This window comes from Chelon labrosus (assembly GCF_963514085.1).
Source record: "Chelon labrosus genome assembly, chromosome: 6".
Lineage (NCBI taxonomy): Eukaryota > Metazoa > Chordata > Actinopteri > Mugiliformes > Mugilidae > Chelon > Chelon labrosus.
The window spans coordinates 16,781,227-16,925,405 of NC_140342.1; the positions used below are offsets into that span (position 1 = coordinate 16,781,227).

A 144,179-nucleotide genomic window follows, 5' to 3' on the forward strand; every position below is an offset into this window, starting at 1 on the left:
AAAGGATCACATCAAACCCTTAGGTAGAACTCCCTTCCTAGTCAGAGTAAAACCCTGATCCTTAAAGGCTGATGAAACCTGACCTTGATCGGTAGTTGAGATTACACATTCCTGTTGGTACATGACCTAAAATAACACCAGTAATAATTTACAGAATAAAGATCCGAACAATTTTGAGAGGGAAACTACAGAAGATAGCATCCGTCTTGTCTGGGGGGGTTTAAGTGAGGAGAGGTGCATACTACCACAAAATAAAGAGCCAAAATAATGACTTATTAATTATTATCATTATTGTTATAGTCACCTTATTTATCTATGTCTATGTCTGGTTTTAAAGAGAGATAAGTAACATCACACCATCATGTTGCTCTGTTGATGGACATGTAGCACCACCTAATGGATTATGTATGGCATTGGAAAAAAACAGTAAAGGCTTTAAGATCAAAGTGTTCAACCTACATCTAGTCTACCATATATTATGAGGGCACGTTATAATTTCTTATTCGAAGATGTGATCCATGATGGATGATTCTGAGTGAAAGCCTGTCCCTTAGAACTGATGAAACCTGTCCTTGATCTGTAGTTGAGATTAATGCATTCCTTTTGTTCATGGCCTGAAATGACCTCAGTAATCGTTTACAGACTAAATATCTTAACAATTCTCAGACAGAAATGACAAAAGATAACATTTGTCTTGAGGAGAGATGCAGATTTCCTCTTCCCACACTAACTTAAGTAAGTATGGGAACGTTCTTTGCTCAATGCTTTTTGCCACTTTTATCCTGCAACGTCTATTTTTCTACTTTTGCTTGCAGCATAGGGTTTTACACAATAAAATGTTTTAAGATTAGGTAGGTACGCACTCAAATGTTAGTATAATATATACTTTATATACAATGAACTGTAGGGTTTACTTAGTTAATGAAACCAGGGGCAAAAAAGAAAAAAAGAAAAAGTATTTCGTCTCAGCCCAGCCAGTCCTTTGTTAGTACATCTGTTACCCTGCTTGTTCCGTCTTTCCTTAGCAGTTTCTCCCAGTGACTCCTGACTGTGTTTTCATGCAGTTTTTAGTTATTTCCCCTTGTTCTTTGGTTTTCTAACTTAACTTCTTTTTGGATGTTTTGATTACTTTTGTTGGACTCTTTGTTGAATTACCCTTGTAATCCAGTCCCTTAAGAGGTTTGTTGCTGAACATCTGCACGATGTGGCGATCATCCTCAACAATTTTGTAACCAAATGATGTGCGAACCACATGTACAAGTTGTTGTCCGTAACAAATTGCCCCAACTGATAGAGGGTCCCGAAGGAATACGAGCCTCGCAGCTGCAATGTGAATACATCACAACACCACTTCTTCTGTAGGAACTCAAATGTGTCCCTGCGAAATTGTACAGCATGAGCCAACCAAGGAATGAGCCCTTTATCCAAAGGAGGTTCTCCTGGTCGCTGCTGTCGAAAGACCCCGAGAAGATACAGCCCTCTGATCGCAGCAGCAAAAATGCCAAGAAGGATCAGCAGCAGGAGTCCCATGACTGGTTCCTCTGGCAGCCACAGGGTGATTTGGTGTTAAAGTCCACCATGGACATAATAAGAATAATGTTTGCTCCACCTCCCTTTATGTATTAGATGAAGTTTAGTATTCCAGGAAATCCACATTCACTTTTGTTTATGCAATTTCTCTGCATAATTACGTGTGTCACTGCTTTTTGTGGCTGGTGACGGAGGATGTGTTGAAATATTAATGACACACTGCAGCATGGATACAGACATAACGTTAGCTGTTGAAAGAAGGTCATGAGCTGAGCAGGAGCTGGTTATTGAAGTTATACAGTAAACTAAACTCTGACGGCCAAACAACCAAAATGTGAATATTTGTAGTAATATTCTTTTGAAAACAGGCATTTTAAGATAAATTCACACCAGCATCTGACAGATTGTGTTCAGCTACCCACTGAAAGTTGATATATGTCTGCATTTCAGAAGAAATCTTTCAAAGTAATGTTTACTGCAGATTATTAGGTTATCAGTCAAGTACAGTTAAGATGGTGACCGCCATGTCCAAGTTTCATCTATGGCATCTATGTGTCATACAGAAATATGCAAAATGTACATCTTACAGTGGAAAGAGAAGGGCCTGCAATTCTTTTTTTTTTTTGGTAAAGTATGAAAAAATAAGGAGTTGCCGTGATAAAATCGATAATTTTCATTAAAGTATAAATCTCCCACTGATTATATAGAGCTTGTGCACACTATGCCAGCACAAGAATGAACACATTGCCTGTGAGACAGTGACAAATACAGTGAGCTTGTCAAAAAGAGGGCACAAAACCAGTAAGTTAAGTTAAGTATTTGGTTTATCTAAAAAACGATCACGCCACGCCTTTATGTCATTTGGCATCTTTTGTTCAAACAGTTGTTGAGTGGAAACACGTAAAGCATGTAGCCAGAGTCTTACCCACCTTACTTGAAACACAAGCCTTTGTGTTTCTTGGGAAGCAATTGTGTAGCTCAGTCCTGCAATGCTGTATACAGAATAATGTGTTGATATTGCCAAGGCATCGGCAATCAGGTTATGGTACATACAAAAACACAAAGGCAAATGGTAGTTTTGTTTGAAGATAATAATTATCAAGCGTAGTCTCAATACATTCATCGTCCCAGTTTTCTTCCTTAGTAGACCAGTAGTACCTCCTACTGGAGTATGTGTGTTAGTGAGATCACTTGCATTTTAGTTCAACCTACAAACTGCTTGTAAATTTCAAAGTTTTTTTTTAATGTAATATAAGGATTTAATGTATTTTGCATTGAATCCAACTGCTATGTAATATTTAACTAAAGATATAAGTATAAAGACATAATATAGAATCAGTATAGAGCAGGATATGTATTAATATGATGTGATCTTAATCCATTGTCTGTGTTTTCACAATATCAGTTTGTACCAATCCTTCAAACAAGATGACCGGACATGTACAAGGCATTATAACATCACAAGTAATTATGATTTCTTGAGGATTTTGCCACACCCATCTATCCTGTAAATGTCATGTGGTTTGAATGGGTTGTTAGAGTTAACTATCAGTTTCATCAACGCCAAGATGGACCCCCTGCATGTATATTTAATGGTTCAATAGACAGTAAATGTAGTTTTGCTCGGTCAAATGAGTGGTTGATGATATTTAGGCAATGGGTAAACACTTAAATCTAAAAAAAAATGTACTTTGGTTGCTTCTGATTCTGACTAGTAAGTAGAAATGAATGGAAGTGTAACAGTGGAACTGTATTTGTGGTGCAACTCCACTTACTTCTAAGAAGCATGGAGGAGGGAAAGAACGATGAAGCGGTCATGACTCAAGCGACACTTGTACCATATAAGACTAGCTGGCTATTAAAGACATTTTCCAGAACCGAATATCAAAATTTTCATGAACAAATTATAGGTCACGTGTGTACGTTTGCTTGTTCATGCATTTGAATAAACTGTAACTGAATTCTAATTGAACGGGCAGTTTCATCTACTATTCACTCCAACCATAGACTGCATATCCGGACAATGGTATAAAACACAGAAATATATATAAAATGTGTGATTTTGACTGTGTTCTTAGGTTGTCTGGAAGCTACACGGTGCTGGATTACTGCTCTTCCATGTTTCATATTTCTGCTATAATTTACATTGTACGTTAGGGTCTGGTGCAAGATCAGTGGGAACAGAGTCCATAATTGCATAAAGGAAATGCCACATGCTCATTAGGCCTTCAAAGCTGTTTCTGATGTCGACTTTCAAGACACCTGAACACTGTGCAGAAGCTCTCATAAAAAGACGGCACATCGCTTGTTGGGAAATAAAGGACTGACTCTGCAGCTTTAGCTTGCTTGCTACTTTACAAAAAAGATTCACCACAAAATATTTAGCTAAGCCTTAAGCCGGCAAGACTGTGCTATCTCAATTTAGGCACAATTATGTGTTCTAGTGTAATTGTGCATAATTTATATAGGAAATGCGTTCATCAACAAAACTCCCATTGTATATAAGCTGGAGTTATTTTTAGCTAACTATTTGTAATTGTTAGAGGATGTTATTCGGATTGATGTGGGTGGTAGCTTTTCTATTTGTTTATTGTACTCTTCGCCTGTTCTTTTTTATTTATTTTCTATCCCCCCCAAAAAACTCGAGAATCGCGGAAGAGGGTGAGAAGGATGACCCAGCCGCCTCACATGCTTCATTTTTTCTCACACACTGTTATTTAGTTAGTGAAATGTGTGCAACTAGTTTTGACACTGATGCTGCCATAGTTTTTCAAATAGTTACAACTGGATGTATTGGTTTATATTTAGGTTTGTATGCCTTGTTTAATTATCAATTGCGATTACTAATCCTATGTCCTAAATAGTATTAGTGTACTTATTTCAACAGACTTGTGATAAAAGCCTAATTGATCAACAGGTACCCGTTTTTAAGCATGCTATTCGGCACGTTGTAGAAACGTGCATGATTTACGGTTACATCACCCCAGAGATTAACGAATGAACGAAGAGCATTCACTTCCACACACATCCACCTTTGTTTCAATAACGTCAAGTCATACTGTGACACTTTCCTGTAAGAGGACACAATATGAAGTAAGTATTCGTCAGCGTAGACCACACGAGCAGAAATACAGTGAGCAATCACGTGACTTTACTGATATATAAAAAATATATAACAAATTAAGTCGCGAAAATCGTTTTATAATACAACAAACCACGCTAGTCGGACTTGGCAGTAGGCTACTACTAGTAAAACCGGTGCTGCATTCATGACACCTCGGAATAATTAAACACAATTGTTACGTCTATATTATAACCACGAAATTGGAAAAATAAACAGAAGGAAAGACATGTTCCCAGTCATTGTGTATGTTTCGAGTTTTGTTCAGTCAGTTAGCAACTCAAAAAATTACTTAAAGGATGTCATGTACTCCAAGCTATGCTGATGTTTATTACCTCTGAGAAATAAAAAATACACAATGGCAAAATGTCACAAAAAGTGACAGTAATAAACGTTATTTTAATATAAGTACAACACGCTGCCTCACAGATCAACTATTCATCAGAACGTGACCTGAGATAAAAGCCTACAAACTATTACCAAGAGGTAACACGTATTAACAATTTTTCCATCAACATGAACACAACGCGGCCCTAAACGACACCAGAACGCGTCACACTTACGTAAGAAGAGGGTTTCGTCTATCACATTGCCGGCTCTCTACTTCCTACATACGTGCAAACTGTGGTTGTGAGCGATCATAAAACTAGGTACAGTCACTTCAAGTAGAGGAAGCGTACGTTTAAAACAGGTAAGAACCAACCTATCGTACATTTGTAAAATGGAGGTTTCAACAGATTTTTCAACCGTAAACTAATCCTAGCTGTCAGTTTTATTTTAATTATATTTTTCTTTTTGTTTTTTTACTTTCATTTTTAGTGGTTTTGCCGACGGGTCAAAAATGTTACCCGCTTCAAAAAATATCCTAACGTATGGCACAAGTGATACAATTTAGGATGTATAGTATAGCTAGGGGTCACTGTAAGATGTACATGTAACGCAAGGCCAGTCTGCCCTTCATGTGTCCCTGAGTAGTTCATACGCTACTAACGTTAGCTGTGAGGAACGACTTACACACGACTTTAAAGCCTGTTCGTGATCATTTGTGTTGGTTAGTAATCGATGTTTACTGACAATTAAACTTACACGACGGATTTAGTTCGTAAACCGGAGCCTCAGTTGAATGAGCTAGCATCACACTCAGCTGTGTTGTGGGAAACCATGCGGCATTCGCTGTCAACTCGTATTTTCTGTTCTCTAAATAAGAAGCATCGAAGAGTACCCCAGCAAAATAAAAGTCTTGATTTTGTTATTGTTACGTTTCTCATCAAACCTTTGACATTTTACGCATTCGTTAATAATCATGTTACTTCTACAACAATCTATAGCATTGAACTAATCAAGAACCCCGCCTCTCGCCCGGTAACAGCTGGGACAGGCTCCAGCCCCCCTGCGACCCTTCACAGGACAAGCGTTTTACAGAAGATGAATGAATGAATGAATGATCTAAAGAACCCCCCCCCCCCACACACACACACACCACCACCACCACCACCTTTCACAGGACAAGCGGTTACAGAAGATGAATGAATGATCTAATAAAGCAATGTACCCTTTTCACATTAGCGCTCTTCTGTGTCTTCAATTAATTAAACTACATGTCTGTTAAGGAAGGATTGTTGTTCGTTGACAAGAAATAATAATAATAAAATGCGTTTCTCCCAGCTTTTTGTATTGAACCAGAAGTTGAAATTGAAAATTCCTACATTTAATGCAGCACAATTCCCAACAAATACTAAGTTGTCCTTTTCTTTTTTATAGACAAAATGTCTGATTATGATGAGAATGAGTCCAAGTTCTGGCGAAAGGCAAAGGAGAATCCATTCGTCCCAGTGGGTGAGTTTAACTTGTGGCTACATAGCAGCTGAATTGGTCATTTCAGTTTGTTATTGGCGTTGCATTGTTAGTGCCTATAAATTTAGTTTCTTCTTGTCATTGTCATCTTTCAGATTTTGTTTCATTTTAGACGTTTAGGTAAATAGATGTGGTTGTTGCTCGTTGCAGGAATGGCTGGATTCTTTGCCATTGTTGGGTACAGGCTGCTGAAAATGAAGAGTCGAGGGGATACAAAAATGTCAGTGCACCTGATCCACATGCGTGTAGCTGCGCAAGGCTTTGTGGTCGGAGCCATGACACTTGGTACGTATCATGGAGTGTCAGAACATTTGGTGTCTGTGCAGCAGATTAAGTGGTTTGAACTGAATCACTGGTCATAATTAAAAGTACAACGTGTTCTGGATTTTTACATTGAAGTCATTTTTTTAAGCTTTGAGTGGTTTCAGTGGTTGAGTTGCTTATCTCAAGTAGTTGTGACAGTCATCATGTAACTCTTCTTTCTTTTTTTAGGTGTCATATATTCCATGTACAAAGAGTACATTGTCAAACCCAGAGAAGAACAGAAAGCAGTGGGACACAAATGAAAATGGACTCTCACACTGATTATTTAATGTCCCTTAATAGTGCCAATTATGAAATTGTGCAGAACATTCTCTTCACGGACGTGTCCTAACATCTAGTCAGTAGCTCAGTTTCAATGTAAATGGCTGTAACTAAGGGACCACTTCCTACCTCCTAAACAGTATACCAGAGGCCACCACTGGTGCATTTAGAAGGTGTACTGATGTAAACTGTTTTAATACCCATTACAATCGTTGTGTTTGCGCTAAACAAAGCTGGTTGTATACCTGTGTGCATAGGTGGTATTCCTGATTTTATATGTAACCTCTTGTCCTGTAACGGGTCTCGGGGAGGGGGCGTGATGTGTAAGTGAAACATAAAAAAATAGAACACTTTACATTTAAGTTAAAATCATCTTATCACAGAAAACAAACGTGTAAAGCATCAGATGGCAATTGGAAAAAATAATGTTTCTTAAACACAGCCATCAAGGGTCTCTTGTTTAAAAAAATAAGTGATTTTATTGATTAGATTTTCTCCACTTTTTTTTGCCTGTACTATGCTATTCAGCAGTCCAGTGTTAATGAGATGTGAGCTAAACTATCTGAGGTACACCTACAAACTGTGTAGTCACCCATAAAATGTCAGATGCCTTGTGATTTGCTTAAATAGAAGCCTTGTTAACACTCAAGTAACCCCATAATGATGTTGTTTCCAAAGCTCTGAAAGTGTGACTGTTTATTTTTTGCATCATGCAGTCTACCACTGTACACCCAGCTACCAGATTATTCAGTACACCAAAGGCAGCTAAAACACATGCAGTCATCTGTTGAGTGTGCGGATACTGTATTTAGCAGCCATCAACTCAACAGCATCATGCAGAAAAGACTGAAGAATGGCCATAAAGTTCTATAAAGTGTTTGCACACCAGCTTAATTACATTTGGGTTTTTTGTTTCTTTGGTTAGGTGTTCTGAATAATATGCCAGTTGTGTGTACAAAATAGTGTTCTTGTATGTCAAACTTCACTGTTCACTTCTCTCTTCACTATTCAATTTAAACCATAACATATTCTAAACATTACTTTTCTGCTTTGCTCAAATAAAACTGCTCGATACTCCCTGAGTGTTACAAGTGTTCTCTGAAAGACATCCATTAAACAGGACACAAACAGTGCATCATTCATTCATTCACATTCTATACCCGCTTATTCCTGTTAAGGGTCGCGGGGGTCTGCTGGAGCCTATCCCAGCTGTCATCGGGCGAGAGGCAGGGGTACACCCTGGACAGGTCGCCAGTCCATCGGAGGACGCACAGTGCATCCAATGCTTGCAAAATCAAAAATGCCAAGTCATTGTTACTTTGCAACAAAAAGAGTCTACGTGAGATCCAGTTAATGTTATGCAACTGCCATCTGGGAGGTATTTCAGGTGCCATAGATACTGTAGGCCACGCCTGTACAAGTCACAACAACACCTGAGGGGATATCTATTTCAGTGGCATGTGTAAACATGACTTAGCTGGCATTGTCCTGTAGCGCTTACCACTTTTTATTTCCTGTAAACCACGTTATACCAAAACAGCAACCTTACCTCAAAGACAAGGTACAAGGCTTCAGACGATGACATTCGAAATGCTCCTGTGGAAGTCCCTAAGAAATAAGAAAATATTTTACCAGAATATTCAGTTTTAACATGGACTGAATGTAGGCCGAGCAGCCGTATAGACAGTATAACTTACACGGATCAGCCACAACATTTAAACTAACGACAGGTGAAGTAAACAGCATTGACCATCTTGTGACAATACAATGCTCTGCTCTGGTATAATGTAAATCAGCCTCCACTCTCTGCTGCAGCATGTCTATCTCTCTCATCCAAGTGAGGGAGCTGACAATAGCAAACGCTGATGTAGTCAACAAGATGTCAGATACTATTAGATGATACTATTAGATGAATGAATCTAACAATACTATTAGATTCATTAGAAGAGGAGACAAACAATTACACAACAATTGCTCTGTGTGATTAGATCTTTTAATCTTTGTAGATTACGCAAAATCAGGGTCTCCATGAGATGGAAATTAATTGTTCAGAGACCTGAGCCCACTCCACATGACTTTATTTTAGTTTAACATTGACATCTGTGCATCAGAAGTGTATCTGGAGGCCAATAACTTTGTGTACTGAAACTTTATAGCCTGTTCCCGTCTCTAAGGCCTTCTAGAAAGTTCTTGGGCAAAAGATAGGCTGCTGTAGAACTATTCTGAGTATTGTGTTTTGTCATGTATACCCACCACACGGAGAAATAAATTCAGATACGTATGTTTTGTGTTAAGCCATGGAAATTATTCACCAAATCTGATATTTTGATCTATTGTAGTCATTGTAGTTTTCTTATAGATGACTTCTATAGCACATTCTAGTCACCCACACCATTTGTATCACTTTTTAGTTTTTCCAGGCAAACCAAAAAAAAAAAAAGTTTAGTTTTAGTTTCTTTACAAAGAAAATAACTAATGTTACAGATAAATTTATGAGAATGACTGAAACCCTTCAGATCTGTACCACATATCACATATTTATCCCGTTTGAACCTCTATCAATTACTGGCTAAATATTAAATACCGGTCACATGATGTTTTTATGTGTCCTCACTAGTTAGACGTGCTGGTTAAGGACAGGGCTAAGGTCTTCTTAGGCCTCCAGTGTTTATAAGAAGCCTTTACAGAGGTCACAGGAGTCAAATTAGTGTGTTTTCTGCATGCGTGGCTGTGTTTGTTTGTGTGACACATTTCCGTGTGTTGTGGGCCACTAGTGCACTCTAGGCCTTGAATTCTTTGACAGGATCAACAAGTTCACCCTGCACACTAGAACCAGCGGGGCACTGCGCTCTGACTTCATTCATTAAAAGGTCCAGTCTGCTATATTATAAAGCTTCAATTCAAGCTATAGTCACATACAGGATTGATTTAATTATGATTTGAAGCTTGATTTACAGACTGTTAAGGTTTACAGACATTATTTGTTTGAACAACAGTCCATCAACCATAAAAACATTAATATCATTCATTTAGAGGTTGCTAAGTGTCTGTGCATGAACAAAAAAATTATTAGGAAATAAGTCTCATGGATTGTGCTTTTAACCTTTCATGGGAATACACCGACCAGCCACAACATTATGACCACTGACAGGAGAAGTAAATAACCATTGACCAGCTTCTGACAATACAATGTTCTGCTGGGAAACATTTGGACCAGGCATTCATGTGGATGTTACTTAGACATGAACCACCCACCTAGACCAGACCAGGCACCCCCACCCCATAGCAATGACACTACTTGATATCAGCAGCGATCTCCAGCAGGACACACACAAAAATGGTTTAGGAACAACTCAAAAAACATGAAAAACAGCACGAGGTGTTGACCTGGCCTTGAAAATTCAAATTCCAAACTGATCAAGTATCTGTGGGATGATCCACAGAGGCCTCTCCCCTCAACTCATAGGACCTAAAGGCCCCCACTAACAACATCCTGTTTCCAGACACCACAGGATACCCTCAAAAGGACCATGTCTATTCTCTGATGAGTCACAACTGTTTAAGAGGCACAAGGGAGACCTACACAATATTAAGAAGGTGGTCATAATGTTATGCCTGATCTGTGTATATGTGCTAGAGTAAAAAGCCCATTAGCCTTTGTAGCCCACAAAGCTGCATTGTAGAGTAGCTCCCTACTGTATTGCTCAATGATTAAGGCTTGATTTAAGCTTTTATATACACACGCAGACTTCCCTAATGTCTTACTATTATGGCACGGTTCTATCCCCCCTATGCGCTGTAATATTAAAATACAATGTCATCTCAACTTCAGCAGTCCTGTAAAGTCTACCCCAGATTTAGTAAATACTGTGCAACTGCCAGTTTACACCCTGTACAGCACGGATGTCACATCTCTTTCCTTCGTCATCTAATTAGTAACTGTGGGTGAGGGATATCCAGTAGGCATGACTGTCAACACCATCTGGCTGTTCTTAACTCCTCATTCATAGTACAAACAAGTCCTTAGACAAACCTAATATGCAAATCTGCTGTGGAAACTTGAAAAGCTTGAATGTAAAGAGTTTATCTATCTACAATGCTTTCATTGTTGGTTTAATCTCCCATTTGCAATCAAGATGTTTTTGATAGGCTAACACAAATTCATTCGACCTGTTCAAAACACTGCTTTGCATCGATGTATGTTAACAAGACAATCTAAAATGCCGTGTCATCATAACTAGACCGCCTAGAGGGTCCACCTGAAATCCAGTTACTATTACGCACCTATACAGGTAGCAGTTTACACTGTGTACAGCATCAGTATACTGCCTGGTGGTGCTGTGTGTACAGTAAGCATGACTGTTCACGTCCTGTAGCTCACTTCACTCCTCATTCATTATATACACAAACAATACACACAATTCTGCATCCAGAAGGGGGATCCTCACCTCTTTCCTCTGGGAGTCCCTATCGGAAAATATTTAACTTAATACTTAGTTTTAAACATGGACTAGATGCACCTAAAACCATTAATGAAATTACAGTACTATTGTGTATTTAGACATGATGTATTTAGAGTCTACTTAAGGTGTAAAAACTTCATAACCAGTTACACCAGTCTGTGCAATATCTAACAATTCAATTTGTGCATTTTTTTAAAAATCCTATTCCATTTCATTATTTATTTTTTATACACTACTCTTTTTTTTTTTTTTTACTCTTGTTATGTTTCTGCCCTTTCTGTATGCTGTTGCAAACTGCAATTTCCCCATTGCGGGACAAATAAAGGTTTTTCTTATTCTTATTCTTATTTACTTTTGGCAATTAAAGAAAAGCAGCGAGACTCTAGTTTATATACACAGATTTACAGTGTTGCTTAAAAGTATTTTCATCATTCAGAATTTTCAACCTTTCTGCATAAAATGACTCATCAGTTCCAAGTCACAACAGCACAAAGATAGCCCAATCAAACAAATCAAACAGAAATATTCTGGTATTTACTCACGAAAATGACCCAATATGACATATCTCTGAGGTGCAAGAGTGATAATTTCCAGGTCAAATTAGAGTTCCTCCATTCAGTGCCCTGTTTTGTTTTAAAAAAGAATTAAAAAAACAGGGATTTGTCACAGTTTGATCTTTATAACACATGTTTATGGGAGTGTATGATGGCACTGGGCTTTCTTAGGACCTCAGAAAAGGAGTTCCTGTTGATCATCAGACTAGAAAAGGTTACAAAACCACCTCTAATTTGGAATCCACAGTCAGACAGATGGAGGAGGATTAAGACAACTGTTACCCTCCACAGGACAGGAGTGGTCAACCAACAAAGATCTCTCCAAAAGCAAGACTCTTAATAGTCTGAGAGGTCACAAAGGAACCCAGGGTAACTTCACCATCAGGAGGAAATTGAAGAAACATGGTGTGTATGGCAGAGTGGCACAAAGCCACTGCTCTCCAAAAAGAACAGTTCTGCCTGTCTGCAGTCTGTTAAACATCATGTGGACAAGCCAGAAGACTACTGGGAAAAAGTTTTGTGAACAGATGCGACCAAAGTAGAATTGTTTGGTTTAAATTAGAGGCGTCATGTGGACACAAAACAACACTGCATTCCAGCATCAGAACCCCATCCTGTCTGTAAAACATTTCCTTGTTTGGGCCTGTTTTGCTGCATCTGGGCCAGGGCGTCTTAATTGTGTCAATAAATTCTAAAAGAAAATATCAGGACATCAGTCCATGAACTGAAGATTAAGAGAAACTGGGTCATTCAGCAAGACAATGAGCGCCATAAGTCATTCTGCAAAAGAAAGTTAAAAAAGAACAAAATTAATGTTTTGGAATATGGCTAATCAAGGAGAAATGTTGTAGAAGGACCTGAAGCAAGCAGTTAATGTGAGAAAACCCACCAACATCTCAGAACTTCTGGACTGGAGAATAGGCAAAAATTCCCGCCGCTGTAAACGGAGTTAACTTATGTTTAGTTGCTTTTCCTGCTGCACAAGGGGGTCAAACCAGATACCGAAAACAAGGGTGTATTTGTACCTGCACCTCACAGATATATAGAAGTGATTAATTTTATTGAATAGACATATACCAAGACATACTATCTTTGTTTTATTTGTTTGATTGGGTTCTGTTTTTCTACTGTCACGAAAATCTGTTTTTGAGTCATTTTTATGCAGAAATGTCAAAAATTCTGAGGGATGCAAATACTTTTAAATGGTACTGCATATATATCAACAGTCAAGATAATACTGAGAGGCTAAAGCGAATTCATTTCGCATATAGGAAACCAAACATGATATGTTTAGCTAGGAATAATTCTCAAATTATCACTAGGCTAACAAACATTTTCCACCTGTTGTTGCTTGCTCCCATTCTTTCATATTTTTCTGCCTCTTTTAATTCGCTAAAACTACTTGACAGCTGACTCGCATGTCTTTTGTGCAATGTAAGAGACTGACTTGTGCAAAAATTGTGTTAACACACTGGTGAACTTCATGAAGAACTTCTGGTGTAGCAGCAGCAGCAGCTAGCATCCCCTTGTTCCTATGACAGCTTCCCTACAACTCCCGCGAGATCTTGCTCCCAAGTCTCCTGGCGGATGTTGCTATGGATACGAAAGCGTCGCAATCAACGAGGAAGGAGTTTCTTCGCCTGGTACACAAACCGATGAAGTGCATTTTGTAGCTAATCTGTGGAGAAGGACGGCACTTGGATAAATGACAGGTGAGCCGTTTCTCTATCTGCAAGCGTAACCTTAGAATTTGGAAGATTTCGGAGAGAGCCAAACTTATTTACAATCACTCACATGATCATAAACATCCGGATCTCGATAACTGCTCGGCATGTTATATAACCAACTGGTGCCAGCTTCAGTCTGTATTTATATACAGGTGGAGATAAGATGTCATCTTAAACTAAAAAAAAAAAAAAAAGTGCTGAAAACTGTGTGACTTCACAATAAAAGGCTACAGGGAACAAATCCCAAATGAATATTTACGATATAACACAATATTTTATTACGGTATTGATTTCCTTTGACAGTGCCATCACTTGTAAGATCATTATTTTCTCTCCATGCTATAAATCATAGACCATGGAGCAAGGTGAACAAATAAATGACCTGAGGCTTCAGTTTCAAGAACTACAAAAGCAGCAAGAGAAAAGAAAACTGGACAGGAACAAGGAGAAAGCACCGGACAAGCTTGATGACATTGGTACCCAGGATGATCTGGATCTATCTACGCAAGGTATTCAGGCTGATAATCCTCAAGAAAGGTGAGTCTACTTGGACTATGAGATGAATGTATGTATGAGTAGGACAGTAGCTATTTAAGCTTGGAAACCATTGTCATCCCTCTTGTATAAACCTCTGGTACTTGAGTCGTGTGCTGCAGTTTCGTGTTCATTTTAACTGCGTCTCTATAGGCTGTTGCAGAATGAAAATCAGACATTACTAGACCAGCTGAGAGAGCTAAAGGATGAAAATGGCCGGCTCTTTAAACTCGTGAGTGAAAAGGATTTTGAAATTAGACACCTGAAGAAGAAAAGAGACGAGGAAAGGCTGGCCTTAGCAGGTATAATAGCATACGTTTTATTTTTACGTACAGCAATGTTACAGGTGTGTCACACCCTCGTCATGCCTCTTTCATTCATTTAGGCACATCAGGTTTGGCGGGAGCGGTGGCTGCCACAAAGATTGTTGAGCTGTCCAAGAAGAATAGGGAGCTAACCGCTGAAATCGAGCAAGAGAAGATCAAATCCAAGCAAAACAGCAACAGAATCAAAGACCTAGAGAAAGAGGTAAGGCTTTGCTTTGATTAATTTAGTTTATTGCATTTAAATAAACTCTTAAGAACTGATTAATTGTGATATTATGCTCCTTTCTGTAGCTACAGGCTGCTGTATCTGGGCAAAAGATTGACACAAAGTCACTGGATAAGAAATCATCTGAAGGCTGCGAGGTAAACTGATGTAAAAATAACTGAAATAGTATTTTGTCTTCCTAACTTAATGATAATTCAACCCGACTCATTCATAACCTACTCCCAAAAGCAGGAAAGTCCACTGGTCAGATCTCTGCAGGAAAAATTAGCAGCTGCCCAGCTGAAAGTGACTGAATATCGCAACCAGGTTCAGTCCGCAAAACAGGAGTTGAAAGTAGCTCAGAAGGTAATGGCTGTCCTTGTTCTCCAAGTCTCATAGCTGCATGACTAATCGCAGTGACTTCTGGATTCCATATCTAAACTGTTACAGGTTTTGATGAGTGAGGTTGGAGAGGAGGTCAACCTTCAGCAATTACTGAGCTGCCCCGGGAACTTTAGAGGTCGGTCACAGCAGATACTGGCTCTTCAGGCAAGGGTAAGCTGAAGATAAAATAAGTAACATCAATCATAAAGTGCTTCTTAAAAGTATTTATAGCAAATAAAGTGATTTGCAAAAGGGCAACGGTGCAGATATAAGAGCAGACATTACATAAATACCTGAATTTAGCATGAACAACACTTTGAATCGTTCAACAGGTGCGGGACCTTGAGAAGCAGCTCAACCAGTCGACCCTGCAGAGACAGTCAAGTGTCCTGAGTGAAGACGAAGAGTTTCTGGGTATCCTTCAGAAAACCCCTCCACAAGACAGAAACCTCGGCTTCATCCGCGCTAGGGAGAAGGAGAAGAGGGAGGCATTTGAGGTGTGTACGTCATAGCAATAAGAAATATTAATTTGTCACTATACTAGACCAAGGCCCATCTGCAACACTGTCCTTCCACAACAGAGGATCTCACTGGACTACGAGGCCCTCTTTAAAGAACATGAGGATGTGAAGAAAAAGCTGGAAGCCTCTAAGGCCAGGAACAAGTCTCTGTCTAGTGAAGTGAAGACTCTGAAGGCGCAGATCTCCACATTGCTGGAGAAGGGTAAACATGATGATGAGCTTGTGGATGCTCTGTTGGTAAGGCGTTAGATAAGATACATCCAAAAATATTCACGTTCTTCTATATTCTGTGTCGTCTGCTGTCTCTATAGCTCAGTTTCAAAGTTAGTACTATAAGATCTACAGATGACTTTTGTCTATCTTGTCTACAGTACTCGAGTAATTAGAGATTTAACTTCCCATTGAGCTGAAATAAGCCACAGATGGCAGAATGGAGGATTTACTATGATAATTCCTATTCCTATTGATTATCCTATCTTTTCGACTTCTGGCAGAAGCAGCAGACCCAGATGCAGACGGTGCTGAAACGGCTCAGCCAACAGCAGAATGTAAAGAGCATGGAGACCCAGCGGAGCCTCAGACAACAGCCGAGCAGTGACCCTTCAGAGCACAATGCTCTCATCCAGAAGCTTAAGCAGATGGTTGCTGAGAAAGAGGCCAAGATCAAACAGTTACCAGAAATCCGGCAAATCTCTGATGAGGTAAAAAAAGAAACAAAAGCTCTGTGTTGTCTTCGAGATTCAATGTGACTGGCTTAAAAATTTGCCAAGCCATTAAATGTGTGTTGACAGACTTTGGAGGAAGACAGTGTGCACAGAGAGACCAGCCACAAGACAACAAACTGCAGTTCAGAAATTTCCCCTGAAGATGGAGACATTCACAAGAGAATTACATCTTCAGGGTACGTGTGCTGACTCTCTTGATGTCGAACCATCCTTTAAATTGGTATACATTTAGTTTACTCAAATACTCTGACATTTTCAAACTCATCTTAAAATATGTTTTTTTAAGAAACACTGATTTCATATATCTTGTCTTGCAAAAAGGGGTTAATAATTTACTCTGGCTAATGGGAGACTCTCTGTAATCAGGTTATTGATTTTGTGCGGTGCCTTCACAGTTCTGTCAATGTGTTCCTCCAGGGTTTCTGTTAATGTGACTGCCTGTCAACCTTTTTTCCAGTTCCGTTTCTAAATTTGGTCACAAACTGGTGTTGCCTGCAGTGGGGAGTAGTATAGACTTCAAGTAAGTGGACAGAATGATTGCTGCATACTGTACACCATGAAGTACTATACAGATACACATACCTCACAACAAGTCATCGTACCAAGGTGCACCACCTTTTAATGGACAAGAAAAAAATAAATAATGTTTAACGTTGTATCTTTTGTTCTCAGGGGTCTAAGCTCCTCACAGTGTCCACAATGCTCAGCAGATGTGAGCGCACTGATGACCCAGTGTAATGAGTACAAAATCCTCTGTGTGGAGAAGGACAGACTGCTCGAGCTGGTTACAGTCCTACAGACGAAGTAAGCCACAGTACACATACACAATTCTTGTTTTCCATTTTATTCCTCTTTATTTCTCTGAGTGTTTCTTGGAAAAGCACGGATAGAAAATTATCACTTCATATATAACTTTAAAAACCTTTCTATTGATTCTAACACAACAACAACAAAAAAACACAATACAGACTCTGTAACAGCAGCACAATTCACACATGCTATTTAAAAGAACCCTTTCAATCTGTTTTTTTGAGCATAGACTCTGAGATTGCAGCTAGATCGGGAACAGCAACGATCCGGTTGCTTGCTCGTGCGCTCATCAAAGGAGAAGGGCTTATTTGCGTGTGAGAAATTATCCATTGTCAGTCTTCTTTGGTCCTCATAAAGATTTATGTTATGCTCATATAATAAGTCAGTCAGCTGCAACAAAAAAACAAAAAAACTAAAAAAACATCATTGCCATTCTCACCCCAGAGGTGGCATGCACTGGGATTTTGGTCAAATGACTCACATGTGGAGTAGTGAAATGCTATTCTTAATTTTTCCAGTTGGCTCTCTGATATTTCTGCACTACAGAAAAAATCTTATTTCTGTTGAGGTATAAAGGGATTTTGTAATGCTGCCCCACTAACACCTTTAATTAGTTTGAATGTGTCCATTTCAAAGCCATGGGTACTTGTTGTTGTTTTCAAACAGACTGTTTCCATCAGTGCTCACTTTATTTATTTAAGATGAGATAAGAAAAGATAATCCTTTATTTATCCCACAGTGGGGATAAGACATTTGATAGTTGATTTTACAGTATTTGCATTTTCATACAACATACCTGTTTATACTGCATTTACTGTATTTGTCAATTCAAAGCTTTACAAGCGTCTTGTACTTAAATTTGGATTCTAATCCGACCCTCTCTCTCAACCAGAGAGAAAGAGATAAACCAGATGTGTTTGGAGGCAGAGCAGAAGTACCAAGAGGAGCGCCGCAGGACAGTGATCCTGGAGCAGCAGTTGGAGAAGACAAAATTAGATTCAAAGTGAGGACTGTACAAACAGCATGGCTTGGGCTGACATGCCAAGGCTCAGTGACAGCATGATATGACATTGTCAAGAAGACTCCAGGCTTCATTTTTTATTTTTTTTTTTTTTTTTGCTGTTTTTCAAATGCTGATTCATCAGTTTCCCCCTTATAGTCTTGCTTGTGGCTATCATGTTTCTGTTCCTTTAGGAGCAGTGTCCCCCAACACCAGGGTGGCAGGAGTCTTTGAGCAACATCAACTGCCCTGAGACTACTGTCCAGCAATCTAGTTGGCATTTGTAAACATTTAATTTCTAACTTTGACAACATGTCTTGTCACTGGCGGTGAAGACAAACAATAATTTTGTTTTTCCAATGCTAACACTCGAGAAAATGACAGAAATAATGATGTGTGGCTGCAGTGTGTAGTGTCTGTAGTGTCTTTTTACCAGTCATGTTTGGGCTGCGCAGACATGTTCATGTTGCTCTTGCATGTTGTCTCGGGCTGGTCATTCAGCTGGAGGAAGCGGAGCTGCTGAGGGCATCCCTGAAGAGCACTCTCCACCGCGACGTCCAGCTTCGCGGTGACATGATGAGACAAGTCAAGCATGTTTTCCTGCAGGCCTTGTGACAGCGCAGACAAGACACTAACCAGGGGAAGTGGCTGGTTCCTGCTCAACCTCACTTCCAGCTGAGCCCTACCTTCTCCTGTCACATGTGGCAAACACCAGCTTGCAGGAAATGAGCTCTTCTCCTCTGCCAAACATATGGATCCATGGCTTTCTCTCAATATGAACCCACAAAGTCAGTTTATGATGGTTCTTCAAGGGGGACCTCAGTTTAACGACTTAAATAGCTTTCAAACCCGATGGCATTTATGACGCTGATAGGATGTCTTGTTGATGCTTCATATCTTTTCCACTCGCTGTTTTGTAAATGTCGCAGTCACATTTTGTTTTGTCTTTTTCTCTTCTGTTAACCTTAAGTGCATTACAGGTATTAGGACAAATAATGTCCAAATTAATCTGTAGAACTCTCATCAAATGTTTTGAATTTGTTGTTTGTTCGTGGCTATGACTTTACCTGGTTTCCTTAATTTTCTTTGTCCCCAAATAGTTGTACATAAATGTGCCTGTCTAAATAGTAATCACCCCAGTTAGGGTCTCTTTCAATGTTCTGATTAAATATAAATTATTTTTGACTTGAAACCAGCTACATGGGAATAGTGGTTGTAAATCAATGTGGACTCAAGCCGCACAGACTCCCACTGTAGTCATCCATACGTTCCCCAGGGCATGTCGTACATGTACAGTGTATAATCTTACACCCTTAATCCAAAAGCTGTCTGGGTACTCGAACCCTGGTAGGAGTGGCCCCTACATTCATACTAACATCCGAGTTATTTTCTTCCGATGTAGCCAAAAGGGGTTTGAGCCGAAGCCCCCTCCTTTACCTCCCTCTCCACATCACGCTTAATTTAAAACCATGGCTGAGTTAGTGTGCTGCTTCAAATACCGCACTATTTCTTCCAGAACCCTGTGGGAGATTGGCAGGTCCCCATTGGACCGAGCGAGAAAGTGCCACAAGACAAAAATATCAGAGTTTGGACGTGATGAAGAAAGCCTTTATGCTCAGAGTAACAAAAAACAGCTTGTGCTGAATACCTCCTGGATAGAAGGTGAGGCACCCTTTCATGTAACAGAAGTGAGATGTGTCATCGCAGGGGAGAAGATGAGATACCGTAGTGCTTATGATTAAACACTTCGCAGGATTGCCGGATAAAATGTGCGTCATGGTCACGGTCCCTAACTGCGTCCGCTTCCTGGGAAAACGTGTAACTTTATATGTTTTTATTTAGTTTCCTTTGGCTCAGAAAAAAAAGGCCTGCATAACAAAGTTTTCAATTAAGTTTTTTAATTAAACTTATTTCCCTTCAATACTCATGATGCTGTGTAATTGCATGTGACAGATTAATATGGCTACTCCTGTTGACTTTAGTTATTTGAGAGTGTCATCACTTTCAAATAAATTACACTTCACCATACAATTTTATTATTGTTTTACGGAGCTGTATTACGCAGAAAGGTGTAGATTTATTCCAAAATGCCCAATAAACCACCAAACCAAACACAAACTTATGTAAACACAGCATACGTAAACAGCCTCACCTATTTGTCATTCCAGGTTTGAATGACTCCTTTCTCCATCCTTCTCCTCAGAGGTATTCCCTCGTTCTGGACCAATGCTTCCTGCAGACCATTGACTGCATCCAGAAACTAAAGTAAATAGAGGAGCTGTGAACGCAGAGGTTAAAGTTAGCCATCAGTACATGAGGGATCTGTGAACTTTACTCGGGCCAGAAAACGGTTTGTGCCTCTATGAGTCCATTCATCTCCCGGTGCCTCTCATTTACATGTAATGGAAAGAAAATAAACAGCGGTGTCCTAATGTGCTCATTTACAGTAAGTAGAAGTAAAGTAATGAGCTGTTATCTTTACTGAGACAGTGGTGAAGCAAAGATGAACGCCTTTGTTTTTTTTTAACGTAATCCTGATCAAAGGTTACGGGAGGGGCTAAACTGTCGCTGTCACTGACATCCCAAATCAAGCGTGGAGCATTAATGTACCCGAACTGCAAACATTTACTCTTAATAGTGTCACTACAGCACTTCTACCAGGACCTAAACTCGTCCTCTGACGTCAAACCTGTTTCGCTCCTCTTCAAACGTTGGTTTTGCTCACAGTTATATCCAATAGACATATTCCGGGGCAATGAGTCAATACTGTATGCTCTTTGTTTAGAAGGTTTGTATATTTCAACAAGTTTAAATACAGGAAGCATCACTAGATGGCAGCATGGTTAGTCATGTACCATCAGTAGCACTTTTAAAATGATATCTGGCAATCAATTATGTGGTTTAAAAGCAAAAGATTTCTGTGAAATAAACGCTTAATGCCCTACAAACAACATTTCTGTGCATTATCTATATGGGCGATACATTTTAACTATGATTATTATAACCCAGTTTCTAGTAAATTGTTAATTTTCTTGCTTTTGGTCTGAATAAATATGTAAAATAGAATAACAGCAGCTAAGTTTCATATCACTGCACAACATACCAGCTGCATTTTTGATCAAAAGACATGTGGTGGGACAACAGCACACAGTTAATATATCCCAAACTGACACTAAAACAAATTGACTCTGCAATGTAGACAACAATGCTTGGAAAACTGCTATCTTTTGACATGCTGCGGTTCTTCACGCCTGCATGCTCTGCCACTAACGCCCCCCACCTACCCCAATCACTGTAGTAACCAAGCTGTCACTCTGGACTCCTGACTCTTTCCCGTCTCATCCTCCCAGCAATTTTCTCACTCTAAATTGAATGGTTTGCCATGTTCTGTCTGTCCAACTAGGAAGCAATCAATTTCTTCAGGAAACAATCCCACCTCACATCTGATGACAAACCCGGCAATAAGAGAAAAAAAAAAAAAAAAAATGCAACTGTCTGAGATGAAAGACACACGGTGTGCGCGGTATATAATGTATATTTTAATGTGCCAGAGCTGGAAGTTTGAGTCACTGGTTGTGTCATGTGTATCCATCATCACTGGTGCAGATATCCTTAATGTTCCAGCCAGTGGAGACATAAAGTGAGCTTTTCGGCACAACGGCGTTCACATTCGCACAGTGGACAGTGGGACCAGGCTTCTGTTGAGATGTGTACACGAGCACTACTGATATGAGGATGCAGAGGATTATTTATTTATTTATTTATTGTGGTTTCTTTTACCTTAATCTGATAGTTCACGGTAGAGAGAGAGAGAGACAGAAATAATTGCAAGAGACAAAGGAGGATGACACACCAGCTGAGCCACCCCAACTCCCCGGGAGGCTGCTCATTGCTCAGAGAAATACCGTCTGTGGATGCTGTATGAATATAAATGTATCAATGTTTGTTTTGAAGCAGTCACATCCACTGATTAACACTTAAAGGGTCCTCATTGTGTCTGTGCGAGTTCATACGCTCGAGCTGCGTGGAGCTGTAGTGAAAGTGAAATACGCTCAGATACTGTCAGACTAGAATAAGAGTAAATAATGAGACGGGCTTTGAATTCTACCACACAATCTGTAAAGAGCTTGTAGAAGATAATGTCAGTTTTATTTTATTTTTACCACCATACTGGCCACCCTACCCCCTGATACCGGTTGTTAATGGCTCCAAGCGTGTTTCCTATATTGCACAGAATGTAGCTCAGCAAAGGCTGAGGACGAAAATAGTCGCAGGACGGAAATGTCAGCCACTCAGAGTTTGTCCCACAGTATGAGACCTTTTAACACAGTGTATCAGAGAAGTCATTTGACCTTGCGTGTTTGAGGCTCGAAGATGCGCCGTGGTTTTCTTAGCCCATTTTTGACCAACACAAATACAACTCTGTACAGAGTTGTATTTGTGTTGTAATAATCAGGGGGGGATTACAAGGGGGTCACAGGTCACCAGTCTATCGCAGGGCTAACACAGAGAGACACTCACACCTACGGCCAATTTAGAATCACCAATTAACCTAATGAGCATGTCTTTGGACGGTAGGAGGAAGCCGGAGTACCCGGAGAGAACCCACGCAGACTTAGGGAGAACATGCAAACTCCACACAGAAAGGCCCCAGTCAGCCGATGGATTCGAATCTAGAACCTTCTTGCTGCGAAGCATCAGTGCTAACCACCACACAACTGTGCCACCGCCCTCAGAAATAATATGCTACTATCATGTGCATTGCATCTTGCGCAATCCCTTTACTTTTACATACAGATCCCTACATGCACACACAGGAAAGGCTTCGACATAAGTGCAATTGCACCAGTCTCACACCCATGCATCACCGTCATATCAAATGACACTGTTTACTTTTTCCTCACCTGGAACCCAATGTGACATTATAATGCCAATGGTGCTGCATTAAACAATATAGTAGACTTATTAAAACATCCGAGTGGGCTAAAATGTCAGGAGGTGCACTCAGCAGGTTTGTGAGGGGCTTCACATGTAGCACTTTCTGGAGCAAGCTGACCTTGGTGAAAACAAACATGTAAGAACAAAGTGTCGTGAAGTCGCTGCTGACTGTCTTACAAATGAAATGTCAAATGAAACAAAAGGATATTTTTTTTTACCGCATGCTGTTCTCTGACAGGCCTCTTTGAAGCACAAATTGGCCGCTAAGCTAGACACTGATAGAAGGTTTCACAGAATTTTCTCAAACTTGCTTTGACGCAGAACAAGCTAATGATGAACGCTCAAAAACACGAAGCTTTGTCCGAGCGCAGTAAACAACACAGCGCGTTCTTTCATATGCCACCGGATGGATGCGGTCTGGCTGATAGAGCACTGGTATTGTGATTGCATCCAACACCTTGAACAGAAGCCAATCACCAGGAGCTATTTCTGACAAAGCTTGCGGAGAACCATTCTTGTTATTGCCAGAAACCCTCAGGATGTTGCGTGTGGCTGCTTCAGTAGTGTACATGTCTCACTGATCATAATCAGGGAACTCAGATTCAAGGGTGCTACATGTTAAGTGTACGCTCATCCATCAATACAAATAATGCACAGTGCCGCAGTTTCTATCATGACTGCTGAACAATATGAAGCATTTTTAGCAAGACAAGACATTTTGTCACGGTAATTAAAGTCTTATTCATGAAAAAAAAAAACACTCTGAATGTGATTTCATGTGAGGAGCCTATTAAAAGACATCAGGAAATGTCTTTGGAGTCATTTCACTGAAACCTTTACGTAAATGTGACCGCTCAGATATAGCTGTGGGTGTGAAAATTACAGTAATGATAGCAGCAGATAATACGGGCTTAGATAACGGACTCCAAAAGACATCCAGTCAATATGCTCTAATGGCAAAGAAAATGGTGATGGCTTACAATGAAACATCATTTAAAAACATCAAATAGTCTGAAAGTATGTTTGCTCGAGTACAAACTTTAAAGTGGGACCAATCAATATTTTATATTAACAATTGATCAGTTGAGTGTGTGTAATTTGTGAAGTGTAACTGAGTGATTAACATGCAGAGAATAACCACCCACTATTTAGCTCTGCCAAACTCCATGTGGGATATTAGCCTCTTTTAGCATTTTTTCTCTTAAAAATCAACTATATGACACTAGCTCGCTGTGGTTGAACATAGAACAGTAAAAGAGGTTTCCCTCAAGATTTGGAGGAGACCAACTTCAGTTGACCAACAAGTCAGTCTACTGTACATATGTAAGTATTCTTGAGTTCCTCCTATGGTGTTTTATTTATCAGAAAGATACTCTTCTGCCTCTTATACATTTATATGCCAGGTAAAGTACTGGAAAAACAAAGAAAAGGATACGCCACAACATGAAAACAGCACAACAAAGAAAAAACAGAGCAGTAAAGGACGTTTCTCTTAGGATTTGGTGGAAGCTAAGGAAGGAGAACATCAGCCTTAAAAGACGGTCGATAAACTACAGCTCTATCAGCTATCCTCATTTGGCCAAAACATAATTTAAGTTTAAAAAAAAAAAAAAAAAGTTTAAATTGGTTCTCAGCTTGAGTTTTTCCTACCTAGTTTCATTTTTTGAGATACGTGCTTCTCTCTGTTATACTTTTCATATGACAATTGCAATACTTTTCTCAAACAAATTTGACAGAAGCTCAAAGTATCTGATGCATCACTAGTTTAAACTGGCCAATAGTGTTGTGTGTTAACTACCCACTACACCAAGTTGCATCCTGTGCAGTACCTGTAAGTGAATGCATTAAGTGTCATCAACCCAAGACCATAGTTTCAAAGTTGTGCTTTCTTTTGCATGTAATTACAATTTCAGCAGTAATGCTTCCTTATTTTTACATATGAACTATAATTGCAATCTTGTTTTCAGTTTCAGTTTCAGTCGTTTTTATTCAGACATTTAAACATTTAACAGATAAAGACATAAATAAACATCAAGTCTGAAATGGAATAGGCAGAAGCTAAAGCTTATTGCGCCTATCCCAGTTGTCATTTCGATTTAGCTATTTTCACTGACACTTCTTTCCCTTAAGGAATTTTGTAATAATTGAAAAAAACAAGAAAAAAGGATTCTATTTAAAAAGAGCCAGCCATGGTGACAGAAAAGGCAAATGTGAAACAACTAACTTTACTTCTGAGTTGAAAACAAACAATTGACGCCAAAGCCTTTTTTCCTTAAGTAAGTGTGTACTGAAAACATAGGGCTCAGCAGCAGCTTGACTCTTCATGTGTTGAATGAGGCAGTGGGGATTTTTTTTTTTTTTACACTTCAGCCTTCTGAGGCAATAAAGATTATGACTTCACTGTCCTGCGCAGGCCAACCTCCTCATGGTCAACTCTACTGCCCATCCCCCATTCGCGGTTAATGACCTGTCCCCGGCAGGATGAGCTGACTGTAAACCACACCAGGTCTCTTAATTAATTAATGTACCCTAACTGCAGGGTTGGCTCCTTCCATTGTAGTGGAGCCATTTTCAGCTGGCTGCAGCGGTGACCGACGGTGTCTTTGGGTCCCTGCAGTGTTGTGGTTTAAAAACGACAATAGAGGAGGAGAGAAGCAAAGCACTGTGGATGGGAGGAAGCCTTCAGCAACACAGACACTGTTAATCACTCAGGGCCATTGTGGTCCTGCCCTGTAAACGGCGCCAGCGCGGGCAGGCAGACAAGGGAAAGAAGAGGAGAGCAAGAGGAAGAGGAAGAGGGAGAGAGGGGGCAGGGTGGCTGCAGGCAGAAAGAGGGGGAGAGAATGGTCGGGGAACAGCCTGTATGCCAACCTCAGCTCCTACTGCGGGGCTGGGGAACAGTGCTGCTGTCTCAGTGCTGGTCCTCCGTGTTCTCCCAGGTCCCGGATCCTGAGGTAAGAGACGGCTACATCACCACGTCCTCCACAGGTTCCTATCAGGAATATCCCGAGATGGGGCTCTCGCTGATGGGCGCAGGTGTTTCGCTGTTTAAAACGTAGCCTTTTGTGATTTACGTTCTTTGTTTGGTCGACATAGTTGTTGCTTTGCCTCACTTGATGGAGGAGTGAGTGAACATGTTGAAACCTGATAAGGGCTTACATGTGCTACACATGTTTGAATGCAAGCTAATAGGAGGATGAATATCTGACTATCCAACGGCTTACTGTTTTCGCGCTTTTGAATTGTAGCATTGAAAGTATGACTTCTATTATTTATCCTGAAATCTGTCATGTTTTCCAGAGGACAATGTAATTACACCATTTTGCTTCAGAACATGGGATACTACATACGTAAATGAATCGGTAATTGTAATTCATTCAGACATATTAAAGGCAAACAAAAAAGGAAAATGGATTATAAGTAATGCCATATATTATGTTCCTGTATATAGTTCTGAGGAGACAACAGACCATAGGTTGAGCTTCTTCTTCTTTTTCTTTTCTTTTTTTTAACACCTTACAATGCTTTACAGATGAGATTTCTTTATCTGCTGAACTTTGATCTGCAGCAAACACGCTTTTTATAGCGGATCAAAGAAACTTCCAGAAGCAGCCTCCCACTGGCTGCTCCTGCGATGCCTTCAGAGCTTTCAAAAAGCGTAAGAGTGAAGCCCACTACACATGTACGGTGCCATTTAAAGGGCGGAATCCATTATGCGGTCTCAGGTGGTTAATTAGCAACAGAAACAAATGCAATGCACAAATGTGAAAACTTGGGTGGTTCTAAATTCAGTAAGCATGTCGGATATTTGTATAAATACTTCCTACAAGATGTATATATCAGTATTATGGGCCGTTCCATCTATCTACCTAGCTATCTTACACTAATCCTCCTTGATAAGTCCCTAGAGGTTCTCCTAAGATGAAAAAAAGAAAGAATAGTCTCACATATAGCAAAAGTATCTTCTAAATGTTGGTATGTGATGATCAATATGAGGTTGCTTGAGGTCTTCTGAATTTGTTTCGTATGATATCTAAAAGAAAACCTGGGGCTTATTGCCACTAATCCTGCCACATGAAATGCCCTCTCCAGAGGAAAGGCCTTAGCATTACATAATCACTCTTGCTAAATATCCTCATTGAAGATAATCCTTCTGTGGGAGTTGCACACACACACACACAGTGTAAAGCAACCTTTTTTTTGTGTGTGTGTGTGTGTGTGTGCAGTTTCTTCGTTCAAGTTTACAGCCCTCCCTGAGTCCTCCTCAGAGCACAAACAGTGCAGAGACCCTGAAGCAGCTTAAAACATGCCACATTTGGCAGGTTGGCTCGCTGACGTCTATCCGGTCCGACAAACAGCAAAAACAACTGCTTATTTTGCCCTTGCATTTGCAAAGAAGGAGAAAAGGCATATAGCATGCATGTTCTGGGAAAAGGAAGAGCTCTTGGGTGTAAATGTTCCCGTCACAGGAATCCTATAGAATACTTTCATTTGCTTGATTTTTGTAAAATCAATTGATTTTTTTACCATTTCTACAAAATGAAATTATTTATTAGTCTTATCTCACCTTACGTGGAGCCTCCATGTAATGGAGTTTTCAGTAAAGGCAGCAAATGGCAGCAAATGTAATAAATGTCCATTTCCTGATCCATTGCTTGTTGGTGTATAGATTGAAGTGTAGAGTTTCTAAAACAACCTTGTAACATCAAATCAAGTGATCAATACGAAGTAGACAGGGAGAAATCCTCTCGATCTGCTGCGTTCTGTAGTACAAACCCAAGCCCTTGGTCTAACAGACACACACACATGCACAGGTTTCCTACATATTGTTCCCCATTCCCCGGTTTGAAAAGTGTTTGTTTTAGGCGCTAGTGACTGAACTCTGTACGGCAGAGAACTAAGACATTTAAGAAAACTGTTTAAGGAAAATGCAGGAAAAGCCCGGAAATTGGGCTGCTGGTGTAGACACATGCACAAAAACCAAGAGGTATGAGTGTTTGATTTATTGGCTTTTACTTTTTGTCGATTCAGCCACTCTCAGAACAATTTTCTTTTCTTTTCAAGACAGCTGTGGTTTTGACATGTAGTACTTCTATATGTCATGGACTGTAAATGTTATTACTTTACGTCGATCAGGCATAACATTAAAACCACTGACAGGAGAAGTAAATAACATTGATCATCTTGTGACAATTCAATGTTCTGCTGGGAAACGTTTGGACCTGGCATTCGTGTGGATGTTACTTAGACATGTACCACCCACCTAGACCAGACCGGGCACCCCCACCCCATAGCAATGACACATTTCTTGATGGCAGCAGCCATCCCCAGCAGGATATGGCCTGACACAGACACACACACAAAAACAGTTTAGGAACAACTAAAAAAAAACATGAAAAACAGCACAAGGTGTTGATCTGGCCTCCAAATTCACTAGATCCCAAACTGATCAAGTATCTGTGGGATGCACAGATCTGTGCTCTCCCCTCAACCCATAGGACCCAAAGGCCCCCACTAACAACATCCTGTTGCCAGAAACCACAGGACACCCTCAGAAGGCCCATGTCCATTCTCTGATTAGTCACAACTGTTTTGGAGGCACAAGGGAGACGTACACAATATTAGGAAGGTGGTCATAATGTTATGTCCGATCGGTGTATGTCAGCTCAAGTTAAATCATAATAAACTGTTAAATAATAACTAAATCGGAGTCAAGGGACTGTCCCGTATATTCTTCAGAATGAATGGTGAGGTTGTACAAGGACACTTGTGGGTTGACTGCACAGAAAGGAGACCGAAATGACTACTGCACAATCTGTCCATGTGACACCTGCGATAACAGTCAATTAAGGAGTCTGCTCTTCTGAGGATCTTCAAATGCTCCTTTTTTTTATTTCAGACCTGCCTGATATGTGGATATTAGATTAAAATGGTTCATCTTTAATTCATTCTCGTTTGAAGTCAGAAGCAGATCGCTGAAAATATCACGCCAAAAACTAAGCCATGATAATAATAATAATAATAATAATAATAGCTCTTGGGTGATGTGAAGCCTGAGTTCCTCTAAGATCTTATTCACACCTTGAGGTTTGTGGTCTGCTATTTGTGAAGGTGCCTAAAAGAAAATGTTTTCTGTTTTCTCTTCTCCCACAGCTTTTACCTACAGAGCCCCCAAAGAAGCCAGACCCTGTCACTTCAGAGACCGTTGTTTTCTGGGGGCTGCGGTTATGGCAGGTCATCGGCATCTTTTCAGTGTTTGTTTTGGCAGTCGGTTAGTACGAAACCCCATTTTTTTTGCTGACACCTTCTTGAAATAGACAGTAGTCTTGAGCAATAACCACAGGCCAAACATGTCTGCAATTGTGTGTCCGCAATGTGATTACCAAGCACGGGGTGATTAATGGCACTGATATTATGCCAGGAAAGACGAGGACTAGTTTTGTGGTTTTTGTCTTGAGTGCATGAGGACAGAAAGAACTTTCCTTTGCGTCAGTAGCTTTAATATTTTAGACAAAAATATAAGTGCTGGCTGAAGTATTAGTTTCTAGAGTTGAACTGTACAGGGAACTTATGTAAATCCATGAAGCAAGGCTAATATAAGCATGCCATCATGCTCACAATGGCAATGCAAGCATGTGTCACCTCCTAATACTCTTTCATTACCTTGCAAGAACTTCTGCGTTTCTCTGAACTAAAGGGTGAGGTGTAATATGAGCCAGTATCGCGTATCATATTAGCGCCGTCCTTTAGAAAGAAAAGAAAGCAACAGGGGCAGATTCACCAGCAACAGCTCTTCCACATACATGGTCTCCTTTACTCTGGATAACATGACAGTTTTCAGTGGGATGATTTCTTTATAAGAAACTTCTTCCTACAGATTCTGTGCACAGTGATGTCTGCAGATTATCCAGAGCAGTGGGAAAAGAGCACATTCAAAATATGTCACAGTTTCCTGCAAACCTGGAACTAATGAGACATCCTGAGGACTGACATGTGAATGGAAGAATTATTTGAAGATGCTGCACTATTTCTTGGGACTGCAATCAAATCTAAGTTAACCCCTTTATACAAGGAGGTCAGATTTTCTTGAAGCTTATTCTTCTGTTCCAAGACAGCTTGTTAAAGCCAGTTATTTTGCAGCCAGTGTTTGTGTGTTATATACGATACACGGCTGTGTTTCAAACTGTCCAACAGAACATTGCTGACTGAGAGGCACTGTGAAAGTGGGAAATATCAGTGAAAGTGTCAGAAGTCAAAGTGCTATCCTGAGCCAGAGAGGCTTTCTCAGTATCAAATCAAATTCAGATTCAGTGTAGTGAAATGCCTTTTTCTATTTTAAAAGATAGAATATATAAGACAATATTAGAATACTTGAGGTATATATTTGAGAAAATGTAAGGCAGTAAAAGAAAATATAAGGCAATATAATATACACCGATCAGCCACAACATTAAAACCGCTGACAGGAGAAGTAAAAAAACACTGACCATCTTGTGACAACACAATGTTCTGCTGGGAAACGTTTGGATCTGGCATTTGTGTGGATGTTGCTTAGACATGTACCACCCACCTAGACCAGACCAGGCACCCCCACCCCATAGTAATGACACTCCTTGATGGCAGCAGCCATCTCCAGCAGGATACGGCCTGACATGGACACACACACACAAACAGTTTAGGAACAACTCAAAAATTAGGAACAACTCAAAGTCAGAACTGATTTGGAGGCACAAGAGAGACCCACACAATATTAGGAAGGTGGTCATAATGTTATGCCTGATCGGTGTATGTGGCAATATAGGGACATAGTAGACAAAATACAAAATCGCAGTGTCTGAATGCAGTGCTATGTTGGTGGGAATGAATTGCATATGACTGTCCTGTGCATTGGTCTGGCATGATTAAACTGAAGGTTTCTAAAGGTGAAGTGCATGGGAAACAGAAACACTTATTTGGCATTGGATCAGCTGTATCAAAACCACAATCAGGCAGACCAAAGGTGAAGCACACCTTCAGAATTGGTGTTCACCGAGAGACAGATGCAGGATTTGCTGGATAAACAACATGAGACTTCAATCAGCGACAGTCCTGTCAAGAGAGAGCTGTCTGGTGTGTTTCCCGGAGGAACGAGCAGCATCTGTGAACTACTCCTCAGGAAGGAGGAGAAACGCGGGCTAAACACTCAGGCTGGGCTAAGACATACCAGCATTACTACTGGAAAGAAAAGCGTTAGCAGTAGCAGTAAAATGAGGGTGTATGTAAGGAAATTAGTGCTCTCCAAAAGAGGAGCAAGCTATGCTAAGAGACATTTTTCATAGATTCTCCTTTTCACTCAGCTCGATAAACTGATGTTTTTGTTTGTAAGGAAACATTTGGATTAAATATCTTAATGAGTGGTCTCAGACATTTGGACACCACTGTATACTGTAATTTTCGCGACTGATTCTTTAACCTTTAACAGAAACGTATCCTGACTGTTTAGCTTGACTGTTTTTTAGGTTGTCCTATCCCAAACCTTCACCGTGCCTCTGTTCTGTCCCTCTCTCCTTCAGTTATCACTCTGTGTTGTATATTCAAATGCCGAATCCCGAGGACCAAAAAGGAAATAGAGGCACGACATGCACAAAGACAGGCTGCCAAGAAATACGCCAACACTCTAGAGACAGTGCCACCTCTGAACGAGCTGACTGAGATCCCCGGATGTAAGTAGCTTCCTCTAATATCTTGAAAGATAGTCTGTGTCACAGTGGTGAAAACGGCCAGCAGGAGCTTGTACTCTAATGTCAACTATTGAAGCTTTCTTGCACTGTTCAGCCGGTTTTGCTGTTTCCATAAGTAATTCCACCTTCACATGCTGCAAATGAGAAAACTGCAGATAAATGTTTTAAAATGGTTTCCCTGCATCATCAGTGCACATAGTCCACTTAGTGACTGCTCTAAACAAAATCACACCACGGAGATCCCACTATGGCTCTGTGTCGACAGAGATTTACAGTATGTGTTTTGGTCTGCAGGCAAAGAAGTACATTTAGTACCAAAATGGTTTTATTCTCAAATCTACTGGGTCTCAAAAAACTCTTCACTGTTGTGGTCCCAAAGCTAAGAGGACACCTACCTATTTATGTAACATATTTTCACTCACTCTTCTTTTCACCTCACAAAACGTGCTGCACTTCTGCTGTGTTTAATGCTTGCTAAATTTCCTCTTCTCTTCTCTTCTCTTCTCTTCTCTTCTCTTCTCTCTCTTTTCCTTTCTTCCAGCCACTCCTGACGCTTCTGCAGTACAGACAGTCTCTGAGCAGGTCCAAACTCAAAGCGCTGACAGCAGCCATCTCTCAGTTGCTAGGGTCAGCGAGGAGAACCCCAGTTCCCTGACTTTACCAGAGACCGGATGATTCCTTCTCCTTCCCTGCTGCTCTTATCTTCTTTCGGCCACTCCTCTTGGCTTAACCACTTTGAGAATCAAAGTGTACGCATGGGTGCCCGATCTAAAGGTTCCCCTATGTGCATTTCTGACACACGCGTCAGGTGCAAATGGAATTTGCAAATGCATTTCTTTTTCTGCTACGTACAGCGTCACTTTGGAAATGTAGAGCCAGAAATTAAAGCACAATTCCAGAAACTGCGCGAAAACTTTTTAGTGGGGCTGCAAAATACATATTGTGCTGCTTTTGCAATCTTACAGTAATTTATTTGTGCGCATTTCCATGAAAATAGTAGGAGCGAATTCATTTGATCAGAAATTCTGAGAAAAAAACGTATTCCTACAAAACCCAATGCAATCTGTAATGCATGCTGCACGCCTCTGTTAAATGTTTCTGCACCATGTTTGTCTGTTATCTGTCTGTTTGCTATGAGCTTTGAATAAAGCTAATCATTCACACTTTCTGAATGATGATTGCCATCAGCAGTATGGTTTAAATTATCCTTGTTCTTATGTCTGTTTTTATGTCCCTTATGTGGCGTATGTAAGGCATCTTAGTTGCGTAGTTGAGGCTTTTTAATATTAAGAATGGTGACGAATATGGAATGACATCTGTCTTGTCCTGCTTCCTCTCTATGATAAACGCTCATGTGCACATATACATCCACTGTTATTGTGAAATTAATTAAGGAAGAGGAAGCACTGAGCTGCCAATGAATTTTTTCTTGCATGATAAATGAGTCAAATAAGATCTGCACTCGAGGGGGGAAGAAAAAAAAATCAGATGACTAATCTAGTGGGGCGAGAGCCTCTCTAATGTCATCATAACGTGATGATATGCGTTATGAGTAAATGTTCTTCTTTAGACTATGCAACTAATTAACCGTGTGGCCGGGAGGAGGGAGGTAACCTTACTGCAGCCATTGTTAAAGAGTGAGGACAAACATTTATTTATTTGTTGCTCTCAACCATGAACTCAGAGCAAACCACGCTGTGCTGTTTGCTTCTGGATTAACTAAAGAGGAATGCAGCGTAAGTATACAGGCAAATTTGCAAATCGCTACATTTCTTCAGTGATTATATCCGGCTGAGGGCACACAGAGATTAAACAGGCAATAACATTTGACAAGCCAAATGACCACGTGCAGAGAATATAGAGCGAACGCAGCGTCGCGGGATGCAAGGGGGTGAATATCTTGATTTAAATGGAAATTCATGATCAAAAAGTTTTGTAAGTTTTGACGAGAGCCTGATTATGCAAACGGTACTCTTAGGGAATGTACTTCCGAAGTAATCAGCGAAAACCCCGCTGAATATAACATAGCGGTTAATTAAATGTGACAAATGAGGATCGAGAAAGGCCCCGTCTTATCTCGTGGATGCGTGCATGAATATGCTTCTCAACATAACCAGAAGCTCATCGAATCTGTTTGCACATCTGTTTACATGCGTGCAAATGCTATGGTGCAAAATAAATGTATTTTGTAAAAGTAAAAACTAGACAACCAGGCATATAGTGACTGTGGAACGGATACTGCAACTGACCCTGAAGTCAACAAATGTTTGGACCATTAAGTCCAGAATCTCTCCATGCCGCCATTTATTTGTTCTCACTAAGCTGTTGAAAAAAATCTGGGGCAAAACACTGGAGAAAGAAAGCAGTCAGCTTTCCCGCTTTTACGGCCAATATCTGTTACAGTCAGGAAAGGCATGAAGGTTTAGTCTCTATTATCCCTTCCTCTCCATCTCCATCCAAAAGCACTCACACACTGAAAGGAATAAAAGCAGCTGAAAAGGCAGAGTTGTGAAAGTGTTCCTCCAATTTGCCGCCTTAACCATCCTCTCTCAACTGCTGAATTCATGCACGTGCTGCTCCTAGAGTACAAAGTGCATGAATTCAAGTACCCGTGTCACCACCGTCCACATAACAAGTCAAACAGGTTACTAACACATCCTTCCCCTGTAGCCCTGGAAAAGGAAAAGGTAGTTTGAGGGGCGATGAGTGGAGGAAACGCAAAGCTCTATTCCAAGACCAAAAAGCAAAGAAATGAAAACAGCTTAAATTGTTTTGCGATGCCAGTGAGGCGGTTTCACACCACCTGAGTCAGATAACACAGTGACTTCATTTGCTATCAAATGTCACTACTCTAAAGCGGCGGCCTCAAGTTCTATCTAAAATTGTACCAGCAGGCATGGTGTGAGGAGTCAAGCCCTTTTCTTAACCTTTAAAGACCGCGACACACCAAGCTGGCCGTGGGGTAATCAGCACGTTTATGGCTCTAGTTTTGGCATGTGTACATAGTTGCCCTACATGTTGGATGATGGAGTAAGAGATCACTCTAATTCACTGATCAGCTTAATCTGAACACAGAAATATGAGCATCTAGAACAGGGGCGCTCACAATTTTTTGGCTTGTAAACTACTTCGACTATGACCAAGTCAAAATGATCTATCTATATCTACACATAGTGTGTGTGTGTGTGTGCATAAATTATATATAATACTATTGACCCACCTTGCATAACTGCATGAACCTTTGTGGCACAATACAGTTCAATACATTTATGGTCTCTTACCTTACTCTGATGACTTTTCTTACTTGGTCCACACCTGCAGTACAGACTACTGCCACCTGCTGGTATGAGGAGCTGTTTCCTTTCACTCAGAGCTGAAGTCTTTGCTAAGTTCAACTTTATGGTCCAGACCATAGACTGTGTACATATGGACAATGTGTCCCCGCTTCCTTGAATTGACCAAACTGACGCTATTTTCCCGGGGATATGGGCATCGCCATCTTGCGACTTTGGAGCCAGAGTCTGCGCAGTACGGTCCGAGAGTGGAGCCACACGGAGCATTGACTGAAATCAATGATATCGACGATCGACCCGACAACACTTCCACCAGACTCACTGCGTTTTCGTTTAATTAATAACATGCTCATTTCCTCTCCACAAGTTACAAGGAAATGTTGCATTATACACTGTACTTATTTATTATTATTATTATTTTTACAACTCTCACGGTCCCACGGCTTTACAGAGCGGTTGGCATAGCAACTGGTAGTCGCCATTATGTCACATCCTGTTTCTATTAAAACGAACAAAAAGATGACACTTGAGCATGCATTAGCACCTAAAATGACAGAAACCATCCTTGGGAAAAAAATTTATTTGACGTGTATTTTAGTGTTTTAGTTTGGCCCAAGTCCCGTCCACTAACATGGAGGGGGTGGAGCTTATGACCTATACTGCAGCCAGACGCCAGGGGGAGCTCTACTTGCTTAGGCTTCACTTTTGAGGAGCAGTTCCACTGTCCATCTTTATACTGTCTATGGTCCAGACAAAGTTGGCCTTGATTGCCGGTAGTTCTTCAACGTCTGTTTGGTGTGTCCGTACCTTAACGTTTCACTGTGTAGCCATCACCATGTTAGGCTTTAAACCTGATGCGATGATGCATCAACTATCCTGGTTTTCACAAAATTACACTGACTTACACTGACTTACACTGGAATTTAGCTGCAGAATCAGTTTATAGACGCACAAGGATAAGAGCAGAACTCAGTCAAAATGCAGAGAAATCCGTTCACAAACGGATTTCGCTGATTCCGTCAACTTGATTCACCCGCCGCAGCGAAACATGGTACTGGAATCATTTCAAGTTTACTCAAGTTGTCTCCCTCTGGCTACGTTTGACATTTGGTGCGTGGATGTCACTTTGGTTGATTCTTGGCCTTTGTTTATGTACCCTGTGCCTCTGCAGCTTTTTCTTTTTAGACAAATGGGAAAACATTTTATGTTTTCTTGTTACTAGAAATAGACATAAAAATGAGGAAACAAGAAACTAAATTTAGCCCCAACTAGAGCAACACAGTTTCCCAACAGCTGCTGAAGAATAAGTCAGTGTCTCTTGTGGGTCATATTTCACAGACATTGTTAACTCTCCATTGTGGTTGTTAAGCTCAAATTTGCATCTTTTCCAACAGTTAGATGAGGAGATTTATACCACTGTTTGATTTGAAGTTTTGGTGGCTGGCCAACTGTACATACAGAGGGGTATCGCACAGCAAATGAGAATAGTTCCTACTTAAATGTATCATTCCCCAGGCTCCAACTAGTACCTTATTAAATATTCATGTAATTTATGTATGTCACCTCCTGAATAATAATGAGAAACACATTGTCTCTGTCCACACAAAAAGCTGTGTGTGTAAACTTTGTTCTTCATTTTTCACCTTTAAAATCATCCATTAAAAGAATGAATAGACCATGCTTATTCAAACTGACAGAAACAGATGTGCCCTCATTACTAGCAACCTACTAAGTCTGACTATCTGTTGGATTAAACTTTCCTTTCCAGTTACCATTAGAAGCCGAACATTGATGACACCTGGTGCCGCTGTGAAGCCCTTAAACCCTTTTTTTTCTCTTCTCCTCACCTATTTCCCGCAGCTGCGAAAGCAGAGGAAAAGGAGGAGGTAACCACAGTCTCTGGGAAAGTGGACGCTGATAAAGGAGAGAAGAAGACCAAGGAGGGCAAGAAAGAGGGCAAGAGTGCCAAAGAAGGGAAAGGAGATGAAAAGGAGGAACCGACAAAGAAGAAGGGGGAAAAAGGTGAAAAGGGAGCACCCAAGAAAGACACGGAAGGGAAAGGCAAGAAACCTGGAGAGAAGGGAGACAACAAAGGGGAGAAAGGAGAAAAAGGCGGCAAAGGAGGGGCTAAAGGGGGCGCCAAGAAAGCTCAAAAGTGAACTCTGCCTCCCTGTGAACAATTACAAAATCATTTCCTTATTTTTTTTCCATTGCAAACACCTTGAGCACTTTTTTTTTCTAATTTGTACAAAAGTGTATTTAAAAATAAATTGAATGCTTGAATATAAGAAAACCCGTTCAGCATATTTTGTCTAGTCAGAATCATAATCATGCAAGAATATCAGAGAACGGTTCAATTACTGATTTACTGTTTTATTCACAATTCACTGACGGACATTAGAGACCAGAAAACATCTTTTTTTTTTTATTTCATCCCAAGTTTACACTGATATCTACAACATGCCTACATCAAAATGGAGTCAACGGACGGTGTCTTAGCAAACTGCCCACACACTGATCGAAAGCATGACGACTAATGCCAGCTCCACTGAGTACTGTTCAGCACGAGATAAATACATGGCAATGAAACACGAAATCGTATACTTCCATGAGAGGTATTTGAAACAATGACATACAACATTAGCTCTATGATTATTGGCCCTACTGTACACTTGATCCCAAAACACAATCATGATACAATCAGGAATAAAATACTGTATTACAAGGTATTAAAGTGCTCAAATAGAAATGTCTTAATAATAATAAAAAAAATAATAATAAAAAATAAACTTCATGCTCTGATACCGCCTGAAAAAAGTTTGTTGTCCGGATAACACAACAGTTAAAATAACGTACTCCTTACAGAACTGTGAGAAATGCAATAAATACTAGCTAAAAGAATCCAGTTCAATGAGAACAAATTAAGTCTTTTGTGGCAGTGAGATACTGTGACATCAAGTGACAATGTTTTCCTTCCATCTGTACCCTTTCCCCTTTTTTTTTTTTTCATTACGGGGGCCTGCCATCGCCTGTAATCAAAGCTGTAGTCAAGCTACTCAACCTTCTGTCGCAATCATGGCCGATTCAAGTTGACTGGCGGTTAAGAAACAGTGGGAAGTTGTCTGGCTAAAATGAGAGTTTGGGATATTTTTAAAACTACTACTACGATGCTGGTGTTACTCTCTAGTAGTTGTTTTGTGAAAACAACACATTAGTCCACCTCTAAATACCTTGTGATGTCCTTATATCCTGAATAATTGCTTATACAATGGCCTAAAACGGCGGTAGATTCTAGCCAGAGGTAAGTAATGCATTCGTCGGGGGCTACTTTTAATTGTGGATTGCACCTTTTGTGTGCTGGTGATTATTTGGTGGCGGCTGTACAGATAAATAATCTACTCAATAATGAAGGATTATGTCACCCAATGAATGCATGTTCCATCAGTCTGTTTTTAAAGAAAAATGAAGCTCGATTGTGCAAGGACATGAGCTCCATTAGACATTACTTAATATGCCAAATCATTGCTGGTTGTAGCGTTCAAATGGGATAGTGACAATAAGAAAAAAAATATTTATCCATTATTTTGCTGAATTGTAAAACAGCAATGGGAACCTGTGAAAACTCTTTTAGTAGTATCTAATGTTTTAGATCCAAAATAACCTTTCAAAACTGTGTCAAAGCACATAGCTCAATGCATGTAGCAACAGGCGGCATCGAACTGGGAATCAGAGCACAACAGAAGGAGGGACACAAGAGCTTGCTATCAAATGGTGACTCCTCTGGAATATGGAATGATCTGTGCACATGTTAGTTCACATGTTAGTTCACATTTCTGTGAGGTACCATCAGTCATAGTGACTCATATTAGGCACCGTTCAGACCCTGGTATTAACACGTGTTCTGACTGATCTGATCACAAGTGGCCACCTTTAAGTACGGGTGTGCACACACCCAGAAAACACAGGATGTGGCGGTACAGTGCTGTGGTGGTTAGCACTGATGCCTCAGAGCAAAAAGGTTCTGGGTTCAAAGTATGCATGTTCTCCCTGTGTCTGCTTCCTCTCACCGTCCAAAGACATGCACGTTAGGTTAATTGGTGATTCTAAACTGGCCATAGGTGTGAGTGTGAATGGTTGTAGTCTGTCTCTCTGTGTTAGCCCTGCGATAGACTGGCGACCTGTCCAGGGTGTACCCAGCCTCTCGCCCAATGACAGCTGGGATAGGCCGTGACCCTCCAGAGGACAAGCGGTTGCAGAAAATGAACGAATGAATTACTCTATGAATTACGGAATCTGTGATCAGCTCTCAAGTGGTCGCATTAAAATGCATCTCTACATGCGTCTGGAGCATTTTAATGCTAGGTGTGAACACAAACTCGGATCACCCAGCCAGGTGTATGTTAATACAAGGTCTGAACAGGGCCTTAGCTCCAAGTTAAATCAGTCATCCAAATTAATGAAAGAAAAATGCACTTAAAAATGATTGGCCTTGGTTCATTAGGTAATAACTGTCATTTTCCACACTGCTGTTTATATGAAACTGAGTATGTAGGTAAGAGAGTGATTTAAATAGATGATGTGGTCTCAGTAGACGATACCAAGAAATTCAACAACGTAACCTTTTCTCCGGCAGCATACTGTACCATGACTTTCCTCTTTGGTATAAGAGTTGATGAGACCTATACTGCCAACCATGCAGGTTAAGTGCAGTAAATAACAGAGTTTAAACAGTGGGACGCTTCACTTAATGCTTGTATGAATGTCCCCTGGCGCCTGTAGATATGTTCACCAGTTCTGTTCTGGACTATATACACATAATAGAATATTGCCCACATTCCATAAAGAAACATATTAAAAAATACAGCTTTATAACATTTTCATACAACACCTTTAGCTCACAATTAGAATGGATTTCTGATCTTTGTAAACATTGTGACTTGTATATACATCAAAAAGCAGCACAACATTGGACCATCTGCAAAAATTACCATTCACGTCTGAGCTATCCTTCATCTCCACCACAAATGCCGCTACTGGAATTCCAAAGCAATTTTGAGATTTTGTTGATTCCTCATTTAATTAGGATTGCACTTCACGTGCTCTGCGTTTTTAAACAAAGTCTCATTTTTTTTTTTTTTAAACATTAAATGGTCCATAAATTCTTTACCTCTGCTAAAACTAACTCTAAGAGAAAGGTAGCTTTCGAAGACACATCCTTAATTTGGCGTTCTTACTTTGGTTGGGTGTGTGTAATATAATTTTTCTTTTTTCTTTTGAGAAAAACTGATGATACATTCAACATTTGAAATCTGTTGTAACTGGAGGGATGAATGCCGGGTTGCTCTAAACAGCAGAAAACTGTACAACGATTCGATAAAAATGCACATAGCCTTCTATAATATACAGGCATCCTCTGGAGAGAAATGCAACTATGCTAAAACACCACTTTAAAAGTATAAAAATAGGTGTGCAACAACAGAGGACTTCAATTACCTGAGTAACTTCCCTTAGACTGAAGTGGATTTAAGTCGACGTAGAACAAATGAGATACCATGCCAGAAAACATGAACGGACGCTTCAAAAACAGTAGCACTGATCACGTTAATCTGAAACTTGGTGATGAAATTGTCCATATTTGTGACACACTAAGTGCACTCAAACCCCACCTGGTTTTGGGTGATTAAGGCTCTGCTCGGCATCAACTGTAATTTATGCACAAACGGTTACCACAAGACATTTGCTATAAAAAGCAAAACGAGATGAGGACGGTCGTGGTGTAACGTGTAAAAGAAATACAAAACGGCAGTCTGTTTTCAGCCTTTTACACATTCGCTGTGGCAGGTGGTTGGTGTAAGCGCTGAGAGTATATGCCACAATAACCGAGGTCATGATTCCTCAGATAAGCTCACAGAAGTGATACACCCTTTTTGCCTGGAGCCTCATCAGCATCGGCGGCAATGTTTTCCGGCTCAGTTCACAGGAGAACAAACTGGCAGTGTTGATGCACGCAGCCACCTCCCCCTCAGACCATCCTGAGACTGTTTTAGGTGATGTGTTTTTTTCCACTTTTCGTCGCTATACACAATGTCCCGCAGGTCACATGACCGTTTCCCTCTCCTCCTCCACCACCGGCGAGGGTTTCTCGTTCTCGCAGGGCTGCGCGGGAGCCGAATGCTCCTCTTCGGGAATGTGGAGCTCCTGCCCCGACGAGGGCATGGAGTTCTCGGAGACGGAGCCATTCTTAACATACCCAGGGAGGTTTCTGTGCCCGTTGACAGGCACCGGTCCCAGCCTGGTGGTGAGGTGGAGGGCCAGCGGTCCTCTGGCGGTGACATTGGTAACACTGGTGTGTGAAACCATAGGTCCATAGCTGTACGTGTTACTGCCGCTTCGAGCTTTTCTTTTAAAGTCCAGGGCCAGAGTTCTTCTGCTCCAGGACTTTTTGATTTCAGCTTGCACCTTAGAAGAAAAGAGATCATTTAAACATATAGCGCTCGGAGTTTAAATAAGAAAAGAACCAACAAAAAGCACTTTTTAGTTCTTACCTCTCCGTTGCAAAAGCAGTATATAATTGCAACTAAGAACCCCTGGAAAAGATCAAAAAAAACATTTAAGCCACATGACTGCTATTTTAAGCATGCACTTTACATGACATTTTAACTGTATAATTTGGTATTAGGTATGATCAATCATCAGCTATCCGTGTCCTTCTCTTCATCTTAATTGGGATCTCACCCCAACTCAGCAACTAAACAACAAGCAACTATCGGACATGAAACGTGAAATTCTGGTGATAGCATTAACCCAGAGGACGTGTCAAATCCCGATCAGGTCAATAAAGATCTATTCAGCTCGAAAGGACACATTAATATTTATGCAGGTGAGAGCTCAATTTGCATTTGTTTATTTTAACCACGTCGGCATTTTACCTGGAAGGAGTTGAACAGCATCTCATAGTGCATCTGGATCAGCCACGGGATCCCAGACACCTCCGTATACGGCATGGCATTGAAGATGATGTAGTGGACGCCAAACAGTGGCATCAACACCAGCGTGGACTTCAGCAGTTTTCTGCAACGGTGACAATCTTTTTGTTCATCTTGTCCCTTCACTTATTTGGTTAGTTAGTTCACTGATTAATCAACTGATGTGTTGATTTTTGGCCCCATTTTTGATTTGGAACTGTGTCTGTGATGAAATAATGCAATTTAAAAACTGTCTCGGAAATTCTGATGGATATTTTTTTGACCTACTCCTGACATTTTATAGATCTGACCAAATAATTAATTCATTTTCTGTAACTGCTTGCCCTCTGGAGGGTCGCAGGGGGGCTGGAGCCTATCCCAGTTGTCTGACCGAATAATAAAAGTTAATAATAATCAGGATCAGGTTCAATTTGTCTTTGGGTCATGTCAGTAAAGAGACATAACCTGCTGTTTGTATCATCTATATCATGATGCAAACATAATCACAGTCACAGCGCTGGCTGCAGGTTTACGAATGTGTCACACGACGAATGAATGGAGAGGAGCAGCTGTTCAGGTGACATTTAAGCATGAACATAATAATTTTGCTCTTAGTACCTGTACTGTTGTCTTGTGTCGCACCTTCCGGCGTTAGTTTCTCTAAGTTTAGTTGCCAAGACTCTGATGATATTCAGAAATAACAGAAAATTCACCTGAAGAGAAAATAGAAACATAATGATATAATTAAGTGCAATTGGAAACAAAATAAGGTCTCTGATCCCACAGCTGCAATGCCACGGGTGCCGTGGCACACTGTCATTTCCTACACAGCAGGGGAAAGGAGCGAACAGCGAGCGCATACTCACCACTACGGCCGCGAGGATAGGCACTTGATATATCCATTTCAAATTGCCTGCACTTAAGTCCCAGCACCTGCAGTAAATAAACGACAACAAAACAGGGATCAGCGAGAGATAAGGAGGGAGCAAGCTGGTAGACGTGATGATCCAATCTCCCTCTGTTCCACTTTAATGATATACGCCATCCTTTAAAATATGACAGAGTTGTAAACAGATTTAGATCAGCACTGACTCTATTTGTATTTACAGAATTTGTATGTTATATTTCTGGCCTTGTATCAGCATTAAGTGATTCATCCCTTAATGCTGTATAGATTTTGACCTTTGCTCATTCAAATCAAAATGGTTCCGACTTTTAAATTGATTCATTCATTGGGCGAGAGGTGGGGGTACACCCTACACAGGTCGCCAGTCTATCGCAGGGCTAACACAGAAGAGACAGACAACCATTCACACTCACACCTATGGCCAATGTAGAATCACCAATTAACCTTCTTGCTGTGAGGCATCAGTGCTAACCACCACACCACTGTGACTTTAAAATGTCATTTTAAATTTTTTTGAGCAACAAGAACACTAAAATCTGTACACTAAAACCATGATTACATGCTTCACTTATGTTGATTCAGAGCACTGCGGCCTCAACTGCAGATACGTCCGACTTTAAACTTAATGCATGGAATTATTTTTACACAGTTGAAGCAATTACTGCTAAAGGTACAAGCTCGAGCTGTAGCTATTATCATGCTCGGGTTGCCCAGAAATACCTAGAACGTAGGCAGACGTGTTCCACTGCTCTCCCGCTGACTTAAAGTGAAGTGAATATGTGGTTTATTTCCATTCTGCAGCTGCTGGATACCAGCTCAGCTGTAAGTTCTCAGCTCTGAGGTCTTCCATGTTCAACCACAGTACAGCACCAATGTGCATATAGTGCTAACGTGAAAGGTTGAGGTGTAGCAGTTTTCTCCCCGTTAAAACGTTTTTTAGTGCTTGATTTTTTATACTCCTTATCATCATTTCACCATTTAACTCTTTAACATTTACATCCTGGTGAGATGTTGCTGTTTTTATGGTGTTATTTGGGCATAATACAGACACTATGATAACTAAAACTAAATGATCCTCATCACTAACCATCTGCTTTTAAAACCGGTGTATTTCTGAACTTTCTTAACAGGAATAATGTGAATATTACTGATCCGGATCACTTACTCCGTGTCTGCAAACGTGGCTCTCACAGTAGCCCAGATGGTCACAAACACAGCGGGTACACCTGAAAAAAAAAAAAATGAAAAAATATTCAAAATTGCAGAGATGAAAAAGCTATCACCGAGTCCAAACTTTGCTCACACGAGTAGAGCCTGGGTGGCACAGCATCCACATTGTATGCGCTGTGCTTATGTAATCTATACGCACAGTGTGTACAATGCAGGAACTGTAAGACCCCTTTTCTTTATCGTCTGCAATGACTTTATAATGCAGTATCAAGGGGGTTGCACTTTTTTTTATCTCGCATACTAATTGTAAATGAGTTCATCTGCATTTGATTACATTGCAGCCACGTATGTGCAAGTCCAATGAAAATGAAGCAGAGCTCACCCCATCCAATCAGCGTAAATCCCCATAGGTACTTTCTGTCTGAGAAGAAGGTCATGAAGATGAGGCTGTGGAGGTAAAGACCCTCCACGAGGATCCAGTAGTAATTGGTCGCCAGGAAGTACATGAACAAAGTCACGACCACTTTGCAGCTAATCTATACATGAACAGCAGACAAGGAGAGTAGATTTGGTTAAACAACGGTTGTATAGTCACACAAGTCACACGTTTCAAACACACGACATACATGTTTCATTTCTGTTCTTATATTTGTGATGAATGATGTTGATTGGTTTCCGCTGTTCTCAAAATGCTGACTGATTCTCATGAAGCTGTTGAGTGTGCTGTCCAAACGGAGCCAAGCAAAAATACTAACACAAAACACACCCCTCACAACACTGTAACATTTTCACCACAGTCACACATCATTAAACGTCCGCAAGTGAACAACAAGGTTTGGAGTGTGCATTCAATAACTGGAATATTCCACTCCAGACAGCTGAACACCAACACGTATTCATTGAATATAATGAAACGCAATTTAGTCCATTGAGTCAGACAGCTCCAGCTGGTTCAGAACGACGCTGCTACAGCTCTCACAGAGACCAAAGAAGGTTGAGCGACTCTAGTTTCCTAACGTCTGCACTGCTGGGCAAAAAAAGGACTGAATTAAAAAACGAGCACTGGTTTAATAAGCAGCCAGTGGTTTGGGGCCAAAATACATTTCTCGTCCGCCGCTACATTATGAACCGTTCACACCTCTCAGGTTGTCTGGAACAGGTTTGCTTACTGTTCCCCTGGGTCAAAACTAAGCATAGAGAGGAAACATTCAGTTTTTTTATGCTCTACACGTTGGAAAAAAAAGCCTGAGAAAACTGAAGAAAACTGCTGGTCTGCTCAGCCTCTAAGTTCTTTTAACCCAAGGCTTGCAACATCTCTGTTTGCCACAACCTTTTAGTTAATTAAATTCACACAGTCACGACATTGAAAGTGCATTATATGTTTTACTCCCTTGTTTATCTTATTTATGCCACATTTTACCTGTACTCTTTTAAATCCTCATGTTGCCTTTATGGATTGCTTAAATGCCCTTTATGCTGTGTACGCCATGCAAGTCAATAATAACTGAGTTACGCCACAAAGTAATGATTTAAAAAAATAAAAAAATAAATACATTATTACATACTGTTTTCAGAGGCTAGCATTAACAGCAACAGACACACAAAATTATGTTTCGTGATGTGTTTGGCAAGCGGCGCCGCCTTTTTTCCTCTTCTCCAGCTGTGGACACAGCAGCTGAATCCAGCGTTTTCCAGGAGAGCCGTAACATTTTGCGAGATTCGTCCGACTTCCCAAGGTGGAAAGTTGGCTCAGGCGAGGCCACTTGTATGTTTGCAGCAGCAGCGGCGTCGAGATAGTTAACCGTACGAGATTTCCCCATCAGTCATCACTTCTTTTGGGAGGGCTGCAGTAATTGGACATATTTTCACAGTCGGTGCCGTTCGCTGTGGATAGTTTTGTAAATGTCGCGGTCTGGTCCTGACTTTAAGTGATTTGAGCCGTAAATGCCACAAACACTAAAATGCTCATCATTAGTAGCTGCGGGTACATCTCCAGTTGTAAAGCTGTTGGCACCAAAACCACGCGAGAGCAGAATGCTGCTTTGATTTGAAGTTAAAGTAAATTATTGTAATAACATGCATCTGGGTTTGGGTATTAGAAACCATTATCACATACCATGGAATACTAGACCACTTTTCAGATTAGCATCTCGACAGAACATTGTCAAAATTAAATAGTTTGAGGAAAAGCAGGGCGATGACTGCTACCCAAGAAACAACCCGAGGTATGCATTTGAAGGTTAATGGATTGCTCGATTGAAAGAATGCTTTTTTTGGATGCTCATGGTCCCCTGAGGAGTTTGCGGATAATTTGACTTTTCTTCCGCACCACTAGCGAGAGCATGTTTTCCCTTATTAAGACAGAAACAGCTCGGCGTCCTCGGAGGACCGCGATCCCCCGACTGTTCCGTCATGACGTTGGTATGTTTGGCTTTGAATTAAACGCTCACACAATTGAATTCACCGCCGTGAAATTTGCAGTTGGAGATTAAATTCCAACACGATAATGCTAATAATTAGCAACTGGTTCATGACCAGTTAAAAAACATACAAAAGAAAATGTCAGCATGCTAATGGGTTAATCTAAGACCTGCTAAATATATAGTAAAGTAAACTGCAGTGGTTGACCAAGTGCTTTAATTTAAAAATAAAGGAACTGAAATTCAGGAGGAGCACAGTGGTATTTAAGGTTGTTCTATTTCTGGGCATTTAAGGCAGAGATACCAAACCACACAGACTGGCTTTGAGAATAGAAATGGCTCCTCCATTTCTAATCCGGATTGTTATTGACAGCCCGTCATTTATATCTTTGTCCCATTTGCCTCCATTCATTATTTACACTCGTGAAAAAACAAAGCTTTACTATCAGCCTGCTGTCTGTCTGACAGCGCAAACACTTTCATTTTCATGTAACTGAAAATTGAAAATAAACGATCCCTTTTCATGTATGACTCGAAGTATTGAAACTCGGGGGGGATCACAGTGTGACGTGACACATGGGTAGCACATTTTCAAAAGAGATGCCAGTTGGGGGGAGAAAAAAAAAACACATATAAAGAAAAACATATTAGTGAGTGCTGCGGCAGCATTAATCGTGCCAGTTGTATTTATTTTTAAGAGCGATGTGACGAGAGTGCATCATTAGGCTACGGGAGTGGTGAACAGCAAACTCTGGACTGAAGGCAAGAATTCTCGAAAAAAGCAAAAAAAACAAAAGGTGATTTAAATCTTCTACAGCAGCTAAGTGTGGGCAGAGCAGTGAAACAAGCAAGAGACGGCTCGCGCATATTATTATTTACAAAATTACACATTCACATCAAAATTTAAGTAGTATTATTAAAGATGATTTGTGTTTGAACAGAGGTTAATATTAACCCAGTTTGCATCGTGTGCTGTCGCTGTTGTATTGACGGGATGTGCCCGGGTCCCAGGAGCCGAAGCTGATGTAGTCGGCCATCGACTTGCCTCCAGTTAAAGCCAACCTCTGCGCTGTTGCCGCAGTATTGTCATACCATGATTAGTGGAAGCCAGTTAGCTTAGTCTTAATATTGTCATCACGTTCGAAACAAGAATCTTTGAGCTGCAGCGTGGGTTTTTCCAAGGGGTGGCACAAAAATTGTGTTTTATTGGAGTTTTGCACTTTCTATGGAGACAGAAGTGTATAAGTGTTCTTAAATTATAATCTTTTTATTAATTACACAATCAACAAAATTGATGAAGATGCTAATTATGAAGTTAATACTGTTTTTTTCCCCCTCTGAACCCTGTTCTTGTTAGAATAGGCCAGGATCAATACATCATTACGTATGTCAATAATCAAAGGTGAATAATGATTAGGTTATTTTCACAGGGTTGTTCACACTACTGCAGATCTATCAAATCCCCCAGCTGTAGAGGATCAGTTCATCCAGGTTTACAACAGTTGGAGGGATGTGGGATAATATACATATATATATATTTTTTAATCTGAAAGGGTAAGCAAAGTATTGGTCCACTGACACCTTGTAATCTATGCAGTAGCTTGGCCATACAAGGTCATTTTCTGCCTTTTCCTTCATATCAACAGGAGTTGATATGAAGTTGAACGCAAATGTGTTTAAAAACGTCAGTTTTAATTAGGATACTGGGTTAAATTTGAGCCACAGAGTCTCACCCCAAAGCAGAAAACCATCACATAAAGTATGTCAGCTACTTCGACAAAGCAGTTCCAATGCGATATAACTAAAACACTAGAGAGAGAGAAGGCGGGATAGAAGTGTACCCTACATATATCAAACAAACTGTTTGTGTATTAAAGCATCCATGAAAGGTACACAGTCTTTACCCTCTGGAAGGGAAAGCCTAGCGCTGGCACGGTGAAACCTTGGCACGGTGACAAGTGGTACAGTTTGCTCCAGCACTGGAAAAGAAGCAGGTGAGACTGTGCAAAATACGTGCACTGCTGCTTCCTCCTACCACTGAACTACAATCAAATTACCTGTGCATGTTAAGCAACCGAATGCTTGTCTTTCTTGGCTAGGTTCTGTGTACTGCAACACCAAAACAACTTCCCAGTGGTATTCTACTTAATATGACACACATGAATTGATGGTTTTCCATCTCTTCGTATTCACTGAAGTTCAGTGCTTCATGTTGACTCCATCTAGAGATTGTTTTATGACTTGGTTTACTTACAAACTGTGTTTTGTTGGCTGGCGGAGCTTCGGTAATGGATTTGAGGTCCTCCACTGTTACTCTTTCCATGTTCTCCAACGCCGATCCAGAGTAGAGAACAACATCTTTCACGAAAATACTTATGGCTCTCAGCATGTAGGACACAAATAGGTGCATGTGGATGTAGTTCCTCGTGCAGTGTAATCGCCTGGGGGAGAAAACAAACGAGAATAGCACGGTCAAAGATAGATGCTGGATATTGTGTCTGTGCTATTTTATGTGGGTTGGCACACCTTCATGCTAGCGCGTGTAAGTATTTTCACACAGCACTCATCGTAATTAGAGGCAGCTGAATTCCACACCGACTACAACACATTCTTGAGATTTAAAGGCTCGAAACACGCAAATATTGAATTGCCGCGCACAAAGTGAGCAGTAAAAGCGAAATTGCAAGCATGTGTTGAGGCGCTGCGAAAGCGTGCAAATTCACTTCCAGGCAAACACGAGTTCATCTGTCAAAAAAAGCCACGTTATTAGAGACGGGGAAAGAAAGTCAGTGATAATATTTATGAATATTTATCAGTCAGACAGTCTAAAGTCAAAATCCTAAACCATTACTGATGAAATTAGATCCCTGGATCCACAATTATGTCTATATGTTTTCTAAATCCTCATTAATGAGCAGAATTATTGACAAGCTACCTGCAGGAAGGCTATTGATTCAGGAAAACCAATCTAGCGTATAGTTCCCTGGTGAAAACCCCTGCACACACAACTGCTAATGTGAAATATCTCTTTTCTCTCCCTGGAAAACATTTATGAGCTCTCCTGTCTAAAAGCTGATGTGTTGAGGGGGGTGGGGGTGCATAGCTAGAGCACAGAGTCAGAATGTCAGATGGGCCCCTGGGATAACTTATTAAAGTCAATTGGCCCGTAGATTTCCTGGTGCCAGTTGGGAGCATTCCTACAAGCCTCTGAGTGGCTGCCTGTACAGTAGGACACGCTGGTGGGAACATTGGTAAACAGCGCCTTCACATCGATTCCTGATACTCGCTATGCTCAAGAAAAATAAGCAAATAATGACAAATCAGCCCCGTATTCGCACATTTTTCCATACAAACGTCTTGTTTTTAAGCCTTTTCTTCATTTAAGAGCTCAGCACTGAAGATAAGAGAAGCAGACATACACAGCATCTGCAGCAAATCCCATTATATTACTATGGCAGCGGAAACAAAGCTCTTCAAATGCAGCGCTTCACCCTCAAATCTCTTAAAAAAAATAAAAAATAAATGCCACTTGAAATGTTTCAGTGGGGAAAAGGTAAAGATGAACCGCTCCCGACGCATTGTGGCTTAGGATCTGTATCTTCGTAAGCTCGGTGGAATTACAAACTAAGCACACAAGCTTTGGCTGAAACCTGAAATCAGCATGAAAACGACAAAGAGCCTAAATGTCAGACGGAGAAGCATGAATTCCTTTGAGCCCGGAGGCAAACTCCTCCTCAAAGGTAGATATATCACAGTCCGTTACAAGTCAAAGGTAACGTTTGATGCGGCCTGCATGCTGCACGTTCTTACCGCATCACTTTGTGTACGTTGCATCGCATGACTATCTTGTGGGGGGGGGATTGCATGATTTCGTGATGAAGATTTTTCTAATCCATCAAGTCTTCATGCAATTAATATACTCACTGCAACATCTCTGTATGTTTGCAGCTGATAAAATAAATAAATAAATAAATAAATCATGCCATCACGGCATTAAACGCACCTACTCCCTGTTTTGATCCTCCTCTGACATTCATTTATTAGCCCGTATCGACACGTCTCACTTGGGAACATTTGTGGGTTGAAAGGACTGAATTAAATAAATAAATAAATAAAACTCACCGAAAATATCCCAAGATGACGACAGCCACCATGAGTGATCCCAGGGAGATGGAGTAACCCACCGTGTAGATGAGATACAAACGGTGAAAGACCTCCTGGAGGAAAAGGATAAGGATAAGGAAGCGTTAGAAAGTCAGAATATCCCCTCTTTACTCAAGTGTTAGATGTCGATGTTGCTACGTTTTACAGAAATCGTGATGTGTGTACACAAAAAAAAAAAATAACTTGGCTAACAATTGTTTAAGGCGTGTATCACTGAAAATAACTATAGCGTCAGCACACTGGGCAGATGGGAATTTACAAATGCGCCTACTTTAGAGATGAATGGACCACAGGGTTGTGCTGGCAGAGTCATACACATATCGGCCATGAGTGGGTGAAATAATAGCCTACATAATAAAAACAATTTAGTAATTACGTTATTTAAAATGTGAATTTTTAATCTGGCTTGAAGTAGCAGAGATTCATGGAGCTATTCCTCGAGGGTCACTTTGGTCTGTTTCTGCAGCCCCGTCCTCTTAGCCCCGTTCCCACGCTGTCAAAAATCACTTCATTCTCATTTTCTACTCCTGGAGTTGATCGTCTTTAAGTCCTTGTCCTTCAAATTAAGTGAAATTCGGTCACCGCCTTTCATCCGTCGTGCACTCTCCTCTTCCACAACATCTCCACGTCACCCCGGTTGCCCATCCAGGGGGTCGGAACCAAAGTCAGGCTCCACCATCACCACCAGCAACTAGACTCCGGGGGTGGGGGTCCTGTCACTATCTGCTATCTTTATTTGGGAGTCTGCTCCACAATGTCACTTCTCATTGGAGCCAAAACATTTATTCTCACAAGCTCTTCGTACCACAGCACACTTTTCGCTCTTTACTTTTTTGAATTCTTCCTGACATACATTTTGTTTGAAGGCATTAAATACGTAAGGAAATCCGGAAATACACGTTGCTATTTGCTTTTTTAAAAATTTTTTTTTTACATATATCCAACTGAAAAATAGTGGTAACATGTGATAAGGTTAGCGTCCAGGTGGATGGTGGGCGGATCATTTATGCATGGATGTGGACACGGATGGCATCAAAGCCCATCATTAAGGCACATGAGCAGAATAGGTGTAGACCACCGTGTGATATGTCATGTTGTTTAGCCTTTCCTGCAATTAAAAAAAATCAACCTGAGCTCCCGAGTCAAACAAACTGTACTTTTAGTGTTGGTACTGTATATTTAAGTTAAGAATTTAAAAGTCTGAACAGAATTTATGTTATATATTGGTATTTGACTGTCTCCAAAACTATTCCTTAGCTGTTTAAAGGATTGATTGTACACTCCGAGGCTTCAGGCAAAGATATGTTTAAATTTTACGGACCGCAAAATTATGCTTTCGTTAAAAGTACACATGCAGATAAATGGGGGAAACTCTCAAACGTTTATACATGGCAACTTCTACCCCAAGCTTCAGCATGAGTTAACTTCAGTGAAATTGAAAATACATTGCCACCTGGTGACAGAAGTGTCTCAAGCACTCAGACGTTACTGAAGGGAACAGAATTTGACATGGGTGACGGAGCTGAGAAAGGCTGGGTGGGGTTTGTTTGATCTTCCAGCAGGAGGCTGGCAGCAGGAGGACGCTGTAAGGAGAGCCGCCGACCAAACCCTCTGTGCGTCAACACGCTAAATGGGCCGGGAGCCCTTTGTGATGCAACCAGATACCGCACTGCTGTTATCATTTAGAGCCAGGACCCCTGCACCAGAAAAACGTGTGTCTAAGTTGCGGTGGTGGTCCGCGGCATGGCATGGTTTCGCTGTGCGCGCTTCAATTCCTGCATATGTCATTTGTCATTAACTACTGCAGCTGCTCTTTTGGAAAACCATGAACATTTGAAGTCATAAAGGAGACAGCTGCATTGTATCATTTCATGGCAAGAATGAGATGGAATCAAAGTGTGACAGCGTTCACGGCCGCCTGACACACTGCTTTGCATTCAGTGTTACATGCAGTATTTCCAGCGTGTTTTCCAGCCTTCTTACAATACCCAGAAGAACTATTCACCGCCAGGATGACATATAAACCCCAATGCAATGATAGAGAAAAGACATTACGGAAGCAGCTGGCGTTAGGGTCATATCTATCTTTGAAAGTGGCAACGGGACTTAACAAAAAGGCTGCTGTGTTTGATTTTCAATTGTGGTTCAAGGGTGATGTCAGCACTCATGGCATTTATGATACTAGGTTTAATAATACCACACTATTTTAACTGTGTTTACATTTTACATCATTTAGAGTTCATTTTTGGAAGTACCAATTTAAGATTTTATATAAACGTTAACATGTATCAGTTTAAAAAACCTGGGAAACAAAACCATATCCTTGCATTTATGTGACCGGCTGCCATTATTTCTCCAAGGAGTCTCACAATGACGTATTTGTGTCTGAGCTTTCCTGAGGTTTCCAACCCACGCACGTAGCCTTTTGTACTGCCTCGTCAGTCTGGCTCACCCCGTAAAAACACCACCCAAAAGCTAGTTGGCGCTGTGACTTTTTTGCTATCCGGGTTAATTTTTGTTTCTACTTCCTGCTTCTCTTTCAACAAAGATGAGTCACACAAATGTTTGTATCTCCGTACCTCTTCAGTCAAACTTTCCTCGACGTGTTTCTTCTTTATTGATCCAAAACAATCAATTTGAAAACTGCGGAGATAGAGAAGCAGCCAGAAATACTAAAGCGTAAACACGCTACTACCAAGAGGACCAAACACAACTCTTGTGGTCTGCGTCACTGCATATGGTACGGGCTGTCGCCATAGCTACAGTATCAAATATGTGCAGAAGCACAGACCGCCTATTACAGTGTTTTTCAACCTTTTCTGAGCCAAGGTACATTTATTTCATTGAAAAAATCACAAGGCACACCAGCAACTGAAAATGTTGAAAAAATGAAACTCTGTAGCCTATATTAACAATACAATATCATTCTCGTCAAAGTGTCTTGAATAGGAATCAAATAAACACAAAGAAAAAAGTCTTATATATATACACAGACACTTGACAATGGCATATTATTTGCAGATAATAATTTTTTTTCAAAAAATGTTTTTTTTTTAGATCAATTAGGTGAAATTGTATAATTTCCCATGGCACACCTGACGATCCCTCACGGCACACTAGTGTGCCACGGCACAGTGGTTGAAAAACACTGGGCTATTAAGCCAACGATGAAGAGCCCAAAACTGCAGTTCCCCTTAAAGGCCTCTTGAGAAAATGGAGTCAATCCCCTATAGATGCTCATGTAAAAATGCCTTGTTTACTGCCTGATCTTATTTTTATTTTTTTTATGGCCCTCCTCTGCTCCGATCACTTGCCACCTCTTTGCTCCACTTTTTAATTCGTCCAAATAAGACAAGTCAGGCACTACCAAGGTGTCGATTACCGGAGCCACCACACTGAGTTTCAAGACCACTTCAGGAACCTTATGTGTGCTGTCTCAACAGGTTTCTTTATGCCAGTTTTGAGACTTTTGCGAAAAAGCCTTCCCCAGAGAGTTGAACCTGTTGTATTAACAAACTGATGCTCATGGTTTTGAAGCGAAAGTCATATTTAGGTCTCCATGTACATCTACGCTGCCATGTAGTGTTTATACAAGTAAAACATCAGTAAAATGTGCATACACTATGAACAGCTCAACTTTGCCAGAGTCCATTGTTCTGAATTTATCAATGTCGTCAAGTAACTGTCAGATTTAGTTGTGCACGGTGACTTCTTTGTTTTCTCTGACAGGAATGCTCCCTGGCAAAGACTAATGTGACATAGTTTGGATTTTCTATTTGAAATTCAGCTAATCGCGGCCATGCTCTCACAAAGTGACCACAATGCCATCCTGTCATTATTTCACTGTCATCGTCTCAACATTTCATTAAATGTGATTTAAGTTTCTTTGCAATGCACATTACTGAGAATACATGTCACAAATGTGTTACGCCATCCAAAGGGGATATAATGACAGGGTGAAATGCTGGAATGGTTTCCTGAATGGCTGTAATTTCTTAAGTGTGACAATTTACTCTGGTGATTTGAAAGGGAAGCAGTTTTATTGTGTCAAAGAGCGTTTAATGGAAATGAGATGGATCTCACCTTTTCGTGACTATGGTTGTAATGGTAGAGGAATTTTGCGCACTCGTTATAATTGGCCCATGTCTTGTTGACTGTGGCCAGCTCCCACGTTCCATTGTTGTCACACCGACGGTATGCAAGACCTAGGCATCAAGCAGAATATTCTATTTTTAATTACAGATTTCAAGCTGTGGCGTCGTACAAACTGCAAGAGAGGTTTCAGAGGGAGACTGGTTATCACTGGACAGAATGCAGGAGCACCAGAGTGCAGCCTGGTGCTCTTTAACAAATCTCAAACGTGCTTCAGGCTGTGAATGGCTAACTATATCCGGAGCCAGTCTTACCTTTATGGTTGAAGTCATAGATATACTCTGGACAGGCGGTGGACACGAGCTTTCCAGGAGCCCCTTCAGGCCAACAAACAATGCCATCCCATTCTGGGGCACAGAAACCATCTGCAGAGACAAAAGCAGTGTTGACGTTGTAAAACAGAGCCAGCTCAATTCCCCCATGGCTCCAGCGTTACAGTAAATGTCTATAGACATTTAAAAGAGCAGCAGAACAGCGTGTTTTCAAGGACTCTGTTGCCCTTTAAGAAGTAGGACAGATGCATGAACTGTATGTATATAAATTAGCAATGCCAAGCAGTCTTCTGTCTGTGTCGTAAGCAAGACTGTACATTTTAGTTTTGCACAAGGAGAACATGTTTACCACAAGAAAACACATACTCGTCCGTTTCCCATCTATTGTTAGATAATTAAGACTTCCAATCACGGAATTTCCCAACATGCTGACAACAAGTCAGTCCATTGAATATAATGCGTTCATTAAGGCCCGTTTGTTAGCTGCTGAACATTTCCATAACTGCTCCATTGTTCATAACATCGTACTGTTTTCTTATGTTGTGCGGAAATGGTTTTAGCATGGATCTCATTTAAAGATTCCCTGCAACACTGGCTGCATTGTGGTCCTCTAAGTAGCCAAATTGTGGACGAATAAAAGTCCTACAGTCCCTGAAATATGTTTTTGGACCTCTTTAAATGCCTAAAATTCTAATTAACAAAACTAAATTTCATTATTGATTTATCTCTAGCTTTTTTTTTTTTTTAGTAATCTGTAGTAGAAGACTGTTTTTCCTGAATGTTTGCACACAGGAAATGTGACCTCAGTGTTTAACCCACGGACACTTCCGCCTTGGATGTTGATAGCGAAGGAGCTGCTCATTCACTACCCACTACCCCCACACCATTATCTGTTAACTGTGTTGTCTAAAAATAATGAACAGAGCAGAATAGAAGGAGCTTCATTGACCAGAGAATTTGTATGTGGTCTTACCCTGGAAAAAAAAACATTTCCTCAAGATAACAACATCACATTTTCGAATGCGTGACAGCAAGTGCATATATAGATTCCCATGATGTGCACAGTGTACACTCTCATAATTCAATTTACTGTGTTTACTGTGTACTATGCTGTAGTCTACATCCTGCGTTACGTGCATTTTCCTACAGTTGCTGGGGTTCGCAGATGCAAAAACCAACAGTGGTTGGTCCGAAATGCATCTCTTCATCCAGCTCTCTAAGCTTTCTCTCCTTCACGCTGCCTACTTATTCTACATCTTCTGTTTTTTTGTGGATTAGCTCCAACTCCAACATGAGCCACTAAGCTCCACTGAACGCTGTTTTAAGTACACAGAGAAACACAGCTGACGTCAAGTAGAGTTTTAGCAGAACAATGCTGAGACACAGGCGCACAAGTATACAGGCTTAGAAAGGATTAGGCCAGTCACGTAGGCTTAAAGTGTAGGCTCTGCATAGATGTGCTGCAGAAGTATAAACCAAGCTCAATGAAAAATAATGTCTTCACAAATAGTCCAAACCCCCAATATTCAACTTGAAATGACCTGGAAAAACAGCAATTAATCACAATTTAAGAGTAAAAATCACAGAAAAGACTGATATTTGATGAATTATAAAAACCGGGGCCAACATATTCTAACACTGCCAGAATATATCTGATCGGAACGGCATTTCTTACTGAATAAACTCATTATTAAGCTTTGACGTGTTTATGAGGAAAACTGCGAATGCAAAAAGTTGGCGTGGAATCACTGAACTTTCACAGCCTTTTCCTCACTTTCCCGGGATTCCTCCGAAATTGCTGACAGCGTGCTGTTCTTGGAGATAACAAAACCTTTGCCGTGTACTTTCAGCAAGGAATGCACTATATAATCTATATTTACTTGAAACAAAAAGCTGCAGGTTCAAAGAGAGCGAGGGGAAAAAAATATCTAGTTTCAGAGAACAGAACCCCTTAATTGCCAGCTAAACCGTGAAACTCGGTCCTCTGATAGTGGGAGCAAAGTCCCTTTCCCCACAGATTCCTGGCACAAAAACCTCCCTTATGGCTTGGCATTTATGTTGTACTATTGAAAACATCTGTCCCACTTTGACCACTAATAAGTAGTTGAGGATAAAACTAAAACGATCCACTCTTTGCAGCAGATCCATTATTTTCTCATTCCTGTAATCAAACTTACAAAGAAACATCTGACGCAACGACGGCTTGCTTTTTATTTGCCTGTCACTTGGAGCGCAAAATTAAAGAGCAGACTGAGTGGAGCTGACTGATTCCTACAGATCTCTGGTGGGAGAAAAACAGAGTTTAGTTTTCGAAATCACACTGACCACACATCCTGGGAGTAAAAGTAGAATTAAAAGTAAAATTGCTGCTCACTTTTGCCATAGGTTTTTATTACACTAGGACCACCTACAAACAGGCTCAAATTAAATACCAAACACACACACACACACACACAGTATCATTTCCCGTAAATTTCTTGACCACGATTTAAATATAAACGCGGCTACGACGGGGAGTTTGGTATTAGTGATGTCATTCGGGTTTTAGGAAAGGTTTTCTTTCGCCCCCACCTCATTTGATTCTGACCTGCAGTCAAAACACATATTGCATTTAATCCTGATACATGCAACCTTCTGTAATGATTGCTGGTGTTATTCTACACGCAGACCGCGAGCTTGAAGGCTGAGCTATTTTCACACTGCAAGGTCTGGGGATTTGAACCCACATCCCTCCACTGTCCTTTCCAGGCAAACCTCAGTGTTCCCCTCAAAGAAAACCTTGTCTCAGCCGCGTGACGGCGACTTTTGTGTATTTAAAGTAACTAAACATGAAATAAAAACACACAGGCAAATTGTTGAAAGCGTTTCCGCCTCACACGCCTCACCTAATCGTTTTTTTTTTTTTTTAAGTCAACCCCTATTTGCGCGATCATTTCATTGATTTTGACAAATCCTACATCTGACACCGCTGCCGTTTTTGAAGTAGTCACCGTTCCTCATCTCCTATAATAGTTCACGAAACCACAAGTTTATAGTTACAGCACCAGCAAAAAAAAACTCTGGGGGTGGTCAGGCAGATCTGCAGGCAAGACAAATACAGATGTAAAGCCAAAGTCCTAAAAATGCATGCTGGCTGCTATTATGTGTTTACCTCAACCCACAGCTTCAAGGTCGGAGCACAATATAACCGGAAAGGAATATGTTGTATGTAAAAGATTGCAAGAGTGAACTTTATCCAAATCTCAGTGACCTTTTTAAGGAAAATACTCATGTGGGTTATCAGAAAGCACAAGTAATGCTCTCCTTGATCTCTATCTCACAATCTTGACAGTCTCCATAATTCTGCTCTACATCACAGCAAAACCACTACCCAGATTTAAAATGATTTCCACGCTACATAATTGCAAACAGCCAGATGTGACTCTTAAGTTCAAGTCAAGTTCAAATGAAGAAAAGTCAAAAGAATTCATGTGCCATTGAGTAATAAAAAAAAAAAATCTCAAATCAAGCACATTAAATGCGTACATATGTGCTTATTCGGGCATACGATACAACCACACAGGGAGCCTCTGTTTTCTGTATTAAGGTAAATATGTTTATTCTAATTTCTCCAACTGTTATGTGATTGAAGAGACATGTGCAACCTTCCAAAAGAGGTCACAAAGCAGCCACCACATGCAGGATGAGTCACATTCGTTGGATGCCAGCATCATCAGGTATGCAGGTCAGCCATCTTGTGCTGATTAGCCCCCAAAACCGCACCTCGAGCATTTCACAGAGTCCACTTCAGATATTCCTGATGGGCTTGTTAGAGTCCAGATTCAGTGTCGAAATTCCCCCTGATGTACAGACACCACAGCGGTGAAAGAGCCGCGCTGCGCTCTGCACTCCTGCAGCAGAAAGTATTTGTATTGAAATAATCAATGTATTAGATTTTTGATTCATTAAATCGGAAGGTTAAGGCGAGGGCTCATGATATGTGTTTTCTATTTGCATTTTCCATTTTTTTAATCATCTAAAACAACAGAAAGTAGCACAAAAGAATGAATCAATAGCTTAAAACAATTCTTAAATAAGTTTGTGTCTATCAACTGATTTATGAATTACCAACTGTTCCACCATTACAAAGATTTGTACCGCTCCTTTGTTTGTCCAGGAAGTATGAAGCTATAGCTAGCAGCTGGTTTAGCTTAGCTTAGCATAGCACAAAGACAGGAAACAAACCAAAACAGCTAGCCACAAAGTTTCCTTGCTTGTGTAATAAATCTCCCAGCATAAATATCCCCATGAAAATATAAATATATATAAATTATTTTTGTTTTTTAGATAATTTGTCAGTTAATTAGCTAAAAGTTGTCTTTTGGTACTGAGCTAAGCTAGCTGTTCCAGTTTTCTGTTCTTAGTGTGAGAAAAACTGCACCTTCACATTTAATGCATCTAACTCTCTGGAGAAAAAAAAGGCAAAAGTGAATTCCCCAAGTAATTAATTAAAAGAAAATGACGTTATGTAAATAGGCAAATAGTCTAGACTTGCGCGAAATGTTTCATTTGGTTTAATGCTACAAAATTATTAAAATAAACTGGATTTGACGCCACACATAGTAAATGTGCTTGGAGGTGTATGCTCAAGTGTGACACCAGGCCTGCCAGTCACTACAACCTGCCAGGATGGATTAAGCGTGATGGTGGTCAGATGAGCAGCGTAGACTCTCAGCTGAGAGGCAGGCTGATTGCTCTGCACTGCATTAGCGCTGAAGTCCATCTTGTTAAGTACGCTTTGAGAGAAAACCCAGTGTTATTCACTGCGAGCCCAGGGCAAACACGAGAATGCTGTTCGACCCCTGCAACTCTCAGTGGTAGCGATTCTGTCATATCTTCTTTCTTTCAAATTTAAGATTAAGATTCATGGACATTTGTCAAAACCATGAAAAGTTGGGAAATACCACAAGGGGAACAGGGAAATATTCGACAATAGCGTTTGTGTTCTGGGCCTGGAAGTAAACGCTTTTAATTATGTGTTTCATTTACAAGGGGTATCGTTTGGAGGGTCAAGGAATTCAGTGTGACCACAATGCAACGGGGTTAAAGAGAAAATAATATGATGGGTTTGGCTGTGGAATCCAAAATCCTCCCTAAACAATCAACTGGGAAAATGACAGTAACCACACTGAGATACAGTAGATGCTGGGGTCTGCTGGAAAATGGCGCTCTTCAGACACCCATGCGTACACAAATACACCCCAGGATCAGATTTTCTTCCAATCTCAGCTTCTGGAAAAGCCACAGGAAGAACATAGGAGACAAAGAAACAGTTTTTTTTTTAAATGCAGGCCTACCCATGAACTTACAGAACGCACTGAACTGTGCTTTTGAATTTGAGCATGTCAGCAAAAAGCAGACTAAAGTGGGCGCTAAAATGTTTGTCTTTCATGTTTTTCTTAAAGAAAGCAAGACGGTTCTTTAGAGTGCTGAAGCGAGAACCCGTTGATTAGTATACAATCAACAGTCACATTCAATCAAGTCAACAAGGCTGTCTTTACAGTCCGACGCATGCACCCTTTCACTCTTGTGATCATTGTGCAGGGATTTATGCAGTTTGCTCTTACAGTTCCTGGTAAACTTCACTATGTGTACTTATGATTTCTACCCTCCATCATTCTGGCCTCCTCCCAGTACTCTTCCTATGTCTGATGGCAATCCTCGCCTTGTACATTGCATTTCAAATCTGCTTCCGTGAGGTTATGTTCTGCGCAGCCTCCCCCCACCCCGGGGAATTTATTGCTCATTGAACATTTCGCTTTAGCTGGAATTCATCTGGGAGCTTGTTCAATAGCTGAACCTATTCTGAAAAAATGAAACCATTTATTTTTTTTTCTTTAAATATAGGGGTCAGTCTTTTCTGACATAAGCATCTTTGACAGAAATCTTCTCAAAAGACCTGAAGCAGGTACCAGAAAATCAGGCAACTGGAAACCCATTCAGGGCAAATGGAGTGCAAAATGTTCCAATTGCAAATTCACACATCCTACATAGGAACTTAAGTTTTTGAATTTCAGCTGTTAACTTGTAGCTGAAGTGTTGCGTTCAATATACTCAAACCAGAAGGGAAAGGCTTATAGATTGTACCCGTTATCTCTCGCACACTTCCATTCAAATCGGTGATAAACATGACAAAAATCAACACAGTGCTCCCTTTGTCATACTGTTTTAACAGGAGGAAAAGTCCAATCTGGTTAAATGACAAAACAGTGGCAACTTTAGCAACGACAATCCTGACAATCCCTTGATGATTAAAGCATGCAAGATTAATGCAGGCTAGACTGATGCATGCTAGAATGATGCGTGCTAGATTGATGCACGCAAGATTGATGCATGCAAGATTGCTGCGTCCTGGATTGATGTGTTCTAGATTGATGCGTCCTAGATTGATTGACACGTGCTAGATTGATGTGTGTTGGACTGATGCATGCTAGAATGATTAATGGATTGATATGTGCTAGATCGATGAATGCTGGATTGATATGTGCTAGATCGATGAATGCTGGATTGATGTGTGCTAGATTGATTGATGCATGCTAGATCGATGTGTTTTGGACTGATGCATGCTGGATTGATGAGTATTGGATTGACGCATGCTAGATGGATGTGTGCCAGAATGATGCATGCTGGACTTATGTGTGCTAGATTGATGCATGCTAGATTGACGTGTGCTAGCACTGTCACTGTAGCTTCACAAAGCCACCTGCATCCTTAGAGACTTTATGACTTTGTTTCTTCACTCACCAGGAACCTTGTGCTTTGACTTGATGTTCCCCTCACACTTCATCCTGGCCTTGAACAACAGGCCTATCTGTTCCTCTTTCGTCAGCACGTCATCTGCATAAACCTGCAAAAGAGGACGATGACAGGACGTTAATTAAGAGAAACATCAGAGTGTAGATGGTGGCGGCGGGCAAAATGCAAACTGTCAAACAAAAAGTCCAAATTACCAAAAACAAGGCTCATGAATAACATCATCTGTCAATATGACTGTTTTAAGGCAAGATCCTAATTCTGAAAATGACACTGTACAGTAAAAATGAGCAATTTATTAGTTGTCTAACTAAAAACTAAAATCGTACAACCACCGACTGCCTCCATTATACTGACAGCATTGTCGAAATTTCAAGTTTCCTTCACTGAAATATTTCCAGAAATATACACAAGGTATATGAGTGACTGCAGAATGGTTATAGACAGCCTGTTCTGTATCTGACAGATCAGACTGCATTGTATTTGGACCACATGGCCTATCTTCAGTGTTCGTGAGCTAAGCTGTGCATGCAAGCAAAAATAGCTGCGCATGCAATGCAAGCATGCAAGCAAAAATAAAAAATATATACGTTATAAGGGACTGATTCATTTCCTTGACTAAACAGTAGACTATCCATTTCACTGTTTATGTTCTCAGCTTGCATGCCTGTGGTTACATCCATGACTGATTGGACATGACAAAAATTACATTTTATTCCCAGCAATTTCTTACACCTTAAATAGTATCAGCTTTTGAACATTGCATCTGAGAGTGACGTGGGTCCTCAGGTGTGGTTTTCCAGTCGAGGGAACATTTTCCATTCTAATAGGTCACACTGACTTCGGTGTTTGCCCGCGGATCGCTTGTCGGCAATGATAAATGTGACTCTATTGAAAATGACCGCATTCATTTTTAACAGAGCGTGACAAGAAAAGTGGAAATGAGTACACAGAAACTCAAGCCCAGCGCTAAAACTACTAAAAGCATCGATCGATGCACAAATCGCCAGGATTTCCTCCACGGTCGCGCAGTGGCTTTCGTGGTGCTTTTTGGGCCACACTGCAGCAAAAGTGAAATATGTATCCGCACAATGTAACATAAACTAACACACGTCTGCCGTACAGTTTTAGCCTGGAGGAGCGGCAAAAAAAACTCCCCGTCTTGTTTTTTTTGGTTCAGTGATCCAGAGCAAACAGTACAAATTAAAGACAGACGTCTACTCAGAGCGGCTGACTCCCTGGCTGCAGTTGCATCTGTCAGCTCGAGACACAAATTACACATCTAGATCTCAGCTTTATCAAGAAGTGGGCCAGTTCACACAGTAAGGGGAAATTATATTTTGTCATTTAGTTTCCGTACTCACAGTCAGAAGGAAGCAGTTAAATGCATTCACAAATGCAAGTAAATCCACTTGGTAACATGCATTAGAGCCATTTCCATTGCAAATCAGATTTTGTAAAATCTGATATACAGTACATACATCCAACTAAAGTGAGAGGTATTCTTAGGCTTTTCTTATATAACTAGTATGCTCTGTTCAGTTTGTAACTACTATTTGATTTAACTGATTTGCCCATCTCTCCTTTATAAATAAGACTTTAATCTCAACAATATGCACATACGTCTGAGGATGGCATGTTGATGTTTGCATTCGGGCCTCTATGAGAACTGTGTTATATCCAATGGCAAATAATTCTTAGTGCAGACACTGACTGTATCTCAAGTGTTGTTTCTGGTGCAAACAATATTCAAATCCAAAGTGAGGGTAGCCCTAAAACAATAGGCGGAAAACAGAGTACACAAATGTAGTGTAAAGTAATAGTGAAGCAGTGTACTCACAAGTAAAATGAGCCCTTATGCAACAATGGGATCGCTGCATTATTTCACATTTGCTTAATATTCACATAATTATGTTTATTGTTGTTTGCTCACCACGACTGGGCTGCTTATGCTGTTGCTGCAATAGAAAAAAGGCTGCTAAGAATGCAATTAATTATTCATGCTTATTTATTTACTTATTTTCTGATTAGTTGATTAATCTGTTGATTATTTTCTGAGTAACTGATTAATCCTTTGGATTACTTACCACTAAACAATAACCATCCTTTTCATTACTAAGCTTTCAACATGTTTTTTATTAAAATCTCATATACTGTATTTACATATGTTGCATATTCTAAATGATTAAATGTATTGCAAATTGCAAATATGTAAATATATTGTATATTGAAGCAGACAATTTATTTTTCAAGTAGTTGATTAATCACAAACAACCTCTGCTACTAAACTTTCAAACTTATTCAAACGTTTTCTCTCGTTAATGGACATCTACATCCTTGCTTACAAATGCGCTGCAAAGCAGTGTTGCCATACAGCCACTAACATCTGTTTAGCAGTTCTTAACAGATAACGACACAATGACGACTCCTGGTCACTGAACAACAACCACAAATGGGCAAAGCCAAAGCAAGTAGAGCTCCCCCTGGTGACTGGCTGCAGTATAGGTCATAAGCTCCACCCCCTCCATGTTAGCGGATGGGACTTGGGCCGAACTAAAACACTAAAATACACATCAAAAACATTTTTTTTTTTCAAGGATGGCTTCTGTTATATGTCATATGACGCTATAGAAACAGGATGTGACATGATAATAGAGACTACCAGTTGCCATGCCAACCGCTCTATTAAGCAGTGCATGAGCGTTGTTTTTAAAAAAAAAATATATAAGTACAGTGTATAATCAAACATTTCCTTATAACTGGTGGAGGTAGAGCAGAGCGCAGTATTAATAAAGTATTTCTGGTCGGGACATCAATATCGTGGCTTTGCGTGGCTCCACTCTCGGACCGTACCGCGCAGACTCTGGCTCCAAACTCGCAAGATGCCGCTGCCCGAATCCCCGGGAAAATAGCTTCAGTTTGGCCAATATGAGGAAGAGGCGCCACGTCCATATATATACACAGTCTATTGGTCCAAAAGGTTACACTTTTGATAATCAAGTTCACGCTTTTTCATTTAATTTTCAGGGGCCGCAATGAACTTTGAATGTAAACTCTGAGATGCATCTCTGTATTTTTCACAAACGGACACATAACTGAGTGATTAAGTGATTATGTGGATGTGTCTTTGCGGCCTTACAAGGAAGCACAGCACACTAACAGAATCTACACCGCTGTAGTTGGCAGCTACAGCTTACATTGAGAACCAGCTCCTTCAGCAAAGCAAACCTTGGATCCCTTCCAGACTTTTAATGCCGTCTCTGGTGCCTGTTCAGAATCTTAAACAACCTTATAAGTAACTTCTAAATCTTCCTGCAAAGGGACAGGGAGCGTTTGGGAACAAAGACGTGTGTATATACATTGTCTCTGGTGCGAGGGTGCGATTTCACGAGTTTAAAATTAAACTGCAAATACCAGGCCGTTGTGGGTTCGCTGCATACAAACCCACAATACCTCAATCCATCAATATTTTCACTACTTTCAGGCCTGAAATAAGGATGTCCAGTATGAGAGCTGAATAAGGTTACAGAATGAAGACGTTTATGGCTTTGCACGGTAAACAACCACAGATGGAACAACATTCAACCGCAGGCGAACAAGGATAGATACTACCTGTTTACTGTACTAACTATGCCAATATAGAATATTCCACTGACAGCTCCTGAGACGTGCGCACTATTTTCATCTGAATAACTGCCTGGTGTTACTTTAGGTGAAAGCTCAACCCGTCGGAAACCAGAAACAGCAAAATCTGGATGTTGAAAGTGCTCTGGCAGGAAAAGTGTTGCTCTCTCTTCTCTCAGTTTAAGAGGAAGATATTCCTCAACTAGAATGTCAACCAGTATTTTACACTTTTAAATCTGGAAGCGCATCAGCTACGGACTCAGTAAGTGAGACTGCTGTTCCAGCACATTAAGAACAAATCTCTTAACCTTTAAGCCCCAGTGAAACATTAAACTAAAACGAGGCGCGGAGTTTCAGGGTTTATTTTCTTTCTCAAAAACTACAGGAACGTCTTTTTTCATCCGCAGACTCCCACTCGCAGGGATGCAGAGGAGTATCATTTACCATTTCAAAAAGAGGATCCTGGGTAATAAGTGTGCCCCCTGATTATTTCTGAAAACTATTCCTCCTCCCCTGGCTAGAATCCAAACCTCCAAAGTAAACACGACTCTCACAGGGAGAAACGTGGACATTCTTATTTACTGCATTTCATTCAAAACACAGTATTCTTTTTGTTAAATGCTTTTTGAGAGCGCGCCAGAATGAAAATTAGAAAAATACACAGCATATAAATATGTGTGTTTTCATCACCGGTCGCTTGAATACAAACTCCACTTGAATAAACCACAAGCTTTCTATTTGTCTTCGCAAACTGCGGCTTGATGACTTAAACTGCAGCTCTCTGCAAGAATATAAGACCAATATTGAGAGAACTGTATTTAGGCTGCTCTGTCAAGAGAGAGTTGAACCACGAAGACTAAATACTAACGCTATACAGTATGGCTGTGAAGGCACATTTAGGCGTACAGTTTAGTTTGCTATTTCCAGCAGTCGGTTTCTGCAGTATTTCAGTAACTTAATGCAATGTATATTTATTTATCAATGTTTAACTTGTCTGGCGCAACAAATGAGTATCTTCAGTGTTCATTTGTTGATTTTCAAATATTTCGCAGCAAGTTTTAATAGCCAAAAAGGGCATTAAAAATAGAGTCGTGCGGATAGACGCCATGCGTACATTGAGTGGAGACACTGGGTTTCCGGTGCATTAGCAGCAGCCTTTATTGTAGACAGACTTGCGGTTATTTTTTTCAAGAAAGTTGTGGTTGACCAAAGCCATTTCCTGAAATGCCCCACAGTGAATCAGTCAAACACTGGCGCTTGTGAGGTAAACTTTCATTAGAAAGCACAAAACAAAAAAGGATCCAAAAATTTAAGCTGAGCCGCAGAAAAAATAACAAAAATAAAAAAATAAGAAAACACAGATTGTAATTATCTGCACTGGATTTGGGTTCAAAGTGTAGGGTTCATATCAGTGTAAAAGAAACAAAACGCTCGTTCCAAAATCGTGGTGGCGGAGAAGAGAGTATTTTTGAACAAAACACCAAAGCCTTTGGGGCCTCGAACCTCCCACTGACCTCCCTAAAAACTGAATCAAATGGAAACTTCTCTGGCAGTATACACGTATTTTTAATCAAGGAAATGCGTCCTGGTCTTATCTATAAAAAAATAAAAATAAAAAAGTAATAGCTGAATTAATAAAGGTGCAGCTTGGTCTTATCAGCTTTATTTGATTTAGTTATTGCGGCTTTACCTGCGGGAATGCAGCTTAGATCTGTCACACAGCCCTGAGAGAACCTCTTCTAGTGAGAGGAAGCACACGTTAATTCAGCTATTTTATCAAATGAGGCAATCAAAGCATGGTCGAATGGTGTCAGTGGAACAGATATAACCTGGAAGTTTTATAGTAACGTGCAAGATGATGAGTTCAATGACAGCTTTTCATCAATATATGATATTACACATCTGGCCTACGGTTACAGTCTTTGCATTATTTTAGTATTGTCTGTTCACATCACAGCTATAACTGCTTCTAAACTAAACTTCCGTCTAGTGTTTCTTTATCCAAGTCATAACTCAAACCAGAGTGGACTACAGACAGACGTACTGTGGGACATTAATCGGTCAGGTCAACCGAAAATCTAATCTGAATATTATTCATTTGACATTTTAGAAGTTTTCATTTCGTGGCGAACTTTGCATAATTCTCAAAACCAACTGCAATAGTAATCAACCCGTTAAACTGTTTACAAATGTGAGCGGAGGAGGGAATTGAGACACGCTGCAGACACACAAACACACACACATGGTCTCACATACTTGTGCGCTTTCAGATGTTTTCGCTGACCTCCGATCACGTCCCCGGCAGCACTCTGACTGGAAACACAAACCGTATTAATTCTCTCTATCACTTCAGAGCCATCCAATAATGCCTCTCTCTGTTAGCCGATCCGTCAGAGAGGATGATTTTTAGGTAAATGCTTGCATAAAGTGAGACTTTCCTTTCCAGATCACACTTCATCACATGCATGATAACTAATATACAGATAATATTTACTCTGGTCGCTGTAAAGCGCCTCCATTATGGGAATACAGAAGAATGTTTGTTTTATGTACTTGTTTTGGTCATTTGCCATTCTTTACACCATAGGCTAACATTCACTTCCTTGTTGTTGGCATGTATTCAAAATTTGATCCCGAGGGCTTTTGGACTTTCCTGTATGTTTTTTCTTTTGCAAAATAGCGGGGTCTAGAAAATTATAACTTCACTGAATCTAGTTTTTAATGGCCTGTCCACAATCTGGAAAAAACACGAATATGTTACTTCTGACATATTGCACCGCATGAATGTTTTAGCGGATGAGGTTCCTGGATATTATAAACTCTATGAGTCAGTGCCACTCCTCTTCAACTGTGCAATTTGCATTTGATGATAAAAACCACAAACCACAAGACTGGTTGTCCCTTGGAAATGCTTGCAGACCACATTCTGACTTAAAGCAGCATTTAGTTCCTAATTATACCCTGCTCTGGTCGTAATCCTGAAGAACAGCACTTTTGTCCTTGATGGAAACATTGTGTGTGCTCTGAGAGCGTTCGAGGCAGATAGCTGTGATTGTGTTGTTCTCTCACATTGAAATGCGTCCGGGCGCTTTTGTGATTTAATACAAAACGCATTCCTCCAGGAAAGCAATGCAAAGGCAGCGTTTTAATTTTCATCAAAGGCTTAAAAAAAAAAAAAAAAAAAAAAACGGTTACGCAACAATCAAATGGACCAAACATTTCGTAATATCCCGACGGGTGTCACAGAAGTGTCAACTGATAATACTTGTGGGAGACTGCTAGCAGGACATTGTCTTTCAATAAATCTATGAGGATTATATTAAATATATCGTTTTTTTAATCTCTAAAAGCATTTTCAGACATTGTCGATCATACAGCCTTACGACAGACTGTAGCATTAATGGAATATGATACCCTCTCAGACACAGCTTCCCACATCAGCAGTAATCCTCTAAATGACAACAACTGATGTCAAAACATGAAACGACACCAGCACATCCAACAAGCATATTCGCAAATAGACTTCAACCATTCAAAATTGATTGTTCGTTTTTTTCCCATTTGTCAGTATCAGGGGCAATAATAAAATAAGAGTCATACTTGTGGGTCAGTCTAATTGCGTCCCTTCAAACGGCCTCGACCTACTACAATTGTGAGAACTAAACAGGTGAGGCTGCCAAAAGTAGGGCTCTACAATATTTATTAGCACGGACAGGCAGATACAAATGGACTCATCCATTTTTTAACGAGACTTTCGTGAAAAGACGCACTCCGGCAGGGAAAAAAACAAAAAAACAAAACAGGTTGAACCTTGAAGTGTCTGAAAGCTTTCTCAAGGTACGATTTATTTATTTTTTTCTCCACAAAAGGTCTCATAAATAAACGATGGCAGTGAACTCACGGTCAGGTCATGTGGCTCAGGTGAAGCAGGTTTTTTTTTGTCTCAGTTCACTCATTTTCTTTTTCAAAACCGCCTCAAACGTTTCTCTGTTTGAGCTCCTAATTAACAGCAAACAGAGGTAATGTGGTAAAACCTTGTTGACGAATCCCGTCTGTCTCACTGTCGACACCGTAATTAGTTAGCTTCAATTAGTTTTTCCGTTCATGTTACACTTAATCACAGAGCAGAAGTGTCAAAGACTAATCCCTTCACTCGTCTAAATGAGCGTCGTCAACAATTGTTCATTCGCAGCGCGCAGGTTATTCTGCTTCTTCTGGCTCCGTGTCAACAACCGACAATTTCCTGTTCATTAATTACGCGCTCAGTTAACACCTGCAACACTTCTAGAAGATGAAGAAAGTATATTAAAATTGTAATTCTACCGTTATGGCTTCCAGGCCTCAAGACCTGCCTCCACATTTGTTGGTGTTTGGGGAGTTCATTAGGTAGTTCAGGGAGTAGTTCATTAGTCGTGATGACTGACACCTAGATCGATTCAATTGATAATCTATATCTTTAGGTGTCTGAGCAGTCTCTCTCTCTACTTTGGTTTGGCTTGCTTGAGCTGAGCTTTGGCTTATCTTGTGTTCTTCTAGTCTAGCATTCAAACCACAGACAGTATAAAGATGGACGGCGTAATTGCGCCTTAAAAGTGAAGCCAAAGCAAGTAGAGCTCCCCCTGGTGTCTGGCTGCAGTATAGGTCATAAGCTCCACCTCCTCCATGTTAGTGGATGGGATGTGGGCCAAACTAAAACACTAAAATACACGTCAAATATTTTAATATAATGTTGATGCATGTTCAAGTGTCAATTTTTTGGATCAGTTTCGTTAGTTATTTGACAGCATAGAAACAGGATGTGACATAATGCACCAATATAATCCAACATTTCCTTGTAACTGGTGGAGGTAGAGCAGAGCGTCGTATTATTTAAATGAAAATGCGAGTGAGTCTGGCTGAAGTGTGGTTGGGTCACCGATATCACGGCTCCGCGTGGCTCCACCCGTACTCTGGCTCCAAATTTGCAAGAAGCCGGGAAAATAGCGTCAGTTTAGCCATGGAAGGAAGTGGCGACACACTGTCCACATTTATACAGTCCATGATTCAAATACACGCACACTACTGACATGACTGATTTACTGATGGCACATTTGAATTGAAGTCTATACAATAAATTTACTTTTATTTCAAAGATTCACGCGTGTTTTCCACATTTTGTCCTTCCTTTGAGCCGGGTCGTGACGCTACATAAAGTGTACCCTGTGACATAACCAGCAACAAAAGAGCTCGACACAGCAATCAGGGCCGCGGCCGTGCTTTAACATTTGAGTGAAGAAGTGCAAAAAGGTGACACATGTAGAGGGCAACACTCCAATCAGCCCCCTCTTCCACCGATAACCAAAAGGGCACCATGCAGTTTGCTAAAAACTAGGACAAGGGCAGTGTTTGTATAAGGCGCCTAATTGCAACTGCCTTCCCAATAAGGACTCCAAATTGTAGGCTAATTAGGCTCCGCTTAATCACCCAAGGTGTCTCTCATTGCCTGCTAATATTCCACCCTTCTGACTGGCTTATTGAAGAGGCTGCTGAGAGCGGACCTTGTGCTGCAGATGGCCGCCGTGATTGAAGTGCTTTCCGAGAGAGCGCTGTTCTATCACAAACAGAATGTGAAATTACAAAGCAAACACAAAAGTCGTGTGTCATTTCGCCTCGTTTTTATCCCCGGGCATCGCTGTAGGGGCGCACATGGACAACGCGCACCGTAATTTCCAGCAAAGCTAGCTCACTTGAAGCGCAAGCGATTCAGAGATATCACATAAAAATCTCTTTGTAGCCTCAACCAAGCCACTACTGAAGATATTGTTGTTTGTTGTTCTGCAATATACAAAGCCCCCATGTCCCCATTTGCCCAGCTCGCTCTACAGAAACTTGTTCTTTTATATTTATGTTTCTATAAAGCCTCGAAATTACATGCCGAGACATAATATAGTTCGTCATTATAAAAACATGCAAGGTTGTTTTTTTTGCCCACAGATACAGATAAAGATGCTCAGACTGTCTAGTGAGCAAAGAAAATCCAAGCAGACACGGCAGGCAATGTTCACAGTGTACTCCAACTGAGAGGGGCTGCAACTGACCTGTCAGCATGAGCTTTCCATTTTTCACTTGCCACAAGGTCACAAGTGCTGATGTCTTTGAACACTTTTTTCTATTTGACTGAAAATTACTTGAAATCATCGGTAGGGGGAAGCGGCAGGAGCAAAAGGCTAACAGCGACAGAAGGTCCAACATGACTTTGAACAAATCAACATGTGCCGTGCACTGGCCGCTAAAGAGGGAGCGATAACACAAGATAATCTATATGTATCATAACGGTTTGCAATGTTGCCCGATGACAAGGAGCTCGTGTTAAATTGTAGATAATATGCTGTGCATCTCTTGTTTATCACAGTGACAAACTGAAGTGCTGACTCTTGGAGTTAAAGCACCAGGTTTTCTGAGCTTTTCTTCATCTACATAATTGTTATTGATCTCTTTCAAATTTACCCCAGACAAAGCGGCATCTGCCTATTCGTGCACTTTAAACTTTATAAAAAACAAAAAAAAAAACAATACTTTCCTTGCAGATCAAAACAAACATAATTATCCTCAAACCTTTAATTTTTTTGTATAAATTTTACTCCACTAATCTTGTATTGAATTTCACTGAATAACACTGGACACACTGGATAAACAAGAAAGAAACAGAAATGATGGAGCAGAATTGGAGCTATGGTATTATTTAGACCAGACATTCTGCCTTTCTTGTAAAAACAGTGGGGAAAATACCCAGAATGCAACTTGAAGGCTGACAAAACAGCAGGTTCAGGTGTGTTGTGCTAGCAGTGGTCAAACAGAGATGCGGGTGTGGGTTACAGACGTTTTTTCTTTCTGTTTTTTGTGCAGTTTCCTCTCCATCCACTGCATTATTATTATTATTATTATTATTATTATTATATTTTTGCTTGTCTTTTCATTCATTCATTCATTTTCTATTACCATTCATCCTCAGAGGGTTGGGTGGTGCTGGAGCCTATCCCAGCTGTCACTGGGCAAAAGGCAGGTTACACCCCGGACAGGTCGGCAGTCTATTACAGGGCTAACGTGACCAAAGAGACATTCTGTAAAGATATTTTGCAGAAGTAAGTCCCATAAAAACATTGCATCTATAATCTTTATTGGTCTTTTTGGTTCAATAACATAATTCCAGAGTTAAGTCGGATCTTAAAACAGATTATGTATTTAAGAACAAATAAAGAACAAAGTCAGCACTAAGAAACAACAGGTTCCTATGCAGTGCATACACGATTGCACATTACACTGATGGGAATATAGTCTGAGATGAAGTGGTGACCTACACCACGTACTGAAAGACTGGTGCACGAATTCAAGTATGTACTGGTGCATGTGGGTGTTTGATGTATAAAACATGTTAAATTCAACAGCAATCTTATTAAACCAATATAATTCAATATATTTTAACAAATATCTTGTTTTTAATTAATTAATTATTCATTCAGTCAGTCATTCATTATGATCCACTACCCTTACAGGGCCACAAGGTTGACTGGAGGCCATCCCAGCACACTCACCAGTCTAGCAGGGCAGTGAGAGACACACTAAACTTTGACCACTGAGTAGCAGAAACTTCTTACATTGGAGGAAGAACTCATGCAAAACATTTGCAATAACACTTAGATTTAATCATCTATCTGACCTTCAATACACAATTAACACTACACTGTTAAATGTCAGTCCAAAACATTAATCGAATCCCTACAGGACTTTGTAAGTATCTTAACACGGAGCACTTTAACTTCAGATGTGCAGCTGAACTGTAATTTTGCGACCACATTCGCGGCGCATGCTCTCACAGACTTGTGTTTTAAATACCACGGAGTTAACGCAGAAGAGTCCGGCCAGCGTCCGCGCCGTTATCTGAACTGAAACTGTCTGAGATTTCCCCTGTGCTGCCGCGCAAGGATTTCTTACTTATTGCTGGAAAATCCTGAGCTGTGAACTGCATACTCACAAACTTGTAAGCCTCAGAGTTTTGCAATGAAGCTAATAAAGGTCCTTTTAAGAAATCTGGCCTGCGCTCAGCCATAAGCCGCGTGCCAGGGGAGTATTCCTGGCCCAAATCTGAGCCGCGTCCAAATTACGTAAACAACTGGATCGCATTTGCGAAACCCTGCTCCTCTTGCTCTGGGTAATTAAGAAATTGTCTGCAAACTTCCAACCTCCTTTCTTGTTGCATTTAGGAGAGGAAAGTGAGACTGGGAGCTCCTGTATATTTGAAATTCAATCTGTTCACCAACAGCGGGGGTAGGGCTTACTTGAACTGTCGGTCAACGGCAAAGGCGTCTGCATAGCTGAGAATTTTCACATGTCAACTCCACTGAGGTACATTGAGATTCCAAGCATATTGCCCTCAAGAAGTCTGCACCACAATATTGATACAGCGGGTACCTGATGAAAAAAGACCACATAGGACACAAACCCGTGGTAGCGCTGGCAATCAGTCAGCGTGTCCCTGAATTCTAGCGTTGTTGAGTTATAACACACAGCTTATCTTCTTGTCCATTGTGTCCAGCGATTTCTCACAGCGAAAACAATGTTGATATTGGGAACAACCAACCGCCTTATCACAGACTGACAGAGGACTGGCAGCATATCACTATGAAATATGTCAAGCTGTTACTCCATGGCCATGGCTTTAAGTTCTCTGAGAAAACCGTCGCCACATACAGAATACCAGCATGTCTTCCATATTCAGCCGAAACTTGGATACTCCCTGTCTTCAAATAAATAAATAAAAGAATGTTATGACACTTCCACACTGAGAAAAGTGTAGTTTATCTTCAGCACCATTAAACTTCACTAGTCTTTTGTCAAACTGCTACTCACAAGCTTTTGGATTTGCATCATTCAAAGGGTCGGTGAGCGCAAACAAGCAGGCACGTTTTAATGCGCCATTAAGTTCTCAGCGTCCGGGGAAAAAAATAAAAAAATGAAGGCATAAACAAGGGAAAAGGGTCGACACCGCCCCACCGACTCCGATTCACGGCCAGAAAAGCGCGTTTTTCTGAGCGCCGGAGTTCACGGGGCACAGGCACATCATTAAAATATCTGTTAGAAGTGTAACTTTTTTCAGCGAGGCGTAAAAGTGGCGCTGAGTTACACGTACTCTAGCATTCTTCAAGTGGAAAAGTTAAGGGGAAAAGTGAAAAAAGAAAAAAAAAAAAGAAGCAGAGGTCACGTTAAGTCAAGAAAACAAGCCCTTTCCTGAGTCAAACACAGCCATGGTATAACCTTACCATGCTGGTGAAACTGAAGACTCCCCTATTAACACATGCGTTATGAGTCTGACTCACGGGCCCTCTACAAACTGAGCAATGTGTCAGTCAATACCATAAGAGCGCAGCAGTCGGTGAATTAGATTATTCTGCAGTTATCTCGGGAACCCTCTCAGCAGCTACTGTAAAGCTCTGCAGCGAAACACTCAGCACAAGTACATGTGTGTGAAAGTGGCATTTGCCCACTACAAGTCGCCTCTGTGAGCCTGAATCCCGAGCTGATCCCAGGAAACTTCGGGCAAACATGTAAACCGACCGGGTGACGACAGCGAGTGACTCACAATCTACAAGCGACAAGCCGTGTACAGACACGGAGTTTACACCTCCGTGCGGCTTAAACCTACAAAACATGCTGTAAAACTAAATTACAAAACAGGATGTCTCAAATCTGCCTGCCACGAAATCGTATTAGGATGGAGAAATTACATCTCGACCAAGGTGGGTATAAATACCATCTGTGCACCAGAATTCACACCTCTCTGCTCCTCCTGCTTCATTTGCCACTGCTGATTTCCACTCCTTCACAATCCATCGCGCACAATTACATGTTACTCTCAAAGCTGAGAGGGTAAACATGTTATTTTTGGCGTGTTTCAGTTTCAGTGACTCGATGGCGTGTCATTTCGCTCAAGAAGTGAAAGCAGCATCTCCTGATCATCATGTGGCTAAAAGCACTATCCACAGCTGCACTTCCTACAGCTTTCCTGACCTACTGTCACCCCCATTTGTAAATTCACATCTCGCCAGTGAAAAAGGTAGTAAACATTCTTTGCTCTGAGGAGCTCTTGAAATTTCAGTGTCATTTTCCACACCAAGTAAAACAATACGAAAAAAAAAAAAACAATCGCCCTCGGATTGGATGTCAGTATTTTAATGAGAACTGTTATTTGAAGTGTTGATTCGATACCATTTCCGGATAATAAGCTGCCAGAAACCCTATTCCTGGCAGCTTATTATCCGGAAATAGTATCATCATATCCTAAAATCCTACAGTTGTTGCATTGCCTCTGCCTCAGGAGTGGCATCATCGTTCACTTGTCTTATGCTGTTCCGACGGTGCAATAATGTGAAACCCCTGATTGAACTGAACAACAATCCAACAGGCGTGCTGCTTACTGTAGCACGAGAGGTGGAACGTGCGTCAACTTGCGTAACTCACAGATCGGCGTGAGATGATTCTTCATTGTAGAGTACGAGGGGGAAATGCAAATTATGAGACATTCCTGGAACAGGATGGAAGGGTGCCGGATAAATAGCCTTAAAATATGAGAAAACAGGATGTCTCAAATCTGCCTGCCACGAAATCGTATTAGATTTTAGAATAGTTTTTTAGAATTAGTATTAGAATTACATCTCGACCAAGGTGGGTATCCTACAGTCGTTGCATTGCCTCTGCCTCAGGAGTGGCATCATCGTTCACTTGTCTTATGCTGTTCCGACGGTAACTCACAGATCGGCGTGAGATGATTCTTCATTGTAGAGTACGAGGGGGAAATGCAAATTATGAGACATTCCTGGAACAGGATGGAAGGGTGCCGGATAAATAGCCTTAAAATATGAGAGAAGCCTGGGAAAAGCAGGGATTTGTTTTCATACTTCCACTAACTGTCGGAGACGTCTGCACTGCAACAACTATGAATAATTGACTGACTTTAGGGTTATCTTTTAGCTGTGACTTCAACTTAGGTGCCGCAGCATAGCGGGAACCTTTAATGGCATAACTGTACCATGGTTGGTCAAATATATGAATGCAGCATCCAGAAATACAAAGCTGAAACACTCAAGAAACCCAGCACGTCCGGTCGCCTCTGTACCTGGATGACTGAGAACCTTCACATAATATAAAAAGCTCCAAACATTAACACTAAAAAAAAAAAAAAAAAGAACGAAAACACGGAGAAATGGGGCGGCGGTGAGGTCTGCGATGGCGGTAACAAAGGGAGGTTGGTATGCCGAATAGCAGCCAGCTGTTGCGTCAGTTAGGTTGCTCCTACTGGTTGTGCAAGTGTGAACAGAAAAAAAAAAGCCCTTGAAGGTGCGTACTCCTCAGGGGAGCTCTCCCAACTGTTCAGCTGAAAAATGCCTAATGAACTGTGGGACAACACTCTTGATACTACGACGCTCTCAGCTGATTCTGAGGATGTGTCCTGGGGCTGATTCAGGCGTATTTATAGGACACTATCATCCAATATCCACTCCCACAGCTGACAGGAGTCTATAATCCTGAACTACTTCACGTCCTACACTGCACAGTTCACTTTTTCAGTCTCTTATCACGTTTCAGTTTGTGTTTACGCTCTCATTTCACATGGGTATTTGCACTAGTTATTATATACTTTGTTTTATATGTGTTACATTGCTATTTCTAAGATGTTATATTTGTTAGACATTTGGGTGGACGGCAAAAGAAGAATTTTATTGTACAGGGAAACGTGTTTCTACATGTGTGCACGTGACAATAAACTCTTTGAATCTTGAATATAAAGCTGAAGAAAATTTCTCACATCTCTGCCCGACGCGTATTATCCACCTCGGCTTGCCGGTGTTGCTCTGCTCCCCTTAATGACTGCCGGGCTACACTGCGCACATTCTTGTATGAAAGTGAAAATCAGAGTGTAAAAAAAAAAAATATATATATATATATAAAATTGATTGGCTCCTTTCCCAGGGTCGGCAAAAGTTCCAACGATAATAAATCCATTATTTCTCCTCTCCCCTACTCATTAGCGAAACGTTCGGGAAGCAGTTAATCAACACAGTTTAAAATGACAAGCGCTGGTGCTGGCAGGTCGTATTAGTGACGCTAATTAATAATTCCACGAGTGACTTGATGGAAATAAATAAAAACACGGCTATTGTTGGACTGGAATGCTGTCACTGGTTCGGTTCATTCACTTTTACAAAGGCTACACCTGTTATTTATGTGTCCCATATATCAAAATTTAGGCACTGCATGAAACAAAACGTTAAAATTACAACAATCACGTTGATGGAGGAGGAGACTTGAAGCAAATATTCTGGATATAGCCTGCAGATCTATACACAGCTATTACCGTATCCAGCTAGATTATGGTATGGCACTGATTACAGACTAACAGTAGTCGTTTCATAGTTGACTCTAGTGTCAAAACAATCATTCTGCAAAGATGTACTAAACTTCAGTGAAAGCAGAGGCTGGGAAAAAGTGAGCATGGCAAACTATCTGATTACAGCACACCAAACTATATTTAGAAATGAGTGAGTTGTGGGCACACAGGGCATGGTTACTGATGCTGGGTGATTTCATATGAAGGGGGCATGAAACCCACATGGAGCACGGTTAAATGAATGATGATAGGTAGGCGCTGGCTTCACTGATGACCAATCAAGCCGCCTCTTTGTGTTCGTTTTAAACACTATTCTTTTCTGGGTAATAGCGGTTCTGTAAATTTTATGATCGAGGGAGCAGCGTGGTGTAGACCTAACAAAAAAAAAAAAGCTTCTCATGTGTGGGGAGCATGGAGAACCATTACAGATGACTACACTACGCTTTGAATTAACATCCTCTGTCTGTGCTGCTGTTGAGAGCCCCGCAATGAGGAAAATGGCTTTCAAATTACTACCAGTAGGGACTAAGCTATAATCAAACCACGTAAAATCACACAAACGCACTCCCAGGGCACATGAAAGCTTGTAAAGATCCATTCTGATCACATATATAATCTTCCCATGAACGGCACCGGTATCTTGAGAATTCATTCATCCCTAGTTTTGCTCTTGTTCTGGTGTGGATTTCGGTGGATACACACAGCCCAGATGGCCCGTCCCCTATTGGCCAGCTCCGTAGATTCTCTCCATTTGTTTGGCAACAATTAGCAAATTTGCTCGCCGCGTCCTCAAATCAGACTAACTGGACTAAAATAAGATATGAAGACTGGATGCTTCCAACTTTATTCATTATTCCGAGCAGTGAGAGGAAACTGGTAAAGATAGATTTCTGAACACTTTCTTAAAAACATTGCAAACCCCACAAACATAGCAAATCTCAACATCTGTGCAGTTCTGATGGTTGGAAAGCAATGAACAAATTCCGTGGACCCTTGGCACAAAGGTAGCACTATGCTGTTTAATCGCTGATGACACACCTCCTGCGGCTTTTCTTTTCCCTCTCGGGGAAGTAAAGGTCATAATATAAAACCTGACCATGCATCAAATTCACACACACATTTCAATGGCTGTATCTGTGAGGACATTCACTATAGCGTGCTATATCCTTACTCTGTCCTTGTTAACAGTTGAACTATAAAGTGACGCTAAGGAGGACTCAATGTCCTGCAGCTTGAGGAAAAAAATTTAAGTTGTCAAAATTCAGATTATGTTGTCTTAGTTTGCTTATCTTTGATTATTTACTTGTGTTTCGTCAACTTAAACCATGGTAAACCTAATGCCAACCTGAAAATTGAGTCTTAAACAACTCTCTGCACGTGTGTCATTGAGAAACAGTCAACATAAAGTACACAAGCACACAAAATCTGATGATAATGATAGGGATACGATGTGACGTGCAGGGGACATTATCCTGAGATGTGTAACTTGCTCCTGGCAGGGCTTTGTTGCTCCACTGTGTCTTAATGGGCATTAATGAGGAAAGGGACTCAAGATCAATGCCACGTCCAAACTGTTGCAAATGAAATGAAATCTGTGTTTACCACACTTAAGAATGCACAAAAAAACACTATGTAAGAGTAAAAATACATTCATAGTATCAAGGGATTCACTCACAATTACAGTGAAGTGTAAAAGTAACTTTGAGGGACACCTCACAGGTATGATAACAGTCAAATAAGTTTAAACAGCAATATCCAACTCTTCCTGAGCAAATGCAATATAATTAAAAATATGCCAAAGAACATATATATATATATATATTTCTATGTGAAATCTTTAAATCTCTTATTCTTATGAATTATTATTAATAATAGTTATTAATGTTTTAAAAATAATAATCTGGCTGAAAGAAGAAGAAGAAGAAAACCAAGAAATGTTAACGTCCTACCCAAGGTTCAAGTCATTTACTAAACCTACATTATGTTGTTTTATGGAGGACTGTATTCGTAACTATATCAGTTCAGGTAATTTAACCTCTTTCATTTAACAGCATTTTTTAAGTCTAAATAAGTTTGATGAACAGTTTTTGTTCCTATGTTTGTGAATAAAAGTGATGCCGTCTACTGGATGAAAACACCAGACGTATATTTTTAGCAACATAGCTTGATTTACTTCTTTCCAATACTTGTCAGTGTCCCTTCACATCCTTGTGTAGATCTCAAAGGTTACCTAGAAATTCGGAGGCCAATGACATTTAGGGTCAAATGTTGAATTTGTCCAATGACCTACTCTGATTGGTCAAATGTGACATACGTAATGAGCAATTATAGGGGGAGTTTTACTTCCATGTCACCTGTATGAGGTGTCACTTGTTGCGTACTCAGTTGAAAACCTACATCTCCGTGAACGTCCTTGGTGACCTGGGGTCTGCAGTGTTAATATTGCAGCAATTACTTCGGCAAGTGCAAAACATTTAGTTTGTATTATGCGCGCGCAGACGAATCAAATGCCTTATAGCGGCGTGTCCTTAACAGTTCATTTCATAACTTCCAAAAAGGTATCTGAGACTCTAAAATGTATTCATTTATTCAGAGTATTTTGTCACAGTTTGTTTACTGAACAAGTCCGGAGAAATTTTTTAAGTAACTCTTTGCGTGACGCCGCATACTAATAGCGAGGGGCAATCAAACAGGCGGTGGTCTCGGGCAGCTTTTTGTAAATTACGACGTGAAAAGCTCATTTAGAGAATGCATTCATTTATGAGGACGGTTCATTTCAGGCTCCTTCGGGCCCACGTGGGCTACACCCACACCAACACGGACCTAAGCGGGAAAAGGAAAATGATCACAAGTCGGGCTGCAGATCAGTCAAAAGGGCACGCAAAATAAATAAATAAATCATTTCAATATTAAAGCCTGTTTCACAAATGCACCCGTAGTTCATTTGAATTAGTGAGAAGATATCTGCTGCCCCTAATTACCAGAGACAGATTGGGATGAGATTATCCAGCACTCTAATCTGCGTTGTAAAACTCTATTGAGGATAATTTGATAGAGATGGATGAAGCTACTCTGAGAGGTTATTATGCGAGGCGTGCCCGGGTGCTTTTTGGGAGCATTAACAGTAAAGGACTTTAAATGACGACCTACAAGCAAAAGTGAAAGACTGGTTTATGCTAAAAACTACTTTTTGTGTGCACCTCTCTCTCCGGTTTGGTGAGGCAGAAGACCTTAACCGTGTTCCTGTGGTTTTAAATTGATGGACTGCATTAATAAACAGCAATTGAGCCGTTCTCCGGCTGAGAAAAACTGCCAGAAAATTGTTGCCTGTGGGGATTTTAATAGATCTGCACAAGTCAGTTCAGTTCAGTGTTACTTTGAGTGGAAAACCGGTGGCTCCTCTTGCTAAATCTAGACACTCTGGCCTCATTGAGCTGCGAAAAAATAAAAAGTTTTGTCGTCAATAACACATATTTAGTCAAACTACCCAAAACATGTCAGCGCTCGCTGTCAGATTTTGTCCAGAGCTGACACAATTCTTGGCTGCGGCAGGTAGATACAGACACCGTCTGAACGGTCCTAGTGAGGATTCAGGCTCATGCAATCCATCGCTGAGGAAAACACGGTCATGAGGTAGAAATTAAACGCTCGCTAAGGTTTCCTGAAACCAGGGCTTCCTCTTAATAAATTCAATAACTGAGCAAGTGAGACAGGCAACCACGCTGAATGAGGCTCACTGAGCTATAGGGCTTTGTCTGTGCCTCTGCATCTTGAATACGGAGGTGTGAAACCCAGTGGAGATATACCTCGACCATCATTGTATCAATGCATCAATTTCCTTTGGATAAAAAATGGATAACACGTAAAAGGCCCTGCGAATTTTACAACGTGTCCCACGCTGACATTCGTGACACATCGCCACTTGCATGCTAAGCCTCTGGAAAGTGGCACAATCCCGTAGTTTGACTGCTGTATGTGTCAATTTTCAAAAGCTTCATATTCTGCCTTCAAACACAGACGCAGACTTTCCACTCTCAGTTTAGAGTCAGTAAAATCGACGTCCTGTTTGGTCACAGTTCGGGAAAAAAAAATACTTTTTTGTGGAGAGGACGACTGAGCAAACACCAAACTTAAAAACGGGTAAACACCAATCACAGACACAGCCTTTTAACGACTGAATGTTGAATCAGCTATAAATACATGGCTATGTTATAATTGTTTTCCTCTGCCATCTAAACCAATGAGCCTAGAGGTCCAGTGCGGTACAGTGATGGACCACATCACTGGGAAAACGCACTGTACCTCAGAGCCTGGGCGAGCTGCCTGTTGAATGCACAACAGCCTCAGCCAAAACACACAGACCCAGCTTGGTGTGCTGCTCTGCCGGCGCAGTGTGTGTGTCTTTGTGTGTGCAATATGGCAACATTTGAACCAAATCACAACGTAAATCACTACAGCTGTGAAACAGAGAGGCGAAGTTGTTCAGGTGCTGCTGCTGCTGCTGCTGCTGCTGCGGCTGGAAGTATGAATGAAATATTAAAGCGGATGAGAACTTTGCAAAGCTACTGTAAGGAGCAGTCTCTAGTAAACACAACGCCCTGCCTAATAGAGGGAAACTAGGTTGCCGGGCTCTGTTTTACACAAACACATTGCACTGCAACTGTGTTTGCAAGATACACTTAATGAAGCAGGAGCGTAATCACCAACACCATCTGCTTGCCGTTAGCTGCCGTGTTAACTGAAGTGAGATTATAAAGCTGTCAATATTTGTGTCAATACTCATCTGTGTCTCTCGCAATTTAGGACCGCATGCGATTCCACCTAGGTTTCCTGGCAGTATAGATAAGACTACAGTTAAGAGATATGGGTAGAAATGTTTAGACATTGCTGTATTGCTGCCTTTTATTCTGGAGGACAGCATCTTTCCTTTACACAGACCTTAATCGTGACATGCAAGCGACTGAAAGAGCAGATTCTGGAGGAATCAAAAGCTGAGAGAACATTTTGCATGCATCCTCCACATGCACTTTTGTCAGATAAATAAATAAAAAATAAACATAAAAATAATGAGTCAAGGTGGTGTTGCAGTGCCTAAAGCAAAACAGGTACATTGCAGAGACGGCTGCTCTTCTGCCTGCTCTCTGCTTGACGTGCTGTCAGTGCAGAGAGGCAGCACCACTGGATCTCCACAATTCACAGCATGCACGGAACAAATGGCTGCGTGTGTATATGTACATATGTATTAAAAAAAAAAAAAAAAAAAAAGACTTACCAGGCATAAACCGCTGAGTAGCGAGATGAGAAGAAAGTCCAGATTGTGGAGCAGCAGAGAGGATCCCATCCCTGACCTGAGGCGAGTCAACCTCCAAGAATCCTTGCAGGGCTCAAACAGATCGCCGGTGGAGGCTCAGATGCAATTATTTAATCTACTTAACTCTCTTCAAAGTGGACCGAGTTGTGCTCTTTCACTCCATCTGGCCTCTCGATGCTTATGGCTGCTTGTGAAATCATAACTCTGTAATCGCCTCGCTCTGCCCTCGATTTAATTTCCTATAATCTACTATATGCTCGGGCTCAGCGCGCTCCCTTTATTTCTCCGCATCTGTCTTTTTTCCCCTCTTCTGAAATTACATCCACATGTCAGAACTATTTATGTCGCTCTCGCTCTGCGGTGGGAAGTTCAAATGATTCTTTGTAGGGAAGAAACCAACGCTGTATTTTTAGGTCTTTTAAATTTCCCCTCAGACTAACTTAAACACTTCAGTATGGAGCTGTGCGCCTTATGGTTTATTCCAGTCTTCTCTTCCAAGCGTTAGATCAGCGCCGGGACAAAAATAAGCCAGAATTGTATCACTCCATCACCAGTGGCTGCTGAATCTCACAACTTCACCGCCTCTGATTCATGTCACCACCGGCTGCAGCCATCTACTATCGCGCAGTGAACCGGCACACGGGGTTTTGCTTTTAACATTTAAGAGTAGAAAGCAATCTAGTGACACAGCAGAGCGTGAAATGACAAACTTTTCATAGAAGTGTCTTTTTTGGTTGTCGGCGACTCAACTCAATCAAAGCACGGGTGCGCTTCGCTTCTTTTGGTTTACGAGTCCCCTTTTCTTTTAAATGAATTAACGGAAACACGACATGGATATGTGTGCCATTTCCAAGAAAACGCGCTCAACTACAAACCCAGCGTGGCACAGCTACTGAATGTATGAAACTCCCAAAACGGGCTCTGTTTACGAATGGGTGATGTACAGAAAAAGCTCAGAGAAGACAGAAAAACGCCAATTTGGCTTCAAGAATCTCTTACTTACTACCGAGAGAAACCCAAACTCGCCCTGACGATCTGACAGTTCGCAAACGCCTGAGTGTTTGTGCGCAGCGTAAAAGCAGAACCTAAAAAAAAAAAAAGAAAAAGTTGAAGTTTCCCGTTTGGGGAAGCGTCTCCAGATGTGGCAGGCGGCAGGTCGTGTTCAGTAGTGAGTATGTGGATGGAAAAGAGGGGGGGCGGAAAGGAGGCAGGTATGGGTGGAGCGTAGACGCCTCTCATTGGTGCGCTCTCTCTTGCGTTGGAATAAACCACGACTCCGAAATGACATATTTTCTCACCCCTCAAACAAACTGCACATTCAACAGATCGCGGGGCCTCGGCCAAACCACTTTTTTCCCCTGCAGTCTCTCAAAACTTGCATCTAGTAGGATTGAATTACCGAGACATAATGCAGGAGGCGTCCGTTTTTATCTGAGGCACCGTCTGTTGCAAAGAGAAGTTTTAGGTGAAATTAAATAAATAAATAAATAAATAAAAAATTGATTGCAAAATGAAACACCAAATGTGTGTTTTAAGTTTAACTCTACTTTATTTTGTTTTATTTCTTAGTGGGCTTTATTTCCTCAGTGGCACTATGACCTGAGAAGAAGAAGAAGAAGAAGAAGAAGAAGAAGAAGAAGAGGAAGAGGAAAAAGAAGAGGATGATAATGATAATGTTGAAGAAGAAAAAGAGGAAGAAGAAGAAGACACTCCTACAAATTTTATCATCTTTTCTTGTGACTTCCGCCACACATTTAAATTTATGTCAAGTGTGATCGTTATGTAGGTCTTTTTTTAAAAACCAACAACAACAACGACAACAACTATACACTGAGAGGTCACAGATGGCTTGTGGGTTCCAAGACACCGAAGAAAGCGTAAACAGAACACAAAGGTTAAAGTTCTGCCTGTCTCCGTTGCTGTTGCCATTTAAAATGTGCCCTTTCTGATTCTCAAGCCTGTACTACCTGCTGCTCCGAGGCCAGCGGTCAGTCTGATCTGCTCTTTAGACCAGCTCAAGTGTGAAGATGTCCAGCTGTTTGAATATAAAACGACATTTTTTTTTAATTTTTTTCTCAAAACAGAACACAGACAGAGCCGCACTCCTGACTAATTCTGCCGGTTGGAACTGTGCTTGGAAGGGGGGGGTGGGGATGTGGAGCACTGACACACATAATCAGTGCTGCATAATCTATTGTTCTCTTACAGCTGAGGACACAATGCCATTTTTATTTTTTTTTTTTTGCATGTGCGCTCTCTATAGTCAACAAGCACTTAAGTGTAAATATTCCAGCTATTAAAGCATGCAAAAGCCGTGACTGTGATAGCAGGATGATGGCGTGATTCAGTAATCGCCTCACTGGCTCTGCTGTTTGTAATGCAGCGTACACAAAGCAGCAAACAAAGACATGCTGGAAAAGAAAAACATTAGGAGGAAAAGCTTTCCCAGCTGACACCCGGCGATGGATGGGCCGCCGTTGAGGAGCGGGACTGCACATGTATTATCCATCAGCAGGAATAATCCTGCAGCATGACAGTCAATGACGGTCACGTGCTGCTGTCACACAGATCAGAGACGAGAAAGAAAAGTCACTTATCCTCAAGCAGCGTCGTGATAACATCATAACATATAAAAGTTGCATTACACGTGCAGTAAGAGCTGAGTGTGCGCAGTCAGATGCATGCGATACATTCTTAAATGCAGTTTGCAAATACACAGATAAGAAGTATATAAGATATATCAGATAGAAGTAGTTGCATTGCACAATATTGATGAAAAGTTAATTTGTGGCCATGTGAGCAATATTTTGCAAAGTTTAACTCACTCCACCCTGTCCAAGGAGGAAGTTTTTGCTCAGTCTGTTAATGGATAAGGATGAAATTAAGATAAGACATCCCACGGAAAGACCCAAAGTAACAATGTGGTGTTTTAAACAGCAGCTATAATCAGACATATAATTTAAACATACTGATAAAGTCCATGAGATGAGGGGGAAAGCTGCGGCAGAAGCTGATAAGTCGACCTCGAGTTAAGATACCAGTTGAGCTGCGTCAGAAAACGCTTAATGCACGTAAAAGAAAACACAAGAAAGCTACAATAAAGCAAGTCAGTGGTTTCCTTGTGAATGTGCAGTCAGTCTTAATGTGTTGCCCAGTCGCTTTGACCAGTAAAGCAAAGATTAAATCAGAAACACAGACGTAAGGAGCACGTAACAACTGCAGCTGCTCCATTTAACAATGTGCACCTTTGTATTTGTGCTGAACATATCATTAGTGAATTGATTATTAGTGAACACTTTCCCTTTTTTTTTTTTTTTTTTTTTTACACTCGTGCTTCACCTCTGTGGAGTCATGGCATTACTGTAATAACCACCCCAGGCTTCATTCCCACCGTGAATAGGTTATTCCCCGGGGTGTAAGATAATGAACAATATGAAAGCTGTCACAAACAAAAACCAATAAGACGTGACCGTGCGCATGCTTAATCGCCACGCAGAAGCTTGCACCCCGCTGGGTCTCCACGGGAAACTCTATATTCTGTAAACTGTGGAAGATTAACAGGAGAGACTACGTTCATGACATATGCATAATCTCCTCTCTCTCTGTCAGGGTCTGTCTTTCTCTCTCTTGTCTCCAAAAAGAAAAAAAGGTTTTCCTTTGAAACATTCTCTCTGAAAGGTTAAATGCGCCTTTAAGCCAATTATTTTATCTCCATGCCACTTCTGCTTGCTGTGGTACTTATTTCTGGCTATAAAACGCTTAATTCTTAATTTTCACCCTGTCTCGAATCCTCCGCCGTCATATTTATCACTGAAAAGCAGCTTCTGATCCTTGACATCCATCTGGAATGATTAATATCCACCTCCACTAAGGATCTGTAAGTTAGGGCCCATGCTCTGCTCTGCAACACGGACTGGAAAATGTCTCTGTGAAGATTATTAATGCACCTAAATCTCTAGCCATCTAGCTATCTGGCTATCCGTCGATCTATCTGAGCCATGATTATCCCACTGCTTGTTTCGCATTTATATTAGCCGAACAACTGGAGTCAGATGTCAGTGTGTGTACGGCCACTTTCCTGGAAGTGAAAGGCTGGCAATCATCCAGGAAGGCGGACACAGTTTCTTGACCTGAAGGCCAAGAAATCTATCAGACACCTGCAGGAGATTAGTTTTCCCCTTACTCCATTTTATCACCACTCATCTGGAATGACTTCCTCTGTTTAGACCTCTCAAAATCAAATAACTTGCCGGCTTTATAACACGCCGCAAGTGTTGTTTTCCCTTTACATTTTTCGCTGAATTTAAAATATATGTCAAACATCGGCAACAGTCCAGGAACACTGAAACTGTATATCTGTGTGACATGTATCCGAAAGTCATGTCAAAAGCCACATATAAACCCAAAGCACATGTATGTTTGGACTTATAGTTTTCATCCATGAACATTTATTTATTTCTTTTCTTTTTTTTTTTTTTTTGCACTGCACTTTTCATTTGGATGCATGACTTTGCGTGTGAAGATTTCTATTTATACTTTCAGTCACATCTTATCCATCATTCACCCTTCACCTTTTCGCATACCGTATGTCCAACAATGGCATTTGTATATTTGATTTGTATGTGAAAGCCTCACTCTCAGAAATCTAATTTATTCATCATGTTCATGGGAAATCCACAATTTCACATGATCGCCGCATGACCCCCCAAAAAGCACTTGGGACTAAAACTGGAACGGCCTCCTCGCGTTTGGGTCACTTTTAATCAAATCCAGACAACAAACGTTGCAGAGAATGCTGTCGGTATACTTCCTTTGTCTCAAAACAACTGGTCAAATCCTCCACGGGGAAGCTATTTCTAGCCGGAGTGGGGTCAGCTCATCTCCTCTGAAATGACTATTGTTGTCTTGACAGCTCACTCGCTCAGGTCTCCCAAAGGTATACCCCAGAAATAGAGTAAAGCAGCAAATCTGGTCAAAGAAACGTCTTCCCTGTCACTCCGGATGCAGGTTACGCACATACACTGCTGACGTGTAGGTCTTTACGATATTATACACCTAATTCCTGCACTTTGACGTCTATATCTGTTGAAACGCGTGGTTCAGAAAGATAAGGCAGCACCAGGAAACCAGTGTTCTTTTACATTTAAACACAATCAACAGGTTTGTGACAGTTCATGCTGACACAAATACCACCAATTCGTCTTTTAAAAACGATTCTTTTTTTCATTATCAACCTCATAAAACCCAAATAAGGCCCTTGCGGTCAGAGCTGCACCAAAAGAATTTAACACGCTGTCAAATATGTCCAACGGTGTCAACAAATTCCCAAGTAACCAAAGTGTTTTGCAACAAGAGACGAGAAAGATTGCAGTCGACCAAAAAACAAAAACAGGAGTGGGCGGGGGGCGCGTAACTGATGTCAAAGTCCAGCAAGACGACAAAAAGAGTGTGCGCAGCCAAGTCTGTCAGACACTCAACGGTTGTTTTGGAGATTTGAGTTGCACGTGATCTTTCTCTGCAGTTTGTTGTCACAGAAATAGAAAAGTTTCCTCTTTGTTTTCTTTCTCGGCTTAAAAGTGGAGACTTAAATTTGCCTCTCGAGCTTGAAAATCCAGTTGCACATAGTAGATGTTTTTGTGTATGCCTCAGACTGAAGGACTGAAAAAAAAAATGGTTTACCTTGGAAACTCTGGACTCCTCACACTTTAACTTTGCTCCATTGCCCTGAATAGTGATCCGGCTGGTAAACAAATTTGAGCAAATTGGAGTGGGATGCTTAACTGATCAATAGCAAACACCAACAAAGGAGGCTGAAGTGAAGTGGGAAAGCAGCTTAGGCGAAGGAGAGGACTGTTTGTAATTTCGAGCGCTGTCTCTGCATCGTGCAGAGATCACGGCCCAGAAAGCAATTTTAAAATAAATGAGTGCTTGTCACCGCGGCTTGTTGTGTTAGTGCCGTCGCCTCACAGCAAGGGCGTTCTAGTGGTCACCGTGAGGCCGCTCGCTGCTCCGCTGAGTAAAATTCAGAGACTGAATATCCCCGGGAGGATCAATATATATATATAAAACGCACCTTAATAAATCTTTTTATTCTTCTTATTGACTCGTGTAAGTAAGATGTATAGCAGGCGCACAGAGACAGGGTACAGGCTGGCAACACACAGATAACAGAGAGCGTGTCGTCTCTGATGTGACCACAAACTTATGTAAGGATGCTTTTTGGCAAGGTTGTCTTAAAGTCTGAATGATTCAGGGATGCGGCTCCCCAGGACAGCATCCGTATGCTCAAATCATTTTTCTTGTGATAACTTATGTTGAGAGATTGAGGTAAAAACAAACAATTAATAAATTTCAATGTAAAATTATGACATATCCATGAAACTGGAAGACAGTTTACCGGCGTCACTGGCATTTGAAGGCCGTGCTAGTTGCCCTGTGACCATAGGAGGGCAGTGTGGTCATGGGACCGCAGGCCGGGCTGCTGGTGTTCGACAGCACAGATGTTGACAACCTCTAACGAAGGTTTATGGACTGCTGCTACCCTGCCCCTGAATGAACCATACTGCTTTCCCATTACTGTTCAGAGTATCATCTTTCACGCACGAGCTTTTGGATAAACTGTATGTTGCTTTCTGGCACCGCACAATCTCTCAAAAAAAAACAAAAAAACACATGTAAATGGTAACAGCACAACATAAAAATGTTTTTGAGGAAATCCTGCTGTGCGTCCCTGAAAAACCTGTGTTTATATTATCTTTACTAAATAGGAAATGCTGCCAAACAACATGGCAACAGAGTCTATGTTGGAGCGGAGCCTGTGCAGGCTGGCACCCTCGTTTACTCAGCGCACTAAACTGGATTCCACATGGGGTCCTACTTGGACCGGGGGCAGTTTAATCACATGCTCTTTCATTTCACTGACTGACCTGATAATGCACACGTCACATCTGCCAGGAATCCAGCCGGTATATTAACCGCCTTATTAGTATTAACGTTGGCGTGGACACGCTGTATCCCGAGTGCTCGTAAATGATTACAGTTGGAGCAGTGTCGCCCGAGCTCTGCAGAGCCGTAACGCGGAGCCACGGGGGAATATCTGTTAATGCAGTTACAGCGCTGCATACCCTCAATGCTGCACTTGGAAGAAATCTAAATGTCAGAAAGGGTTACTCCAAAATTAGGCAGCATTAAGGTGTAATGTTTTCTGGTGCTGAATGTATAGTAGGAAACAGAGCCTATTTCAGCTGTACACCCTGGACAGGTCGCCAGTCTATCGCAGATCCTTCTACCTCCACCCGGGCCTGGTTTTAATGTGAAATCAAAGAAAAAGCCATCAGTCTTTTGGACATCTAATTTTCACATAATAATAATGATATTTAGCATTAATATTGGAAGAAATAATTGCCTGATTAACTGTCTTTACCCGTCACTTCCTCTCCCCCTGCATTTCACACTCACAGCCACTATTACAGCACATACATGACAGCAGGGTGAAATATATTGCCTCAGAAGCAATTTGCATGTCAGTGACACTAACATTAATATTGTTTAAGTGACACTTTCGGATTGAACTGCCACATTTTGGGCCGTCTTTATGACATCCCTGCTGTTCTCTGGGCTGCTAAAGCAACACACGCGGCCCAGACCACAGCTGCCCTGAAGGTCGTCTGACGGGTCAGGGTAACAATTGGCTTTGTGCTCAGATTGGAGCCTTTCCAAAGGACATACCAGGCGGACAACAGAGTAACTCCAAAATAGCAAGCCGCACAGGTCTAGGATGTTTTAAGAGCCTGACTGTACGCGGTTGGTCATGTCAGGGCATTGTTGCGGCGGCCTGTCAATGGCAATCACCTGGCGGGATCTGAAAGGGGGAGTTGGCAGGGAGCTATGCAGGGCTGGATCCATTTATACACGGACTGACATACGCAGTTTCTGTCTGTGTCTCTATGTAGGTTAGTTCAAGCCAGACACTAACAACTTTAGTCGTGCGCTGTTTGGAAATAATGAGGAACAAACTGCAGCCGTGGCTTATTTGTTCTCCAGCACGCACTAATCTGGTGATTACCTAATGATTTCATGACCCATCTCTTCCACGCCAGACCAGGCACAAAGACAAGAGGAGCAGAGCAGGCCTAATTATTGTTTTTTCTGCCCTCTTTAATTTTATTTAAAGGACGCTATTCTCTTGATCGCTGAGTATGATTTAGTGTCTTCTTCTTGCTGTACTAACCCGCGGTAATGCATCAAAAAGTGTCAGCAACAATCAAAACAACCCCTGCAAATCCTCTTTACAAGTCGTTGTTAACAGATCCTGCTACAGTAATGTGAGCCAAGACGTTGATCCATATAGTCTCTGGTATAATCCTCAAAAAATGCAGTTCTTTAAAGATTTGTTGTCGCTGCGATACATTAATTCAATGTCCACGTGAAAGTTCTTGTGTTTCTGTGTGGACAAGAAATCTCAAAGTCCATCCATCTCCTCTCAAACATTAACATTACGATGAAGGCCACAGTTTGGGTGCACTTCCACGACGCGTTTGCTCGCCATTTGCCACTTCTGACTCGACCGGTTGCCTCGCTTGGCACGTGGACTTGGGTGGGAGGACAAGCCCACAGCAGTTGTCTAGTAACATCTTTCAGTAGAAAGGGTTGTAATGGTGATCACCAGCCTGCAGAGTGAAGGGATCCAGTCATTCATTCATTCATTTTCTGTAACCACTTGGCCTCTTGGGAGGGGCGGATACCCCAGCTGTCATTGGGCGAGAGGCGGGGTACACTCACACCTACGGCGGATTTAGAATCGCCAATGAGCCTAACGAGCGTGTCTTTGGATGTCGCTCATGTTTCATCCTCCGTATGCCAAGGGATCCCTGATCAAAACAGATTGCAACATCAGTTCACAAATGAAAATGCCACTTTCAATCCATGCCCGCCCCGTCCGCAACCTGCCCAAGGCTCCCCAAACAAACCTTTTGAGTGTCTCAGGACTGCAGGCTGCCAACTAAGGTGTGCAGTCCTCAATAATTATTACAATTATTACTGGGAAATTTAGTCTTGCCTGCTCTTGTGAGATTAAAATGAACCAAAACAATGGGACCCAATGGGAGAATGTCACCCTTTAATAATTTTAAACACTGGTGAATTTTCTCAATGATAAACTAGACCTGTTGAGGCTTACACACACACACACACAAAAATGAGAAACAAAGGTTTGTTAGATCTGAACTAAACAGAAAAGGCTTTTAAAATGCTCTATAGCTGGACACGCAGATTACAGTGTGGATGTAACAGGTGCTCTTAGAAAGAAAACATCACTTAACAGCCCCTTTAATGAGCACTTTAACCAGGAATTGATCGATTTACAACTCAAAAGAACAATAAAGCTAATATGAATGTCAAGCATTGCCTTTGGAGGATGCCACACTAGATTGATTTGCGCGTCTCATTCACGCCTATGCAATCTTTATTTCATAACACCGGAAAAAAAAACAGGAACAAAAACACCAACCCGGCTGCCGCTCTGTCTAAAAAGTCTGTCTCTGCTCGAGCGTGAATGGCAGCTTTACAAAGTGGCACTCAGTGTCATCCCAGATTACTTTCGTGACTTGTACGCTTTTGACACTCAACTTTTAAGAGAGGCTTGTTCACATTGCACTCGAAAGCCTGAGCTCAGACGGGAACAACATTGTGCGAATCCCATTTCGGGGCGGATTTGAGTTTAATGCCCTGAAAATCCCTCTGATCAGACCAGATAAATGGTCATCATAAAGACTTGTCCCGGGCACATGGCTGAATAATGCTGGCTCATTGGTGAGATTTTGGAATAATCAAGGGTAATTGCCGTTCATCACACGGCATTGTGGCGTTGCAATTTAAACAGCTTCCCCTCTCATTTGGCAATCATCAATTTCTTTGTCCTCCTCCTCACTAGTAACCGCCACACTTCACTGAACAAGGTCAAGAGTCTAAGATTGGTCAGGTCGCACGAGGTCTCACTTGTGTTGATGAAAATAGCCTGATTAAGAGAGGGATCCAGGCCTCGGATTTCTGCTAATATATTTTTCCATCCCCATCCCGATGATGTGCACACACACACACATGAGAAATGATTGTCTTAAATAGAAGCACAATGGCATATCCTTTTATAGTCCTCCCCCTATTGTTGGCAGTGTGCTTTGGCATGGATGGAGGGGGGGTGGAGATGGCACCTGTGGGCAGTGGATAAAGGGACGGTAATCTCTGACCTACGGCCACAGTGTGCAGGACCCTTCTGTTGTGTCAGTCCTGTCCATTATCTCCTGAGTGCCTCTAGCAATGGCCCCGAAGAAGAAAGAAGAGCCGAAACCTGCACCAGCTGCCCCCAAACCCCCAGAGCCCGAGCGCCCCAAGACCCCGGAGTTTGACCCAGCAACAGTGACGGTAAAACATCACCAGCGACATTCGCCGGTGCAGATAGACAGATAGATAAAATGCTGTTCACGTTTACTGTGTGGTTTTCATTAACACTGACCAATGGAAATTGAACTTTCACTGAAATCCTTATCAGCCGTGCCTCTGTTTAAAGAGCATCAGAGACCCCGTGTGACTTAAACTTGTCAGTGCAAGCCAAAACAAGACAGCGCATTGTTATATTTACTGTTTGCATTAAAGCCTCTCTGTTTCACAGCTTGACAGGAAAACTCAGAGTTAAATAAGCAGCAGCTCTCTGCAGCGGACTAATTGACACGTCAGACATCATGGAAAGACTGTCTTCTGCTGACTTGGCCCCTTCTGAATGGCCGAATGTTTTCTTGGTTGAGCCAGCCGCCACGTTACAATGGAGCGCGGCTGAAGCCATGAAATATGATTTTCATTATGTCCGTGAAAGGCGGACCACCCGCACCATTCCTCTGCGGGCACAGGGGTGGAAAACCCGGGAAGGAAGAAAAATATAGATAATTATAGCCATCTCCGTCCATCTTTAAACATGCTTAGATAAGTTTTGGATAATATTTTTACAAAGATTCATGGAGGGGCCGGGGGGTTGTAGATATCCAGGCATCAGACATAGAAAACCAAGGGCACCGTCTGACGGGAGTCCAAAATACACATGCAGTGTAAAAAGTCAAATTTTGTAGCAGGTATTCAGACCGAGGATTTATTTTTAGACTTGGAATAACAGATTAAACTGGAGTTCAAAGCGGCTGCCTTAACATTCATAGCTTGCTCTAGTAAAACACCAAAAGGGCTTTATTGTTCAAGTAATTTGACTCTTTTATTTGAGGAAAATGCTTCCTGCAAGTATATGTCTCTGCTTGGGTCGTGTAAAATAATTAAATTAGTCCCATTTCAGGGTTCAGTGCACTTTTTGATACAGTCTAAATCTAAATGCAACTGTGCAAAATCCTGCTGAATTTAAAAATGTTTACAATGACCTTGTAACATCCCGGTGGAGTGTACAGTAGCAAAGTCTCCAACTAAAAATAAACTCAAATGAGGCTGACAGTAGCAGACACATCCAGAGAGAAGAGGGTATCGGCACCAAGGTCACTGATAAACAATGCTCTCTGATCATAAAGGACTGTAACTCAATCTGCTGGAATGGCACGGTGGTGGAGGTGGAGGCAAGATCATCATGCTTAACAGTGTGTCCTCTCGTCTTTTTTAAAATGAATTTCCTCTGCGGCCAGTCCCATTCGTTTCCTTTTGGGAGTTGGCCTGGGTCCAAAATAACCAGCAGCCTCTCATTGCTTTGTTTTCTTTGTGTTTGTCTTTTCAGCTGGAATTCACCCCCGAACAAATTGAGGGTAAGGCTTAGGTGGCTGTTGTTGCGGTTGTCATTTGTCTTGCATGGACCGGCAGTTATTTATAGAGGGAATAAATGGTTTGTGTGATCATGCTCTCCATCAGTGTGTGAGAAATGTTCTGCGGCAGCTGGTGATGCACTAGATCGGGCTATTATTTTAAAACAAACACATCTATCCAAGTCAACGCCTTTGAAAAGACGTGAAGGTGCCGATTAAAACACCATGGGGTTTGACTCTTTCTGGCCTCATTAGCATGCAACACTTTTATCTGAGGCAAGTCATTATAGACCATTACTTTGCTGCACAGACAGCATCTTCAAGGCCCTTACTTAAAGATTCTGCAGGCGCTCTTGGATCACAAAGAAACGCGCAGGAACGACAAGGGATGTTCTTTTTGTTCACAGACTTTAAAGATGCTTTCCAGCTGTTCGACAGGACGCCGACCAGCGAGATGAAAATCACTTATGCCCAATGCGGTGACCTGATCAGGGCTCTGGGCCAGAATCCCACCAATGCAGAGATCATGCACGTCCTTGGAAAGCCCAAAGCTGAAGGTTGGTGGAGAGCGCTGCTGTGTGAGTCTTTCCATCGCGTACGCGCAGTCTGACTGCCGTTAACGGCTTTGGAAACGGTTCAAATGCAGCGTCTGCCAAATATGTACGGACACACCTTTAAAAAAAAAAAAAAAAAAAGTTCAACATTTGTTTGACTCTATGTGTTTTGGCATGTCATGACTTCCCACAGACATGCAAACCAAGATGCTTGACTTTGACCAGTTTCTGCCGATACACCAGCACATCTGCAAGGCCAAGGACCGTGGAACATTTGAGGACTTTGTGGAGGGTCTGAGGGTGTTTGATAAGGAGGGGAATGGCACGGTCATGGGTGCAGAGCTCAGGCACGTTCTGGCAACGCTTGGTGAGTTTAACAGCCTTAATGCAAGCCAATTTGACAAATATGTCGACATAGGGGATGTGCACTGAGCTCACCATTTCCCTGCTTACTTCCTCACGACCCAAAGGTGAGAAGATGAGGGAGGACGAAGTGGAGCAGCTGATGCAAAACCAAGAGGACGCCAACGGATGCATAAATTACGAAGCTTTTGTAAAACACATAATGGCATCTTAAAAAAGGGATGCCGGTCTGTTTCAGCCTCATTGTCATTCAGGTGCTGCTTCGCGGTACATTATGGAATCAATATGAGTGAGTAATGAGTAAGTCCCTCCTTCCCTGGAAAACCAAGATTGTGAATTCTTGACCACAGAACATGTTTACGTTTCTGTGAATGCCATCCCATTTGTCATTTCCATGTGTCTTACATCGATCTGTAACTCATCAATATTTTGCCTTGCGTTTCTGAGGCCTCTCGTGTCGACGCGTTGCGCACATCACACACCTGTCCATTTTCCTGATGGTGGCAAATAAACGTAAAAATTATGGTCGTTTTATTTTATTTGTGGTAGTTGTGGTTTACTGCCCCTTGCAGTTTGACGTGTCTGCAAAAGGTTTTGCTTCTGAATCTTCTGAATCTGAATTTGAAGAAGAGTAGCCCTTACCTTCTTCAGCCAACAGAGGGAGCTGTTGCTCAAGTAATCGCTCAGTTTTAATCCCAGTAAACACTGTTGGATGAAAACAGCACATCCTTCTGTTGAAGAATGAATGAATGAAGAATCCTGCAAGTTTTTTGTCTACATTCGTGTGTGTTCGACTGTTACAGGTGACCCAAACCTGTAACATTCAGGTGTCAAAGCCCATCCATCCCACGAGTACCACATAACTGAAGGCTATTTAAATTCAAATCCCCAACTAATGATATTGTTAGATTTCTCATGAATATATACATGCTCACGCACTGCAAATAAAGGCCCATAATGAGCCTAATGAACATTGTTGGTAGGATTTTAATTATTGGGATTAATTAATGTGTCGTGGTACTCATGCTTAAGCCCTTTAGAGGGGTAAAGTTTGGCATTTTGCGCACACTGATTGCGGATTTTTACGTCGTAAAAGGTATGTTTCTACTCAGGTGGCTACAAAAAATGATTGCTCACAATTAAATCCGCACATTTAACCTCTTACATTTCCCCCTTTTAAAAATAAATCATCATTATCATCATCATATAACTAATGTCTTAATTAATACAGAATTAATACAAATTTACAACATATAGTGAGAGATCTGAGGCTCTAGTGAAATTCAAACAGTGCTCTAAACCCCAAAAGCTTAATATATATACAGCATAACCCCATAACACATCTTTGCATCTTTGGGGAAAATTTATATGACTTTCACCTTCCCCACAAATCGCGCCTCTTCTGCTCTGCTGACTTTCCCCACAGTCCTTATCAGTCAACTCTGCTCCTCCAGCCTCATCCGGCTATATACATTCAGCCCCTATTTGTGCACAGCCAATTTTCCGCTGGACCTCCAGCGTGGCACCAGTTCATGGTTGCTGGGACATAACGACTCAGCTGCACTGAGTGATTCAGTAAACTGGCAGTATCATAATAGAATCATTCCCCTAATGTGACTAGTGGTGAAGAGCGGTGCAGCTCCAGCCAGAGTGCCCTTTAATCGTATTCATCCTTAAGACTCTCCCTATGGGAAAATTCTTTGGATTAGCTGAATTAATTTGATTAATTAGACAGATATATGTCCTAGATTCACTGTGCATGTTTATTGGTCAGGGGTTTGAGATAAACTAAATTATTCTATTGGCGTTCCTCTTAAAGACAAAAATCAGGCTACTGGATTACTCAGTAATATTCCCTGTATATTTATCTGTAAATATAAATCGTGTTTTACTTGCATTATGTTCCATTACACCGCAAAAACCAGGCAGCCAGCCAACCAGTCAAGTTCCTGTTTACTTCCACCTTCCATGTTTAATATGCTGAGTTGGAGGCTGTGGAGTAACCCACTAGTAATCTTTTGATTTTTGGATGTAAAATGTTATCACATCCTTATTTTACTTTACTATATCATTCCATGTTGTCACCATGAGAGTATAATCTGTTGAGTTACGGCCGTAAACCTGGTTTGTGATGTCAAGGTGACCTTCGACCTTTGATGACCCAAATTCGAATCAGTTCGTCCATGAGGGTGTTTTTTTTTTGTTTTTGTTTTTTTGCCAAACCTGAAAGCATTCTGACAAGGTGTTTCTGAGACGTCCAATGCTGGTGAGGGAGTGAGGTCACAGCGATCTTGACCTTTAACCTCTGCCCACCAATAACGAATCAGTTCCTTTTTGATGAAATGCTGCTTTCAAGTGGAACTCGTAAGCTTGTGGTTACGAGGTTAGTAGGTCAATCTACAGATCCCGGATGATGATAACAGGTAACTCCGGACCCAACGGGGAATAGCACTAGCGTATCATAACAAAATATTGGTGAAATGAACGAGTTTCGCGGCAGATAATGCGTTATTTAGAGGCTGCGTTTCGGTGCCCCAGTCACTCCCATTATACGGATATACGCGGCGCTCCACCGGATCTAAATATCGTCCGAACGACTCCAAATGACACAAAAGTTATTTGTGTGAGTAAACGATTGTATTTTATGCCAGAAATAAGGTCCAGGTTGTAAAAAACAGTAAATCCCCTTTAACGTAGGAAATACAAAGGGTGAGGGAGGATGGGGATGTCAGTGTGGCAACACTTGTGGTGAATTCGAAGAAATTCCATCAAGGGGTTACTGAGACGATGGGTCTGATGTACGTATGTAGAAACATTATGCCCAGAGGCATACAAATGGTCAAGGGGTGCTCGAGTGATTTAGTATTGCTCTTCCTTAATGCAAGAGAATCACAAGAACTAGATTTAAAAGCAAACAAGCAAAAGATGAGATATGATATCAAGAACGAAAAATGCACATTGTGTGATTAAGAGATTAAAAAACAGCCGGACCCACGGGTAAAGCTGTTGTGTCAGCTGCTTTGAAACAGCAGTCAAGGATTTATTTTGAACACTTGAGCCTAAACAAATGAGAAGCCCTTAGAGTGCCTGGAAAAAAATAAATAAATATATGAGTAATTGTTAACACTAGGAGACAACCAGACAAACTCCATCTGCTGCTCCTCTGAGGTGAGGTGATTGTTTAATCAAGAGACTTTTTTATTTTTTTAAATCTCCTCCAGGGCCACAGACAACATTTTTGCAGGAGAACCCCTTGAGAGCATTACAGTAAACTTATCTCTGTGACTAAAACCAGAAAAGAGGCCATGATAAATGTCTTAAAAGGTAACAATAATTAGAAATATTACACGTCTGATTGTTTTTCTTTTAGTAATTCAGGTACAGTAGAGACTTTATGTTGTAATAGCAGTCATTTGTTTTAGCTGAGGTAATGACTGCTTAAATACATTTAGCTCATCCTACAATAAGGTACAGATGTGCTGCAACCCTCCGGCACTGTTCCACCGGAGAACACGACATCTATTTCTGCCTTTCATACCGCTGTCGAATATCTAGAGCACTAATTGTCGCAACAAGCCTTTATTAGAACGCATCAGGGTCTGGGCTGATTGTTTTGGAGATGTACAACTCATCGAGTCCTCGGGGTTCTGGGCACAGGCTGCAGTTTCTGCTCCATTTCACTCCAACCCCAGCCTGAAATGCATGAAACTGTATCCAGAAGGCGCTCTCTCGGGGGCATCCTGCCTTCAGTGTCTAAAAACTACATTTGCATGTCAGAAAGTTACAACACGGGCCCGTGACGCTGCACTCATCCGCTCTATCATAAGAATGCTGATTCAATCGAGTCGTTACATGACTGATGCGTTTGTTTCACGCAGTGCTGCCCTGAGGATAAGAGATAAATAGCTAATGAATACGCTAATATATCCAGTTGATGCAAGCTGTGGCACATAAAGCCTCATATACTAAGTTAATATTAACAGTCAAAGAGAAAAAATTAAAGAGAATCATTTTAATTCAAATAAATATCTTTTCCTCCACGTGTACAAGTGTATCACAGTAACACAATGACACATTTATAGAGACAACAACTTTCTTTTCACACACAAAAAAATGCATTTCCTTCGGTTTGTAAGGCATCATGGGTGGTTCAACTAAGAGGTTTACATAAAATCAGTAGACCTGACATCACATTGTGTCGAATATACACTACATGTACAGTAACCAATGTACAAAAGAAGTCAACAGGATTTCATCTTTCTATAAAGTCCAGTGGCAACAATAGAAATATGTATAGACGTAAAAAAAAAATTTAATAAATAAATTAATCTGCAAGTTGGTAAACATGGTCCATCTCTTTGGTGAGTTTGAAGTTATGATTTTTCTTTACTTTTAACATCTGTATGAAAATATTTCACAACCGTAATTCAGTAGCAGTACTTTGTGTGTTTGTGTTCGGGATGAGGTCATGGAAGGGTGCGCAGCGTCGCGGCTGCACGGACGGAGGAGTTGTGACGCTGCAGAAAGGCAGCTGAAATATTTACATCCAAATCGCTTGGGGTGATTAACTTTTAATACGCCCAGCTAGCATCGGTCCAGTCAAGCAGCATGTAGGGAGAAAAATGTAATGTAAGAAAAGTTTACAAAATACAAAATGTACATTTTACATCAAGAGGTGATGGAATATTTCATGTTCTGTACAACCCCCGCAAACAAACACATTTAATCACTGTCTCGGTCAATTTAGCTTGAACTCTAATACACCAAAAATATAAATAAACAAATAAATAAATGCAAAACCTCCCAAAATAGTTCGTTTTGTGACTCACTAACATAATTAACGCGTTACATAAAGTGTTTTGTTTTGTTCAAACCAAACAGAACACAAACAAGAATTGCAGATTCATGATTAACCAGATTTAGGATATTTGGGTGTAGTTCTGATTCTGTCATCCATCCCTCTGCAACAAAGTGAGTGCATTTCCCTTTAAAACAAACAAACAAAAAAAATACTTTTTAACATTCTTAATGTAACATAAAAAATTGTCTCTGGATATTACTAAAATTGGGACGCACAAAGGATCATCTGCATCAAAATCCGAGCCTGCAAGGTGAAGTCAGACTCACTGATTATCATTACAATCCTTTTCAAAGTAAATATTTCCTTTTCATCTTTGTCCTTTAGCACCGCCAAAGCCAGCCACGTGCCTGTCTCTGCTATGCGATGTTGGGCAGGGGGTGCGCTGACCTGACCGGGGCAAGAGTTTGGGGAAGCGACCGGTTCTCACTTCATCAAGCTTCTCCTTTGAACCCGAAGATTAGTACTGATTACGAAAAAGCCGCGAGGATTTCACGAAGCCAAAAGAATTTAATCTGCCTCCGCCGCCTCCCTGAGCGCGAGAGCCACACATTTGTATGCATGTATGTATATGCGGTACGTACACTCTGGCTCACTTTCAGGCCATAAAATAAAATAATCTGAACTTGTCTGGCAGAGAGCTTGAAACTGTGACTGCTCCTCTACGAGCCTTAGGGAGTTCAACCACATACCGCGATAAATTGGTCTTTATGTTGCCTCCCTGCTTCTCAGAAAAGAGGAGTCTAACAAAGGTGGTGTTTAAAAATAGAGATGGTAATAAATAGCAGGAACAGAGAGGGAGCAAACCTTCAGAACAAGCATTTTAACAATGTTCACTACAGTAGAGTATGACAAATAATAAAAGGACGCAGAGCTAAAGAAAAGAACTGGGGCTCCTCTGAGGACAGATTATGAAGGCTCCTCTGTAACGGCTGGTTTGTGTAAAATAGCCATCTGACAGTGGCCGAAGCAAATTACTGGCTTCGTTTTTGTGAATTTAAACTCTTCATTAAACATTGTCAGTCCCTGCTCATTACTGAGAGCAGTGTCTCTATCAGATCTTATACCTTTTTTATTAATCTGTGCATTTTTAATGTATTTCTTTTTATATTTAATTCAGATTGTTTTCCTTCTTCCCTCTTTCCTATCTGTCAAAAAAGAGAAGAGTTTCATCAAAGGGCATTTTTTTTGGATTATACTAAACGGAAAACGTCTGTTTCTGCGGCAGCATGTGAATGCACTGGAGTGTCCATCAGATTTCAAGTATTTCTCGTTGCCCTTCTTCAGAGTAACAATGAAGTAGCATGCAGATAAGTGTATAACCTGTTATAGCCTATATATCCTCCCGCAAATCCTGTGGGATTATCCTGCCACACCACTGGACAGATGATGACAGCGATAAGAACACTGTAAGATTATTTAGGTACGACTCACTGTGATGTGATAAGAGATGATGATGAAGATGTCCTTTTTTCTGTTATTATAAATACTCTAATCTCCAGAAAAGCCCAAATCACGTAACGTAATCAATCCCCCAATAATCTTAGTTTACAAATCTGCCCAGATCTTCAGCCGCACTGGACGTCCTTTTAAAGAGGAACTGGTCGTCACTTCATTGTCTGCACAGGATAAAAAGATTAAGTCTGTACTCTTTTAGAGGCTGCAGCGGATATTACGTGCTTGCCCCCCCCCCCCCCCCCCCCTCACCGCCCCGGGTCACACAGCTGTGGTCTGTTTGATGCTGTGGAAGCTGATCCTGGTCGGAGAGGTCGGGATGGACATGGCTCGGGCTACTCGCACTCGGAGGGCGTGGTTGTCCTGCCATCGGTGCCACCGTTTCCTCACTGCGGATCGGACCTGAAATGCACAGGATAGGTAGTGGTAGCACTTATTCTAAAAACTGAATAATATATGCAAAAGAAAAAAAAAATGTACAATGCAAAACTTATTAAGGTTTTTGTTATCTGGCAACAAAGCCCTAATTTTCTGTGCCCCAGCTTCTGGCTGCTAGTCCTCCCGCCCGCATCCACGCTGTTTTTCTTGTCCGAGTCTTGTGTTTAGCTAATCAAGCAGTAATTTCGGTATTATTCGAATTAATGACCACCGTCCGTATCGATTAAACAAACACACGGCACGAACGGTTATGAAAAGCTTGACGATGAACTACCAGCAGCCAGTTAAGGAGGCTTGGTGTAATTATTTCTCTGTGTGGATTGCTCGTGGTTGTGACTCCAAACACCTCTGTTATCAGCCCTCCCGCAAGTCAACGGGTAATTGCTTCCACTGAGAAATGTGAGCAATTTCTCCAACTCAAAAGATAAAATGAATAACAAAAGACTACAAACTTCCAATCTACATTTTTGGAGATTTTTGCAATTCGTTGCCGACAGGACGCTATGTGAGAATTTTCTACTTTGCCATTATGCTGACGATATGCAGATATATACCTAGTATCATGTCATATCTGTCAAAAACAAAACGATCCACGGCTCAAAATATTCTCCAACTGTATGAGAGCCAAAGCAGAGACGCTATTATAAAAACTCTCTCTTCTCGAGGGAGAGAGAAGCAGCGATGTGTTGACAAGAGACCGTTTCATTTTGATTCATTTTAGCAAGCTGGAGTGAAGACCCAACTGCAATGGGCGGGAACGAAGTTGAACTACTCTCAACTTTGAGGTCATGAGCTGATTGATGCATAACCCTGCTAACATTTCCCAGTCCAGACTGAGCTGCAGCATTGCTGACAGTATTTTCTTTTCAGACTGAGGCTTAGTACCGTCACTACACGAGCAACATTTCTACATTTTGCTTGTTTCACTCAAAAAAATTCGGGGTGGGATATAATTAAGAGGGCATGCAATCAGAACTTGGAACGTCTGCTAGAGACCAACTGAGTTAATATGATATAAAGAAGAAATGACAGAAAGGTTATTTTTATCACTTACGCATCTGACAAGCCAAAACGATAGAACGGCAGAGAAAAGATAAGCATTTAGAGACTCCAAAAGGATGGTAACCCCCCTGACTTTTCAAATGTCGGACGGGAGGAGAAAGCAAACAACAGATCTCTGTAATGTGGGTGAGCACACGAATCAACAAAACATACTCCTTAATGCCACGCTGTGTCGCTTTTGCCGGCGGCGGTCTCGGGCCCCATTTAGCATTCGTACAAGAAGGGTGATTCAAATTCTTCGCAGTCCCTCATAAAACGAACCAATTGTCCACCCCCGAGTTTCAATTATTTGAGCATTGGGAGAGAGTAGCAAGGGCGTCCTTCATTTTTCGCTATTACCGACGAACGTGTAATTCTTATAATGGCTGTAATGACTTTCAAACAGCTGGTATTCTGTCAGATTGCTTTTATTTTAATCACATGGAAATGACAGAGCTCAACGGAGGGTTTTCATCATATTTAGAGACCATCATCCTCTCTACAGCTTCAGCGACTGAATTGGAACGTCGTGTTTGCATTTTGGTAATTAAAGCTACCTGATAATACCCCTGGTTGAAATGAGCAAAAACGGTATCTAGGAGGGAAGTTATAAAAACACCATTAAACAAATCAAGGAACTCAATTTGGGTGTTTTATTAAGATCATATGTCAGAAAACCCAGGGACAGTTTAAATCAAGCGATAAATACCGACAGCCATTTGCCAAACTCCAGTGACTCACCTCTCCGTTTAGAAAGCAGTAAAAAACTGATACAAAGAAACCCTGCAGAATGAAAACACATCAGTATTAGAAGCAGAAAATGCGGCACGATTGTGTAATGACACTTTAATTAGACATGAAATAATTCCGGCGGTGCAGTGATAGGAAGAAAAGGTAAAATAAACGAAGTGCTGCCTTCATTTTAGGAGCAAATCCTGTCATGCCAAACTCTTCCTGGTAAAGAAGCTCTGTTTGAAATCCCCCTTTTTACTCCCACTCAGTGTTACATTTAAGCACAAAAGATAGAAAGATTTAAAATGATAAATAAATAAATAAAAGTAGCCACAGAGCAGAAATCATGCCCACATGGCTCTGTTAATCCTGACAGCTGAGAACATGAACATGAGGCCATATTGTATTTAAGCACAGCCAGGGTGCTACTTTAAATCATCTTCCCGGCAAGTAGGCTGCTCGCAACCCCGAAAAGTCATTCTCAAAGAAGGGAAACAACTTCCCATTAAGATGCATTCAGAAATCGGTGATTCACATTGTCAACCTCACAGGCCGCCACGTGTGGGTTTTTTGAACGCCGGCCACTGTCGCAGGGTGTTATAATTCTCACCTGAAACGACTGCAGAAAGGAGTTGAAATAGATGAAAACAATTTGTGAGATGTCGTCCTCCCCCGGATTCACAAAGAAGAGCATGTAGGTGATGCCCAGCAGAGGTAGCAAGACAAGTGTTGCTTTCACGGCTTTCCTGTGAAGACGGGGATAGAACGTCAGCAGCGGCCTAGTTTATAAAATTGCAAAAATAGGAGGTTCAATATCATCCGCGTAGAAGCTGGGGAACGTGTGACTTAGTGTTAGTCAGAGTGGGATATGTATATATATATATATATATATAAGAAAATAAAATAAAATCACACCCACTATTGCCATAATAAACAAACAGAAGACAATGCCTTTGCAAGATGGGAACCACTTTATATTTATTAACAGACTTTTATGCTCATATGTTACAGTTAATGCTAATTCTTCATAAAGAAACTGAAGGGTAATTCATGCAATGTACCAAAAGACTGTTAGGTTTTCAGTTAACAGTGTTAAAAAGTCATTAACGGAGAGTTTACAAGCAACCTTATAGTCTACAAGTAGAAACAAAAATTATTTTAGTTTGCCGCTCTTCTCCAGGAGGTTAACAGCTAAGCTTTCCACTGGAGGACGTTAAAGGGAAATTACCATTTTTTTTACAACCTGGACCTTATTTCTGGCATAAAATACGATCGTTTACTCACCCATATAACTTTGGTGTCATTTGGAGTCGTTCGGACGATATTTAGATTTGTGTATATCCATATAATGGGAGTGACCGGGGCACCGAAACGCAGCCTCTGAATAACGCATTATCTGCCGCGAAACTTGTTCATTTCACCAATATTTTGTTATGATACACTAGTGCTATTCCCCGTTGAGTCCGGAGTTACCTGTTATCATCATCCGGGGTCTGTAGATTGACTTACTCAACGAATTTCGCGGCAGATAATGCATTATTTAGAGGGTGCGATGTGGTGCCCCAGTCACTCCCACTATATAACACCAAAGTTATATGGGTGAGTAAACGATTGTATTTCATGCCAGAAATAAGGTCCAGGTTGTAAAAAAACGTAGTTCCCCTTTAATCTAATCAACTTATGCTCTTGGTCAAACAACATCATGCTATAAACACCATTTAATATTTATATCTCACCGTCTTATAACAATCTTGGACACCTTCTCTATATTAAAATCAGGTGTTGAAAGTAAAAGGCTCCCCACACAGAGGCATGTATGCAAAAGCTGCTGGTTACCATGTATAATGTTAGGCCTGGGTAATTTCTTTAAAGGCAGAGACTGAGATTGACTATTTACCTGAGCTCCTATAGCCAACCTGATTTACATTTGTACTATCCCCTGAAAAAGTCCCAAGCTGCTACGTCTGAGCATTTATTGTAATAGTCCCGGAACGTGTTAATATATTGAAGGTGTTTCATCTTAAGCAGAGCCTTGGTCTGAAGAGTTTTATCATTCTGACAGTTTTTCTCTGCTGGGTCGGGACTTTAAATCTGGACAGGTTAGCAGTTTTTAGACAACAAATAAATCCCTCCTGCTGTTTGTCTGTTGTTCATGCAAATCCTGCTAAACTGGAAGCATTTTTAAGTCACCGAAAATGTATGTACGCCTGAAACCCCCTAGTCCTCCACTCACTTAAACCTTCATGGCTCAACAGCAAAAGCCATAAATCCAACTCTAGCCTTAAAAGGCTGAATCGAAGTTGTCTAAGCGGTGGCACTGCAAACACTCAGCATGCGCGCCAAATAATCCCCGCAGGAGAAAAATACACTTGACACAGCGACAGCAGACAAGAAAACAGGCCGACCATTTTAGTGATCAGATGCACAACATAAACAGCAAGAAGCCGGGGCTGCACCCGACTCTCCCCCCCTCCATCTCAAGCACACTGCTGTTGCTTGCTTATCAAGACTTGTCACAGACGATAAGACACAAGAGAGATTTTTCACCTCTAATAGTTACTGTTGGGACTAAACAAAACATCTTGCATGGAGTCAGTGGCAATCACAGTGTTATGGAGGGCTGCAGGCCAAGACGTACATGCGCTATCCCCCAGTCCGAACTAGTGAAAACTGTCATAGGATGGATAGAAGACGGGCCTAGGGGTGAATGGGTGAGTGGTGTAGAGTATTGTTAATACACTGTTGGGCCTTAATAGGTTTAAAGGGGTTTATGGCTATCATTACAACAACAACAACAAAAAAGTAAAATATAGCCATCCAGGGGGGTTAGCATTGGTTTTCATGGGCCCCTGAACAATTGCTTTGTTTGCTTGTCCTGACGCTGCATGCCTGCAAGGAGTATGGTAACTACCTTGGGTTTCACTCAAGAAAGGGCGTTCGTTTCGACATCGTGACAGGCACATCTAATCCAAGTTCTTTGAACAACATCTATAAATCCAAAATCCAATGTTTGCCATTGGCTCTTTGGGAGAAATTGCATTTCTCCTTTGATTACAGTGCTGGTAGTGTTGAAGGTAACATATTATGACAAACAGGAAAAAAATAAAAAATCCTGGCTGTTGCTTTGATTGAAGAGATGATTTATTTGATTCAACCGTCTGTGTTTTAGTGAGTCACAGCAAAGAAACAGGTTTACGGATTTCTGATTTACTGTTTTTAATTTAGCGCGATAATTGCAATACATGACAAAATAACAACCATTTCTAATGAACCGCTGATTTCTAACATTACCTGGCGGTGATTTGATTTTCTTGTCATTTACATTGGATCCAGCGATACTCAAAAACAAACCCGGCACGGATTACAAAGGTTAAAAATGAGTCTGGCATTCCTTCACAGCCTGAAACGAAACGCATGATCTCTTTGAAAAGGGCCATTTCCGCTAGTATTATACTCATGTATGTGCAGAATTAACTTACCTGTACTGTATTGTTTCCGATGTGGTTGATGCTCTTAGCTTGGTCATAAGTATTCTCACTATGTTGAAGAGGAAAACAAAGTTTATCTAGAAAAAGAGGACACGTGACATAATTAGTTTTGAACCCCGTGCTAATGGCTTAGTCTGAAATACACAGACAATGATTATCTGGGGTGAGCAGACAGCTGAAGAAATGCTGAGCTGAAGGAGAAGAGGAAAACAAACACATCCTGTCTTAACAAGACAGCGTAAGAGGGACACACTAAGTGGCCACTGACACAGCGACACGCTAAGGCTTGCACAACCATTAGCCCCTGCATTTCCATGAGTACAATTTCTTATTTTCTTGAGTCCCATTAGGGAGATTAATTCCACCTATCCAAACACTGACTGCTGCATGGAAATCACTTTCAGTTTGGAGGACATTTTTTCATTAGTTGACACCTTCAAGTAGTCCTTAATGATAGATCCTTCCTTAGTGTAAAATGTGCGTTGCAGTGTACTAGTAATGTGTAACTAATGGATACAGCCATCTTGACACCACTGAGAAGGCATCAAGATGGCTGTGGATTAAGAGGGACGATCCGTGGACCACACAAGCCAGCTACGTAGACACAAGACTGGGTCGCGTGGGCGAGGGTGCATGATGCTGAAAGACCCGAAACACCCGATGACCCCAGGTTACATCACTGATGATGTGTCTAGGTTGGCATCGCAACGTGTGTATTGAACCTAGATGTGCAGTGCAATGACTTTCTTCACTCACCAGAAGCACAAGAATAACTGGCCCCTGGTAAATGTAGTCCATATATTTTCCAGGTTCTTTACCAAACCAACATCTGTTGACAGAAAAACAAGAAAGAAGGTGCTGTGGAATTGAACAAAAGGTGCATGACAACATTTAGCGAACTGATGTCGGAATACTTACTGTTCATTTTCATAATACAGCTTTCCAATGGCCCAGGCCACAATTATAGGGCATGGAATACCTGGAATAAAAAAAGGAGTCGTGTAAGTGAGCATACTGTGCTGAAGAGGCTTCAGAGCATAGACTGTAAAAAGATGGACAGTGAAACTGCTCCCCTAAAGTGAAGCCAAAGCAGGTAGAGCTCCCCCTGGTGACCGGCTCCAGTATAGGTCATAAGCTCCACCCCCTCCATGTTAATGGATGGGACTTGGGCCAAACTAAAACACTAAAATGTAGTTAATATAATGTTGATGCATGTTCAAGTGTCAATTCTTTGGATAAATTTTGTTTTAGTTAGTTACTTGACGCTATAGAAACAGGATGTGACATAATGGCAACTACCAGTTGCCATGCCAACCACTCCGCAAAGGGATCCTGTAAATAATAATAAAATAAAATAAGTACAATGTATAATCCAACATTTATGTGTAACTGGTGGAGGTAGAGCAGAGCGTAGTAATAATTAAACGAAAAACGTGAGTGAGTCTGGCAGAAGTGTGGTTGTGTCTTCAACTCTGGCTCTGAACTCGCAAGATGGCGCCGCCCGTATCCCCGGGAAAACAGCATCGGTTTGGACAGTGCATGGAAGTGGGGACATGTTGTCCATATTTATACACAGGCTATGCTTTAGAGTCATACAATACACCACTGAGGAACAACAACAACAGCAGACATATGATGGATTAACATGTACGTGTCTAGAAAAAGCATTTGCTGTGTGGGTGGTTTGTCAAAGTAAATAATAATTTTTCAGAAAAGAGAATGAGAAAGATTTGTCTTATATAAAACAAATGCCATGCATGAATACTATTATCACTTTTGAGTGCTTGCTAAAATGAAGAAGCGTAATTATCCATCTTTCTGAGATGATCCGCAGCTGAATAAAGACCAACAATAATCTGACAAATTAGCATAAATTGTCTACAGCATGTGCACCAACAATCTGGCGCTCGGTCTGCAAGGAAACACTAAGTGTGGTTAAATTTTCTAATATGAAATGACAGAGTTTGAAACAAGCTAATGAGTTTTTATGCCCCCACATTTTAAAACCTCTTCCAGTTTGGCCATTTCGCACTAGAACAACTGCGTCAGATGTATTATTCCACAAACGCTTGTTTCAATGTGACTGTGGTTTTTATTCATGGAATATTTTATAAACTGTCTTGAGACTGTCCTGCACCAAAGGCTCTTTTACGTCGTCCTGCTGCATGTTAAGATAAGGGCAGAAAAAAATAATATCTAAATGCTGCCTAAAGGAACAAAGACTGAGGGTCAGAGCTTGTCTGCTCATTCTAAACAAGCAGCTGACTCTTGACCTTTCAACCCTGACAAGAGACATGGCAAGCTAGCTGAGGAAAGTATCTTACAAACAGTTAAGGATTATAACAATTTCAATTGAATGAGGTGATCAAGAAGTTCAGATATCTGAAATGATCTGTGAAATGACCATTAAAGGAGCTGAAATAATGTCGGCCTAAACCTAATTTGATCCCAGCTAATGTCAGGCGTTGGAAAGGTTTAATCTGCCCTACCTCCATCCCTCCCAAATGAATTCTAATTAAAAATCTCTCCAGACGTTCAGTGGCACAATCCAATCTTTATACTCAGCAATTTCACAATGTACCGGCTGCAATGAAACAGAAGGAATACTACTGTGCTCTTGATGATGATGTGCATCAATTAAAGTAAATATTCAAGATACTGTGTTCAGTGAGTGGGGCAATCAGAGTAAATTGATACTGGATTTAAACAGACACTAAGGATGGCTGACTGTGGCACTGAGTTGACCCACAACGGAGACACACAGATAATCTAATCATTGCAAGAGAAGCTGTCAGTATTTAGCATTTTAATCACATTACAGCATCAAAAATTAGATTCATATGCATGATATAAACTCCAGTCAGTAATTAGTATTTTAATGCCAGTCCAAATCATGTTATCAATCTGCATTATTAGCTCTCGTCTACTCTGATGATATCTATTCATCTTTTGTTCCTGAATTGACAAAGCTCCTTTGTGTAATTTTAGCATGACGTACATTAAGTCAAGTGTAATTTTTTGCTTTTTCTTCCTGCAGAGCACACAGTCCATTACATAAACACAGAAACAGCCACTGGGTAAGGCAAACAAACATGTTTCCATGGGCATTTCCCTGGCTGAAGATGGAACATGCTGATGTTTGCTTTGTGCAGAGTACAGTATGCTTCCTTTATCAGGCAAGGCGAGCATAGATTATTCATATGGGCACCTGCTACATATTCAAACCTCATTCTTACGCTGAAAGTCAAGCGAAAAAAAAAAAAATAATGACATTTTACTTCAGCCCTGTTCTCATTAAATCAAAGCCTTATCTTGAGCCTGAAGCACAAGAAAGGTCTCTCCTCCTCTTCAGTTTCCGACCAGACATCACTGGTGAAGTGCTTTTATTCTCAAACTAAATGTTCACTTTGAATTGCAGCCTGGTTTCATTTAATAAAGTTGAGTGAACATCTGAATTCAGATATGTATATGAGGTAATACTAAAAAAAAATATCAATTTTAAATGATGTGATTCAACCATGGTCTTTTTTTCAGCGGAACATGTCAAAATGCCGTGGGCAGTGTCGACACTATAATGGTTTGCACCAACGCCTCAGAACAAGAAGGGTGCTGTGTACAAACACGCTGGCCATGTTTTCCTTATGCCTGAGTGGGATTTCTCCGGGTACTTCAGCTTCGTCCCACAGTCCAAACACATGCATGACTCTAAATTGTCCATAGGTGTGATTTGTCACTCTGAGTTAGACTGGCGACCAGTGTGTACCCTGACTCCCGCCCAATAATAGATGGAATAGCCCCCACAATGTGTGAAAGCAAATTCATCAAATGTGCATAATGTCTATATTAGTACCCCAGGGTCTAATACTGGGCCCACTTCCATTAATTATTAATATCAGTGACGTTGGGAGGGACACAGAAAAAGCAAAAGTCTACTTGTATGCCGATGATGCTGTGTTGTTCTGCTCCAGCCCTGCAATTTCAATCTCAGCTAAATGACTATACATTGTCTCTGAACTCAGTCAAAACCAAATGAATACCGTTTTCAGACATTAAGATAAAATGGGCAGATTCAGAGACGACAGGTTGAGCTGCTTCCTTTCTCTATCTGTTAAAACATTTTGTGGAAACCTTTTCATTTAACCATACCCTGTATAGTCTTTCTTATTTGCTTTTAACACATTATGTAAAGCACTTAGAGTTGTCTCTGTGCGTGAAACGTGCTGTGGAAATAAACCTCCGTTGCCTTAATGCGCATTTAACACGAGCAGACTTACACCAACCGATGAAGAGGAAGACCCACTTTCTCAGCTTATCAGTTGAATAAGTCATGACGATGGCTGTGTGAAGGTAGCACCCTTCGACAAACATCCAGAAAAAGTTTGTCACCACAAAGTAGTTGTATATCGTCGTGATTAATCGACACCAAGGCTGAAAAAGAAAAGGGCTCAATATTATTCAGGAGAAAGTAAATAACAAATGATTATAGAAATAGTTTATTAAGTCTATTGTCACTGACTTTGTTATGAATGTAATAAGAACAATACTAAACATGCACAGCACACAATATATCAATGCTGTTACCTCATTGCTCTCATGGATATTGTGGTCAATCAGCTGAAGCAAAAACCACATAACATTTCTCAGTATGAAGGTGGTGATCAAATTCCAGTGGATGATGTTTCGAAGACATCGTATGCTCCTACACCAAAAGCCAAATGGAGGTGTTTTATAATGACGCTTTCAAAAACTGCATGCATTAGTTTATTCAGCAGATTAGAACCAGAAACATGACGTGTTTGTGGGGTCAGACTGCGTGTAGCGCTTTTGGCTTTTATTCCATTCATCAATTTCTGGGCAGTCACTCCTGCAGAGGAAGGCTCCTGTAGCACATGCAAACAGCCTGCGAAACCTGACATGGAGTCTTCTCGGCCCAGTCAATTAGTGCGCCAAATTTGCTATTAGCAGTTTATGTTTGCACTCTGCCCGTGGCTGTAGAGAATATAATCATCAGATTACTTTAATACAGAGGGAAACATCAAAGGACATCATGTGCTGTGTGTGAAAATAAAGCCACATTGTATCTAAAAATGACTCAGTGAAGAAGATTTCCTTTAGCTGAAGAGTTTCACCGCTTAAACAAGTAGCTACTGTGGATCTCCAGGCTTTAAATAGCCACTAAAATGTTTGCATGGCGTATTTGTAGGAGTTTTAGTGCAGGTGGAGGTCCTATTGAACACCTTCTATGGGGAAAACAATAATTTTATTTTAATGTCAAAACAGAATGTCAAGTATTTTGTTCTTTAACCTAAAAAATTAAAATCAGTATTTGCTTTCAGAAGCCCACATGGATCAAACGTCTGCACACAGAGCAGCTGAGGCGGTTTGATTTTTGCCCTGTTCAGTCCTAACAGATGTCGGTGTGTGTATGTGTGTGCGTGTGCTTATTTAAACCAGGACATGAAAAGAGGTGCAACAAAAAAATAAAATCAGGAAATACAGACTAGGCCTTCTCTTAGTCTCTTGGAGTGCTCCAGAGCTGGAGAGCAGCAGATATCTATTTATCTGACATAAACGAGCTAATGATAAGCAGTCTGAGGACATGACGTGGATTTCACTGATTGCCTTCTATGCAGTCTCATGCACACAGGACACATTTATATACAGGAACTATTTCTGTACTTGCCTTAAGCACAAGAAGAGAATGAAGGCCACGACTAGAGCGCCCACAGAGATACAGTGGCCTAAGTAGTTGATGATCAGCGCTATTTTGTAATGCATCGGATATTTTCTCTGCAAAGACAACACATGAGGCAGTTCTTTTATGTTACAGCTGGATAACAGAAAGCAGAGAAATTGTTAGAAATACATGAATTCATGTGCCCTCATACATACAGCTGCATTTCCTTACATTATGTATGCTGCATGCACAATGTACTAATGGATCATCACACTAATTGGATAGTTAGGCCTTGACAACATCACTTTAGTACAACAATCAAAAGGCAGCGGCAAGCAGAGCATATTTAAAGCTGAGCTTTTACTTTACAGATGCAGATAATCCCTGGACTATCAGTTAGTATCATATTCTTTGATGGGATGACATTGTGTTTTTTTTTTTTTTTTTTAGAGTTTTCCTTCATTTGCAGAGATTGCTGTGTGACCTAATGACCCTGCAGAGTAAAATAAATACATTTCCCTTGGGTTACAGTTGCATAATTTAAAATATTTTTGACATATTTTGACTCGTCTCCAAGCGGATTATAGTTTAGCACACAAAGATATTCAGAATATTTGAAAATGTAAAAGAACGCTGGGCTGCTTCTGTATCTTTTTTCAACCTGCTTCATCATCTGTGTGCTCTCTCTCCATCTAGGCTTCTCTGTTTAACTAAAAAAGGAGAGAAAGCAAATGTCATTGACACACTTCAGATGTCTTGGCTTAAAATTATCTGAGGAAGTAGAGCAAGACCCAAAAATACGCACAACCAGGAGACGTGAGGTAAGGTAATCAGGCCGAAAGTCATTCAATACAATACATCGCTCTTGCTGACCTTCCTTGCAGGGACACGGACAGTTTCTATGCTTTTGTGAACAGGAAACAATTGCTTAAAAGTATCTGACTGCACCATGTCTTGGACTTAACTGTAGTTTGTTGAGTGCTAAGCAATCAAAACGTCACAGTGTCTTTGCCCTATCTGATAGCAATTCCCCCTGTGTGTCATTTGACAAGAGACTGTGTCAAGCATTTATCTGAGAGAAGAAACAGAACAGAAGAAGCGTGGCAGAATTGCTCCTACGTCAGCACACTAACCTTTTCCTCCAAAATGGGTTCACAATTGGAGTAATTGCTCTTCAACGCCCATGTCCCATTATCCATACATTCCCTATAAGCGCTCCCTGCAAGAAACAAGAAAGGGGTTGAAGGCACAACGATACCGTAGCAGTGTCAGTGTTGGTGTTAGCCAGTTGTCTGTTGTGGAAATTTAACGGTGAAGTGTTTGCTGAGCAGGTAAGCTGAAAAATCCTTCAGTTTAAAGTTGAGCCACCACTATCTGTGTGACTCTTGCACGGAATACCAATTCAGGCGCCACAAATTTTTATTCATGAGAAGAACGTGCAAAGCCTCTTACTCTGTCGGTTTATTTGCATATCGTTTAAAACCCGCTTCCCCCTAATCAACCTTCAACTCATTTTGTTCAGTTTGAAGTTCAGCACGGATTCATTCCCTTTATCTGTCTACTCCCAAAAAACACGTATAAACGGCTGGGTGACAGCATATCAGCCGGCTGTGTGAAGGTGATGTGCTTCCTGTTTGGTATGACTGAGCTTTTGAAGTAACCATTTTAACTGCTCTGCTGTCAATAGATGCATAATTTATTGTTTTAAATTCGAAATGAAAACTTTCTGAAACCATCTGATTTATGCATTTTTTTCTTTTTTATTTCAGTGTGATGTAAATATTATTAGTTTTATATAACCAAATTATATTTACTGTGACCGTATCAGTCCTGGATACTTTGCAGTATTTTGCAGCAACACCTGAAGAATGGACGGATAAAAGTGTTACTATCTGTGTTCAGAAAGTTGCACAGTAAGTGTAGATTGTAGAGTTCATATCATCTTAAACTACTGCACATAACTGAGGAAACCATGCAGCTCAGACATGCCCGCAGTGACTTTTGAAGCAGCAGTGGTCTAATATCCTTTGCATTTAAATTACCGTTATATAATGTGACATTTTGTTGTTTGAGAGCAGAGAGCAGAAAGCTTGCTCTTGGCAGCTAGAAACAAATAAGGGAAACAAGAGATTTAAAATAACCCCCCTTTAAGCTTTCCATGTGACTTCTGGCAGAGCTTTCTGTATTGTGACTGGAGAGTGCACTGTGCTGCTGATAAAGCAAAGTCCCAAGTCAGTTAAGTCACTGAAGCACTTGAACGACTGGAACGTGCTCGCCCCGAGACGCGGGGCACAACAATCAATCGCAATGCATTCCACAACTGCCTCCGCATGCTCACTGATCGAGTGCCATGTGGCATTTGCAAAAGCGGCTTAGGCGGCCGTGATAGGTCAGCGAATGCCTCGTGGAGGGATGATCACATCAGCATAAATAAACTGGAGACTTTTTTATGTTTGTACCTTCGCCGAGGACATCAAGGAGCACAATGCGTAATAGTGACAAATTACATTCATTTGGAGCCACTGTGCAATTGACTGTGGAAGCACGCTGAGTGACGAGAAGAAACAGAAACCCCACAGGCAATCCAATACCACGGCCGGAGAGGTGTTGACTCAACCATATGGTAATTCACAAAGCTATAGTTGTTGGTTTTTTTTTGTCTACCGCAACAGTGGCACAATTACAGGCTCAAAAAGTAGCTGAATCATGAGCTTTTTTTTTTTTTTTTAACCAAGTAACGTCTTCTAGTAATGGGATTCACATTTGTTTTCTGCCTGATGCATGTTTTATATTGTCCATCATCATTTACATTATGATAACATATTACTGGCATTACCAGTGGCACCATAACAACTGCATCTAAGAAGGAAAAGGCACTAGGGAATGTGGAGAATACAGTCTGTATACTGTACTTCTATTATGGGATGTACGGTTAAACATGCATTGAGATATTTCATTTCACATATGGTGAATTACTAGTTCATATTTATTTTCATCTATTAACAGATCAGGTAAATTTAATTTTTGCAAGTTACAGTTATATATACCGTTATGTATCTGAACTATGGTCTGTATGTTATATGTTACCCATTAGTTACGACTCATGACTCCATTATAAAAGATGTTTTATTGGACGATTACGCGTTAGGTTTCATTTATTACATTGGTTTACAGCTGAAACGCTAAAACGAGGCAATCTTTCCTCTATATTTCCTAAATATTTGATGGAAACGAGATATCTTTATTTGTTGTTGACCTAAACGCTCCTGATTAAACACGACTTGGGTTTGTTTTGTGTGACTATAAAATCAACGTCTGGCGGAGATGTTTTCAAGTTCGATCCAAAAGTTTGACAAAGCACTTACTCAGACATGAGAGTAATACGATTTTGAAATTCGCTGTTGGGAATATTGGGTGTCTGAAATAACTTCTTTAATTAAAGGCCACAGCCACTGCTGTCATGTTGCCTGTCTGTGCTGTACACGACCGGATGCGAACAATAACAAAGCCACCGAAGAACACAATGCGCCGAGAAATATAAAGCAGACTTTCTGGTATGAAACTAAGACACGATGAAATAATCTTCTTCAGGATAAGTTTGCAGAAAGTCTGTTTTTCTTTAGTTTCTTTTTGTATTAAGAATGTGTCAGTCATCAGTTAAAAAAAATAATCCCTTTTCTCCAGTATCATGATCTATAAATGTTTTGGGGAATAAAGCTAAAAGTCAGTATGATAGCATGAACAGGATCCTGGTATCACTCAACGTTATCAACAGCTTAAATTCCAACAGTCATGTAACTCTGCGACACCCGAGGTAATAACCCAGCCAATCAGTCACGCCCGTTTTCTGCTAAGTCAAGGCATTAATCCTTTTTAAACTTTCAGAAAGGTGCTTTCCAGATAAAGTTCTCCGTCTCTCCGAGCAAATATCCGCCCGCGTTTGTGGAACAAGCTGTGGTGGTGCAGAAATAAAGGAAGGGAAGCAGGTTGTGAGGTTTGTCCCTGTGAGCTATTCCACTGAGGCAGGGCTAATTCAAAGCACTGGTGCAAGAGGAGCACATTTCTGACTAACCATCTGTGCAATGCGCACGATAAAGCTATTCTCTTCACATTCTCCCATTCGCAGAGGAGTCAGAATAGAATCTCACTTAATGTCGAGTTAGGGTGCAGGATAAAGCTGCTACATGAGGTGTTAACAATGCTGTAAGCAACCCAACTCTCGCCACACTCTACGGAGACAAAGATGCATAAGAAGAGGAAGGAATGAGCAATTCCCAACTGGTGTGCCCTGTGCCAACAGTTCCTACTTCTCCCGCCCGCCACCGTGCAAACGTTATTGCTTTTCTTGCGCTAATATGCATGCGTATACAAACATCATTTGGTTGTTCAGGCATTGGAAGATTGGAAGCTTGTTTGCTGAGATGAACGAGGAAAGGATGTATTGGCTTGGTTGTGCATAAATAGCAGCTCAATCTGGATATCTAAATAACTGAATATTCAATTATCAGCTGTGAAATAAATCTGCAATAAATTCCTAGCGCTAGTCTGAAGGAGAAACCAAACAGTCCGTCGCCACCACTGCGAAACTTGACCTGTTTCTGTCAGCTGCTTGTTGCTGTGCTATACCAACCGTGAGACCTGCAACACTGCCACAAGAATATTACACGACAACATTGTTCACTTAAAGGTTGCATAAGCTTGCCTTTCATTTTCCGGTATTTGATCGCTCTGTGATCTAGTCTGCCGTCTTGTCTATCTTTAGTTTTGCGTTACTTTTGCGCGGGGAGGTTTGGTTTCCCTGAGAGACGGATTTAAACAAAGGAAAAAAAAATATGACACGACTTGTACGCCTCCTCAAAGGACCGAGACGCTGCTCGTAGCCGATAACAAATTACCCACTTGTTTTGGCTGATTTGTGGAAGAGTCTGCAAAACTGAAGCCTTTTGTTTGGAGGGGTTTCAAATGGTTTTAAAGATGAAAGGCCGTAATATCACAAAAATGGAGTGATCAAAGCAGCTCATGCGAGTCATACACCTGAGCCGGCTGCGGCGGAGTTTCCTTCGAGCCAAAGAAAATTTTATTTCACGAGCTGGGGAAGGAGCAAACTAGGCCATTCCATAACCTGGGAATGTCACAGCTCACTGCAGTGTGACAATCAGACAGCAGGAAGTAGAGCAAAACTACCACATTATATTCACCTACAGTACGTTAGAGGGCAGGAGGACATGAACGCATAGAAAATAACATGGGTGGTCTCGCACAAATACTTCATGTTAAAGAAGCTCCTAGGTATAATTATAGATTAATTGTTGACTCCTATTTTGGTGAAGAATGATAAAAGCATAAAACTCCAGACGCTGCAGCGGTAAAGCGTATGGTTTCATCAGCCACAACATTAAAACTATTGATATCCTGTTGTTGCATTCCAGGCAGACACAGACCCAATGGCAACGTCACTTCCTGATGGCAGCAGACTCCTTCAGGAGTGTGCCTCTCCACAACATAAAAACTGCTTAGCAAAGGCTCAAGGAACACGACAGTGAGCACAAAGAGTTAGTCAAGAATCTACCCGATGAACCGGAATACGTTCAATCCATGGAGAACCCACTGTGTAACTCACATGAACCCAAAAGACGCACTGCAAACTTCAATGCGCCAACCACCACAGGACGACAGCAAGCTGAAAGCTGAGGCTATTCATCAGAGTCTGTTTACAGGCCTGAGGCGAGTACTGCTGCCCTAGTGAAGAAATGCCTGAAGCAACGTCACCCGAGTTAGCGTCAGCTGGGCTCTAAAACCAGTAGGTCAGAAAATGCAAAACATCTTGGGGTGTGGACTTTAGAGAGTTTTTGCTGCTCTTCATGTCTGCTTGAGGAAAGGAGTGAGTTTTATTTTTTGAAATGAGAGAACAAGAGCCATAACATAATGACATTGCAGGTTCTGCTTAACTGACTTCATTTTCTTCAGTGCCATTATTGTGTGGTATGCTGCAGGAGTGCAATGACACATCAGAGGAATGCTTTTTTAAAGGGGAACTACTGTTTTTTACAACCTGGACCTTATTTCTGGCATAAAATACTATCATTTACTCACCCATATAACTTTGGTGTCATTTGAAGTTGTTCGGACGATATTTAGATCCAGCGAAGCACCGCGTATATCCATATAGTGGGAGTGACTGGGGCACCGAAACGCAGCCTCTAAATAACGCATTATCTGCTGTGAAACTCGTTCATTTCACCAATATTTTGTTACAATACCCTAGTGCTATTCTCCGTTGAGTCCGGAGTTACCTGTTATCTATTCGCGAACGAACAGATAACAGGTAACAAGCTGCGCGGACTGCTCAGAAATGACATCATCCACGTCAGAGGTCAGTAGGTCAATCTACAGACCCCGGATGATGATAACAGGTAACTATAGACTCAACGGGGAATAGCACTAGCGTATCATAACAAAACATTGGTGAAATGAATGAGTTTCGTGGCAGATAATGCGTTATTTAGAGGCTGCGTTTCGGTGCCCCAGTCACTCCCACTATATGGATATACGAGGATCTAAATATCATCCGAACAACTCCACATGACACCAAAGTTATATGGGTGAGTAAACGATCGTACTTTATGCCAGAAATAAGGTCTAGGTTGTAAAAAAAAATGGTAATTCCCCTTTAAGCTTCATTTTCTTACAGAAAGTAAGAAAAATGTAAGTATAAGCCATTTCTCTGTGTTTCTCACATAAACGCTTGGTCACGTGTGTTTTCTTAATAGATATATCCGATATAAAATGTGTCCTGCTCTCTCTTAATCACCTCAGTCTGCCACGAGAAGCTCCAAATTGCAAGCAGGCGCAGTCACTCTTTGCTATAAGAGATGCTTTGGGAAATCTGCAAATAGATCCAACTTCCATTAGAAATCAGTCATTATATAATAAATCTAACCTTGATCATTTTATTCAGTTAATTAGGTTTCTTGCTTACCGGAAGTCATGCTTAATCTTACACAGTAATGGATGGTATATTTTCCCAGAGACGTGAGGTATTTTATCTAACACCGTAAATTAGACTTGTCTAAGTTGTTTGTCAGAATCTAAAATTGTGTGTTACGTCTTGTACATTGCCAGGAAGGTTCCTCTTGCGGGTCAGCAACTCGTCTCTGAGTCTGTTTGAATTTGTGTGTGTGCCAGTGACTGACCCTGCCCTTTTTCCTCTTGTACGCAAGTGTCCTTTTCAAAGGGCATATTTTTGTCTTTTCCTTGTATCTCGTAAAAAGAAAAAAAAAAGAAAAACGTGCACGAAATGATATGTTGGCTCAATAGACTCACAGAAAACACTCGTGACTTGTTCACAATTTAGTGAAAAACTTGAACAGAGAAATTTTCTCACTCCACGCCTTCGGTTTCCACAAATCATGTACTCATGACCCGCGCGACCTGTGGTTCAGATCATGAAACGTTAGTCTCCGGTGGGCCTAACGTGTGAACACAAACATGTCAGCATGGCTGCTTTAAAATGCAGCTGTTTCCAAGACCTTGATTGACCCAAGTTTGATCAAACACAACATGGCAGCTAAACAAGTTCGCCAAAAAAAATAAAACTACAGTCCCTTCCTTGTCACATTTATTCTGTTATGCATTTTGTCAGAGGTGCTGATCCTTTTCAGAGCGAACCGAAGTCCCTGGCTCGCTGTTAATATCAGCACAGGATATGACTGGATTACCTAAAATATATATCTGGGAGGTTCATTCTGAAACAGCACAGAAAGCTCAGACTTTGTCAGAATAATTTAAACTCATTTCAGTAAAAAAAGAAAGTCAAAGCTTTCCAGATCTTGCTACAATATTCCTTTGAGGCTCTGAGCTTTTGTACATTCACTTATTGTATGTCTTACTGTAGTCATCTACCAGTGGTAACCATTTCAGTGAATAAAATATCCTTCAAAACATAATTCCTTTGCTCTCAAGTATATTTATGGGCCTTCAGTTTTTTCCAGGATAATTATGTTGCATATGAAAAAAAAGCCAAACAGTAAAAACTTAGAAATCAAATGCACATTTATCAGGCTGAACTGTACATCTCCAGTTAATTTTCAGAGGATTCAGTTAAATTGACAAGCACTCAATGCTTCTATTAAAGGAACAGCCCAAGGGAAGGAATAACTAAATAAAGACATGTCTTTTTTCTGTGTCACGTACAGTTGTGCTGCACACAGGCTTGTGCTGAGATTTTATTTCTGCTGACAAAATTAGCCACCCACTGCTACTGCAGATGCTTCCATATAAAGTATTCAGTACTTTATCTTGGGAACCTAGCTCAAATGGGTTTATAATTTAGTTGAATAAAAGATAAATTGGTATTAAAGCCAACCTATCGAAGGTGGAATTTAGCGCAGGCGGAGAGGAGAAAATCTCACCGTGGCTTAAGGTTTTCTGAGGCCGACTGCGAGACTCTGTGTCATGCTCTTCCTACTACGGCTGACAATTCAGATGGCAGCTGGAGATGTGGCTGTGGAGACACAGCAGCAGGTTTTAAAATAGAGAAAATTCTCGGAGTCACTGAATCCTGGGACAGCCTCATGTACCACCAAAGCACACAAGCACTGGTCGACCTCCACTGAGCCGATCAACAAAAAAAGACATGTGGGGTTAGTCTGAAAGCTTTGAGTTTCTCAGTCAGACGGCTGACTTTGATGTCTTCACACCATGCTGCAAACACAGAACGGGAACAGCTTTCAATGCAAATTGACATAAATGTACTTGAAATAGACTCAGCAGGCTGAAGCCTATTTGGGGTTTGGACCTCACGCTACGTGTTGTGAAATGAATATAAAGGGTAACTGGTTGTAACAAGAAAATCAAACTTGTCTTTGTTTGTTTTGCAATTTTTGACAGCCAATATATAGCCATGGTGTCAAGCTATGAGCTAGATTCTGAAACCACCATGATTCTTATGAGGGACTGCATGGTATGACACTACATGGTGAAGACCGTGAGAAGTGACTTTCAAAAACAGCAGTGGCCTGTGTCTTTTATGCTGAAGTCTTTCTTACAAAGATGGGATCAACCACCAACATGTTAACTACACACAAATATCATTTTGTCTAATTAATTCTGATCACCGTATTGTTCTAGACTAAAACTGGGCCTCTCTCAAGTATTGCTATGCTATTTCCACACAGTCGTGGTCCCCAGAGGTGAAACCAAGCAATGCTGGTGATAACCTTTCAACTTTACCTACCCCACAAGCAAGCATGATGTTGTATTTATGAGCATATTTGCATGCTGATGTTAGAATTTAGCGCAATGTACAAGCTCTAGGTGCTTAATGCTGTTGAAATTGATAAAACGTGGAAGAACAATATACAAACCCCCTAAAAACACCTGCTTGGACAGCCCATTGGTGATCAGGTTAACTGGAAACAGGTGAATGTCATGACTGGGTATAAAAGGAGCCTCCTGGAAAGGCTCAGTCGTTCACAAACAAGGCTGGAGCAAGTTACAACACTCTGTGAACAACAGAGTGAGCAAGTAGTCCAACGGTTTAAGGACAACATTTCTCCTTGTACAGTTGCGAGGAAACTAGAAATTTCATAAAATCATCAAAAGATTCAGAAAATTTGAAGAAATTTCTGCAGGAAAGCAGCAATCCCGAAAACTGACATTAAATGCCCATGACCTTTGATCCCTCGGGCGGTGCTGCATTAAAAACTGATATCATTCTGGAAAGGATGTTACCAGATGGACTCAGCATTACTTTGGAATGAGATGAACTGACACAAAGTGGAAAAATGTGCGGTGGTCTGACGAGTCCACAAATCAATTTGTTTTTGGAAAACATGGACGTTGTGTCCTCCGGGCTAAAGATGAAAAGGAGCGTCCAGGGCAAAGTCTAAAAGCCAGCAACTGTGATGGTATGGGGGTGTGTGTCGGTGCAGGTTTTGCCATCCAAGCAACGTCTTTTTCAGGGATGTCCCTGCTTATGTCAGTAAGACAATGCACGGACACATTCTGCACGTGTTACAACAGTGTGGCTTCGTAGTAAAAGAGTCCCAGTACTAGACTGGCCTGCCTGTTGTCCAAACCTGTCTCTCACTAAAAATGTGTGACGCATTATTTAGCGCAAAATATGATAACAGAGACCCTGAGCTGTTGAGCAACTGAAGTCGTACATCAAGCAAGAATGGGAAAGAATTCCACCTACAGAGCTTCAACAGTTAGTGTCCTCAGTTACCAAACCCTTATTGAGTGAAGTTACAAGGAAAGGTGATGTAACACAGTGGTAAACATGACCCTGTCCCAGCTTCTCTGGAACGTGCTGCAGGCAGGAAATTCAAAATTAGCGAATATTTGCAAAAAAAAAAACCCAAATCAATAAAGTTTATCAGTTTAAACATTAAATATCTTGTGTCTGTAGTGTATCCTAGTGAATATAGGTTGAAAAAGCTTTGCAAATCATTGTATTCTGTTTTTATTTACATTTTAGACAACGTCCCAACTTCATTGGATCTGGGGTTAGCACTTAGCATTACTTACACGACAGAAATAATGATTATTGTAAAGATGATAATTTAGAGAGGAGAGACATCATCTTTACTCAGCTGAACTCAAAAGATGGGGGCAGGTTTTATTTGGGCTTCAGAGTCAGTCAGCTGGAACTGGACACAGAGAGAGAGAGAGAGAGAGAGAGAGAGAGAGAGAGAGAGAGCTGCAGACAAGTGTTATTCCTCAGAGTGAAGATTTTGTTTGTTTTTCTTCTGAAATACTGAATATGCAGATTGGGAAGGTTCTAGAGGTCATGGCACAAAAAAAAAACTGTTTGGACCCAGCTGAGACCATGTCAATGGCATGAGTTCAAAGTGAGGTTTTGTTATTCAAGTGATAATTATTTATGGCTGTTTACTGCTGAAAAATGCATGTGTAATCCGTTGAACAACGGCACTTAGTTCCGTGCAACATACAACAACGTTGCGTAAGCTTGATAAAGAAAACAGAGAATGTTGAAGATCCATCTCCCCTTCTTTTGTTCTGTTTACTCGGATGTTTCTTCCAATTACAAGTTTGCAGACACATGTCACTCCAGGTTCCACTCAGGTTCCACAAATTTTTACATATAATGACAGAAACTACTTCTTTCTATCAGGCTGTAAACACGTTTATATTTGCTGCAAAGTTCTCGCTCTATAGGGGATTGACTTGCTTTTGGAGCCAGCATCAAGTGGCCATTTGAAGAACTGCAACTTTTCATGCCCAGAAGTTTCTGCTTGGTGCGGATCATAGAGCCACATCAAGCTGCGATATCAATGACCCGCCCACACTTCTGCCAGACTCACTCGCATTTTCGCTTAATTAATACTACTACGCTCTGCTCTACCTACACTAGTTACAAGCAAATGTTGGATAATGCACTGTACTTACTTTTTTTTTTACAACTATCACAGTTCCTGCTCCCTTTACGGAGCAGCTGACATGTGTGACATAATGTGTGGTAGTTGCCATTATGTCACACCCTGTTTCTATAGCGTCAAATAACTTACTAAAACAAAAAATTGACACTTGGATCATGCACATGCATCACCATTATATTAGCTACATAAAGTGACAGAAACATCCTTAAAAAAATGTATTTGACATGTATTTTAGTGTTTTAGTTTGGCCCAAGTCCCATCCACTAACATGGAGTGGGTGGAGCTTATGACCTATACTGCAGCCGGTCACCAGGGGGAGCTCTTCTTGCTTTGGTTTCACTTTTGAGGAGCGGCTTTATACTGTCCCTGGTGCATAAACACAAAGAAAATTAGTTTTCTCTTTGAAAAATGTCTGCAACCACGAGACCGCTCTGATCAGAGGCTATAATACTAATATTTGCTCAACTAAGACGTTTACCATCTTAGTTCTAGCATAGTTAGCATGCAAGCACTGATGTGTGTTCGTGTCTGTGGGATTGTGAATATACATAACTGCACATTTCACTGTTTGAACACATCTCCTGGCAATGAGACATAACCAATAAAATCTCGTTACCAAACGTGCGATTACTAAACCAATCAAGATAATGAGTTGCTTAGATATCGGGAACAAAGTGATTGGCCAACTGACAGATCTGCAGATCCGTAGTTAAGCACTAGAATTTCACCATCAGCTTCGACGATCTGATTAAACAAACAGCGATTTGCATGAAACTAATACTGGTAGCTTCACTCCACACATCTTATCACAATTGCTGCATGGGCGATTGGGTTAGTCTATTTCCTTTTGTTTAGAAAGTAAAAAAGATTTTCTCTTAAAAGACCTTGAGTAATACCCATTGAAGCAGACAGGCCGACCGAGCTCAAGGTAGAGATACTGGCTAATCTTTAACTCACAGCTGCGTCTCTGAAGCGTTCCCATTTCTCTAAATGCCCTTATGACATATTAGGTTTTACTGCGAAGGCAAACATTTGCCTGCCTATTTCTTGTCAAACTCTCGCCTCTGCGGCAGCACTGGAGTCGGTTAGTGAGAGAAGATGAGCAAAAGGCCCTTCAGGGAAACCAACAAGGCAAAAAGCGCGCATGGATAATGAGAATATATTATCCTATATTACACAACTGAAAAGCAAGCATATTCTGTCACATTTCATTTGGACGTCATCCCGGCCAAGTTCATGCTGTTGCTGGTCACTGCATTAACAAAGAACACATTATGGTGTGGCTATTATTAGTCTCATTTTTCACTGCCAAAACTATATAATCCCATATGTTCAAGAGGATTGATGCAACAATTGGTTGCCCTCACTTTCTGTTTATCCAGTCTAGTAACTGACACCCTTATACCGTATAGAGGTCTTGTAGATGAGATAGTTGCGATTTGTGTGTTTAGGCTGCTAGAAAAAGTCAAAACTCCCCATTTCCTGCTTCAAATCAAGTATAGTACAAACTCGATTGATGATCCTTGTTAACGTCTTTTGCTGAAGAGAAGTCTTTTAAACTACTCGTGCACGATCAAATATGAAAAAGTGAAACGAATTTGTTCATGCAAATTAAAACGATATGTTGCGTATACAAACAACTTAATATATACGGTATATAGCCACCTATGGGCTGGGGAATTGAATATATACATTCATTTAAAAAAGCCAACGATACACCTCTATGTTCATATTGCAGAGGAACTCTATGAAATAATTATAAGGACATTCCCTGTCAAAAAGAAAAACCTGTGTGACGCTGAAAAATACTGCCGACGGCCACGAACTAGAAGGACAAAAGGGACGATGTGAGGTTAGTTGACAACACTGCGGGGGGGGGGGGGGGCACGGCACACAGTCCTCTCTGTGGTGCACCACCGACAAAACAATTAACTATTAGCGAACAGCAACAGAGATTTTAAGGCTTTCTCAACAGGCAAGTGTGTGCCAAACGCTAATTTGGATTAAATGAGGGAGATGAGGGTTGAAAAGGGACGTGGGACATGTAATGCTCATCTACCGAGACACACATACTGTGCATTTTTATGAAAAGGGGGAGGGCAGCTGTGTTATATAGAGAACGGTTCAAAATGAGCTGTTGGGAGATGTGATGTGATAAAATGTTTTATCAATTCCCATAAAGTACCACAGAATAATGGTTTTACTGCCATTTTGACAGTTGAGCAACATGACTGAGACACGATTATTGCTTTCTCTGTTGCTGTTACCCACATGGGTCTAAATTAAAAACGCTAATAGCTTTAATTTCAAAAACAGCGACCATCTAGGTGTGTGCATTGTACGGCTGCTTGAGAAAAATGTCTGTCCACCTCTTGACTTGCAGCCTGTGTGCGGATGCTGAGCCCGTGGTGAGCGCGGCCAGATTAGGTTGGTGTTAATTGGATACCCACGGGGGCCTGGCTAGTGCGCAATTGCGAGTGAAAAGTTTGTTATATATTCTGACCCGAATACTGCGACTGCCCAACCTCACCGCGGTGAAGTGGATCAAAGGTTTCAAGGGGGTAGACTCACAGCATGGGGAGGTGCAGTCGCTGCACTCAGCGAAGAAATATAGCGTGAGCTGTGGCACCTAAACGTGCACGATTCTCCGTGTGAGATACTGCAATGGGGAGCTGGTAGCATTGTAGGATTAGTCTCTAAAATAAGCTGTTCTTTGGTTTGTTTCGAAATGGATAAAAATAATAATAATAAAGTGCTTTTCAAGGGTTGAAATACATGCTTCATGCAACTTGTCCTCCAACTCTGGGGACATGACAACTCACAAAGCAGTACTTAAGTGGTAAACATTATTGAGTCATCAGCTTTTGACAATTTTTCTTTTGAAATGATTTCTTTTTCATTGCTCCCAAGAATTTGCATGAGAGATTTGTACCTGCAGTTCTGTATTCCAATGGCATCAGTGATCCTTTTTAATAAGAGGCTTCTCTAAATGTTTTGTACAAATGTTTGGGGGGGCGAGACACACACACACACACACACACACACACACACACACTCACACACAGAGCATTGAGTACCATCATTGAGAAGGTATGGCCTTTGTTCTAAAAAAAACACATAATTTTATTTATTCATCGCTATATTTCTGAGTCCTGTTTACCTCCAAAAGATGAGGTACAGTTGCTCAGACTCATATCTGATTTAAACCAAAGCGGCAACCTGCTTCCTGATCATGTAACACTGCATCAGCTTCAATGTCCTCCCCGAACCTGACACACGCTGTGGCGCTGATATGTCTCTGGCTTTATTAATCCTGATAAGAGAATCAATAGAGTTCCATTGTAGAAACAGCAATCATGATTCTTGAGTTGTGTTGACCAGACGGGCGCATTGTGCTGACAGGCTGTCGACCCTGTGGTAATAACCCAAGATGCACAGGGACGATGTGAACTCGCCACAAGAAGAAGAGACGGGATTCATTTGAATAATAATAATACGGTCCGACTCCGGGTTCCACCGAGCAGAGGAAGCACGCAGGTCACAGAGATGCGGCTGGAAGTTGCAAAAATGACACTTTCGTCTAGACTGCTGTGAACACGTCGTCTTGCCTGAGGCTTGACAGAAAGCACATCATCTAACAGTGACAAGGAAGGAGACAATGGACGACTTTCAGCTACGTCTAACAACTCTGCCCCAACAGTGGCGATGTTCATTTCGTGTAAACCAGAGAATGGAATAAATGCACCACAAAAACAGGGACGCGGGGAGGTTTAAAAATGTATAAAGCTCTTAAGCCACTCTGCGCAGACATTAATATTTATATATGCTTGAAGAAATGGAAAAGAATTTATAGCCACTTACCTGAGTGGGCCCGTTAAGTCTGAGAAATCTCAGATTTTTGTAAGAGAATTTACACATTTTGCATTTTGCATTAAAGTTACTCAGCCGTTCCTTTGAAAGTACGACAAAAAAACCCGAACATTTATATCTTCTAGTGTTCAACAACTAGAAGTAGCAAGCACAAGGGACTATCCTTAAAAATATATAACAGTAGCCCATCCTGGGTCATGCATTTCTAATATGTAGGCCTGTATTATAAAATGTTGAACTCTGAGATGCACCAGGAAAATGGAAAAAAAGAATCTATAGTTAGTCCTATAGCTCAAATCTTTCATATTGTATGTGTTATACAACATACAGCAAGTGAGTGACTTTAAAAATGCGTCTTGTTCATCTTAAGTACACAAAACAAGGTGCTTTGAGTTCACATTAAACTCATATTTCTTGCAGACTCTTTGTGTTGCTGCCCTGTGTTAATTAAGACCTGCTCGAGGGATGCTCATAGGACCTACTTCTATTTTAAAAATTTTCTCTATCCCCTTTGTGCTGATAATGTGACACAACAGGGTAAAAAATACTCACCTGGATTGTCTCTGGAGTCATGTCACCGCTCTGTGGTTATGAGTGATGCAATTAAGAGCTTTGTACAGCCCCCCCCCCCCCATGTTTAATTAGAATATATTAAACTTGCTGCTCCACTTGCACTAATACAGTGAACATTGTGCATTAGCAGAATTGACATCCTTCAAATGCAGCACTCAGTCGCCAATCAATTGTGTTTCTTTTTTAATACCACGTCCAATACAGCTGAAGATAATCCATATCTCCTTAGAGGGAAGAAAAGAAGGAAATAAATGCACTGATGAGTAGTTCGACTGGGTGGTGTGACTGTGGGGATCTACTGGCACCCTACAGCACTGGGGAGAAAAGATGATTTGCTTAAAACCATATGTGATCATTAGCAATCAGAAGCAGCAAGTTGGCTTTTAATTAGCAGCTTGATTCGGGATCTTGTTAAAAGTTAAACTAGACATTTGATATTACTTTCATATCTGTGCATGACCAACCATGGAAATATTTAGAGAGCTGAGTGTGGCACCTGCACGCTGGAGTATCGCTGACCTTTCCCCAGTGGACACTCTCGGTATTGCAACAAACTAATTTGTACCCCATGCAAATATAAAGAATTTACAAACCTTTTCCTGTACCTCGAGAAGAAACTTTTGTCTACATGGCATCATCAGCCCCTGCAAACCTCTACAATCGAGCGTATTCCAACTAGTACTGGGCAAGAAGTGGGATACACCCTAGACGGGTCACTAGAGCCAGGGTGAACGCAGAGACAGAAACAACCATTCACACTCACATCCACGCCAGCAGCCAAATCAGAATCTCCAGTTAACCTAGCATGCATGACTTTCAGATTGTAGGAGGTTGCTGTAGCACCCGGGGGAAAACCGGTGCAGGCACAACTTATCAGGGCTGAACTGAATCACTCACTACGAAGGGAATTTTCATTAACATAAGTGGCCAACATTTTAGAGTGCAATAGCCAGCTTTCCTTAATTTACTCTATCTACAGTATGTCACAGGCAGAAATGGGTGGCATATGTTGTCCGTAGGTCTCAGCAAGAGCAATGACTTCCTGGAATAGGTTAGCCAGGACGCTGTACGTCCCATAGCCCCTTGGGAAACTGCACACATCTTTGCACCGTGTCACCACTGAGTCAGGTTGAATGTTCCCCCTACATTTCACTCTTCACGCATAAAAGTTAAATCAACATTTGGTGTTGCTTTGCATTTAATGGACTGAAAAGAGTGGTTTAGATGGCTAGAAATTGAACAAAGATTTCGCAAAATGTCAAATGTCACTTTTATCCAAGGCATTTAAACCACACAAATGCTCAATGACAAACAAAAGAGGACTGAACTGAGAATGTGAACGCTTACAAATGTGATACATGCTTTTTAAAAACATGTTTTGTGATTAAACACGAAATAAATTAAATAAATCAATCTGAATAGCCTGCAGAACAGTTCCGGGAGTTGGAAGGCGAAGCATGCGATATTTAAACGAATCACATTCCAGTCGCGTCAACCTCTCTAACCTTATATGCATCGCTGCAGTAATCTACGTATGCGCTCTCACATGATCCAAAGTTCATTAAAAGAGCTTAATACAGCTTATTACAATTCTTGTGCGGTTCTTGAGTATTTTTCTTTTTTCTTGACAACTGATTATAGAGAGCGTAACCGATCTGACACAGTGACTCTGTGACTCTCATCTAGCAGAACTACTGTTGGATTGGGAGATCAATTTTACAAAAATAACTTTGCAATCAATATGTGCCATATAGCCACGATGTCTCAGCCTGTCAACAATATTATATCGACTCACAAGGCCACTATCAAAAGACGGTCCATCAGAGGAGGCGTGTTGTCATGGCTAATGACTACGCTTTTCACAGTGTGGGTGATTCAAACCACCAGGCATGTCCAAGTACAGTAATGTCCTGCGCACCGAAGAGAAAAGGGTGCAGGAAGAGATGACAAGCCAGGCGGCAGGGTGTGTGTAAGTCCGTGTGCGGTTTGGTTGGGTAATAATGACGCTGCACCTGAGCCTGTCACAGAGATAACTGCTGTGTTATCTGAGCCATTATGCTCATGGCCGCAGGAGTTGTTTTGTGAAATTAATTGTTTGTTTCCTGAGTGCGGCGACAACTTCGGCAGTCGGATGATTAACACAGGAGTTATATAATGTGATAGTGGTAGTTGTGATAAAGTGGTGACTATTGGTACTGATACGTCTGAAACGGTTCAGGGCCTTGAGCCAGCAAATAAACAGTGATTGCTTTAGAGCATTGTTGTAATCAACAGAAAGGGAAAAGGGTTATTGTTGGGAGCCACAGACAGCACAGGTGACCTTAGCTGTAACTGTGAAGCTAAGACTTGGTGATAGGATGAAACTGAAAAAATGAGAAATGCCTGCACAGTCATGTCAAATCACACAGTTTTAAAACCAGTGGGAGCTTCATCACTCCACTATATTTAAAGATCATTGTTGCATTTATTTATACATTACACCGATAGTCCATGGAGATTTACGATCTGACTAACTGCATCTTGATAATTAATAATTTCAGCAAGTCCTCCGACCAGAACGACTATAATATCTCTTTACTGACTTGTGTGTACAATGCAGGACAGATGTTAAGTCATTATCTATCACCTAATGAGGTGACACAACAGCGGCCGAGCCAATTGCCCATTGATGAAAGATTGCAACATTTATATATTTTCATTATCTATGTGTATAATTTCATCAGATTATGGATTGGGCTTCTTAGGAGAAAAGCTGTGTCATTTATTGCTAATGTAATCTCCATGAACAGACGTCTGGACATGAAAGCAGAACTGCGAATTGTCATCAGACGATAGCCGATGAGTTCAGAGATAGCCGCTGACGCAAAGTAAACGTTTCCCGCTGGTGCAGCTCCGCGCCGACTGCCAAACACAAGCCGACTTCTATTATGCATGATTATGTAGTCACAGCAAATGCATCGCGTTCTGTCAGAGGGGTCAGCACTCACCGCTGACCTCGATGAAACATGCAGGCATGCACTAAGTCAATAAGCATCTTTGTCATTTTTTTGACTGCAGATTAGTTTGAAACGGCGCAGGAAAAAGAAGAGGCAACGACAGTGAGCTGTTAGATGAAGAGCTGCAGGCGCGTGAACAGTGAACACCTCGCTGTGTTCTGTGTTCTGCTTGTTACCACCAATAACTACAGATGTCGTAAAACCAACCAGGACTTAAATATCAAGTTTGCCAATTAAGACCTAGTTTGTTCTGATAAATACATTAAGAAAAAACTTAGTTACGGCTATAGTGAATTAGTTAGACTTGATTGACCCTGGTAGATGAATCGTTTTTCCCAAACTGTGCATCAACTTTGCATGTCAGTTAACAAAACTCCAGTATTTTTTTTTTTTGGGCATAATTACAATTATAAACACTCGTCGAAGGATCATGAAGCTCCCATGGTTGGAAGTTAACTTTGTGGTTTGGTTTAAAAGCCTCAAACCAACAGCTGCATCCTTGCAGATTGTTTTGTCAACCCATCCATCCTCCCCAACCTCCTCCATGTATAAGTCTGTTATCTTGTTTCCTCCTTTGCTCCCATTATAAGATTACTTTGGCCACTAGAGGGTACTGTCACAATAACTATGCAAAGCTCTTACTTATTAAGCCGCTTACACAAACAACCTCTGGGGTTGTTTGGTGGCAGGGCAATCCGTTTTTCTGCTGACAGTTTCTTTTTTCCCCCCCTTCGCCTCTAGCTGCTCTGCAATCTCAATGCGATGTCACATTCTACAACTTTGGACAGTTGTGTTTTTTTTTTTTTCCTTTTTGTTTGGAACAACTTTCGGACAATAAATCAAACCAAAGAACTGTCATCCCATCACAGGAAGCTGATATTTAGGTGGATTTGTCCTTTGAGTGAACAGCATGCAGCTCTTCCAGTGAAAGGAAGTTTAATGATTCACTGTCATTGTTGTTTTGTTTTTTTTATCAGAGGAGAAGGAGGGTCAACCGACAAACAATATGCATTTAAGAAAATTGCACAGACAGAGATTTTTTTTTATATATAATCATAAATGGGAGATTATTTTGTATATCTTTGCTGTTTGTGGTTGCTTGCAGGGGAAGTTCTTAAATTTGCACAAACAATCTGTAAATTCTGCAAAATCACCCACATCTGGAAACATCATGCTCAGTTTCTAATCTCATTATTGACCAGGCAGTTTTCTGCATAAGCCTATTCGATCTTCCAAAGAAATCTGTGTTATGACACTTTTGCCATGACACAAATGTCTTACTCGTTGTGTTGTACTTCACCCCGTTGATGTATTCAGGGCAGGGTCTCTCTACAATCCTGCTGCTGCTGGTCCGCGGCCAGCAGGTTCCAATCTCGTCGGTTGTTGCATTGCAATATAAACCTTAGGGGAAAACAAAGCCAAATACAAAATAAAAACAACAAAAAAAAAAGGAAGGGTGGACGCTTATGTGTTCGCTTTCCAGGACAATAAAAACACATTTTAATGCTCAACAAGGGGGGAAAAAAATGAAGCAGTTCCATCTTACCATCAGTGCTCAGCAGTGACAGTGAAGCGTTTTCCAAAAAAGTGTCTTGGAAAGCTTCTATCAAACTACAGTTCAGGTCCCCGAGCTCTCCGAACACGATCTCATAAATGGTAGCATCCATGGCGCTTTTAAAAATATATAATGTGAGATTAATTTGAAGTCCGAGAAAGAGAGAGAAAAAGAGACAGAGAGGAAGAGACGGGCGCACTGAGCCCAGCTGTGTTCATGGGCATGTGAAGCGGAGCAACAGTAATGACAAGGAGGAGAGCCCCAGCGCTCGGTGTGGGAGAGCGCGCCTGGCCAATCAGAGCCGCGCATCCGCTCATCATCCATCCACATGAGAGACAGCCGACACGCCGAGCTGACCAGATCATGGGGGTGTGTTACTCTGACATTTCACACATGCCACCAGCCTGTCATGTTTTATTGATGGGGTGACAATCGGATGCATTCAAATGGCAGAATGGAACTGTGTGAGGAGATAAATTATAATACAGTGTTTACCTGTTCACGGTTGAGTGAATGTATTTGAAAGATGTAGGATTAAAAAAAAAAAAAAATGAATATGGAAGGGATAGAAGGTGCAAAAGGTGTTTTCTGTTTTCAAATTTGTATATATGTAAAGTAACTTCTAATATTAGCTCTATACTGTTATCACCCAGCTGGAGGGGAGGCAACACAAAGAGGAGACTAAACATCAGAGTTACAATAACGTTAATGCTTATTCTGATTATTTTAAAGACATGATAAGCATCCGTTGCAGCAGGAGGATGATTTCCTCAGGTGAAGTGGACTAGAGGAACTAAACTCCCTCCCCCATGCATCAGGCAAAGATTCCTACACTGCCACTGCAAGGCCAACTGTGGTGCAGAGGGACTAACGTTGTACATAAAAAGTAAAAAAAAAAAAAAAAACTACTGGATGAGAAATGTCATGCAGGTCACTGAAAGACCCACGTCTATGCTTCAGATTGTCACATCACATTTGCGTCAGTTGTCTTTTTGACCTTAAACTGTTCCCCGGATTTCAGGTGAGCCTTTGAAAACAGTCCTCCAGAGTCAAGGTGGACACACATCATATTCTCTATGGTGAAAATCAAACGACCAAAAGACATTTTCTGTTTCTTTTGTTTTAACCAGATTTTAAGCTTTATTTATCATAATCAGGATTTAGATACACTATATTGCCAACAGTATTCACTCATCTGCCTTTACACAGATATGAACTTAAGTGACATCCCATTCTTACTCAATATGGGTTTAATATGACATTGGCTCACCCTTTGCTGCTACAACAGCTTCAACTCTTCTGGGAAGGCTTTCCACAAGGTTTAGGAATGGGAATTTTTGACCATCTTTCAAAAGCACATTTGTGAGGTCAGACACTGACCTTCACTCTAATTCATCTCAAAGGTGTTCTGTCGGGTTGAGGTCAGGACTCTGTGCAGGCCAGTCAAGACCACACCAAACTCGCTCATCCATGTCTCTGTGCACTGGTGTGCAGTCATGTAGGAACAGGCCATCCCCAAATGGTTCCCACAAAGTTGGGAGCATGGAGTTGTCCAAAATCTCTTGGTATGCTGAAGCATTCAGAGTTCTTCTCACTGGAACTGAGGGGCCAAGCGCCCAAGGGGCCATTCCATGAAGCTCTCTACGCACTGTTCTTGAGCTAATCTGAAGACCACATTAAGTTTGGAGGTCTGTAGCGACTGACTCTGCAGAAAGTTGGCAACCTCTGCGCACTATGCTCCTCAGCATCCACTGACCCCGCTCTGTCATTGTACGTGGCCAGTCACTTCGTGGCTGAGTTGCTGTCGTTCCCAAACCCTGCCACTTTGTTGTAATACCACAGTTGTCTGTAGAATATTTAGTAGTGAGGAAATTTCACGACTGGACTTGTTGCACAGGTGGCATCCTATCACAGTACCACGCTGGAATTCACTGAGCTCCCGAGAGCGACCCATTCTTTCACACATGTTTGTAGAAGCAGTCTGCACGACTAGGTGCTTGATTTTATACAGCTGTGGCCATTGAAGTGATTGGAACACCTGAATTCAATTATTTGGATGGGTGAGTGAATACTTCTGGCATGTGTCATGGAGCTAAAGGACACTTTACACTTACAGAGACGTTAAAAAGAACACAAAAACAGAAAACAACACACGTAATAAGGGTTATGAAGTGAACTGTTGCTGTCAAAGAGCTGATCAACAAATGTGACATTATATAGAAATTTAAAATCAGAGCGAAGTTTAACTTCGGGTGATGAGCTACAGCAACTTCTCATGCAACACTTTCATGACCAGCCTTTCTTTCAGTGATGTCTAAAATGACAGGGTCCTTAATCTCTGTGATTACTGTTTGATTATTTTTTTGGCAGGTAGTTGTTGGAGTCTATTGAAAGGTCAAGCTTAAAAGAAGAGAAACGACACATCTCAGGCGTCAACGTCAGGCGCCGCATGTGATTTTGTGACACTGAAACGATAATTTGTCATTCCCACCCATGTGTCTGATACCGGGCAGCCGCCCTGACATCCACAGAAGGATTTTTCTTTATCGAGGTGAGGACATATCGCTTTGATGACTGATAATGTATTTCTCATGCCTGGCAGCATTGCTGGCATAATAACAACGGACACACACTCATGCTTGTATTCTTTTGTTATGGAACAGAGCCTGATTTTACACTTCAGTGAGTGTACTTTCAGAGAGGAGGTGAGGCTATGACTGCCTCGCTCCTCTCTAACAGCCAGCTATGTTATGTTATGTTTGTGTAGATGAAGCCAGGTACAGCACAAGGTTTGGAAATCAAAAAGGCCTTCGCAGTGCACCTGAATGCGATGCTTCAGTCAGTGGATCAAATGGATGAATGCCTGTCAGTACAACCACATAGTTTCTCCTTGAACTTCAGCTTAAGTTCAGTTCATGTATTCTGTGGCACAGACAAAACGACCTTCTTAACTGGTGATTCCAGGTTGCTTCTCCAAAGAAATCACCTTGTATACTGTAAAAAAACAACAACCACAAAACAAATTCAATCAATTATGGCATTGATGACAAAATCTCGTCATTAAATTGCCTATTAGTTTAAATGTTGCTGATAAATTTAGAACTGCAATTTCAGCAAAATATTCAAATGTCTCATGTCTGCAAAACTTTGATCCCCCGTTCCAATGAAAAGTGTCTAGACTGGAGATGTGTCTCATAACTGAGCCTAATATCTCGGCTGTTTACCTGTTAAATGTGAAGCATGACCTTTTCACCAGAGAGCGACTTCCTCTCCGAGGCAGCATCTCATTTTGCCGCGCCGTGCTTTCGGATCATGTCCTCACGGATCTGTCCGCCGTCTGAATATTGACTTGACCGTGCGCTGAGCTCTGTTGGTGGCCTATTAATAGTACACCAAAAAGTTAATTAATTCTCTCACGCCACCACCTACTCAGGCACACACTCACGCTGCTGTTTTCTGCTTTCGGCTTTCAGCGAGGGAAAGAGAAAAGCATGTTGTTATTGTCGCGCTTTTGATCCGATTACCGGTGTCAGAAAAAGGCATTTTCCAACTCGAACTAAATATTTCCCATTGTTTTATTGTTAACAGCTGCAGAACAAAACTCAACTGCAGAGATTCAAAGCAAAATGCAAATTATCTTTATCAGAATGACGCAAACAACCATACTTGTCCATCTGTGGTTCAGAATCTCTTAAATATCTCATCTTTGGACTCCTCTAAGTAAAAAAAAAGTAGAAATAAAAGTAAAACCATGACAACCTCCACCATTTCTGACTCTCCCATCTTAAAATCCTCCTTGTATAATCTAAACTGGATCCTAGTTTTCTACTACAAACACTACTACACCTAAATTGTGAAACCGAGTTTTGATTAATGCAGACATTATGAAATAAATTCGTTCTGAGCTCCAAATTTCACTCTTGTTGTTGCTCATAATAAGACAGGAGCTGTTAATCAGATTAATGAGGATCTGCTTGAACACACGAGTTAAATAATGTGCAGCCTCTTGTCTTCAGACTTCAGCTCAGCATAAAATCACATCAGGGCCCTTCGTCTTCTGCCCATATGTCATTTCATTTTATGCAGCGTGTCTCGTGCTTTCGTTGCTCTTGTGTCTGAACAACAGAGCGTTCCCTGTAAGGGACACTTTGCACTGACCCACGCTTGCATCTGGGAGTTTCAGATCTGGGAGCCTGAGACCTAAAGGCACTGGAGCCTAATCCCACATAACTGGACTCGAGCCCGTGCTCCGCTCTGATTTCTGAAAGGTTGTTGATTTTGTGCGGGATTTCTTCTAAGGCCTCAGGGGTACTTGATGACTCAAGGTTTTTTTTGGTGATGTAGGTATATACCACAGATAAGAGGCCAGTTTCATCTGGATGAGGACGACTAATCAGATGTACAGTGGACCATGATAAAGTGGTGCATCTTGTGATTATTATTAGTATTCACTTGTGCTTTTTGAGGCCATTAGCGTGGTCTCAAATCAAATCACATGGATTTATTTAATGTCTGATTCTTCTATAAAGTTTGTACTGCAAGTGAGCCTTTCTTTTGGCTGATGGAAGGCAGATCCAAACTCCGGAGCAAAGCAACGGCATGGATAAACCAAGAGAGCCCCTTGGAGTGCCTACATAATCTTCTGGGTTAAGAACAAAACATTACCACTGGCTAAATATGACAAAAGGTCACAGCTAAAACATGCAGAATGTAAAAAAAAAACACACCACCAGCTATACATTACACAGCACTCAGATGGTTTGTGATTTAGTTTAACATGACTCCCTGCAGTACAGAAGGGCAAAATGATCTCCCGAGCCACTGCTGAGAAGCTTTGCGCGACTGCAGGGTTTAGGATGAGCTACTCACTGCAGTCTATGAAATGACAGCTGCCGAATAAATCTTCCCATGCTCTGTGATACAGGCCTCAAGGTGACTTAATCAAAGCTTAAAGCCGTACGACGGCTCATCTCAGCAGCCTCTACCGAGCCCTGCTCAGGTGGCATAAGTGATAAAGCCCTGCTCACTGTAGCCGCTTGACTCCTTGTTCATTTGGCTGAGGATGAGAGCAGTTGGGTCCGGTTTGTTTATGCCCCCGCTGCCATGACACACTCCCCTCTGAGTCACCGGGACATAAAACACTAGAGCGGCAGGTTGGACACCCGCTTAACGGAAGAAAACCTCCGACCACTTTGCACTGTCTGAACTGAGCAACAGCGCTTTCGCGAAGAAGCCATTAAGCCGTGCAGTTAAGATCACTCTTTAAAAAATAATAACACTACGACCTCTCCTGAGGCTAAGGCAAGCAACTGTACTGCAATTAATATGCTAAACTAAATAAGCTGTTGTCACTGGTATCTTTGTAAATATACGCTGCTCTGCAAACTTCAAACAGAGCCACGACGACTGCTAGTCTGCTAACAGAAGCAGACAAAGGTCCGTGCATAAGTCACGAACATCTTTTCAACATTGTTTGCCAAAGCAGATTATTACAGAGGGCTGAGCTCAAGCCAGGATGCTGCAAATTATGCTGTTGCATCATACTGTAGGTAAACATTCAACTTTGTATTTTCGATGCAGATTGGTGCTTCATATCACTCACATACGACATGGTGAATCCTAAACTTCTGTGCTGCCAATACAGATGTTTATATACATGTAAAATAATCTATGTGAGCTTTAAAAGAGAGAATTAGCAGTGAAAGGGCATTAGCAAATTATAAGCTATGATTTACATAACTGATTAGAAATGACATAATGGCTGTTGGGTCCTATTTAAAAAGTAGAAATCTTTTTTTCTGAGTTAGAATAATGAAATAATTACACTGAGTGAAAGTAATGATTGCTGGTGGCTCTATAAAATCCATACGTCATAGGCGCAATTAGAAGACAAAGCTGATATGGTGAGTGTGTGCCAAGTGGAGAAACCACAGTAAGATGGTTTTGTTATGTGAATTGTAGTGGTGTATATGCATGTGTGTGTGTGTGTGTGTGTGTGTGTGTGTGTGTTTCTTTAATTGTGTCTTTTGAGGGCAGTGGTTGGTCACATTGCCAAAAAGCAAACATTGCACTGCAGAGATTCTAGCCTTGGGTTGTTTTGTTTAAAGAACTGAAAGGGAACAGTAGAAAATTAAACTTCTTATCTATGTATATAAAGTATGTGTTTGTCCTTTTTGTCTATATGTGTGTTTGCACACTTTTTCTTTCTTTGTTATTGTGCGGAGCACCCACTTGTTTTTTTTCTGCAACACGGAGCTCATTTGCAAGACCTGAAATGACTTCCAGTAGTTTGTGTTACTACCGGGACGCTTGGGGCTCTGAAGTGTAAGTTATTAAGGGAGCAATGAGAAAAGACTTGTCAGCTGCAGTCGTCCTTTTTCTAAAACTTTCGTATCCCAGCACGTACTTATTCCTCCTTGAGTTTTGCACAGACAGTAGCATCTTTCAAGCAGGCTGCCACTTGCATTAATATACTTTGCCTGCCGAACAGATCTGGTTTCTGGTAAGAACTGGTGTTTTAAGGAGGATTTACATAAGAAAAAGTTGGGACAAAATATGTACTTTAATCTTATTCTGCATTATTATGCAAGTGCTGATTTGTTTTTGGTCACAGTACCCAGTTAAATGCAACCCAGAAGAAGCTTTCATCTCATTGTTTGGATTTTCAAGAACACTCAATCCCCACAACTGAGCCTCAGATAAGAGAATAGGCAGCGCATGAGCTCTCACAGACCAAACATTTGCTCTGAGAAAGTCAAACATCCATCTGGCCATTTAATTGAGGAGAAACCAAGACTAAGGTAGACTGAAGAACCAATTAAAAGGATTTACTTGATACTGTAAGCACAGCAAGAAAATATGAAGAGATACATGAGGAGTCTGGAGTTTGAAAATAATCTCCCAAGGTCATGTCATTGTTTCGCAGGGACAGTGAAGCCGAAAAGAGTCAAGTGATGATGAAAGAGCAAACAGGATTCCTGATTAGATCATTGGAAGACACGCCAGATAGCTGCTTCAGCCAAAGACTATTTCCTTTTATTAAAAATATAATATAATCATTTAAATGCAACCTGCTGCTGCACCTGTGCAGACGTAATATTTATGAAAGTTACAGCAAGTATCAACTTCGCTTCTAAATATCGGGCGACACAGTGGGCCTTTCTGTGTGGAGTTTGCATGTTCTCCCTGTGTCTGCGTGGGTTCTCTCCGGGTACTCCGGCTTCCTCCCACCGTCCAAAGACATGCACGTTAGGTTAATTGGTGATTCTAAATTGGCCGTAGGTGTGAGTGTGAGTGTGAATGGTTGTCTGTCTCTGTGTTAGCCCTGCGATGGACTAGCGACCTGTCCAGGGTGTACCCCCGCCTCTCGCCCGATGACAGCTGGGATAGGCTCCAGCAGACCCCCGCGACCCTTAACAGGAACAAGCGGGTATAGAAGATGAATGAATGAATGAATGAATGAATGAATGCTTCTAAATATCCATCCTACCAAAAAAAAAGGCTTTTACATTTAGGAATGTTAAGAGAAAAATAAGTAATTGACTATAAACATGTATAGAGTTGGAAACTCTTAGGTTTCCCGAAGAGCAACTTTGATGCTCAGTGTGGTTGGTCCCAGATTGACTCCTCCTTTCTCCTAATTCAAAATTGAGCAAAGAGATCGGACGGAATTGGAGCTGATAAAGAGATCTCTCAAATTAGCCTCGTCCTTTTTATGCATTTTAGACATTAACAAAATTTAATAAGTTATATTAAAAAAATCACATTCAGTGTTTTGACAATTTTCCTCATAAATTAGGAAACTAGCTATTGAAACCACTTTTTGTACCAGGCAGTAAACATGTTTATTTTTACGCTGTTGGAGATGTTTACATGGAGTGGCTCGGTTTTGGAGCCACCCTCAAGTGGCCACTTGAGGAACTGCAGTTTCGAGCACTTCTTCGTACTTCTTCACTTTGGCCCTCAGCAGCACATATAATGGAACATGGATCTCACATGGAACGTACACTTGACTGCATTTTACTATTTCGTTTTAACAGGAGGTGGCGCTAGCGTCTTCTCCACAAAACAAGATTAATCAGAGAAGACGTGAGAGCAGAAAATTTCAGACACAGTGGAAAAATAAGAATTTTGAAATGCAATGAAACTGTTGCTGTGATCATGGAGTATAATATATGATGACACTATGAAACCAAACGTCAGACCTACACTGGCGTTCAACAAGAGCAGAAAGTTACGTAAATGACAGCTAGTCTGCAAGCTCTACAGCTGGGTCTTTTTTCACTGCTAACAACAACAAAAGAAAATGCCACAATAGCCAATTTCAAGGTAGTCAACTCAATGCCTGACACGGGAGACCTTTCTTGGGTGGTGACTTCATAAAAGGGTGCCTCACGAAAGTCTCAGGATTAATGTTCCTGGAAAAAAAGGCCGACATTCAACAACATTAGCACGTCTAGAAACACAGTTGTGCAAACTGAAGACTTGTCGTTTACATGTGGCGAGTCCACAGACACCAATTTCTTTTGCTGAAGGTTGACGATAACTTACTTTGCGTTACAGACAAGTAGACTGAGAACAAGAATGACCAACGGCTATCTCTCCGATGTCCTGGAATCCCTTAAATGGAAAGCTGTTTGGTAGACTGTTTCTTTCTTAAAGTATTAACATAAAGCAGCATTTACGTATATTGATTTGCTAATAGACTTCACCTGAGTGGCCTAGCCCTTTGTATATTTTTCCATACGTGGCCTTCAGTGAAAAAAGTTTGGAGACCCCTGCTCTAAGGTTTTCTGTACAATTGTAGTTTTTTTTTATGGATGTGAACATAAATCTTGTTTTTCTAAAAGCACTGTTATTTGTTTTTATATTCCTCTTACTATGCCAAGGTACTTGCAAAAGCCTACCCAGAGGGTATGTGCTTGTATCTAATTTCCAAATGACCTAAATGACTTCACTTGGTCACAGATTGTTCCCACGCTGCGGGACTGCTTTGCTCAAGTGAACACATTTAGTTTCAAGGATGATTGAAACTGGGTTTTGTGGTTTAAGCGATCCAGACACCGCTTTGTTGATGATTTCTAAGAGCTCAAGAAAGCTCAGTATACAAAGACTATTGCGATTATAAAAGAAATTGCCCTTCCATGAAGGAAAATTAAGGTTTGTGCATGAAATTTAATTCATTGACAGTTTAAAAGCATAGCTGACAGAACAAATGATGATGTTTTGTTTTCTTTCCCCTCTAGAGTGCCACTTGATGCTTTTTAATTTCACAGCAATCAGTGATCTGTTGTTATTTCGGAAATTCCTTTATCTGTCCTCATAAAATTGGAGAGGGTTTACGGTGCACTACTGGGCAACTCATTAAAAAATGTACTTCTTCACTCATCCAAAGCTACAGTATCTAACTCAATAAACAACCTCTCCCAGGCTGGATGTGATGCTGTGTGTGGAGAAATGTTCACACAGTTTAAAAAGAGGTATCATTCTGTGAGGCTACTTGTGAGTTGGAATGTCAGACACAACTTCTCCTCACGGAGGATGAAGAAGTATGCTGTTGACAGCCACTTTATTTCCCAGAGGCTGATTCCATCCATAGGCCTCATCATAATATTGCATGCTAGACTGGCACGCCGTGGGTGCCTTTGTGAAATCATTTGACATAGAGGACAGCCTGACGGGATATCACTCCCTCTGCCTCAGATTAACCTTGTGTGAAATGGTTTTCCTTCTAAGGCCTTTTTTTAGACAGTGCCGTGCGCGCCCCATGCATGTCACAGCGGTCAACATATCACACAGGCGTTCCCTGAGAAGTCGGCTTTCAGGGTGCTCTCAGTGCCAGCGGTGCCTCAGCTCAGGATTCAGTTCAACTCATGATGCCTCTTGGTACACAAAACTAGAAAACTA

General features: G+C 41.1%; 6 protein-coding genes across 8 annotated transcripts; 4 read left to right on the forward strand and 2 right to left on the reverse strand.

The window, feature by feature from the left end:
* The first annotated feature begins 5,194 nt into the window (after nt 1-5,194).
* higd1a (HIG1 hypoxia inducible domain family, member 1A) lies at nt 5,195-8,167 on the forward strand. Its single transcript, XM_084545966.1, has 4 exons — nt 5,195-5,342; nt 6,413-6,487; nt 6,656-6,790; nt 6,998-8,167. The coding sequence occupies exons 2-4, from the start codon at nt 6,418-6,420 to the stop codon at nt 7,069-7,071; spliced, it is 279 nt and encodes a 92-aa protein (XP_084402092.1). The 5' UTR covers nt 5,195-5,342; nt 6,413-6,417; the 3' UTR covers nt 7,072-8,167.
* A 5,020-nt stretch (nt 8,168-13,187) lies between these two features.
* Nucleotides 13,188-18,954, forward strand: ccdc13 (coiled-coil domain containing 13; the record flags this gene model as incomplete). The annotated part of the gene is given in 16 exon segments (XM_084547215.1): nt 13,188-14,371; nt 14,522-14,670; nt 14,754-14,896; nt 14,986-15,057; nt 15,149-15,265; nt 15,350-15,454; nt 15,616-15,780; nt 15,865-16,041; nt 16,299-16,505; nt 16,596-16,705; nt 16,987-17,049; nt 17,202-17,333; nt 18,232-18,342; nt 18,499-18,532; nt 18,534-18,599; nt 18,841-18,954. Coding segments are annotated over 16 exon segments (1,947 nt in total). The 5' UTR covers nt 13,188-14,189.
* Nucleotides 18,955-25,839: 6,885 nt separating this feature from the next.
* Nucleotides 25,840-37,551, forward strand: tmie (transmembrane inner ear). Its single transcript, XM_084547249.1, has 4 exons — nt 25,840-26,231; nt 29,431-29,548; nt 31,830-31,979; nt 37,151-37,551. Exons 1-4 carry the CDS (start codon nt 26,121-26,123, stop codon nt 37,447-37,449), a joined length of 678 nt encoding a protein of 225 aa, XP_084403375.1. The 5' UTR covers nt 25,840-26,120; the 3' UTR covers nt 37,450-37,551.
* Nucleotides 37,552-37,653: 102 nt separating this feature from the next.
* pth1r (parathyroid hormone 1 receptor) lies at nt 37,654-84,618 on the reverse strand. Its single transcript, XM_084546052.1, has 13 exons — nt 83,450-84,618; nt 62,124-62,226; nt 55,323-55,433; nt 55,000-55,121; nt 50,875-50,969; nt 49,007-49,193; nt 44,715-44,868; nt 44,328-44,388; nt 43,122-43,188; nt 42,874-42,968; nt 42,220-42,361; nt 41,836-41,877; nt 37,654-41,749 (listed from the first exon to the last, which is right to left on the reverse strand). The coding sequence occupies exons 1-13, from the start codon at nt 83,516-83,518 to the stop codon at nt 41,387-41,389; spliced, it is 1,611 nt and encodes a 536-aa protein (XP_084402178.1). The 5' UTR covers nt 83,519-84,618; the 3' UTR covers nt 37,654-41,386.
* Nucleotides 84,619-93,802: 9,184 nt separating this feature from the next.
* myl13 (myosin, light chain 13) lies at nt 93,803-96,402 on the forward strand (the record flags this gene model as incomplete). 2 transcript variants are annotated; one of them, XM_084547252.1, is made up of 5 exons in its annotated part: nt 93,803-93,907; nt 95,247-95,274; nt 95,679-95,828; nt 96,019-96,192; nt 96,296-96,402. In XM_084547252.1, 5 exons carry the CDS (start codon nt 93,803-93,805, stop codon nt 96,400-96,402), a joined length of 564 nt encoding a protein of 187 aa, XP_084403378.1. The 2 variants fall into 2 exon arrangements, with proteins under 2 accessions (XP_084403378.1, XP_084403377.1); XM_084547251.1 differs by lacking the exon at nt 93,803-93,907 and having other exon boundaries at nt 95,249-95,828.
* A 6,360-nt stretch (nt 96,403-102,762) lies between these two features.
* On the reverse strand, nt 102,763-134,692 carry LOC311489267 (corticotropin-releasing factor receptor 2; the record flags this gene model as incomplete). Of its 2 annotated transcripts, XM_084546266.1 has the most annotated exons (12): nt 134,265-134,692; nt 134,000-134,119; nt 115,011-115,096; nt 113,884-113,990; nt 112,782-112,899; nt 112,475-112,628; nt 109,119-109,179; nt 108,957-109,029; nt 108,192-108,277; nt 105,323-105,458; nt 104,722-104,763; nt 102,763-102,903 (listed from the first exon to the last, which is right to left on the reverse strand). In XM_084546266.1, the coding sequence occupies exons 1-12, from the start codon at nt 134,383-134,385 to the stop codon at nt 102,763-102,765; spliced, it is 1,245 nt and encodes a 414-aa protein (XP_084402392.1). In that variant the 5' UTR covers nt 134,386-134,692. The 2 variants fall into 2 exon arrangements, with proteins under 2 accessions (XP_084402392.1, XP_084402393.1); XM_084546267.1 differs by lacking the exons at nt 115,011-115,096; nt 134,000-134,119; nt 134,265-134,692 and having other exon boundaries at nt 112,475-112,644; nt 112,756-112,899; nt 113,884-114,403.
* Between the last annotated feature and the right edge of the window lie 9,487 nt (nt 134,693-144,179).

Bases quoted from the DNA above. Each gene is read 5' to 3' on its own strand.
- higd1a (XM_084545966.1), top strand. From the start codon at position 6,418: ATGTCTGATTATGATGAGAATGAGTCCAAGTTCTGGCGAAAGGCAAAG. The intron at 6,488-6,655 runs GTGAGTTTAACT...TGCTCGTTGCAG, and splicing joins GAATCCATTCGTCCCAGTGG to GAATGGCTGGATTCTTTGCC. The intron at 6,791-6,997 runs GTACGTATCATG...TTCTTTTTTTAG, and splicing joins GGTCGGAGCCATGACACTTG to GTGTCATATATTCCATGTAC.
- tmie (XM_084547249.1), top strand. From the start codon at position 26,121: ATGGTCGGGGAACAGCCTGTATGCCAACCTCAGCTCCTACTGCGGGGC. The intron at 26,232-29,430 runs GTAAGAGACGGC...CTTCTCCCACAG, and splicing joins CCCAGGTCCCGGATCCTGAG to CTTTTACCTACAGAGCCCCC. The intron at 29,549-31,829 runs GTTAGTACGAAA...TCTCTCCTTCAG, and splicing joins AGTGTTTGTTTTGGCAGTCG to TTATCACTCTGTGTTGTATA.
- pth1r (XM_084546052.1), bottom strand. From the start codon at position 83,518: ATGGGATCCTCTCTGCTGCTCCACAATCTGGACTTTCTTCTCATCTCG. The intron at 62,227-83,449 runs GTAAGTCTTTTT...CCTCTTTTGCAG, and splicing joins TACTCAGCGGTTTATGCCTG to GTTTATGCAGATGACGTGCT. The intron at 50,970-54,999 runs GTGAGATCCATC...CTTTTCCTCCAG, and splicing joins ACAACCATAGTCACGAAAAG to GAGGTCTTTCACCGTTTGTA.